The 118,926-nt window shown below is 38.2% G+C and overlaps 2 protein-coding genes and 1 pseudogene across 14 annotated transcripts; 2 read left to right on the forward strand and 1 right to left on the reverse strand.

The window, feature by feature from the left end:
• Positions 1-5,954: 5,954 nt before the first annotated feature.
• LOC142061001 (neural-cadherin-like) lies at positions 5,955-68,295 on the forward strand. Of its 4 annotated transcripts, XM_075101450.1 has the most exons (32): positions 5,955-7,023; positions 22,962-23,159; positions 24,035-24,260; positions 26,712-26,916; positions 28,467-28,578; positions 29,888-30,137; positions 33,054-33,196; positions 36,310-36,482; positions 38,177-38,345; positions 39,125-39,295; positions 40,235-40,407; positions 41,605-41,772; positions 42,368-42,617; positions 42,717-42,844; positions 43,710-43,896; positions 44,633-44,776; positions 46,758-47,041; positions 47,565-47,871; positions 48,940-49,176; positions 50,928-51,021; positions 52,125-52,309; positions 52,522-52,751; positions 55,923-56,200; positions 57,048-57,262; positions 58,269-58,396; positions 59,010-59,137; positions 61,125-61,248; positions 61,809-61,989; positions 62,820-62,986; positions 63,768-64,032; positions 65,769-65,949; positions 66,924-68,295. In XM_075101450.1, the coding sequence occupies exons 1-32, from the start codon at positions 5,994-5,996 to the stop codon at positions 67,204-67,206; spliced, it is 7,014 nt and encodes a 2,337-aa protein (XP_074957551.1). In that variant the 5' UTR covers positions 5,955-5,993; the 3' UTR covers positions 67,207-68,295. The 4 variants fall into 4 exon arrangements, with proteins under 4 accessions (XP_074957551.1, XP_074957549.1, XP_074957550.1 ...); XM_075101448.1 differs by having other exon boundaries at positions 47,565-49,176; XM_075101449.1 differs by lacking the exons at positions 65,769-65,949; positions 66,924-68,295 and having other exon boundaries at positions 47,565-49,176; positions 63,916-64,026.
• Positions 68,296-69,828: 1,533 nt separating this feature from the next.
• Positions 69,829-75,802, forward strand: LOC142061249 (cadherin-15-like; annotated as a pseudogene).
• A 2,139-nt stretch (positions 75,803-77,941) lies between these two features.
• DPY19L3 (dpy-19 like C-mannosyltransferase 3) lies at positions 77,942-116,786 on the reverse strand. Of its 10 annotated transcripts, XR_012662007.1 has the most exons (21): positions 116,445-116,584; positions 115,236-115,290; positions 114,798-115,013; positions 113,156-113,289; positions 106,103-106,193; positions 105,133-105,254; positions 104,785-104,930; positions 102,976-103,099; positions 102,060-102,194; positions 100,601-100,732; positions 99,436-99,537; positions 98,539-98,612; positions 98,137-98,295; positions 96,522-96,644; positions 96,068-96,179; positions 95,445-95,501; positions 89,695-89,777; positions 87,405-87,499; positions 83,028-83,160; positions 82,115-82,273; positions 80,589-81,493 (listed from the first exon to the last, which is right to left on the reverse strand). XR_012662007.1 is itself a non-coding variant. In XM_075101467.1 (20 exons), exons 3-20 carry the CDS (start codon positions 114,898-114,900, stop codon positions 79,299-79,301), a joined length of 1,998 nt encoding a protein of 665 aa, XP_074957568.1. In that variant the 5' UTR covers positions 114,901-115,013; positions 115,236-115,290; positions 116,445-116,584; the 3' UTR covers positions 77,942-79,298. The 10 variants fall into 10 exon arrangements, 8 of the variants coding, with proteins under 8 accessions (XP_074957568.1, XP_074957567.1, XP_074957562.1 ...); XM_075101467.1 differs by lacking the exons at positions 80,589-81,493; positions 87,405-87,499 and adding an exon at positions 77,942-79,307; XM_075101466.1 differs by lacking the exons at positions 80,589-81,493; positions 87,405-87,499 and adding an exon at positions 80,309-80,479.
• Positions 116,787-118,926: the final 2,140 nt, after the last annotated feature.

Raw genomic sequence — 118,926 nt, forward strand, 5'->3', positions numbered from 1 at the left:
TCTGTTGGAACTTGGGCAGAGTTGAATCAGACATGTTTTCTTTGCCAAATTTGCGAATTCTGACAGTGTATATTGTGTTCTTCTGATCAGTTCTGCTGAGGTGAAAAGAGTTTGGGGTTATGAAACACAGAAATGTGATGACCAGAACAGAAGATATTGAAGTTTTGGAGAATTATGCTTATAAATAGGAAATATAAGCAAGAATGAATTGATTCTTTCTGTTTACTGCACTTAGACAAATAACTGAAAAATACTCTAAGCAAGGTTTACTAAGATTTAGTGTCAGACATATGCATTCATTGTGTTTTATGTACTGAATACAATACCAGCAATCTGTTCCTCACAGACATTTTATAAAGGCAGTTATAGGGATGAAGCGTAGTTTTGAGAACAATGGATGTTTAGAGAGTAGTATGAAGTAATTTACAAAAGTAATTATTTGAAAAAAAGTGAAACAACTCTGTGTCAGCCACATAAGTCAAAATTCTGATTGTTAGAAAAATTTTATCCTTTGAAAACTTAGGACTTTTAAGAAAAGTTTTTCTGTAAAGGTTTTCAAGCTGCTTACTGAGAGTATTAATAATGTAATTATATTGGTAAGTAGTAAGGCACCAGCCAGGGAAAACAGATTATACCGTTAGAGTGTTATTCCGTGAGAATTTATTGTTACTGTATTGTCTGATTTCAGCACACCTCAGATTTCACTTTTTTATATGTACATATAGCTCATTTAATTTTATTATAAGTTATGTAGGAGGTGTTTCTGACTGCATAAGAAACATGTCCTTTTACATAGATTATTGTAATGAAAATTAAAACACTCTAATCTTCTTGGACTTGTATATAGCACACTGCGGTTAACAGCATAAAGGGTCTTCCAGCTGGCTGAAATAAACTGGAAAGTAATTGTTATAAAATACTGAAAGATATTGTAAATGTCATGAGTTTTTTTAGTTTTGGAGGGAGGATTCTGCTCTTAGCCTGACAGAAGGTGTTTCTTGCACTCATTTGACTGCTAGATTCCAAGAAAAAAAATGTGAAGTATAGTGAGAAAGCTGCATAAAGAACTAGCAAGGATTAGACAACAGCAGCTGTACTTTTGAATAATTTAGGTTTAGTTTGCAAAATTATACAGGAAAGAATTATCACTTACACTTGCTTTTCAGAAAACGGAGCTACAAATGTTGTTGTAAAAAGTGACAATGTACAAACCATCTAAAATAGCACAGGGACTATCTTTTCACTTTGGGCTAGATCCTGCAGAGCCATGCGCCAAGACACTTGCAGAATCATGACTGGGAATTAAATAGTGTAGAAAGAGCTTCCTTTGTCTAGATATGCAGCAGGGCAGAACCCTTCCTGAAAGTTTAAACTAGTGCTTGAGAGTAATGTCTGACAGGTGTAGCAGATGATTTACATATGAGCTTGCTCCAGAGCCAGAAGGGTATATTAATTCTCTTATTGATGTATATATACAGTTATTTATAGTGAAAGATCCTGAGGGACTTCCAGCCCCTTTCTCCCCCTTGAAAGCCAGCTATTGAGTATGCAGCAGTCAAGAGCACTCACTGATTCAGGCAGATTTGCCTTTTGATCAAAAGCAAAGTAAATTGTGCCACTCTTCCCTAAGCCGTCCTGCTCTTCAGCTAAAAGGTGTATGTAAAACAGGAAGAATGATTAGCATCATTCTTCTCTCCTGCCTCAATAATTACAGTGCAGTTCCCTAAGGTTAAGGCAAGATTTTCCTCAGGATGTTTCCTGTTCATATTTTAAAGGAGATCTAATTTCTAAATTGAGAATTCTGCATCAAATACTTGGCGTGATGTTTCTTTAAAACGTTGTGTTAATATTGTAAGTTAATAAGTTACAAAGACTAAAATTCAGTAATTTTCAAACATTAATTAATAATTTTTGACAGAGATTTTGATTTTGTCTTGGCCTTGCCTTACCTGGTCACACAGGTGAACTTCAGTAACCAGCAGGTCGGTTGTACTTAATGCAGTGTGTGACCACTAGATGTCTTTGGGCATGTGAGGGCTCCGGAAACCATGCTTACCTTGCACTCCAGCTTGCAAGCTAGCAATCTGTACAGCTGGTGAGCCTGGTCGTGAGATTTGTTCTGATGTATGTAGATGTACCCTTAGAGTTGTAAGTCCTGGATTTTACAGAGGGAAACTTCTAATTACTGTGTTAAAAGATGCACACGGGTAATTCAAGGCAGGAGCAAGAAAATAATTGTTGCTTTAATGTGAGAACTGGTGCTTCTTAACTGTCAAAGCCAAAATTAGAGCTAGCAGAAATAGAGGGTTAGCTATAAATGGGAGAATGGTCTGGAACATTCAGAGGACCCTGTTGTAACCTCAAAGAGTGCTGTTTAACAGTCAGAAAAAGGAAGCGAACTACAAGTAAAGTTTATTATACTCTCTAGAACTCAAGTTTATCTCAATAAACTTGCAAAGTAGAAGAGCTGAACTGCTTGTATTGTAAAGTCAGTGCCCATACAGTCAGGACTTCTGGAGATGGGCTGAAGTTGGAAAGATTCTGACTGCACAAGGATCCAGGGCACCCATTTAGATTCCCACTAATTTGCAGAGTTAGTAATAGGATTAGAGTCTCAAGTATTTGTCTATGATTACCATAGGGCAGTGACCTAAAAAAATCTACCACCTTTTAAAAAATTACAGTATAAAGTCTCTATTTTCCTAAAAAGGCCTTGTTCAACCTCTGCGTTTTCTGTCTACATGCTGATTAAAATTATGTAGGTTGAATTCTGCATTTGAAACCATGGATGAGACTCCATCTTTAAAGTCAGTTAGAACCATGTTTGTGCCTAAATGAATTAAAATGTCTGTTGAATTTTTGATGCAGAAATCAAAGACCTTTCAAAATGTGTTCTGTTTTGCTATATTTCCACAGGTTTTTATAAAGAGAAATCCCAGTGGACATAGAAAACAGAATTCACGAAAATGATCCCACAAAATTGTTTGATCAGGTTTTGATCAAATACTCCTTGCAGATTCTTCACAGTGTCCTACTAGTTAGGGAACTTCTGGAAAAGTTCCGTTTATTTTGGAGCCATATAAATCTTTGTGACCAAGTTATGAGTTCTTCCCATCCCAATCTGTGTTGCCCTTTGCTCTGTACACAATCCATAGACATAAAAAATTTTATTTTCTTAGGGAAATAAAAAGCCACCACAAAAGTCCTGAAGATAATATCCCATATTGGAGGGTGCTTTTACACAGAGATTTCAAGGCCATTTTAACTCTGTGAGGAAATCTTCTAAGAATTTGGATTATCTCAACTTTCTACATCAACACAAATGTAGTATTTTCAATTTTTTTAAACGAAGGCATACCCATGATTATTATTATTATTGCCAATTATAATGAAGATTTAATTCTGTTAAAGAGATGGAGGAAAGATTGACCCATTTATTATTTCATCCTAATCAAGACATCCGTGCCTGCATTGGAATTCAGCTACAGCAACTTTACACTACAGGTCTTATGCCAAAGTAGAATTGAAAACGCTTGAAATCTCAGGCAGGTTTGAGGCATGGGAGGAATAATTCCTATCTAGTACTCTAGATGAATTTCTTTTTTCTTCAAGTAAATGGTTTCGCCTTTCTGATGGGCCACCAGAGCTTTATCAGTAGCGCTGTTCTACCTCAGATGGCATTTCCTCAGCCTTTTCTCCCTTCTCTGTGCTTTAGGACATGTTAGAGATAGATGTGTTATTTCTGGAAGTTCTTGTACTTCATTCTGTGGATGAACAGAAGAGTAATCCTGCCCTAGACCCTGAAGAAATTTCTCGGTCTGGAGTTGCTACTGACAGTTGGTGTGACAGGGGAGGAGGGAAAGGTGAGTGAGTACAGCTACTCTATGGCTGACACTAGCGTGCTGCTTGGTTGAAACAGGATACAGTAGGAGGCATAAATGGAGATAGTATATTAATGTATGAAACTGATGATTTGTATCTCTTTAATTACTTGCAGGATGAAATGGAGAAGATCACTCTTGTGGTAATAGTAGAGCACTTGGATTTTTCATTCTGATTCTCCTATAGTCTTGCTGCTTGATCCTGGACTCACATTTCCCCATAAAGGCAGCTGGTTTCTCTAAAATGCTATCAGGAAGGTACAATATTGTGTTTATAAAGATTTTCACAGACTTGGGTGGGAAGTATAAGGAAAATGCACTGCCTGTTTTATGAGAAAAGTAACCATTATTCAGTCTCATAAAATTTCAGTAATGTGACTAATACAGAGTATCTTTTATTTTTTTTGCCGTTCTTTAATCTCAGAATGATCCTTAAGATCAAGTGACTTATGTACTACATAAATATAGCTAACGCCTGTTTTATATTGTGTTGACTTTATATTCTTGAAAGCCCAATTCTGTTTCAAAGAGGAACTGCTTAATATAGTAACTTTTTCTGCAACATACCTGATTTATGTAGTCAGTTAACTTTAACAGTTAAATTTAGTTTTATTGTTTTTTTAGTTTTACTCACTTATGCAAAAAATCCAACACAGTTAAACAAATGTTGTATTCTATTTCCTTCTGTTTATTACCAGAAACATTCCTAGTTAGCCACATTTCTTCTAAAATATTTGTTATACCTTTACAAATCCAGAGGTATTAGGGAGTTGATTAATTGTGACTAAAGATGTAACTTTAGGCCAGTGACATTGCTCAGGTGCAAGCTGAGGGCAAAATTGGGATTTTATAACATGTAGCTATCTAGAAATCAACAGGAAAATATTTTCAGCAGACACCTGAGTGCTGGGAGAGCATGTTGGACATGTGTTGGAGCGTGTTGGCAATCACCTGTGTGCTGGTGCCCAGCGTAAGTGGACAAAGAACTTGGCTGCTGGGGAAGGCTGCAGGGCTTCAGGAGGTGAAGCAAGTGGTGACATTAATACATAGGAAGGAAAGTTTGGTCTAATGGGTAGTAAACCCAGTAGGGACAGTTCCTGAGCTGAGGCCAGTTGTATGAGGTTTAACACGGCCAAGTGCCGGGTCCTGCACTTTGGTCACAACAACCCCATGCAACACTACGGGCCTGGGGAAGAGTGGCTGGAAAGCTGCCTGGCGGAGAAGGACCTGGGGGTGCTGGCTGACAGCCAGCACATGAGCCAGCAGCGTGCCCAGGTGGACAAGAAGGCCAACAGCATCTGGGCTTGTATCAGCAATAGCATGGCCAACAGGAGCAGGGAAGTGATCGTGCCCCTGTACTTGGCACTGGTGAGGCCGCACCTTGAATACTGTGTTCAGCTTTGGACCCCTCGCTACAGGAAAGACATGCGGGTGCTGGAGCGTGTCCAGAGAAGGGCAGCGAAGGGTCTGGTGAAGGGTCTGGAGAACAAGTCTTGTAAGGAGCGGCTGAGGGAACCGCAGTTGTTCAGTCTGGAGAAGGGGAGGCTGAGGGGAGACCTTATCGCTCTCTACAACTACCTGAAAGGAGGTTGTAGCGAGGTGGGTGTTGGTCTCTTCTCCCAAGTCACTAGTGATAGGATGAGAGGAAACAGCATCAAGCTGCATCAGGGGAGGTTTAGATTGGACATTAGGAAAAATGTCTGTACTGAAAGAGTGGTCAGGCATTGGCACAGGCTGCCCAGAGAGGTGACAGAGTCACCATCCCTGGGGGTGTTTAAAAAACATGTAGACGTGGCCCTTCAGGGCATGGTTTAGGAGACATGGTAGTGTTGGGTTGGTGGTTGGACCTGATGATCCTAGAGGTCTTTTCCAACCTTAATGAGGCTATAGCCCTGCGTGAGCTCGTGACGCCGCACCGCTCCCTGCCGAAGGCGGCAGGTGCCGCGGCCGCAGCGCGGCGCCCACCGGGGCGGTGCTGCCCCCGGCCCCGGCCCTGCCCCGGCCCCGGCGATTGGCCGGCGGGTCCCAGCGGCCCCGGCCCCTCCCCGCCCGCCCACTCACCGCGCCGCGCCGTCGCGGGGAGCCCGCCGGGAGCCACCGCCGGCGGCAGTCATGGCTCCCCGCGGAGCCCGCCGCGCTGCCGGCTGCCTGCTGCTGTGCTGGGCTCTGGCCGCCGCCCGCGCCGCCCCGCGGAGGAAACCGTCGTTCGGCGGCCACGTCGCGGAGAACCGCCCGGCGGGCACGCGTGTGCGAGGGCTGAGCATCCCCCTGACGCGGCTGGGGCCCGAGCCCTGGTGCGCCAAGGTGCAGGGGCGCCGCTGGCACCTGCAGCTGCTGGGCGAGGGCCGCTCGCACTTCCAGGCGTCGCTGCACGCCCGCACCGCCCGCGTCTGGCTGCGCACCCGCCGCCCGCTGGACCGCGAGGCGAGGGCGCTCTACTCCCTCCGCCTGGGCTTGTGCTGCAAGCGCTGCCCGCCCCGCGGCCCCGCCGCCGCCGAGCTGGCCGCCCTCACCGTCCGCGTGCTGGACGAGAACGACAACGCGCCGCGTTTCGTGGGGGGGCCGCGCCCCGGCGTCACGCAGCTCCGCGTGGAGGAGACACTGGCCCTCAAGTCCCAGGTGTGGCAGGCGCGGGCCGAGGACGCGGACGCGGGCGCCAACGCCGAGCTGCGCTACTTCGCCCTCCCGCCCAGCGCGCACTTCTTCGTGGTGCCGCGCAGCGGGCGCGTCGTGCTGGTGCGCTCCCTGCTCCACCTGCGCGCCCCCATCTCACTGCGCCTCTACGCGCGGGACCGCGGCCGGCCGGCGCTGCTCAGCGACCCGCTGGAGCTGGAGGTGCTGCCCCAGCCCAAGCGGCTGCCCCCGCTCCGCCCCGCCGCCCCCCGCCGCCGCCGGGCCGCGCTGCCGTCCCCCGCCGCGCCCCCGGCGCTCTCCCTGCCCGAGGACGCCCGCCCGGGCAGCCGCCTGGCCACGCTGGCCCCGGCGCCCTTCGCCTCCGCCTGGTTCGAGCTGGTGTCGCCGCCCGTCGAGGAGTCGCCGGTGGCCGTGGAGCGCGAGAGCGGCGAGGTGACGCTGGCCGCGGCCCTGGACCGGGAGGCGGCGGCCGCCTGGCACCTCGTCGTCCGCGTCCGGGAGCGTCGAGGTAGGTGCGGGCGGGGGCTGCCGCACCGGGAGCTGCGGCTCGCACAGAGCAGCGAGGGGCCCCGTCCGGCCGGCGGGTTGGGGATGGTCGGTCTTTCAAGGAGCAGAAAGTCCCGGAGTGACAACAAGCATGCAATGACGGTTTAGCATCAGGTGTTATATGCTGGTGTCATCATTTAGCATCTGGTGTCATATGCTGTTGCATTGTGGAATGCAGTTTTGATCTTTTAAATCTGTAAATCATACGTATTAAACCACTGTAGGTGACACGAAGCGTTATGTAGTTTAGTGAATAAGGGCTGTGCAGCTGTGTGAAAATGTTTGGAGCAGGAAGGTGGTTATCAGACTTTGAGTATTTCACCTGTTAAAATTCTTGGTCATTAATGAGCTGCATGGAAAATCTGTAGTGTAACCAAAGTTACACTTACTTACATTATATATGTGTTGAGACAAAGCATGTTAGGTACACACGCTGCCTACACACAAGTCTTCTCTACTAAAATGCTCCCCATAGCTTGGAGCCTGTAAGTGCTTAACTGGAAGTGTGCAGCTGAAGTCATTGAGTTTTGAGTTGTTAAAGGTAAGCATGTTTGACTCACAGGCATGATGTTTCTGCAAGATCGGTGCCTTTCTGTTTATGTGCCTGCTCTTTTTTAAAACTGTGAGCAGTCCAACGTACACCATTAAAATGGCACGTTTGTGATTTAAACTGTCATGGGCATTCACAGTGTCTTGCTCAAGTTAACTTGAATAGCTCGTTTCATTTCCCTCTGGCTGATTACATCGATTGCTTTTTAAATTTTTTTTTTAATTTTGAATTGCGATCTTGGTTAATATTTCTCACCTATGAAAACACAGCTTAGTTTAAGCATATTTTTAATTCCCTGGATGGTGGATATCTGTGTACATTCGCTGTGTCTCCTACTTTGCTGTTACTTGTGATTGTAACAGTGTTCTGAAGATCACCCAGAACGTGAGTATTTTGGAGAAACTTGTATCAGCACAAGTAAGTTGGTTGGCTTGATGTCATCTTGGAAAGGTTTAGGAAGGGTTTTGTATTAGGGGGCTCCTAGTGCTTGTGAAAGCTATTAGGTTTTCAGCAGTGCAACTGCTTGGAGTAACTTCTGCTAGCCACAGAGCTGTGCAGGCAGGGGAGCTTCCCACGCTATTCCTTTCCCGCATCTCTTCTGACTGAGGGGCAGCCTGTAGGAGTGAGAGGCAGTTTATTCTTTGGTGTCTGTTAAATCCCAGAGGTTCCCTGAAGGGATTCTGATTAGTGCTGACAGTTTCAGTGACGTGGATGCTTTCCCCTGTGAAGTGGGCTAGATCACCAGCTCATTTCGCTCTGGTCCTGAGGAACAACTCTCAGATCCTTCTCTCATTCTCACTTGGGCTTTGCCATGCCTATCGCTGTAGCATGTTGGTGTCAGTCACTGGTACTGGCTTTGTGCTGTGTTCCAGCCTGGGCTTTGGCTGCTAACCAAGGGGTTGATAGACCAATTTCCAAAACACAAACGCTTTCTGTGTCCTACCGTCACTACTCAGTCTTGAGCAAGGCTACATGCCAAAGGGGATGTCATTACTCAGAGGCAGTGATGTGAGAATTGAAAATTATCTACTGATTAATTCTGGTATTAGTCTCTTCTTCAACCCAGGCAATGATGTCAAGGATAAGACAAGATTTTTAGTTGCCTTAGCATATAAAGTCTACCCTCTTTGTCCTTTCTTTTTTCAATGTAGTTTATAGCGATTCATTTGTAATGTGCACTTCATTACCTAATGTAGTAAAGAATGCTTAAAAGCATTGTGGCACAAGTGGTCCCAACACATCTCTAGGAAGAAAAACTGATTTATTTTATTTTGCTGATGGAGCATTCTCAAAACAGTAGCAAGAAGACTGGTATATGGTAGTTCAGCAGTGTTTCTTCCTAGTTGGTGTGACAGCCCTCACCCTTTAGTTCATAAATGGGACTGTGTAGGAGATGTCCTGTTCCTGAATTAATTTTTATTCAGAGGAGCACAAAGGATATGTAACAGGCTGCATGTTTGTTTATTTTTTTTCTCTTCAGCTAAAATAGAATTTTTAAATACTTTTCTATTTGCTTCCTTTCAATTCTGTCCTGGTTAATCTACATGGCAGTGTGTCCAGGACTGGTGTTCCACTGAAGTAAACGCTGTTCCAGATGCAGCCAGACCTTTAGCACCTCAACAAGCACATAATCTTTCACATCTTCATAGAAGGGTTTTCTCACTCTGAGTTGCAGCTTGTTGAAGGTATGAGCTAACCTAGCTCACTCCACTGGGGATGGGAAGTAACTACCAATGTCACAGATTCACTCCTCGCTACGCGGAGCCTTTCGTAGTAGAACCATATAGTGTGACCATAGGCTTGGCGCTGGTGTATGCTTTCCTGCATCAGGGGTAGCTTTGAGGGGCATTTGCAGCATGAACAACTCTTCAGCGTGCAGGGTTGGGTTTTTTGGCAAAGCTGCAGCTGAGCTGTAGGACTCATTGTAGTGATGTGGATGAATCACTGTTATCACTATTGTCATTACCAGTGCAGCTACATGCTGTAGTTACTTTTTGACTGGAAATATTTTGGTTATAGAATTCCTGTTTTCTTTTTTTAATTGTAGATGACAAAATTTTCCATTATTTATTTCAAAGAACACCAAACAATAAATAATTATTTCATGTATTTTAGTGCTACAGTAAAATTAACTGCAGTCTGTAGAGGAAATAGTATTTACTAATTCTCTTTATTCACTGTATAACTTTTTGTGGCCATTTGATAGTTTGTAGACTTAAATTTAACACAGTTTATATGTTTTCTGGAAGCAGTAGTCACTGGAAAGCAGTAGCAGGAAAATCTGGACCTATAGTGCTAGGTGCCTTTCATATGGCAAGGGGTCTGCTGTACTTATCCAGTGCCTGGAATTATTACTCCTCCACAACAGAAGGAGACACTGTCTGGTTTTGTAGTTCAAGGTCAGATGAGTTCCTCGCATGAATTCTTAGAAGGAAGGTATAAAACCAGGCAGAAGTCATTTTTAAGGTATAGAGAAGAGGTCACAGATCAGTCAAGCCTGATAGTTTTCATAGATTGGTAGGATGTTACCTTTCAGATTAGGGCTGACCTGCCCAACATGATTGTCAGGTCTTGGAGTGCAGTAACATGTCCTCCTGCTCCCTGGATGTGGCTGCCCGTGTTCAAGGCCAGCTCTGACACCATGCAGCCCGCTAACCCTGGATCACACAGTTAGCTGTCAGAAGCCTTGCCTGTGGCCTCTGCCCCATGTCTCAGGACCGCCCTTAAGCTCTGGTCCTTTCTCGAGCTCCCCCGGGGGTGTGCTGTACCTGGCTGTGGATCTTGCTGACCCTGACATGGCCTGGATGCCTTGGTTTCCCGCTTGTCCCGAGACGCACCTGATCACTGTGTATTTGCCTGGTGACCACTGGACTGTTGAACGAACCAAGTTTATGTCACGCGACCTGCTCTGCTGCACTTGCTGAGGATGGTGCTCTGTGCCCCTGCCTGTCTTGCTGTCACCCTCGGACTCCTGTTCGATCTTACTCTGCGGAGCAGCCTGTCCTTGCTGCTCCTTGGCAGCTAAATTATGTAGCTTCAGCAGCAGCATGTGTGCATTTGTATAAAATATTCTCTATACCCTGAGTACCTTGAGAGCTTAAATAGCTCTGTCTGGATGCTGGACAGAATATTTAATCTTAAGAGAGCTGAAACCACTCATTTGAAATTGAAATATGGCCCAATAATATTTGTTTTTCATAATTTTACAAATACATTGGGCAAAAGAAAAACAACCAAAGAAAGCCTACAACCCCAAACAAAGAGAAACACCAGGAAACACTTGTATGTTAGTTTGAGCAACAAGAGCCTAACAGAGTTCCAAAATTTCAGGCCTTAACTTCATAAGCATGTTTTTTGGCTCATGGTTCTTCATGAGCAAATTCCTTTAGTGACCCCATTGATCACCCAGCCCTGAGCGATATTCTTCAGTTAACCCTGCCTGGAGGGAGCGATGGTTATGCTCACGTTTTCTGTAGCATTTCAGATTTTATCCCATTTCACTTATTTAGTGCAATTTATTTAGTCTTCACAAAAATGTAATACTATGTCAAATTGTTACCCAGTGAACAGAAGGTAAATTTCTTAGACTGTCATACACATTAATATTTTAACATAGACCTAGCATTTAATTTGAGAAGGAGCCATTATTATTCCAGTAATTCTTGGGGGAGGTGCATGAAAGATCCTGTCTCTTTAATCCTCTGCCGTCTCAGGCTCCTTTGACCTTACTTCATCCTTTGGCATTAGCTTTGTAATCCCTTGCCGTTCATTTTTTCTTATCAGAGGATTTACTAAGGGTGATATTTGACATGCCTTCCAAATAGTTAACAGTAGTCATTTATGTTTTAAGTATATTTGTCCTGTTTAAAATGAACAGATAAAGTGGAGGTACCGATTTTAGTGATATGTATATTTTAAACCTTGAAAGTTTTCATGCTTGCAAGCCAAGGATCATCTGTTTTAATTTTATCTGAGGCCTTCGCCCCTTACTAGCTGTATTGAGTTTGTGTGGATCATCCCTAAGAATTAAGTAGCTTCTGGGTGATGTTTTGTCTTTTGCAGTTCTTAGTACCTCTTCTATGAATTACAGCCATGTTAATGGTTACACATCAAGCTGGGCTTAACCTGAAACTGTCATCTATTATTCAGCAGATGCGTTTCTTTAAACTGCAATGGGTTTCATGCTATTAAGTCAAAAGGAAACGTACATTCTGTGTGTGTTCAGGACAACTCTGAGTGTTTACAGGTTGGGAATGTTACTTATTTGTGGTAGAAAGGAATGTCTGGGGAAGCTTCAGAGCACCATGTTGGTGTTTATTCAGTCTGAAAGTTTTGATACTATATGCTCTACTCCAAGCAGTCAGATTAAAAATATATTTGTGAAACTACTGGGACTTCAACACCAAAGCTGTTTAGATGTTCTGGCTGTTCATAATCTCAAACACTCATTTTCTGCAAAAGAAATAAACTTGCCTTTTTTTAAAAGTTTTTAATATCTAATAAATTTCAGTACAAATCTGTTAATCTGATGGAAGTAGTAAATTATGGAACATATGGATAGGATCTTCCTCAAAGCTGGTTTATAACATCTTGAACCGGGCATTGATTCTCTGACTGACATGGCAATTATGTTACACTTGTTTGATTTTGAAATAGTTTTATTTCAGTTTTTCCTAACCTGTCTTTTTTTCAGTTAGTCTCAGTAGTGCCCAAATTTGTAGACAGAATATCTTCAAACCTTCTTGGTATGTTTGGGTTTGAGAATGAAAGAGAGACTGAAGCTTAGCCCACAGTGAATTTTCCTTTGTCTTCGAAGTGTTTTGGTGTAAATAGGGGACAAATTCAGTATTTTGAAGCCAGTTTCCTTCTGATTCACTTAATATACAGTATTTAATAATATTTATTGTTTCAAAAAACTCCACTTTTGTTTTTCCTTTTTCTGATAAAAGAGGTCATAATTTCTTAAATAGGAAATTTGATTGCCTAAGATGATTTATCTTATGCATATAAAACAATTTTGCTTCTTTAAATGGGAGTTGCATATAAAAGTCAGTGTTAAGGAAGTGCCAGCTTTGGGATAAGGACAGTTGGAGGCAATAGAGCTGGAAGAGGGTTGAAACAGATAAGGGAGGCTTTACCTATATGGCAGTTTACTCCTCAGCACAGTATGAAATAGAAACTGAGATGCATCAGTCTTTCTTCCCTGCTGCAATAAAATGTTTGTGAAGTCTCACAGCCTAGTGTCCTTTCTCCCTGTAATAACAGTGCACTCAGCAGATACCAGCTTATTGCTTTTTTGTAGCCCTAGTGACAAGAGTTCTGTGTGGTACAAGTAGGCTTCAGTTTACTGATGATGCGTATAAATGTTGATACATGATGTGCTGTGGTCAGGTTTATTTTTTTAAGTTTTCTTTTTCTGGAAAATTAAAATGAATAATGATTTCCTGTCTTTCATGTGTTTAGGTTTGCAGTCCAGATAAAGTTAGTTCAAAAGACTTTCTGTGCATAATGATACAAAGAAGTACGGCAGGCTGTGTTGGTGAGGCTACTGACTGTGGCGGCTTTTTTTTTTTATTCTTTGCACATGATGGTCCACAGAGAAACAAATCACATTTTCCCCAAGAAATACAAAGGAAAATTTCATGAGAGCTTCCCATCTCACAGTGGTATGGTAGCTGCTGCCTCCTTAGCTAACTTCTCTCCTTAAGATAATACTTTTTGGTAATCAGTAATCATTTATTAAGACACATGACTTGTTATTTAAGGATGTCTGTTGTGATTATTAATTCGTAGTCATGTATTTCACATCTGGGCAAGCTTGGTTTTTCTGTCTGCCGCTCTCAGCAGATGGATACCACACTGGGAAGTCCCTGATAACATGGTTATCACTTCACTCTCTTTCAATTGGTAATTTATATTAAGATCCACTCTGCCACAATCATTTAGCTCCTCTGATGCTTTCTTTACTGTTGTACTTCTGTTTTCTCATTTGTTTTAACTATTTTAAAAGTCAGATGAGGGTAAGGAACAGAGATGTGACAGACTGTCATTTTTCGATCTGCAAAAAAGGTAAGGCATATTAGGAGGAATTGTGGGCTGTCCATAGCTTGAGCCCATCAAAGTTCTCTCTTTAGAAGGTTTATGTTTTATGAATGAGCAAACTACTGCACTTAAAAGTAGCCCATCATATGCTTAATGAATTTTCAAAAATGACTGTAGAGAAATGTTCATGCATAATTGTGGTGGTTTTTTTAAGGGTATACAGTAGGACTTGGTACAATAACCGGTAGTTTTTATCTCATGTTAGGGTATGAAAATGGGAACAGAGATTTCTCCTGATTGCATCTAGAGGCTTATGACATTAAGATTTTTATCTGGAAATGTATCTTCCCAAACTTTAAGTCAGTAGATATTTTACATGAAGACATATTATAAGAGTGAGGTGTTAAGAGTTCACTATGATATTTGCAAAGCCTTGTCAAAACGACCATATCCGCTCAACCAAACCCAAAATATTTTACTTGTAGTAACCCAAACAAATAACAAACCCCCTGAGTTTTCAAAAAACACTTGTTTGTTTAAGGTAGAAGTCTTAGAAGTTGGAGCAACTTCAAAAACAAAAATACTAACCTGAATACTTAATTTGCTGATAGATGTAGACCAGAATATAATCGTGATATTGACCTAAAGGATTGCAAGACTTTTGACACTCTCATAATCTCCTTTTAAAAATAAATTGAAATGACCTAAAAATGCCAAGAGCAACCTAGCTTCTCACCCATTATTGTTTACTCATAATAATATAATAACTCTTCCCCCAGTACATTAAAGGATTGTATAATATTTGTCCGCAGTTGTAGAGACATGTTCAGTCAAGTACATATTCTGTATTGTCAGATTTTTTAAACCAGAATGACTGGCATTATCAGTTTTATCAACTACACTGAAGCAGAGAAGCCTACATTTTTAATGAATATGAGGATTTTGTTTTCAAGTCTTCTCTTATCAAAGTATCCATTGGATTTTTGTGAGAAAAGACAGTCATATAATCCTAATGAAATCAAACATCTGAGAATACGTTGGATTTCAGATTGACAGCATCTTTTATAATTTGACATGGTGAAAAGCGATGGGTTTAGAGGCAACTCCAACCTACAGTATCTGAAATTGCAATCGAACTGTTTCGGCATGTGTGATTTTTTCAAGGCTTGTTTTAACCAGTGTAACATTTGAAAGTTGTTGTTAACTGGACAATTAAGTATTAAAGCCCTCTTCTCCTTCCTGCCACCCTTGCTGTAACAATATAGGTATGTGGGAAATATATTTTTTTCAGTTGCTGTATGAAATGGCAGGATTTATTAGTTTGCAGTATCTGCATGCAATCCAATGAGTCTTTATAACCCAACTTCAGTATTAGGTTGGACAGACTAGTTCATGTCACTTTACATTGAAACCTTTCCCTAGAATGGTGAACACCACAAAAGAGTGTTTTTCACATTCTTTCTGAGGAAGAAAGGGACCATTACCTGATCAAGATACTTGGTTGCTTCCTGCAATTCTCAGTATGTTCTTCAATTTTGACAAGTCTTTAACTTGGATTCACCTAGAGGTTCATGACTTTGAGAGGGCTTTCTGCTCCTTCTAAATACTAAGTCCTTCCATATGTCTTAAATTTGATGTGAAAAATTACTAATAATTTTACAAGATTGTGACACGTTTTATTTATTAGAAATTTTCCTAAGCTTTTTGGACAAAGTATGTAACCCAGTCTTCACAGTATAGGGGTATTAAGGTTTTTTCTGTTGTGTTTGGTTCTGGGTTTTTTTTGGTTGGTTGGGTTTTTTTTAATTAGAAGTTTATTTTATTGTACAAATGTGGTTGTACAATATCTCACCAAAGGATCAAATTCTAACTTTGAATAGTTAATTTAAAATGTTATGTTTTCTCCTATATATTTAGCTCTGCCTTTATTAAAGCTTCTCTGTCTTAACAACTGTGCTTAATGAGGCACTGTCTGCCCTTTGATCATGGAGACTTGGAAAACGGAATCTAGCAAGGGGACTGACAGCAGACACTGTCCTTGATCTGCACTGCTGTTTTCTGAAAGGCATTTGAATAACAGATTTTCATGCTTTTCTTGGAGAAGTGACTTCCTTTCAAAAAATTGAATTTTGTCTCATACTAGGGAGATTTTAGATATTGCACAAATCCTGTCTCTGTTATGGCTTGGACCTTGTGGACTTGAAGGAGTGTTATTGGATGTGCAGTAATTCTGATTTTACTGAATCAGTTTCCTCAGATAGCTGAGGTGGCCTGCATTTTTTGCATCTGTTGAAAGGTTAAACAGGTTGTCGTGGTTCAGCCTCAGTCAGCAACTAAACACCACGCAGCCAGTCGCTCACTCCCCCCACCCCTGTGGGGTGGGGAAGAGAATCGGAAGAGCAAAAGAACTTGTGGTTTGAGATAAGCACAGTTTAATAATTACAATAAAATAAAAATTATGGTAATAATGACAATAATGTTAATATAACAAAACGGAAAAGGAAGGGAAAGGAAAAAAGGGAAAAAACCACAGAAACATGAACGATACAGCCGCTCACCACCTGCCGACCGACGCTGCCTGTCCCTGAGCCGCAATTGCTGCCTCCCTCCCCCGGCCAGCTCCTCCCAGTTAACATACTGGGCATGACGTTACATGATACGGAATATCCCTTTGGCCAGTTTGAATCCGCTCTCTTAGCTGAGCCCCCTCCCCTCCCGGCTTCTTGTGCACCCGGCAGAGCATGGGAAGCTAAAAACATCCTTGACTAGTACAAGCACTGCCCAGCAACAGCCCAAACATCTGTGTGTTATCTGAACATTGTTTTCATGCTAAGTCCAAAGCACAGCACTATGCCAGCTACAGTGAAGAAAATTAACTCTATCCCAGCTAAAACCACGACACAGGTGTAGCACTAAAATTAGTCTAACATAAAATGCTGAAAGTCTTAAAACCTAGGGATATTATGTAGATAAACTGACATTCTTTGATATGCTTCTGCTATGGAAGCCAAGAGTTGGATTGTGTTGATGTAATTCTTACTCAGAGTATGTCGGTAGAGAACTGGTTTCATTAGCTCTATGGATCTAGATATTTGCCTACAGGCATATCTAAAGAAAGATATTTTAGAGACTATCTTTTTTTTTTTTTTGTACTCACTTATTGCTGCTTTTAAAAACCATTCTTGCTGTGGTTAAACTTCCCAGCAAGTCAGTTAATATTTTGCTTATTTTTTTTTTTTTTTTTCAAAGGGTGGAAATTGTGGGTCATGGCATATCATATATCTCCCATGAGCAGAAACTTGGGCCAGCTAGTGTGCTATGTTACCTAATGTGGTTTGAATTCCGAGTAAGGCAGTATAATAAATCCTTCTGTTTATCGGTTTTCAACCACAGATAGGCATGAAAAATAAGCAATTACAGATAGATACCTGTGATGAGGTTTCAGCAGTGGATTATGAAGATTGATTTTGGTGATAGGGAATGAATTTCATCGCTGCAGCTTTTATCAGTAATATTAAGTTAAAAGGAAGTATTTCGAACTGGAGGGAATATCAGAGAAAAAGCAGACTGCAATAGGAGCTTCCCTAAAAAGGATTTTTGATGATACACGAATTGACTCTAATAGGGAATTAAGCAGCTACAGTAGGAAAAACCTCCAGACTAGATTTTATAATTTTAATTTTTATATGAATGGAAAGGAGAGCTGTAGAGAGGGCTTAGTTTTGATATTGCAAAGGGCAAATACGTGGTGTTTGCAAATATGCTGGAAAAGCAGTGTGCTCACAGAATCTGTTTTCATTAGTTTCTGTAGTGAAGAAAAACAATAGAAAAATAAAAAAAGGAAAAAATGCTTTCTAATCAAATAAAAAGATGATTTTTCTGATATATTGCTTTCCATATTAAAAACTAGTATTTCTAAAAGTCATATAAGATGTTCCAGTGTTATGTTACTGTCATGTTTGTGCAGCAAGAGCCATCTTGAATTTTACATCTTCTTGCTCAGTATCTGAGACAGAGCAATTTAAATTTTTCTGTTGTCTGAAGGTAGGGAGGAGAATCTGTCAGTTGGAAAATCTACATGTGTGCCAGCACTGTAATTAGCAGAACTATTATTTTAGTAGGATTTTTTTGAATGGATGACATTGCATAAGATATCTGCTGTGTGTCTGGCTTGAAAGTCAAGTATCTAGTGTTTAATATTGAGGAAATTCTTATTGGTAGTGTGTTACAAAACAGTTTGAAAATTTTTTGTGGATAATTAAGCCTGTGTTGGATTCCTGACTTAGAATCTCAGTAGTGGCTTGACTTACACTGCTGAATATAGTTGCAGGTATCTCTACCTGTTGTTAGGGCCTGATATTTGGAACAGATAATTTAAGTAGAACCTCTCTGTGTGTTTGTAGGACTTTAACCGAAATCCATAGAGGATTACTAGTTTTAAGCTGTTTCTGCTAAGGTGTTGAGTGGAACTGTAACATATTATTTCTCCCATAATGTAGCTATATTACTGCACATGTACTACTTTTATACTACTAATAAGCTACTACTAATCATGCTATATGAATGCAGATACATAATAATGTACTACTAATATACCAATGTACATGTATAATGAATATATCTGCAAGATACCTATGTGGGTGTGTTTTGATGGAGGGATGTATTGAGACACCTTAACTATCAAGAAATATATGTTTCTAAAATTTCCTTCCTTCCACTGCCTTCAAGCACAAATAATTTTCTTAAATAGGGGAGAAAATACATGTTTTATACCTTACTAAAAATTAATTAAAGGCCCAGTTTAAGATCCATTCTGTAGGAAAACAACTGTTCTGTAGGAAAGCAGCTATCTCAGTTACAAAATATAAGAGACTGCCTTTTGTAATGTATATGTAATGATAATTAAATGAAAAACTTCAAATATTTGCTGTTCTTGTTAGAATGTGGAGTTACATTTTTTTAAAAAAAAACCACAACATTTGTGAACATATACTTTGAAATTCTTAATGTGTTGTTCTGCTAGACATACATGTACTACGCATTATTGTCCATGTCAGTCTCTTCATCACACTTGTCCTCTGGCAGATCCTTGCCTGATACTGTTTCATTGAACACCCCAATGTTGTTTCTGCAAGTTGTCAGGTCACATTTGTAGGTCTCTGTGCAGAGTAGTACAGTCCCGTTGGGTGTTTCTCTTATAGTTTTTGCTTTGATGTATGGTACGCAGTCAAGGAAAACTTAGTCATTTTCCTCCAGACTGGCTTTATCTGAAAGCAAATTCATGATGATTTATTTAGTATTTTTGCTTGTGAATCAGATTGCCTATGGTTGATGGAAGAAGATAACATACCAGTAAGATCTGTAAGGTCGTATGCAGTGGTTATGTATACTGGTCAAGGGAGGTGCTCATGCCTGTCTCTTCATATATGTGCATTGCAGTTCCTGCTAACTATCCTAGCAAAATTCTTAAGAGTATTCAGATGTTTCAGAGGTAACCAACATATTGCTGAAAGCTTTGATCTTGCCAAGATGTCAAATGACATTAAGGTCTCTTAACTATTAAAACACAAGTACCTGGAGGAACATGTCCAAGTCCTTTTTAGTTTTTGATGAATAAAGTTTACTAGGGCATGTGAGGATTAATCTCAGTCCTGATGCAGTTTTCCACTGTTTCCTTAAAGAGGTATTTCTCAGTTATGCTGGTACTTAGTTCGTAATTATATTAAGTGAACTGACAATCCGTAAGTGGCAAGAGTGGAATTTGTATCCAGGCTTTTTACTTCTTGTTCAATAAAAATCAGTTATTCTTCAATTATTCAATCAGAATTCTTCAATCCAAATTCAACTATTTGGATAGAGGAATATGTGTGCGTTAAGAACTTAGTAGAACTTGAAACAGAATGAGTCCACAGGTTGATTAGGATATTGATTTCCAGACTCCAGAGAGACAAAAATCAGTAACCTTTCTACTCCTGACAGGGTTACCGAAGTGGCACTCAAATGCTTAATAGATCTTGCTGTTGTAGAGGCAGATGTTCAAAGGTTCTTAACTCAGCTTCTAATTTAGTGCTTCCTATTTTAAGCCTGCGGTATGCCCAGGCAAGCTAAGCTAATAGTGGGTAGTTACAAACTTGTGACAGCTTCCACAAGACCTCTTTTTTTGAGAAGAGACTGGCAATTTTGACACTAACTTCTCCCGTTTGCACTTACTCTTTTTGGACAAGCTTTTAATTAAAATCTTTGGAGCATTAAAGGAGACACTGATCTCATTAGGCACTTCTCATTTAGAACTCGCCCTGTTGTGGGTCGCCGTGGTGTATTTCAACCTCAGACTCAGACCAGCATCTAAGAAGTTCCCTCCTCTGCAGTTTCTTCAGGTGTCTTGGACTGTCCTGGGATTTTTGGAACACGCATTCTGACATGAAACACATTTGGTTCTATTTAGTTTGGTAATAGGAAATAATATCCATGCTGCTCCTTTTTACATCATGATTTTTGGATGTTTTTGTGATGCTCTTTCTGGCTAGTTTTGTGCTGTGCAGTTCAACAGCATCTGCAAGGAGAGGAGAAAGCATGCAGCTGCTTTCACAGAGCCTGTCTAAATGCTGAAGAGAATTATACCTGGGTGACTATGAGGACAGTGCAATAGCGGTGTGGGCTACTGTAGTCTCACCTCGGTGTCAGTCTTTTTTTGTAATGAAGCAATTTGAGTTCATTTTTGGAAACTTTGGCTTCACCTGCAATTTTATGAAGATATTAGACTAGAGAAGCCAACTTGAGCATCCTTAGACTAGGCCTCCCAACACTTCTGACTGCAGAAGTGCAATACATAACACACACAATTTGTCTCAGAATCGAGATGGCTTTGTAAGACTTGGATGTACGTGGCAACTGAGAATTTTTCCATGAAAATGTAAAATCGTGTTGTATGTATCTGTGTTCTTCGATGGTAAAAGGCATGTTTAAGGTTCTTTTTCAGGAAACTGATTGCTTCTGTGATTTACTATTTGATAAATTAGAAGTTTGGTTTTGCTGTAGCCACTGTTTTCATATGTGCTATCTTAAGCTTATATTCCCTGGAACCTTAGTTCTGAGTACAGGATAAAATTACAAAGAAATTAATTTGGATTTGACAAGTTACTGTCAATACACTTTCTGTTGCTCTTTAGAGAAAGAAAAAAAAAGTGATATATTTGCAGTTACAGTTCTAAAATTCAGATTAATACAGTTTTACAAGTTTAAGGAGAGATGCTGTGATTATGTTGTGTGAATGCTGATTTTTCTAAGAGAATTTTCTGAATCAGAACAAAGTACTCAGAGGTCATGATGGATTAAGTCTCAGGAATCTAAACTAAGAAACTTACATTTGACTTTGTTAATCACTGCACCAAGGAGTTTTCTTTACGACAATCCACTTACTGGTTGTTTATAGATTGCGGATTATGATACGCTGTACTAAATATGCCATTTGCTATTAGGCAGAGGTTCGTAATTATGAAAAGCTGAAGCTTGCAAGAGACTGATGTGAAAGATATGTTAGTACTGCTGTGGGAGCGAAGGGGTAACATCAGTAAATGCATACATCAGACAAAGTAACATATTTTAGTTGGAACATAGGTGTGTTTTGGAGAGGGATGTAATGCTGCAGTTAAGGAAGGGGAGAAGAAGAGAGAGTACAGCTGCTCAGCCTGAGTGGCACCCTCCTGGGACAATATTCCTCTTTAGAAAGATAACCCTGTTTACAAGATCTTGACAACACTTTATGTTTAGAGTCTTAAACACTAAGTTCTTTGGATTATTAATTAGATTTAAATTAAACCTGATAATTTTAGATGTTCCTCTTTGTACATTGTTTCAGTTCCTGTAAAGCTATTTTGAAAATAAATGTGTGTGTGTATAGATATGTTTTCATGTATGTATAAATAATAAATACACACTGAAATAAAGTATTAACACCATCAACTTCAAAAATTCTGACTTTGCATCCACTATTAAACCTGTGGATAAATCGTGTTGTAAATGTAGACAGTTGTTTTTACCTGGACCTTTTACTTCCCCAGGCTTGTTAGCTGGGACATAGTGCTATGTCAATGCAGTTGTACTGCTTTCGGAGTCAGACAGGGCGTGCATACACCACTTTTCTGGAGCCAGAGGCATTAAATAAGGACTGCAGGAACACTCAAGTTGGCTTCGGTAGCAAAACATTTTAAAAGTTCAGTGCCTTTCCACTTGGAGCCATGCTGGCCAAAAGGCCCAAGTTACGTTTATACTACGCTCCCTAATGTTGCTGATAAATATTATCAGTTACAAAAAAAATACTTGTGTGTCAGAGTGTTGTGTGATCCCAGCTAAGTTGCTTCAAAATCTGAGCTAGCTGTGTGTGATTGGAGGAAGCATTTTTTTTCAGTTGAAAGTATGTATAAATTCATTAAGGAGGAAATGGCTTTCTGTCTCCTGTATAAGTTTGCTTTCTCTGGAATGTGAAGATTTTAATCCTATCCTTTGGTCTTGTGTTCAGAAAATTTCTTCACCCAGGGTATTTTCCCAATCTGTCCTCCTTTAACAGGAATGCTTAATTCCATTCCTGCAAATTTCAGAGCAGTTTCTTCAGTCTGACATTTTTTCCTTTCTGCTACCGTTTCAGCAATACCTGCCTGATATTTATTACTTGTTTAGGAGCTCTACTGTCTTTACTGCTTGATTTAATAATGGTAGAGGTATAAGAAATACTTTTCCTTAATTTTTAAGGATCTTCTGTTGTCAGTTTTTGGAGGATTGAATAGTTCCATTCTGTGGTGGTTTGTTTTGGGGGTTTTGTTTGTTTTTTAACAGCATTGAATCTTTAACAGAAGTGAAAAACATTGGGATTTCAGTGAACTTCCGAACCAGGAAAATCACTAGTTAGAGTAGATGGGTTAGAATTTTTTGATGACAAATATTTAATTTTCAAAATTCAGTGTTGCTGTAATCATTGCATAAATAAAATAATTCTTGATTTTTTTTTAATCAAAAAAACTTTTCAGAAAATGTGTTCTTAAATTTTGAAAATTTAAGAATGTGTGATCTTTCCTAAAAAGAAATATTAGTAGAGTGTAATATAGCCCTGGTCTTGCAGTTCAGCAGTACTTGTACTGGCTGTCCCCTCCCCCCATTTGTGAGTGCAGAAGAGCCTTGAAAACCAAGTTTTTCTGGATTCTGTGCCAACAATATTGCAGACAACACATGCTCAGGAATTGATACATGTTTCTCTTACTCTGAGTGCCATAAGTAGCTGTCTAAGTGTTTCTTAATTTTTCTGTGACCGTTAGGAAAGGATTGGTACTTGGTGCACTTGACACTTACTGTGACAGACGTGAATGACAACGTACCTGAATGGGCCATGGAGCCCTTCCCGTTCTTGGCTGTGGTTTCCCCTGAAGCTGCAGGAGGTACTGAAGTATACAAGCTGTTTGCTGTGGATGCAGATGAAGGGATCCATGGAGCTGTAGAATATTTTCTCTTGGAAGGTAATTTTTAACCCCCGCATTCCCTGTGTATTAGGCTTCACTGCTGTGACTTTTTTGTCTTTTATCCTCAGTTTTGTTACTGAAAGATCTTCCCTTCCTCTGGCAAAAGGTTCATAAGCCTTCACCTCTGTGTGTGAGAAAAATCAACTTTATTGAGGGTACAGACAGATCTGCCAGACCTGAAGTGTGTTCTTCTTGCGAAGTTGGGTTCCTGCCTATATTGTCCCCCGGGGATGATGGGGGCTAGGAGGAATCAGTGATCCTCAGGGCTTTGGCAAGGGGGTGGCAATGGCAGCAGTAGTTGGCACCTCTCTGCTGGACTGCCTGTTTATGAGACGGGAGTATGTGGAGCACAGTTTGTTGGGTGGAGAGGGTTAATATTCCTTCTGCCTTGTGGGAGTTTTGCTTCTGGTCCATTTCTAACAAATTTTTGAGGGTCTGGGTTGTGCCTTAGCTTTGTAAAGCTAGTACAGACTCATTAACAGTTTTCTTTGTGGGGGTCTTAAAGAAACTTTGGTAATAGTTCAAAACTGTGTAAGAAGAAGGAGAGTAGAAATACTGTTCTAAAGGTGAATTTGTTCCTCTTGGCCAGAACTCTAGCAGGGTATTTTCTAATAAGGGACGTTTAGGGTCAAACAACAGCAAAGCATGGGAGGATAAAGAAGAGTGATAATTGTCCAGAGAAGTAAAATGCAACTTAGAAATTTAATCATGAATGTAATTACTGATTTCTAAGTTCTAAACAAACTTATGAATTTTTGGGTGCATGCTGATTCTAAGACAACAACCAACTGGAGAATTGATACTGTATTTTCCCCTTTTAATAAAATAAAAATGTTCTTGCTGACAACAATTTGTGGATCTGTTCTTTTTAGGTGGCGAAGACAGATTTGAAGTTGAGAAGGACACTGGCTGGGTTAAAACGACAGGTTTGCCATTGGTGAGGGACAAGGAGTATTTACTGACTGTGATTGCAGCAGATAAACTTGGAAGCAGAGGGTCTCCAGCCTGTGTCTCTGTAATTGCTGGATTTCGGCCACCACAGTTCACCAACCTATCATACTTTGTTTATGTTCCTGAAAGTATGCCGCAAGGAAAATGGTAAGTAACAGTTAAAAATAATGCAGTGAGATTGTGTTGCTAGTTTAACTTTTCTTTGATCTCCCCAAATCCTCAGTATTGTTTGTGAATCATAAATAGATACGGTGAGTAGTAATTCAGATATCTTAATAGAAGTGATCAAGATACAGTTTGATTGATGGATTTTTTTTTTTTAGTCACCCTTTTATACAGAAATGCGGTATTGAGTAATCAGTTTCTTGCCTTTTTAAATTATATGGAAAGTATTAGCAGATGTTGACTGTGTCTTAATTTTCAAACAGATTGCAGAATACAAATTAGAACTGTTACACCATGAAAAAAGATATCCTGGTGTGAAAGAATATATTCATTTCGTGTCAAATATAGAGAATTGCCTTCTCCATCAAGTGAAAACCAGAAAAAACAAAAGACTTTCTTTGCTGTCTTCATCAATCATGGTGACAAACTGAGCAAGAATTGAGATACCACAAAACTTGTCATTTTATTTTTTCATCCTTTGTCTAACCATGTGGATCTAAATATCATAGAAAATATTAGTAATGTAGGTCCACCTGAATACTCAGTTCTGTCTGTCCCAGACTGTTTTGTTTTTAGGGCAAACAGATCCTTTTCGAGTTGAATACTTTTGTGTCCAGTAAATGTCTTCCTTGTGTGGTCATTCAGCTGTTGTTATATTGCCTGTAGTGTTCTATTTTACTGTTCAGTCTACAACGTTCAGTTTTACAGTGTCTAAATAACCAAGGTGTGTTAAGATAAAAAAAAAAAAAAGCAACACTTAATAGTAGACAACAAGGTTTTTCTTTAAAACTGCAATAAACTATAATAGCACAGGCACAAAAAAATGCAAGAACTGCAAAATGCTACAATACTTAACAGGTGCCTGCCATCTTGGGTTCAGTAATGTTTAGGATTAAAAATAATGAAATTCTTTAACTATCTTTTATCACTATTTAAAATTAGGTTTGCACACCTAAGGTGATAATAGGTTAGTCAGCTTCTCAAGTTACTAGATAATGTCTGAAAGGAATGAAGTATTTAATGTAGTTATTACTATTATGTCAGAAGAGGTTCTAATATACACAATATGCACAGTGAAAGTGGTTTCCTGTTGCGTGTTGACCAGAAATAGTCATGAAAATCCATGTAGAATCCTAAAATTCTGATACTTAAATTGGACCAATTAGACAAGTATGCAGGAGAACAGAGCTGCTGCCATGCACTGCATTTCTGGGTTTAGGATTTCACAATTGTAGGCTCATTTAAGACTGCTGCTGAGCAGAGGAGCGTTACCAAAGCTTTCTCTTCCTTTGGTCTGCCACTAGTACTAATACACTAGCTGCATAGGCGGGCTGATCTGATGAAAGACAAAGCCAAAAAAAGAAAACCAAGTTTTCAGTTGGGTTGTTAAATGTGCTCACAGCATAGCATTGTGATTTTTAGTTCTGACAGGAGAGGAGAGGTGGTGTGAACATGCAGCCAGGGTAGGGAGTTAGGAGGAGGGCAAAATAATTCCTGTTGGCAGGCATACGGTCGTGCACTGCCTGAAACTGACTGTGAGAACACACCATAGGAAAATACAGAAAAATACTAAAGTGAGATAGTGACCTACAGCAACCTTTTCCATTGTTTCAGTAGCACACCTGAGGGAAGTGAGAAGACAGCAGCATGGAAGTACAATGGGGAAAGAGGTGTTTGGACAAACTGAGTTTTGTCTTTTTGGTTGTAGGTGTCACTGGATCATACATGTTGGTGGGTTCTCCTGGGAGATGGAATTCTTTTTCCTAAGAATCCTGCATGATAAGGCAACAAACACTTGAGGAATTAGTATTCTGTTTTAAACCACTTAAAAACACTTTTTAAAGAATTTCTTCTTTTACTTCATACTGCAAGTGTTTTTCCCACTTGAAGACTTTAAATGCATTGGACTTCTTCAGTGGAAAAAAATAGTGCCAGACAAGAGCTAAAAGCATATGTCCTGTATAACCTGTAACATGCATGCTGTTAGTGACTGGCTGTTAACCTTCTGCAGTTATCTGTTGAAACTTCAGGATGGTATGACTGCAGCAGCAGCAAACTTACCATGCTGTTATTAAAGTTAATCTTTTGCATCTTGCTTTATCTTTTAGTTTCCTGCCTGAAACTACCATAGAAGGAAGTTGGAGTAGGCAAATTCAGTTGTGGCAAAAATGAAATCCTCTGCTCCTGTGTTTTTAATCCTTACTGAGTTCTCCTTCCAAGAATCCTATCTTTATCTGTTTAACCTCAAGATGATAGACTACTGTATAACAAAATGTTTGGTGTTTAGGTACAGCTATCTCACTGACTTCGGTGAGTGTTGCTCTGATCAGACCTACAGGAATTGCATCATCATTTCTGATACGTATAATTATTGTTATATCTTTCAGTATGTTGTATTATGTGCCTAAGAGTCCTTTTTTTTTTTAAATGCAGCTTTCTTACAGTCACTGCTATATCATATCAAAAGAAATCCCTGAGCTACAGTTTACTAACTAATCCTAGTGGTCTGTTCAGTATTGATGGGGCAACAGGAGATATCAGTTTAACTCGGAGTGTGGATTGTGAGGGTGACCAACACCAGTATCTTCTTTTGGTCAGAGCAGAGGAAAATCAGGAACAGTTCAGTAGTGCAGCTGAGGTAGGTGTTTGCTTCTGGCAGTCTGTGTGTACTTCCATTTTCCTTCACCCTTTCCAGATTTCTGTATGGATTCACTAGGGGCTTCCATTTCCCCAGCTCATGTTGTCTGTTCTGTTGTCCATTTTAAAAGTCTTTCTGTCTATGGGTAGAAGTTGAGGGCCGGTTTAGGGGCTTTTAAGAGTTTACTCTTGCAGATGCTGAAAAGGTTATTTCTGAGGGATCAATATGCCATCCCATCATACGTCCTAGGCCTTATCTGGGAAGATATGGAAATGGATGCAGCTAAGCCAGACATGAGGTTTTGTCTTACTCTAAGCCTTCATAAAGTATGGTGTATATTGGAGATTATTCCAATTTAAAACAAAGGCAGAACAGAAAACAGTTTGTTTCATATGAAAAGCATGGTATGAACCTGTAAAGAGAGAAAGTAGTAAAAACTCAGATATTAAAAGGTGATGGCTTATGGTGTTTTAGAAAGCTGTTCGACAGCAAAAATATTTCTAAATATAGTTATTACAGTTACTTGAATTCAAGGATTCACTGAGCTAGGAAATGCATGCAATATAACAGTTTGACCCTGCTGCAGGAAATAAGATGTACACTGTAGAGGGAACAGGAGGCAGAATTATTAGGAACAAGTATGAAGACATAGAAAGACAGTGAAACAGTATGTCATTGTAACAAACACTGTCTGTAGCACATCAGAGAATGATAATTTCTGTTGACCCTTTTACGTACTACAAGATGAAGAGTGGTAGAATATGACTTGAAAGAGGATTATGAGATGATTTTACAAACATATTTAGCCTAAATGTAATTTAACTTGTACCTGCTTTACCTCAATAGTTAAGAGAGAGCAACTCCCAGTTAATATGAACCTATGAAAGGGTAGATGGAGTGTATGACTACCTGTTGAACTGTAATGCAGAGTATCTCAGCCAACATCAGACAGTCTGAAGTGTAACAGTATAAACTGCCATAAAGGCTAGTTTACTTACTGTTTGGATTGTAAACAGTGCAACTGTGGACTCATATTTAACCTAGGGATAAAGATGTTAGAAGCAGGATTATATTTCTTCCTTGTTTTACCATAATCAGTTCCATTTATGTCTGATTTATGCTTCTGTAATTGAATTCAGAACTGGGTCTTGGAGATTTATACTACTAAAATGTAATATGCTTGCCAGTAGAATTTTCAGTGTTACGAATCACGGAAGTGTTGGGAGATAAGGTAATGGAAAAAGGATCCTTGGAAAGCAGGCAGTCCATTTTTTTTTAAAATTAATAATAGGGAATAATCAATGGAGATGAAGTGGAAACTGTTGCTTCAAGGGACCGGGACTTGGCAATTCCTAGTATTTTGGAATCTAACATTTCAGTGGTTCTACCAGTAAAAGAGCAATCTAAGAAAAATGGCTTGGTCTGTGTGCTATAGCTTCTGAAGGCCTCAAAGATGGTTTTGGGAAATTCTTCCATCTAACATTTATAGAGCAATGAAGTCATTGCCTTGATTCACTTTGCTGTTTAACATTCCTCTCTTCTCCATTAAGGTTCTGGTTGTAATCACAGATGTGAATGATTGTGCCCCTGAATTTCATCAGTCGATTTACAGCAAAGTTGGTGTTCCTGAAACAGTTACTAAGACAACTGCACTTCTACAAGGTTAGTACTTCTAAAACAATTTATTACATTCAGTATGAGTGGTTGCCCCCCGCATTAGAACTCAGTTCAGAAGGCAGAATTACTTGCCCCAACATGGGTAGTTGCAACTCTCTGAAGGCAAATGGCACTTTGTAGAATTGGGTCATAATTATTTACTACTGGCAAACCCAAACAATTCTGGGGGATGGGAGACAAAGGAAACAAATCTTCTTTGTAGGATTTAGAAAACAGGACTTCAGTTGTGGTTGGTATTACAGCAGCAGGCTTATAGTAGCTGCTCTTGCAACATTTCTTTTTTTGAAGGAAGAGAGTGATGTTGGATCAGAAATTATGGACACATCAGCTCACCTTCTCTGCCTGTCTTTGAGTACTATGTGGGCTTGCAGTAGAGAATACTGCTTTTTTGTGTTAAAAGCCTCTTGCAAGGTTTAACTGTTCTATCTGAGGTTTTGTCTGGATGCTTGAGAAAAACTTTGCTTTCTCCCAATGTGACCACTAACTTAAGCTTTAAATGATGATGCTCTGTAAATTATGTAAATTTTGATTTTGTGAACCACAAAAATCTTATTGAAAATGTTTATCAAGAAATGAGCAGGTCCTGACAATAAAACAAGTTTATGTCAAGTAAAGGGTTGCAGAGGGCCTTATATTAGTCCTTAACCCTTACATAAACTTTTTATAAATCTTGAGAGGGAAAAGGAAATTAAACTACAGGAAAATTACTGTTCCCTAGTAAATAGGATTTTGTAACCTCCTACTGTTTTACTTAGTGATTTATCATGTACTGATGATAGGCTGTCAGTTACTATTCTGGTAACTGCACATTTTCGTAAGTTTCTGTAGTTTGAGTAGGATCTAACAAACACATAACTTGAATCAGTTGAATAATATATGTAAACATTTAATCTTTAATCACCCAGTGTGTGATCTGTCTGAGTGATCTTGAAGTCAGCAGTACAGATCAGGTGGGCATGAGAATATATGTCTCTGTGTGGGAATATGTTCTTGGTAGTGCAGGGCTTTTTAAATCCAGGAGGTGAAGGCAAGATCTAGTGGCTGAATTCAATCAGGGACTTAACTAGTTTTTTCTTGTCTTTTTTATTTATTTTTTTTAAACAGCTTATTTTCAAGTAACAGTTCAATAAAAAGCAGAGGGGATAGCACAGTTCTGTAAATTGTTTCAAGCACCATGTGACAAGGAAAATTCTATTACAGTTTTTTACTACACACCAATTCTCTTGTTAAAGTACTTAACATTGCAGTTCACAAACTTTGATCTACACAATGTCTTTCTCTTCTCTCTTAATAGTGACAGCCACTGACTGCGATTCAAAAGAGAATGCCGAATTACTATATTACACTTTGAGTCAAGACTTCAGTATTACTCCTCATGGTACTATTTTTCCAGCAACACAGTTGGACTATGAGCGACCTAACCATCTTTATGAGTTCATAATTATGGCTGTAGATAAAGGCAAAGAGCCAAAGACTGGGACAGCGACTGTTAGGATCCGTGTTTCAAACGTGAATGATGAAGCACCTGTGTTTTCACAGACAATGTAAACATTTATTCTTAACACTGTGTTATCTTTGTCTTTTACTGTTGCTTTTTGTATTTTTGTCAAAAGGCTTATCATTACAGGATGGTAACTAGCTTCGGTTCAGTCAAATCTGAGAGTTGGACTGACAAACACGGGACAATCTTTTGACTTTGAGACTCTCTTACTACCAGTTAAAAAAAAAAGGCAACTTTAATTTTGGTTCTTAATTTTAAGGTTTAGGCATACTTTCAATGTATGGTAGGACTTGTGGTTCTAGCTAGACAGAGGTAGTATATAGACAGTCTCTTTTGACAGATCTTGCACTTAACGTTTTTTCCAGTTTGTACTGAAAGAGTAATTTCAGATTATACATTTCAAGAGGACCCCTCTACCACAAAAGGAAATCAAGCAGAAAAAGCAGGCAACTCAGTGTAGTCCTTAGCCTGTATCCAGAGTACACAGTGGAATTTTGCCTTTTAATTAGGCAATTTAAGCTTAGACAGAGTCAACAGTCTGCATCACCGGTTTATAATTATTAAAGAAAAATGCTTAGATGACAGAATACTAAATGACCACTGAATTTTAAAAAACACAAGGTAAATGTCAATAAGTGGAGTTCACTTCATTGCGCTTAGTGCCTTGCCCTACAAACTGTACTCTTGTTTGGGGTGGGTTTTTTTTCCCTTCTAAAGCATCAGCAAGGATTTTTCTTCCATAGCTGGGACTCAGAAAAATCTGAAGCAATGTCAAAAGTGCTATAAACTTGCATTTGCTTTAGAGGTTTAGTAATGGAATTCCCGGTCAGCTTCTGCATCAGCCTTCTACTCTTAAAAGTAGAAGCTGCTCAGAACAAAACCCAGCCAGGGATTTCAGTGATGCTAAGCTTGATGTTTAGCTGAACAAAACATCAAAGCTTTCTGACAGCCCCTATTTTTTGTAAAGGTAATGTCTGGCTTCAAAAATCTTGTGCCTTCCTTTCTTTCCTAAACATTGCTTAGGGGATATGGCCTGGAAAAGTTGATCTTACGTAAATTGTTATTGGACCTCCGTGCGTTTCTAAAAACTAAACCAGGTTAAGTTTCTCAGTCTTCAGATGATGCCTATTTTTCATTTATTTGTTTTAACATCCAGGATCATTGAATATTTATCTGTCTCTGATAGTCTTGTATCTGTTCCTAATTTTTTAATCAGAAATGAGTGATAGTATTAAAGATGCTGTAAACTTCTCTAACAAATGGGAAGCAGAAAACAGTTAAACACCTCCCCTAAACCCAAACAAAAAAAAAAAAACCCCAAAAACCCCTCTGCCAACTTATATTTAAAGATTACTGAAACATATGATTTAAATTAACATTATTTTAAATTACCAAACATTCACAAGAAGCTTTTATCTTCCCTATGCAATAGCAGGGAATTTGTTATTGTGTATATGTCTAGATTGGCATTGGAATTTAATTAAGCTCCTGGAGTTCAAATTAGCTCAAGTTTTTGTTTAAACAGGTTAACCAGGCTTTGATATTGCTTTATCTTTCCTGTTATGAAAGAAATCTTGAACCCAAAGGTGAATTTCAGAGAGCACTTAGTTGAAGTTTTCTGTTAAATAGATTCATCATGAACACCCGTAAATTAGGTCCTGTTGAGAGACTAGTTTGCAGTTAATGTTATGCTCTGTGGCAGGCTAATACAAATCAAGATGATGATGTTGCCCTAGCCCTTTTTTTAAATGGATTTACAGTCCAGTATAAGCTTAAGATTCCTTGCCCTGAGCTTTCTTTCATCAAGGTTCTTCATCTCAGTTATGAAATGCTTAAGGCTACCACTCTGTTTCATTTTGTCAGTTTTTACTCTCTCCTTTTTAAGAGACCTCTTCTGATGACTTGAACTCTTCTGTCCCTGTATTTCATGTTAAAAATTATCAGAATTACAGTTCATTTGCTTCCCAGATGCAGAGTTAAGACAGTGTCCTGAGGGTTGTGACTGTGCTAAACCAGAATAATTTATCTTTCTTACATCATTGCATATTAAATTGGGGGTGGGAAGCTGTTTCTACAAAGATTTTGATGAAAACACATATATCTAGACAACAAAAGCTAAGGGAGAGGTTTTCTGTTCATCCATTTTCTTTTCTTTGAATTTTTTCCTATTCTCAGCATATGGAGAGAGGGTCCATAAGCACTCTGAACCCTGTGGTACATATGTATTTTATCTATATTGTTGGATACAGCCAGCTGTAGTTCATTCTTATGGCTGAGCTTGGGGGTATCTACTATGGACGGGCCTGTAGTATGCTTAGTCTGGGCTATGCAGTCAGATAAAATAATAAGTATTTGGGACTTTGCTAAAGCAGGGGTCTTTTCTACTCCAGAAAGTGTTAAGCTTAGGCTGATAATCCCTCTTAAGAGCTTACAATTTCAGTGATGTGTCTGGACTTGAGAAGAGATTTTTTAAAAAAATGACCATATGCACATATCTTCCAGATCTGATTCTCTTCTTAGTCCTGCTGGTGCAAAGACTACACAGAAAGCATTTTGGGAGCTTGTGTCAGAGTGTGTGCTATAACAAGCAATGCTTTAACTTAGCAAATGTTTGCTTTGATTATGTGAATCATGCAACTCATTTTTTTAAAGTTAAAAAAAGTGAATTCTGTGTTTAGCCCAAGTCTTGTTGCAAAGCTAAACTTCAAAGCTTCAATACTGCTGAAAGTTTGCAGTGGAAATCTATGGGAGGTAACAACAGAAAGACTTGAATGGTCAGATAAATCAATACTATCATCTCACTGGTTAACAAAGAAGCATCTTATCCACGTAACTATTAATAAATTACAGGTCTCTGCAATACCATTTGTACAGGTAGTCAGTAGGCATTGTATAGTTCCATATATATATTATCTCCTGTCTAAATTCATAAATGTATTGTCATAATTTCTTTTAACAGCTACAGGAGTTTTGTTTCTGAAGATGCAGGCCCAAACACACTGATTGTTACAGTTAATGCTGTTGACCCTGATGGAGATGGTGTGACATACAATATTCTGTCTGGGAATCAGAAAGGAAACTTTGTTATTGACCCCAAGAAAGGTAATAATGTCTTAGCTCTTTGCTGCTGTCGTCATAAAGTTGATTCTGATGTGGTGCAGCTTGAATTTGGTCTTCATTAGGTAGCAATTATGAAAACTGAATAGCATATGCTATTTTTGAAGATAATGCTAACCTGGTTTTAAAAAGTGCAGGAAAAAGATGCCATTGTTTTAGACTATTATAATGTCAAAAAAATAATATAATTTTCCTAAAAGCTTTGTATAATGGACCTATCTTACTTGTTCATTGTTTTCTTTAGTCAGTAACTTAACAGAGAGCATTATTATAGATAACTGGTAACTTAACAGACAGTAACTTAATAGAGAATGTTATTGTTGATAACAGCGTCATTCGAAAATGTCAAACAAGGATTTGAATAATGTTTCATCTAGGAGACTAGTTTCAAAGTTGTAGCAAGAAAAGGCTACTCTGCAGGGTAAGATCGAACAGGAGTCGAGGGTGACAGCAAGACAGGCAGGGGCACAGAGCACCATCCTCAGCAAGAGCAGCAGAGCAGGTCGCGTGACATAAACTTGGTTCGTCCAACAGTCCAGTGGTCACCAGGCAAATACGCAGTGATCAGGTGCGTCTCGGGACAAGCGGGAAACCAAGGCATCCAGGCCATGTCAGGGTCAGCAAGATCCACAGCCAGGTACAGCACACCCCCGGGGGAGCTCGAGAAAGGACCGGAGCTTAAGGGCGGTCCTGAGACATGGGGCAGAGGCCACAGGCAAGGCTTCTGACAGCTAACTGTGTGATCCAGGGTTAGCGGGCTGCATGGTGTCAGAGCTGGCCTTGAACACGGGCAGCCACATCCAGGGAGCAGGAGGAAGTTTGCAAGGCCTGTTGGTGCATTCAAAGCTTGACAACCACCTGCTGCAATTAGCCAAAGATACTGCTAGTAATCAAATAGCCATGTGAGGAGGAAAAACAATAGGATAACAGTTCTGACTGGAAAAGTTTTCTTTGTGCAACTTTTTCAATAACTCAGTTTTAACTGGTTTAAAGTGGGCATTTGGGTTTTCAGATGAGGCTTCCCCCCCGCCCCCCCTTTCTGATGTCTCTCCTGATTACGTATGTGTGAGCAAACACTCCTTAACTGAGTTTGCTTGTGTTGTACTGACACAAAATGATACATTTGTAGGCGGAATGAGACTACCACTGTTTTATTTCAATGAAAGCAAAAGTATATAAAATATGAATTCAGTGAGTATAATTTTCATTTAAGGACAAAATAATTCACATGAGCAGTGTTATTTAGGCAAGAATTCTACATGCATGAGAAAAAAATGTGTGGAGAATACTTTGCAGTTTAAGTAATTGTTCTGAAATACCAGTTTTTACATATTTTCAAATTTTTTTCAGTATTTGCATATTTTTAAATCCCACAACATTGGTGCCCTTGTTTGGAAAAAAAAAAACCCCAACGAAAAGAAAAACCACCTAAAAATGCACAAATAGACATTGTCAGAGTAGGCTTGCATATACCTTTAAATTAATGGGATTTATTTGCTGTTCATTGCTTGAAAAAACAAAACAGGATGTTTTGAGACAGAAACAAGCAACCAAATTTAAATCCCATTGATGGATTGAAGTAACTTAATTAACTTCACTTAAATTACTTTATAATTAACCTGTTTGAACTGCAATCAAGATCTGAACTTAGATTTTTCAAAGCACAGGTGTTGAATATACAGGAAGGAGTAAGCTGCCCAAAGTTACTCCGTCTCTTAATTTCAGAAAGTTCACTTAGCATGAAATTTTAATTTCAATGCAAATAATGTTTTTGTAATATTGATGTTAGTTTCTGAAATGTTCATAAAAATATGGTCTGTGGGTAACTTGCAAGTGTTGACATGTGATCCAGAATTTGAGAGCTCCTTTTATCCTTTCTGACTTAAAAATAGAGTTGTAGGTTCCAAGAGCTGAATTTCTAAAGACACTTTGGCACCTAAAGAGGGACGATGGTTTTAAGTGTCTAATTGCCACAAGGGTAGTATATCTGATGCTTCTGAAAATCTTTATTGTAAGTGCTTGAAGAATCTTAACATTTGATTGACAGCATCTCTTAGAATTAGCTCCATAGTTTTAATATAGCTAATAATGTAGATGTATTTTTTATACTTTTTTACCAATTAAATTTTACAGTCTTTGAAACTTAATTTTAGAAACATTAACATTTTTTTCAAAACACTTTTGGGCTTTTGTTGCTAAATAAACCAATAAAGGTTTATACAGTGGCTTGCAGCAGTTTCTTTTCAGAAATTATGTCAGGGGAATAGGCTGTTCACCATTGTCACAGAAATGCCAAGGTAAAATGGAAATATGTCAAAAGTAAGTGCTGCAGCTACAGCAACACATCTACAAGCAAAATGAGTGACGTTAATGCTGTGACAATACTCTGTTGCAATGACAATTGCTATTATGCCTGATGAATAATAGAGGTGATTGATGGATGATAGAGCAAAAGAATGACAGCTCTGTGCTCCGTGGTCTCAGATAACTGGTCTCTCTTGCTTTTGTAGCAAATCTTTCATACATCTTTCTCTGACAGTGCCTTTATGTCCCATCCAGCAGGGTGTATCATGTGGGGGACTTGGGAGAGTAGCAAAATACAGGTTTCTGAGGATAGGTCTATAAAGCTAAATGCTGCAGGAAGGTAAACTTGTACTAGTTTTGGTTGAGCTAGCATGGGTAGGTACAGCTGTAGACATGGTGACACGTGCTTCATTGCAATAATGATACAGGAACATAGCCAGGCTTGCTGGTGGCACTGATGCAGGTTGAACAGAAGTCTGCCACAATGTTTCTCTGGATTTTTTGGTTTTTTTTCTGCAGCAGGTAGATTAAAGCTAATATGTGCAGGTCAGCTGAGTTGTAGCTGTTGTCTTATTTAGCTCTGTAGACATACCTGCAGACAAACAAACCTGTTGTGCTGTCTTAATTTTGTTTTAATATCAGACTGCATTAAAATACCATAGTTAAACTACATATACCTTGTGTTTTATTGGTGAATAGGTAGACTAGAATGGTTTCTTGTCGTGTTTACTAGTGAGAATAACAACGGTAATTGGTTAATGTTGTTATGGTAATGGTTGATGTTGTTTTTACAGGGCTAGTTAGACTTCGTTCAAGTCCATTTCCTGAGCTGCAGGGGACGGAATATGTACTTAATGTCACGGCTACTGATGATAATGCCTCTGGAGGACCCCATTCTCTTACAAGTACTGCCCAGGTTGTTGTGAAAATTGATGATGTCAACAACAACAAACCTGTCTTTCAAAAGGTAAATATATGAGGCTCAGTCATTTGTATTAGACTGTGTGTAAATGTTTAAGACTGTGTTGTCACTGCAAGTGATGCAGCAGATGAGCTATTCAAGAAGTGGTCAGCTTTCATCTCTCTTTGAGTCCTGATGCTACTGTCTTCTCCACCTTTTCCATCCCTCTCCTAGGACTTTCCAGGTTTGTTCTCTTGTGGCAGAACAATTCCTGTGAGTCCTGTCTCTTACCTGAACCACGTGTCACTTCTGGCATTTTAGAGATCGGTTTTGGAGGTTCAGTGTGCTGTATGCCATGAGGAATTGATAGGTATAGCTATTTATGCAGTGGGTTTGTTCCAAAATATTCCAAAATACCCCTCTAAGTTATAGAGGCTTCTTTTGACAATTGTATGTCTGGAACTGATGAAAGAGAGAAGAATCCAAGAGTTTTAGCTTAACTTATACAGTACTATAAAAATAAAATCTTGAATATGTTTTCAGAATGTTCATTCATATTAAAGATCTGTTGTCTAAAAATTTCAAGTTTGATGCTGTTGGCTAAAATGTTGATGGGCAATATTGCATATTTTGAAAAGTCAGTCTCAGAAATTCGTGGTAGTCTGTCCTTGACAAAGTTACTTTGCGTAGAAATCCCATTTAGTCCAAAGCAATTCTGTGGTTTGGGCAAGTGCATGCCCTCTTTTTTATAAGTTTTTGCTAGTTTTAAAAAAATTTACATTTGGAAGAATCTGCAACTATAACTTTTCCTCCAAATATTTTCACTGGTTGGATGTGCTCAGAGGCCTTGTGCTGTGTGTTCTTCCTATAACCACAAAATAGCAAGTGAAGTGTGTAAATTAATCATAGAATCCTAGAATGGTTTGGGTTGGAAGGGACCTTTAGAGGTCATCTAGTCCAACCCCCCTGCAGTGAGCAGGGACATCTTCAATTAGATCAGGTTGCTCAGAGCCCCGTCCAGCCTGACTTTGGATGTTTCCAGGGATGGGGCATCGACCACCTCTCTGGGCAACCTGTTCCGTGTTTCACCACCCTCAGAGTAAAAAATTTCTTCCTTATATCCAGTCTAAATCTACCTCTTTTAGTCTGAAACCATTACCCCTTGTCCTGTCACAGTAGGCCTTGCTAAAGAGGTTGCCCCATCCTTCCTATAGTCCCCATTTAAGTACTGGAAGGCTGCAATAAGGTCTCCCTGGAGCCTTCTCTTCTCCAGGCTGAACAACCCCAACTCCCTCAGCCTGTCCTTGTAGGAGAGGTGCTCCATCCTCAGATCACTTTTGTGGTCTCCGCTGGACCCGCTCCAACAGGTCCATGTCCTTCCTGTGCTGAGGGCTCCAGAGTTGGACGCAGCAGTGCAGGCGGTGTCTCACTAGAGCAGAGTAGAGGGGCAAAATTACCTCCCTCCACCTGGTGGCCACGCTGCTTTTGATGCAGCCCAGGGTATGGTTGGCTTTCTGGGCTGCAAGGCACATTGTTGGCTCATGTCCAGCTTTTCATCCACAAGTACTTCCAAGCCCTTCTCAACAGGGCTGCTCTCAATCCTTATCATGGTACAGATAAAATATTAACATCAGTGCATGTGAATGGAAGTGTAGCTAAATATTTTTTTCTTTCTTTTTCCCTCCAGTATATCTTTAAATCAAATGGCATGGTAAGCCTTTGATTTTTCTTTTTTTTTTTTTTTTTTTGTCCCCTCCCAGTGTCAGTATTATTGGGAACATGCTTCTGTATTGGAAAACCAGCCTTCAGGGACAGTTGTAATGCAGGTTGAAGCCACTGATGCCGATGAAGGAGCCAATGGTGTAGTGAAATATGGCTTGATGCACAGAGGTGGTGTCCTGCCAGCATTTAGTATTCATCCTGACACAGGTAAAGCAAGTAGCAGAACTGATACTGGCATATAGAAGCCACTTTGTTACACTGATTGAAAAAAAGCTTAAATAAAATCAGACTTTGTGCTTTTTCATTGAGTTTTTTGATAGCAGACAAAATATAAACTGTATTAACTGCATGAACAAATAATCTCCCTTTAGTTTCATACATGTTAAATACTGAGCTAGAACTGATGTTTTCCCTGAAATGTGGAAGTTCTGCTGTGTGAAATAACTGCTGTGATTTTGTAACTAGATTTAAAAAACCCACCATTTTTAAGGGCACATTACTTTGCAACATTGCTAATGGCATATAAATGATTTATCCAAGTGACTAGTCTTACAAACAGCGAAGAGACTAAGTCTTGGAAGGCCAGAACTAAATTCAGGCTGAACTTTTGGAGGATAAAAGGCATAACATGTGCTTTTACCCTGTACTTACTGCTCTTAAAAAAAAAAAAAAAAAATTAAATTATTTTTTTTTCTAAACTCATTCTCTTAAAGCTAGTTTGTTACTTATCTCTGTTTTCCAAATTCAAGTCCAATTGCGTGTAGTTGTAAGCGTATATGAAGTTTGTATCTGCCTGAGAAGTACAATTTAAGCTGCTGAAACTTGTTAAATCTTGTGGTTGGATCCTTGAGCCTGAAGTTCGCTTTATAGGTGTATTTCACCTATTATATTGTATCTCAATCTGTTGACAGACAAATAAACACCTAAATATAGCATATTGTCAAATGCGTAGTATTTTAACTCCCTGATATTTAATTTGTTTTCAGGAGTTCTGACAACTGTTCAGGTATTTGATCGAGAAAAACAGAGGGAATATCCTATCACTGTGACAGCAACAGATCAGGCAGCGGAACCACTCATTGGAATATGTCAGATAAATATTATCATCCTGGACCAAAATGATAATGATCCCAGATTTGAAAACACCCACTATGAATGTAATTGAGAGTCATTGGATAGAGTTTCGGTGCCCTGAGTGTGAGCTTACCTGATGTCTAAGATTTTTGGGTTTTGTGTTTCCTGTCAGTAGATCTTGTGACCGACTAGGTGATTGCAGTCAGAGATGCACTCGCTTTAATTAATTGCAGAATTGTTATTCTGTGTAATGTAGCAGGGACAGTCTTGACTCATAGGCCTTCCTGAGTGCTCTTACAGGAGAATTCCTTGAAACAATAGCCATGTCAGTATCTTTCCCTACCTGAGTATACCAAGTGTCTGTGGTACTACACAGAAATGTGGAAGTTATAATAAGTATGTGAGTGTGCAGCGCTGAGCACTAACTGTATCCTTTGTTTTCTGATTAATAGATTTTTGTCATAACATTTGATTACACATTTTTCCTTTTCCCATTTGAATTTCATCATTCTTCATTGTTCGTTGTTTTACCTTTCCCTCTTGGTTCTTTTGAAAACCCTTCCTGTTTATAGATAAGCACTCAGGGGCATGCATAATATTAATAAAGGAAATGAAGACTGTTAATTCTCAGTTATAGTATGCAAATCCTAGAAAGTAGCTTCTGACAATGTGGTCCTTTTCATCTGGTTTTATGCAGTAAATCAATAAATTAAATTTCCATTTATGTATAGTTCATACAGAGCAATTAGTCCTTTAGTAAAAATGCAAGAAAAAAATAAGTAGTGTCTTATGAGAAATAAGAATTCCAGGTTATGAATGTGATAATATGAAGTTCAAATGTGATCTGTAGCTCTGGAGTGATAGCAGCTCTTTAAAATATTCATTTTGATTTTTATGGCCATTGTTCCAAGGAAGATAAAGTTATAGCTTCCATAAGTTGTTATTTTAGTATTTCTTAGTAAGATGTTCATGGTACTGTAGTGAATTAATTATCAGTTTGAAATATCCTTTCCTTACATTAGATTTCCTAAGAGAGGACACAAGAGTTGGGACCAGCTTTCTTCGTGTTGCAGCCCGTGATGATGACTACAGCTCAAATGCTACCATTACCTATTCAATAGCAAATGAAGAACCAAATTGTTTACAAATTAATCCGACTACAGGCTGGGTGTTTGTGAACCAACCCATATCTCAGGTATGGTGCTTGCCTTCCTTTTTAAGCTGGCTATCTCAATATGTTATAGGAAGGACTGAGGTCATGAGTTTGTCCTTACCTCCATGTTACCCTTTACATTAAAGGATCAGTAGGTCATGTTTAAATTAAACATGAGTCTTAGGCTTTTAGCTGGTGAGTTCATTGACTGTGAATTGCATATAAGCCCTGTTTTCAGCTGGAAGGCTGACAGCACTGCCTCTGAGAACTTGTTCTTCCCATTTCATTAGCTTTGGCATACTAATACGAAGGACTGGAGGGCTAAGACTGTAAGCAGGGGAGCAGGAAACCAGGGGTAGGACTTTACTGTGTTAAGAAGCAATTAGTTAAGACACAAACCTGCATGTGAAGGAGTGTGAAATAAGATTCCCAACTTGATGCATATTAGCTGTGGTGGGCTGAGCATAGCTGTCACTCAGGAAGGTGAAGGCATAATGAACAAAATTGTTGCATGTAGTTACCTAAATTGGATCAGTTTCAGCTATTTCTAGATACCTACATATTTGCTATTCTCAGAGTTGTGAAGTAATTTGTGTTGAAACGAAAATATTGTTGTAGATGTCCATTTTAAAATAGCTTTTTAATAGTGTCCTGGTTTTGGCTGGGATAGAGTTAATTTTCTTCCTAGTAGCTGGTACAGTGCTTTTTTTGGATTTAGGATGAGAATAATAACACTGCTGTTTAGTTGTTGCTAAGGAGAGCTTATACTAAGTCAAGGACTCTTCGGCTCCTCATACTGCCTGGCCAGCGAGGAGGTTGTAACTGACACGCAAAATCTGGTGAAGGTGTATTCTTTCAGTATACTTTCTTTATTGAATCTAAGAACCCTATAGACCTAATAACAAAAACTGTTGGTAGGTAAACTTAAGAACTCATGGGCTTCATGAAATGGGGGTTTTTGTTTTTGTTTTAAAATTGTGTGAAATTTGCTAAGGTTTATTGGACAAATAGCAACATTTTCCAACAATTTTAGTAAAGCAAATAGCAGAATTTTCAGCAACCTTGCACCTACTTCGTATTCTCAGCTCAGTATTTTGCAGTTGTGAATGTTTTTCTTCTGTGCAGGTTTTTTTTAAGTGTGCCTCTAATTTCATGTATTAATTTATTGTGGGGGAAAAAAAAAACCTCACTGGAGCCCTGATCAAAACCCTTTGTAACAAAACCTTTTTTACTCTTCAGAGGTCATCTATAATTCGAGAGATTATTGCTACAGATGGAGGTAATAGGAGCAGTAAAGTTGAACTTGCAGTAACGATTACCAGTGCAAAAAACCAGCCTCCACAGTGGGAAAGAGACAGCTATGAAGTTGTTATTCCAGAGAATACTACACGAGATGCATCAATTTTGGTAAGGTTGGGACAGACTTGTTTGTCTATAACTCTAAGGCTTCAGAGTAACTGAACATTGCTTATTTGCTTAAATATAGTGAGCTTTTATAACAGTTTTGTGTATCATAGGGACCAATGATCTGCTATCGGTTTTCTTTCAGAAATGCTAACAGGAACCAGCGTTTTTGTGCTAATTTACATGAGTGCAGCCATTATTTAATTTCCTTTCCATTTGGACAATGCTATAGATGTTCCAGTACTTTTGAATGCTTCTGTGTTACCTGAGGTGATTGTTGGGCTTAAAGTATTGAGAGTAGTTCAATTTGATTGCTCGGAATGAGTAATTAGAACAGCTTTATGAAGTAACTCCAAAATATATTTTTTTTAGGATAAAAGCATAAGTAACCGAACATATAATGACTGGTAACCTTTGGCTGCAGCTGTTTGTGGTTGGGAGATGTATCGGGCAGGGTTAAGTTTTGGTATCAGGAAAGACTTGTCCTAGTGTTTTCAGCTGAGAGCTGAAGATCTGGGAGGGTCAATATGCAAAAGCTTTTAGAAATGTTGCTGTACTTACAAAAGTGTTGATTACGCAGACTTCTTGAACTTTGCAGACAATCAAAGCAACTTCTCCCCTCGGAGATCCCCATGTGACTTATAACCTAGTAGAGGGACTTGTTCCGGAGACCAACATGCCAGTTCGTTTCTACCTGACTCCAAACAGACATGATGGTTCTGCTTCGATCCTGGTAGCTGAGCCACTAGATTATGAAACAACAAAGAGCTTTCTATTGAGGGTTCGAGCACTGAACATTGCTGCAGTTCCTCTGGCAGCATTTGCTACAGTCTATATTAATTTAACAGGTGTGTAAGCTGTTCAGTGATGTTATAGTATAGTCATAGTACTTTTTTTTTCCTTTCAGTTTCTGTTTTTCTCTTTACATGCACTTCTTGATGTTTTAGATGTCAATGACAATGTCCCATTCTTCACTTCATCCATTTATGAAGCCTCGGTGACAGAGGGAGCTGATGTTGGGACGTTTGTTGTTCAGGTGTTCGCCACCGACCTTGACCTTGGTCAGAATGGTGAGGTAAGTAAGTGGGGACCTACATCTTCTGTGATGAAAGCTATGGCATGACTTCTGTACGAACATGGCTAAATAGACTAGAAGCCTGCAACCTCGAAAAGAGATGACTAATAGGGAAACATGAGATGAAATAAAGTAGTTAATTACATGTTTCTCTGTTTTGCCATGTGAAAAATGCAACTTAAACTAGTAGTTGTGAGATGGAAAACCAAGTAGTATGTATACAGCCTGTAGTTCAGGTGGAAACCTTGCTATAGAATGCTCTGCTTTGGAAAGGTCTACATAGACCTAAAATGTTATTGGATAAAGTAATGGATGAAAAAAATGTGTTAAAAGCTTCTGTGAGTTGTAAATCACTGGGCGTACTGAAAACTGAATCCTTACAAAATATGTCAAGTTAACACCAAAAGTGGATGTATTTGTTACTGATTTTAAAAATTGATTGTAGGTATATCCTTAGAACAAGAGTGTTAGCTGAAGCCAAGTTCATGAAAACATATATATAATAGAGACTGGAATGTGGTCCATGATACTGAACAAGTTCATATCCAGCTCATCTGTGGCCATTATATTGGTATCTGGGATCTTCAGCTGAGTTCGAGTGCAGTTGCATGAGCGCTGTGCAAATGTGAACTAGAGAACCTCGGAACTGATTAGACAAGACAAATTTGTTTCCCTGTACAGATCAGTAGTCAATGTGCAAGGAAGTTAATTCACTTCAAACTAGGCTGCTCAAGCTAGTAGTTTTGCTCAGCTTTCTTGGTGCTGATCAAGTTCTCAAATACAAGGCTGTTCTTCCTTTCTTTAAGTATTTTGTTGTGAACTATCCAACACACTATAGATTGACAACTTCTTTTTAATCCTTTAGATAAGTTACTCCCTGTTACATGACAGTGGTAGAGACTACATGTATTTTGGCTTGGACTCACAGACAGGCTCAATATTCACTGTCTCAGTGTTTGATAGAGAGAAGAAAGGGTCTTATCTACTAGAAGTCAAATCAGTAGATGGCTCTCAATCAGCTCGACCTGGAAAACAAGGGAAGCCAAACTCTGGTAAGAGACAGATGTCTGAGACAAGCACGATTTTGCCTGGATTGGTCTCTGAAAACAGAAGCTCTGAAATGAAAGATTAAATGTTAATTTCTTTGTTTTCAAGTGTACTTGTGAAAGAGTCTGTTTTGGTTTTGAGTTTTTTTTACTCTTTGTGCAACAGTTGTGCCACAGCCAGAAGAGAGATTTTATATGATGATCAGGCAAGTTTTTTGTTCTGAAGTTAAGAGAAACTTGGGCTTCATAGTTCAGAGAGTATTTCCTAGCTATCAAAGATGCACCCATTTTCTGTAGGATGCAGGTCTTTGGGTAGTGAAAGTGTTTCTCAAAGCACTCCATATGGTATTGTATTCAGTCAAAAGTAATTATGAAGTATGAAGAAGGAAAGTTCAAGATAGAAAATCCCATTCTCAGTAGATGGCTGTGCTTAAATAAAGACTTAAAATTTGGCTTTTGTGCCTTCAGGAGAAGAAGTTATGACTAAAATCTGTATGATTGCCATATTAGGCATCAATTATTCACATATTATCTGTTTAAACAAATTAGATGTGACATGCATTTGATATCCAAGTGCTTTTGAGTAATGTTGCTATATATATTGTCCACAACCCTAAGGGTTTGTTTCTGTATTGTCTAAGTATTCGTCTTCATTAAATGTGCAGCTAGACAGTTTAAGGAATTGTAGCTGACAGAAGTGGCACAGCTGAGTATTTTGATCTCTTGTTTCTTGTCTCTCCAGACACAGCCTACGTGCGCATTTTTATCAGTGATGTGAATGATAACAAGCCTGTCTTCACTCAAAGTGTCTATGAAGTAAATGTGGATGAAGACCAAGATGTGGGCTTGACTATCATTACAGTCAGTGCTAATGATGATGATGAAGGTAAAGTATTCCCCATGTTAGAAAGGAAAATGTCTTTTTTGTCTCTAGATTTTAAAACTTCTTTAAGTGTGAACTGATTGGGTATGAACATTAGTTCATAATGGAACTGTGAGGCATAAGTCACACAACTCTTATTTCGGGAGGCAATGCATTAATATGGGATGATGAGGAAAAATTTCTGTGCCAGCAAATACAAATTTATTATAGATCATATCATTTTCTTACAAATGAGCACCAATAATAATGTCCTGGTTAACTAGAATGAATCAGACTTGATTTCAGTGAGATTCATTTGCTTTCTTTATGGACAGTATGGTTGTATTGATCTTCATTTGATTGGTATGTGTTCTTATATTTGAAACTAGACTTCCTAAATGCATATGATGAGTCTTAGCTGTATTGCTTTATCTACAAATCAGTCAGGAATTCAGTCATAAGTCATGAAAAAATAAGAACATAACCAGTGCTTATAAATGAGAGAGGGAATGGTACAGATTTCAGTCTTCTGGCCATGGTGCAGTACTAATTTGACTTTGCTGTTGTCGTGGTTTAGCCCCAGTCAGCAACTAAGCCCCACGCAGCTGCTCGCTCACTCACTCCCCCCACCCCGGTGGGATGGGGGAGAGAATTGGAAGAGCCATAGTAAGAAAACTTGTGGGTTGAGATACTGACAGTTTAATAATTAAAATAAAACAGTAATAGTAATAATAATATAATGAAAAGGAAAATGACAGAGAGGTGAAACCTCAAGGAGGGGACCAAACAAACAAACAAATGATGCAACTGCTCACCACCTGCCGACTGACCGCTGGTCTCCGAGCCGCGATGGCTGCTACCCCATACCAACTCCCGCCAGTTAACATACTGGGCATGACGTTGTGTGATAAGGAATATCTCTTTGGCCAGTTTGGATTAGCTGTCTTGGCTGTGCCCCCTCCCCTCCTGGCCTCTTGTGCACCTGGCAGAGCATGGGAAGCTGGAAAAGTCCTTGACTAGTACAAGCACTACCCAGCAACAACTAAAACATCAGTGTGTTATCAATGTTATTCTCATACTAAGTCCAAAAAACAGCACTATACCAGCCACGGTGAAGAAAATTAACTCTATCCCAGCGAAAACCAGGACAGCTGTATGGTGAAACCACACTCTTCTTTTTGTTGCATAAGTCCCCAAGGACTGTTTGGTCAGTATATCTGTGAAGTTGCAGGTACGTCCTGGCTGTGTTTGATTCCTCACCCACTCAAGGAAGTTGAGGCAAATGTGGCTAAGTTGTACTGAAGAAGGATTTACCTACTCAGGGAACTTTCAGTTTGTTACTTAAGCTGCCTGTAAATCTACTCTGTAGTGTTGGATCAGAGGACCTGATGTGAGGGATATATGGCACTTCATTTCTGTCCTCTTAATAAAGTCAATGATTAAAGATGTAGCTGTGAAAGAAGGGAAAAGAACAGTAGTGTGAAGTTAGAGCTTGCAGAAAGGCTAAAAGTCTTTATTTGATCTAAAACCATTGGCAAATTGGTACTGCATCTGAAATTTTGAGAAGTTCTGTTAGGATTGTCTCCTCTGCCTTGATAGATAATTATCCATTTGGTTGGTAAAGTCTATGCATAACTAAGACTGCAGAACAGTTCTATGGTCTGAAGTATTTTATGAGAACTCATTCTCACATGCTGAGTGTTAGCATATAAGAATTTGTCATTTTGGTCCTGTAGCCTTGGCTAGTCCTGTTGATCCTTCAGTGAATTCAAGGGATCAAAATTAATACTTCATTGCAGAGATATACTTTATAATTAGACACAAATTACAGTTGGACATCCCAGAACTGAAAATGTTGATAAGAAATCTGACATATCTTCACGTTTTAGAAGAACACAAAATTATAATACCAAAACTCAGCATATGATTTGTACATCATCTTAACATCCCATGTTTTAATATACTTCAAGAAATGTGTGTTTTCTACACTGTTGGTAATTGACAGGAACAAATGCTAAATTACGGTATCAGATCACAGCTGGAAACACGGGAGGAGTACTTGATGTAGAACCAGAAACAGGAGCCATTTTTATTGCCCAACCACTGGATTATGAAGAAACAAAAATGTATGAGATTCACTTGATGGCCTCTGATGGGAAATGGGAAGATTATGCAGTTATCATCATCAATGTCATGAATAAAAATGATGAGACTCCAGTTTTCTCTATCAGTGAATACTATGGAAGTATAATTGAGGAACTGGATGGGTTACCAGTCTTTGTACTTCAGGTAGTGTACGCAGTTTCAGAGATTATAATATTTCAGCGAAAGAGCATGGGTTACTCTGGTACGATTACATTAATAATCAGCACAGATATATTAACAAAATTGAGTTTTACTGAGGTTTTTTGTCAGTGGAAGAAGAGAAGTGGACTTTTGTGGAAAAAGATAATTACAAAGATAGTGTATAGGATAAGCAGGATGGGTCATTTGTGATCCTAAAAAGCAAATCATTAACATTTTAAAGTTGCTATCAGAATAGTATAGTTAAATTACCTCTACAAATATGAAAAAAATATAATTTTGGTATTAGAATATCTACATTGACATTGTTATTGTAGTGTAAAGCGTATTCACCTACTCCAAATTGTCCCTCAGCCATCTCTCATTTGGCATTCATCTGGCATGCACATTCTAACAGCATGTCATATACTTTTGCTTGGACTTCTTTAGACTGTAGCAGGATATAGGATGTAATGCAATCATTGCACGTTTTATAATTTTTATGTCTTTGTTTTCAAAACCTTTGTAGGTTATAGCAAATGATCCTGATAGTAATGTGGATGAAGGAGACTTGAGATACTCATTGCATGGGCATGGTGCAGCTGATATTTTCACAGTAGATGAGAAAACAGGCAGCATTTACTCACACAAGATGCTGGATCGGGAAGAGAGAGCACTGTGGAGATTTGTTGTATTGGCTACTGATGAAGGGGGAGAAGGACTTACAGGATTTGCTGATGTAATTATTAATGTGTGGGATATAAATGACAATGCACCCATGTTCACGTGCATCCATGATCATTGCAACGGGAGTGTCTCTGAAAATTCTCCTGCAGGTGTGTTAGTCATGGGAATGCGTGCGGTTGATCGTGATGATCCAAATGTAGGTCTTAATGCTGCTCTGACGTACAGGATAACAGAGAATGTAAAAAATGAGTTTGGTACTGACATGTTTAATATCAATCCCAATACTGGTGCAATCCATGTAGCAGGAGGAATGCTAGACAGAGAAAGCACTGAAAAGTGTTTTCTTACTGTTGAAGCAAGAGATGGGGGAGGGCTAACAGGAAGTGGCACTGCCACTATTTGGATTGCAGACGTCAATGATCATGTACCTAAATTCACAAAAAAGATGTGGCAGGCAACAGTTCCTGAAAGCAGTGCCATCGACTCAGAAGTTCTGCAAGTGTGTGCTACAGATGCAGATGTTGGGGAAAATGCTGACTTAATATTCAGTATCTTTGGGGGAGACCCAGATCAGAAGTTTTATATTGAGAATGACGAAGAATGGCAGTGTGCCACTATTAGACTGAAAAAAGCCCTGGATTTTGAGAATGCACGTGAAAGGCAGTTTAATCTTACCATTACAGTAGAAGATCTTGATTTTTCTAGTATTGCAGTGTGCCTGATTGAAGTTGAAGACTCCAACGACCACAGCCCAGTTTTTCTTTCTCAGTTTATTCAGACAAGCCCTTTCTTTGAAAACATGTCTGTAGGTACTACAGTAGTGACAGTGAAAGCAACAGACAAGGATTCTGGTTTGAATGGGAACATCATATATTCTATAAAGTCAGATTCAGATCCTATGAGGCAGTTTGCAGTTGACCAGTATGGTCATGTGGTTGTGGCAAGTACGCTAGATCGTGAAGTCATGCAAAAATATGGGTTAGTTGTACAAGCTTCAGATCAAGGGACACCTGCCTGCACTGGAAGCGTTACAGTTTTGATAAACTTGCTTGATGTTAATGACAACGGACCAAGGTTTGAGGCGCCATACATGCCTGTAGTTTGGGAAAACATGAGGCCTGAAATAGTGTATATGAACCATACATCAAAACTGCTTAATGCATTTGATCCAGACACTGAAGAAAATGGGCCACCCTTTACGTTTTCATTGCCACCAGATTATCAGAATTCTTCGGATTTTTCTCTTACTGACAACAGAAATAACACAGCAACTGTAACTGCTTTGAGGTCCTTTGACAGAGAAAAGCAGAAGGTGTTTCATCTGCCAATAGTTATAATGGATAGTGGGATGCCAGCTATGAGCTCTACAAACACCCTAACTATAACAATTGGTGATGAAAATGATAACTGCCATGAATCTGGCCATAAGGAAGTCTATGTGTACAGCTACAAAGGTAAGTGCTATCTGGATATTATATCAGATTCATGAATATAGCACAGTTTTACACATAATTTCTGTCTCGCAGTTCTTAATTTTTTTAAAGTGGTTTACATATTTTGAAACTGAAGGTCCAATTCTAAACTACTAAATGCAGTGGAACAAGTAAAGTATATTTGCAAAGCTCAGACCCTAGTGTGTAACAGATCATCTACCAAAAAACTATTAGCTGCGAACAAGTATATATTGCACTTGCAGAAAAAGCAGTATTTTTATAAACCAATAAAACCTATTTTCCATTGACTTTTTCTCAACTGTACAGAGGAAAAGTCTTTTTGTGTGCACACATGGTTCAGAAAGTATCTGATACCGAGATGAGAATGGCAGAACTGAATCAGCTTAGAAACAGAGGTTAATAAATGAACCCTACCCAGAAATTGTAGACCAGTCCCACCTCTGCTGTGACAACCACTGGGTGGCTGAGCAGGATAAAAATCTTGAGGAGGGAGGTTTTCTGCTGGCAAGAAAGGATCTGAGGGAAAGCTGCATCAATGCTTTTTCTTAGGAAAAGAATAATCTTCGGGGTGCAATAAGTGTCTGCTTCCTAGAATATGTAGTCTTTGAACTGGAAAAAAAAAGGATGCTGTTCTGGATGTGTTAGAGTGGTGCACAGTACCTAATACGAGAAGTACTACCAGGAGAGCTGCTCCGTGATAGCAGCCACAGTACTATGAGGTTTAACATTGTAGTGGGAAAGAACATAGCAAATGGATTTATTAAGTGAATGCTTTTTGTTTTCTCATCAGAGTGGTTTAGCAGAGGATGAACAGTTTAATAATATTCTCCAAAGTTTGTCTTGAACTTCTATTACTGTGTGTTTTCCTGAAATTACCTCTAAAACTTGACCTTAAACTAGTCCTGGTGGCCCTTATTAAGCATGGTTTATAACACCTTTCCCCAAATATTCCATTCCAGATAGACTTGGCTATATCTCAGTTATTGTTGCAATGGTAGAATTTCTGGTAAATATTAGAGAAGATTAATCTATGGAAGGTATTTTTGCTGGATTCAGTATGCCTAAGTTAGAAACAGATGTGACCAGATCCTACTATAGAAATGAGAGACTGAAGTTTCTAGGGTGGATTGGCTCCAGATTTGACCCATAAAAACTTTCCGTGTTGCTGGATCTTGGCTGTGGAATTCAAAGGTCTCCTTCCCTGGAGTTGCTCCTTCTGCTATTTTAGAACAGCTGCTTTGGATGTTCCACTTTTGTGACAGCCCACAGAGGCATGAAAAAAGGGCCAAGAACTGGCACAGCTTGGTGGCTTCTTGCCCATTTCCTTTCCTCAGTCATGTCCTTCTCTCCCAGTTGCACCTCACAAGATGCTCTCTGTCTTTTGCTGGATTCCACTGGTGTGCTGTTTGAAATAGTAGAGTAGCAATGACGTGTTTGAGGATTAACTCCTGATGTAGTGATTCTTTTGTCTGTGAATTTTATATAGAGTTATCTTTATGTATTATTCTATTGTTGTTTTGTGGTGTTTTCAGCTTTTCTTCTTTCATGTGACACCCTTAGTGTACTTACCTTTCCAAAATTGGCAGAAATCATATGACAGACTATGCATTATTTTAAGAATCTTGGACCATAACCATCACCAAATTGAGCAGGAATCTGAAAATAATAAATGCAGTAATGAATGTGGCAGAAAATAAAGTACACTGAAAAGCAAAAATTAAATGCAGATTTATTATAATTTATCTCAACAGGAAAGTGGTCAACAACAGTGCTTGGGGAAGTGTTTGCACCAGATCAAGATGACTGGGACAATAAAACATTTCTCTCTGAAGGAAAACTGCTCAAGTGAGGATTGTATTTGTGTCAAAATGAGTAATATTTATGCTTCTGTAATTATTTTTCTCTCCATGCAGTTCTCTGTGCTCAGGATGTGCATAAAGCCAGGGTTATTGAGTGTATTAAGCAATGTACCTTCTGAATGCTCTTTTTCTTTTTCACCTGGGTAACTGTGTATTAAGAAATTAATACATGAAATATTTTTTCCAAGAGAATGCAGGATCACACCATGATGCTGATTTTTAGTGAGATGTCATCATTAATTTTTTTAAAAATGTGCATTCTTTGAGATCTAATGTAAAAATAGGCAAAGCTTTTAATAATTGCCCTCAAATGTTAGAGTTGATGGAATACAAATCCTAAATTTAAAAGGGCAGAATGGATTAATTTCATCAAAGATGGAAGGGAAATTGGTGGTCTCCATTGATGGCTAAATATACAATTGTGTGTGAAAACCATAACTCTTGGATTAGTGGAGCTCCTTCTGTTAATTGAAATGTTGAATTGGATCCTTAATTCCTACTTATACATTATTTGTTCATATCATAAAGTGAGATGGCATATAGCAGAATTGTGTGCTGTTCAAAATAGAGAAAATGGATGTGAAAACAAATGTGAATTTTTGTCTTTGGTGTGAATAAGTGTTTAAAAGCTTTATGTAGCCTAAAATTAAAGACTGACTTTCCATCCGTCAGCAGCCCCTGGGCCTTTTTCCATATGAAGAGGTTACTGTTCCATAATGATGGTTATGGAACTGATTACTGTCTCTTTGAGGTGGCAAATGAAGATGATAGCAGAGATTTCATACAGACTTTATCCTGTTCCAGATAGATAAATGAGCATCTGGAGCATGGTTCAACTACACACTGCTTTTATTCAGGATCTGGAAAGTCTGGGGATTTGGGAGTGGCAGAAACATCTTTTTACAGGCTCTGCAGATTGTAATTTCTGAATTAAGGTGTTTCTGGTGCTTTTCTGAGGTTGGTTGCTAATTCCCGTAAGTTTTGATCCTATAACCTTCATAGTAACATTTAAGACCTTCTGAATTACGTTGATGAATAAATAAAGCTCTCAATTTTGATTAAAGTTTCCTAATTGAAGGTTTTGTCTAGGTCTTTCAGATTAAATCAGAGGACTGGTTCTTTGGTGATGGTGGATAACACTCCTCAAGGAATATACAACTTAAAAGTTAGAGTTTCTGATGGAGTTTGTCCTGATGTTATATCTACAGTACAAATCCGTGTCAAAGAGCTGGAAAATGAAGCCATGCAAAACTCAGCCACTGTGCGTCTGTCGGGTTAGTTTTATTTGCTGGTGAGAGTTTAGATCAGCTACTTTTATAACTGAATGATTATGTGATGTAGGTATTATTATATCAATACTTGACTGACTTATCACTGTAGGTCACTTTCTGGTATGTTTCCATATTGTTAAATAAGAAATAAATTGAGAAATGAACCTGTGTCTCCTAGTATTTCATGTTTATCTATTTTTGAATCCCAAACTCAGGTGTCACAGCAGAGGAGTTCATAAGGAGAGATGAACACGGCAAAACAAGACATGAGAAGTTCAAGGAATTGCTAGCAAAAATGTTACCTGCTAAGCTTAGTGATATCATTGTCTTCAGTGTGATGAACACTGATGGAAAACAGACAGATGTAAGATTTGCAGTCCGTGGTGGCTCAGTGTATTACAGACCTGAGAAGCTGCATGCTGAGATGGCAGCATTTAAAAATGAGGTATGTTCTCTCAGGTTATCATGTATCTATGTAATTCACCCAAATACTGAGTTTGCAAGGCATATATCCCAGACCTTAGTGGAAGAATATGCTAGATCTACAGATAATGTTTTTTGCTTCACTCAGGATAAAAACACTGTCAAGCAAGCGCTTAATTCAAGCTTTGCCCTTATTCTTAGTCCGCACATGTAGTGATCATATGGTTGTGCTAACTTTTGATTCAAAAAATAGAACCACTTTTTAGTTGCAGAAAGATGGGTTCTCCATTCCCATGGTGGTACAATTAACTGTATTTTCTCCAGTCACTGTTTCACTGTGTAATCTTTCAGACTCTTGAACATGAAATCAGAGGAATCTCTAGAAGCCAAAGTGGTACTGTAGTACAGAGAATGTCTTGCAAGCGACAGCTTTTTCAATGTTCCAGGTGCTGATGGAAATACCTAAATCATCAGCTTATGATCAGACACTTACAGTAGAGGCTTGATGCCACCCAGACAGAAATTCTGCTGTACAAAGAGATGACCGTCCATAGAAAAAATCCTGCTGGAAGGAATATGTAGGTTAGAACAGTTAAAATAGATAAGTGAGATGAAGACAACCAATTTTCTGATTGCATTTAACTCACCAAAGGACAACTTTAAATACAAAGTGACATGCCCCGCCAACTTTTTTTAACTGTTATAAGGAGAAAATAGTTTTTGAATGTGAGATGTTTTCTTCTACTTCCTGACACTCCCTAACTGTCCTACTCCCTTACCAGATCCTGCGTGCCCTCTAACTCAGTTACCCCGACAGTCTGTCTTAGCCCTGCTTTTATTTTCTGTGGTCCTCCAGATTTTGGTTTTGCCAAAGTCCTGCTGATGTTGCTGAATAGACACTAAAGCTGCTGCCTTGCACAAAGGCTAGATGCCACTGCTTGGCTTGTAACTTGCCCTGGACAAGGCAGCACTTTCTGACATGTCATTTGAGGCTGTGGGGGCATATTTGAGCTTAATATGCGGTACATCTTACAGAGGGCTATTTCCTGAAGAGAAAACAGCACTTTCCATTTCTGTGAATATGGTAGGGTCTGCCTGATTCTGGGAACCAAGCAGGTATATTTTAACTTACCACCTGCCTATATCTTACTGTATCTTAAATAGTTGTGTGGCTTATGAGACACTTCAGAGTGACCAAGCGGGAAATACCAGGCACAGATAGTATTAATGAAGCATAACGACTACTTCTTTTGCATATTTATTGAATTACTGCAACAATAATATAGCAAATTGTGTAGATTTCAAATATTCTATGCCATAATATATGGCAGATGAATTCATCAAAGTGGAAGCAAGGGGATTGCTTCACATATTTTTATGAAAAAATATGTATTAATTATATATCACTTTTCAATATTTAATGAATAGCTCTAGTGAGTAATCACCAACAGCTTACAGAAAACTAATCATAGCTAGAGAATTTCTCCAGTAGTTTTTGTACATGTTTAACTATAAATATAGAAAATAAGTAATTAGTACTGGAATTATTCATTGAATTGCTAAATAAATATGTTTGCATTACCTCCTTGGGATATAGCTTTACAACAACTATTTTTATTTAGCAGAAAGATAATCCATCATAATACTGTAAAGGAGCCAAGGTTGTTTATATACGCTATGTTTTTCTGTAACAGTATTACATAGCTGTCTGAATGTGCCTTAGACTCTCCGCTAATGGTGATAGATGTGAGCAGCAGCCACGAAACTGCATCGACAGGATGCGTCATGCTATTACACAGTATATTTTATGCCTTTGGGGACATGTTTTTCAATACATGTTATGATGTTTGAGGATATACTGGCAATTGATTATAAAGGTCAAAGTTCTTACAGTGGTGAACTGAGATGACTGCACAAGTTTAAAAAAAAAATAGAAGTGCTTTAGTATTTATGTATTTGTTTTGGTCTTTTCAAAGCTTATTTTTAAAATATTTGTCATACATTTTATAATTTGAAAAAAATTCTATTAAATATATAAATAAGAGTCTAAGCCTGATTTCATGTTGTTAATTTTACATTTGTATACCTCAGTGTATACCACTGTGAGAGTAGTGAGGTCTCTTGTATTCAGGTTTGGGCACTAAATACACATCATTTTAATGTATTTGAATCACCAAATACAAATCAAATTCTGAAGCTTTATAGGCAGCTGTGCAAACTCCCGAAACAAGTAGGAAGAAGTAATCTGTTGTGCCAGGGAAGAAACTTACTGATAACTTAGTCCAGTGCATAGGCTACTGGCTGAAGTACAGAAGGTCTGAAATAATGGCAGCCTTGTTACTGTCCTCAGGCTTATTGTGAACAGCTTGCTTCCCGTTGTGCTTCCTGCTAGTTATCTTTGGCCTGTTCAGATTAGAAGTTGCAAACTGCAGAGACACTATTGCTATGCTACAAGACCTATATATACAGTGAGGCTCTTCACTGTATTTGGGCTTTCAGGTGCAACCTCATTTGGTGACAAAAACAATGAACTAGCAAAGGTTGATGTAGAATAGAATACAGCATCCAGTATGCTGAATTGACTGCATTTTGTTCCAGACAGTTTGACATTAAATGTAAGTTTATGGGGCGTGAATCAGTAGACTGAATCCTAATTGCTGCACAGTGGTCTTGTCAGGCCACCGCCTGTGGATGTTATTGTTGAATGCAGCTCAGCTCTGTGTTTTTCTATGTCTGTATCCTTATGTGTGAGAGAATGTAAGGAATAATGTCTGGGTATAACTCTTGAAGAATTATTTTTATCCTGGCTTGAGCTAATACATTCCTGTTGCTATCAGGGTGCAGAGAAGTGTGACGTAGATGACACAGCTCAGAAGGTGGAGTATCACTGCGCTCAGAGCTTTGGTCCTCGGAAATAACGTTAGTAGGCCAGTACAGATTTAACATGTTCACAGTCAATCATGCCAATGGCTAAGTTTTCAGGAAATACTGCTACTGCAAATTGTTTAAAACATTTCCTGTATTTGTCAAATAATTTTGCTTGCCTGTATAGTCAGGGATGTTACTAATTAATACTCAAGAAACAGAAGCATTCCATTAAGTCTATGAGGGTTTAGATTTTTCAGAAATTAAGGAGTAAGCAAGCATTAATTAGGAAGAGACTGGTGATGTGTTAAACTGTATTTTCTTTTAGATCCAGTCAGCTTTACAACTGAACATTTCACAGATCGATATAGATGAATGTGGGAGTGCAAACTGTAGTGAGGGCAATGGTTGTACAAACTACCTCGGTGTGAGTGACAGCCCAACAGTGATGGATACTGGAAGCGTGTCGTTTGTCTCAGTAACAACCACCATCAATGTGGTCTGCACCTGTTCAGCTAGGGACAGAGTTCATCAGTCGTGTTCCTCCTACCCTCGAAGCCCTTGTCTCAATGGTGGGATGTGTATTGACACTTTGAATGGTTACAGGTGAGAAAACTTGTATTGCATATTCTCTTACTTTTTTTTCTTCTATTTTTAAAGTGTCTAGTGGAGCTTACAAGGTACAGGGCTAAAAAAATCATAAATGTACTTCTGACTGAAGGAGACACAAAAAACCCCCACAAGTGCACCGGAGTGTAAATCTAATGACCACAGAGTCTTTACTAACGGCCCAGTAATGGTGCTGTAGTCCAGAAAGTGGTGGAAATAGTGTGTGAATAAGAAAGAAAACCCTGGGGGAAAACCAGTGGTATAATTAACACATGTCATTTTTAAAGAGCACCTAATTTAGTATGAAGGAACAGGAAGTGTGCTCTGTTTTTTTTTTTTTTTTTTTTTATTTTTTTCTTTTCCAGAATAGTGATAATAAAGGTGATTATCAGTGGTAGCAGCAGGGATGTAGGGGGACTGAAATGTAGTTTAAACAATGGGTGATGAAGAGTTTCGGAAACATTAGGAAGAAAACCTAAACTGGCATGGACCAGTATTCCTTTAGTGAAATTATGCTCGTTTATTCTAGCTAGGAATTAACTTCCCTGAGTTTTCTCTGTAGTAAATTGGCCAATTGATGTTCGGTGTTCTGTGTTACTTGTCATTGTTCTCAAAAATATGGCCTCAAAAATACCTCTTTTTTTTGATAGAGTAGTGGATAAATGTGCTTTGTATTCTTAAAGTGTATTAGTAATTGCCAAGCACCCCTAAGATTCTGCTAAAATCTTTGTTTCACTGCTATTTTTTTACTGTGACTTAAGTGCTACATTTGTTGCATGTAAAACAAAAAAAAAAGTTGAACGTTAGGGAATTTTGACTATTCTTTGTATTTGTGCTCTTTCAGATGTCTTTGTCCTGCTTCATTTCATGGACCAGAATGCCAGCAGACTAAGCATAGTTTCCATGGAAATGGTTACGCTTGGTTTCGTCCCATCAGGCCTTGTTTTGAAATCTCACTCTCTCTAGAGTTTATTACTGTCGTTCCAGATGGACTTTTACTATACAGTGGTCCTTTATCAAATCCAGAACCTGGGAATACAGAAAACTTCATTGCAATAGGTACTTCTGCAAAAGTGTGTGGAAAAATTAAATGTCTCTTGGGAATGGGTTGCCTGTGAATAGTGACGTAGTTAGAGTATGAATTCTGTCTTTCCATCTTATGAGAAAATTTATTTTCTGGTTTGAAAATATTTTGAAACATTTCCCAATAGGTTGTCTTTGATGTGTATTTTTGTAGCCTGCGCCTACGGCTTTAGGTCCATCTCAGAGTTGTGGAGATCAAGGGGAAAGCAAAATAGACTCATTGAGATATATATTTAAAAAATCCCCCTAGGAAAACTGTAGTGCTATAAAGGAATTTAGGTACTTTGAATATAGGTATTACGTGATTAATACAGTCTTAGTTGCATGTCATTCTTATCTAGTTTGGTGAGAAAAGAAATCCACTTAAACTGCTTTCAGTCTTGGGGCATTTTTGCACTTTTTTTTTAAACAGGCAATGATTTGATGGAGGAATCCAGCCCCAGTGTGGCACTGTAGGAAAATTTATACACAAGTAGAACTCACTGCTTTATGTTGACACACATTTAAAAGGTTACTACTGCTTATTTTTTGAGAATTGATATACAAGATGCACAATATGTTTGGTATTTTATATTTTCCTAATTAGTTGAAAGATAAAGTTCTTGGATGTTGTTAATCATTATCCTCTTTTTTGCTTTGTTTTTGCAGTTACTTGTAAATTTGAGTAGAAGATGGGAGGGAGTAAAACCTGTATGTGTTAATTGTTCTAGAGCATTATAAAATTGCAGATTGCTTATCAGGAATTAGTTCCAGTGTTTTGACAAAGAAGTGGCACAATCTGAAGTGTAAAAATAAATACTATATTCAATTATTATTTATGTATAATAGAAGTCACAGAATGTAACTCTAGTTATTTCTATAGTGAACCCCACTTTGTGTGACCAGCAATAAACATTAAATCAGTACATTCACTAACTGCTAAAATATCCAAAATGGAAAGATTCTTGTGGCTCAATTTAGTTTCTTTTTCATGTTGTATCAGAACTCTCCAGTGGTATTCCTGTGCTGAAGATGAGCCATGGCTCAGGTTTTGTCATGCTGCAGTTTCCAAGTCACCTGAACGTAGCAGACGAAAAATGGCACCAACTAGAAGTCAGAACCAATGGTCAGGTCAGTTATTTGACTTCCCCCCCCCCACCACATCAGGATATTTGTATTTCCAATAACGTTTGCCTATGCAGAAACAGGAAGGTAGGAAAAACAGACTGGGTGATTACATGTATTGTTCTAACTGTGCATGTAGATTTGACGAATGATACAAATTTTGGTAAGGCAGTGTTGTCAGTTCCAAATATATCTATGTTGTAATCCATATTCCAGGATCAGAAGAATCTTTTTTTCCTATTTTTTAAGCTCTGCAACACGTGTGGGATGTGCATAAAGGCTTAGCTGTAATTTGCACATTCAGTGTACACATTTGGACGCTGAAATCCATTACGTATGCACAAAAAGCAGATAATTATTTATTTGCAAGTGCAGTTACAGTTTTTGTGAAAATAGTTGGACTACTCAGAAGCATAAATTAAATGCAGTGAAGTGCCTTTTTTATTTCAATGATTCTGTTTTGAGTTTACTGCTTATTGCAAGATGGAAAATGGAGCAGGAAAAAATCCAGCCCTTTTTGCTTGATGATATGCAAAAATAAAAAGGTGAAAATTCGATACAACTTCTTTATTGAATTTTACAGAAATGCTTAATTCAGCAATCCTGTGCTTTGATGTAGGAGGTTCGATTCACTTTGGATCATTGCAGTGCAGCCGTTGTTTCCGAGATAGAAGGAGTAGGCAAATGGCTGTCCACTGAAGATCGTACAAATTGTGAAGTCTTTGGGTCTGTTCCACGAAGAGCAAGGTACGTTTCTGGAGATGCACTGAAAGACAGTTTATTGTAAGGCCTTTGAACATTTTTATCTATCAAACTGGAGCAAAATTTTTAATGACTAGGAGCCTAAAAGCATTTGCTTTTCTCTAAGACCTTTTGGGCCAAGTCTGGACCTTAAAGCAGTAAACAAATTTTAAGGAACCAGTCTTCCTCTGAGTAGTGCTGCAATACTAAATGAAAACCCCAGAACATTATGTGGCTAGTACTGGAGCTTCTGTGGGCGCTGTGTGCCATCCCTTACCCACAAGATTTCTCTCTATTTATCAAGTAATTGTTCTTGAAAACCTCACTAAATTAGGTCAGTTGACTTTTTAATGGCAATAACTCTGGATCCTCAACCAGTCTTACTATCTCATTGCTATAAGTCTGAAGGCTTCTGCTGACAACCTTGGGCGAATGTATTAAGGCAGACTAACACATCAGGGTTTCCAGCTGGTCCAAGGGTTACTCCTTTGTAGCAGAGTCAGAGGAAGTGCATGTGTATTCATGCCTCAGCTGTTTGCTGCCCAGCCTGGTTTGCTTGTATAAACTGCTGATTGAAGTGGACTGGTGCTGGTGCACCTGTGGGCTACAGCATCTCCTACTGAGACATACAATCCACCTGCACGTGTTTGACACCAAGCTGGGAGAAATGACCAGTATGTTGGAAGGCATGGGTTGGAATTAAAAATGCAAAATTAAATTAAACAGAAAACAGGACCTGGAAATATACTGTATTTTTCCACTATGACAAAGGGCCAAGTGCTGCATGTAGGCAGAAATAACCAGCCTCACAAATACAGAGAAGGGAACAACTTCCACGTATCAGTAAAAGATACCAATGGTAGTTGGAAGGTGAGTCAGCAATGTCACAGTAACGTGAAAAAGGCAAGCACTACACAGTAACACCTCAACATGTGTCGATGTCTAAGATCTGGAAGATAATTCTTCCACGCTGGTTGCACTGTTGGGCCTCAGCTGGAGTTCTGGGTCCAGTTTGTGCACCACAGCACAGGACAGATGTGTACCAACTGTGTATAGTCCAGAGAAGAGCAATGACTATAATCGGCTTGCCTTGAGAATAGTACCTATCAAGAATGAAGGAACTGAGGTCACTTAACTGAAGGAAGGGAAAGCTGAGGAGAGATATGATAAGTCTCAGTGTATATAAAAGAATACTACAAAGAGGATTTAGACAATCTCTTCTGTACAGGGCCTTAAGTTACAGTGAGGAATATTCAGGTTATATTTTAGAGAAACCTTTTTACTAATAAAGATACTTGAGCTGTGGAGTAGATAGTCCCAGTAAGTGTGCTGATTAGCATTGGGATTGGATCTTGTCAGCAGATGCATGGAGCCCTCCTGGTCATGAAAGGAGCACACAAAAAAGGAAAAAATGTAATAATAAATGAAAACAATTACTGAATTGGTAACTCAGCCGTCACAGGGTTTCTTTTTCCCTAAAATATGTGGAATTCGTTGGCTCAGAGAAATGATTGGAAGACATTACAGAGCCTGGACATGTGTACTACACCTTTTAGACCACACTGACTCAACTTCTAGGTTTCTGGCCTTTATCATACAAAAATCAGTTTTTGTTGCAGTATTCCTACAGTATAGGATGAATGTGCACACAGAAGCACTTGAAGGAGAATATGGTGTCTAGAATATCACAGCTGTTCCTGACTAGAACACAGGCATACCTGAATTGTAATAGTGTCCCACAGTTAAACTCCCAATAGGCTTCACTGTCCTGTTTAAAAAACAAATTACCCTTTATTTTAAAGGGCTGGCTTCTGCTTACTGACTGACTGGATTTCAGAGAACATAGGTAAAATAGCTGTATTCTTTTGTTATTTTATAAAGCCTCTATTATTTGGAAATGCAGTGTAGATGTGTATTTATCTCCCTCATTATATGATGCCTATGTTTGAAGGTAAATTCATATCTATTTTTATTATTCATATGATTTTTAAAGGTATTTGAATGTGAACCATGTTCTACAGCTGGGTGGTGTAAAAGAATCGTTGCCGTATTCCTATCCACATTTGCTACACAAACACTTTTCTGGTTGTTTGCGCAATTTTATCTTGGATACTCAGGTACGAGAATTGTAACATTTTGCTTTAGCAAAGAAGTAAACTTTATTAAATTTTGGGGACATTTGTAGTATACCTGAAACTTTTGCTTTCATTAATCTATTCAATGCCATATGCGTCCGTGTAAAGTACAAGAAAATTCTGGATTTTTCTGTCATAATTACAATAACTACCTCAAAGTTATTTCTCAATTACAAACAAATGTATTTGTGAAGCAGAAACTGTGACTTTGTTTATCCCCTACTTTGTGCAGCTGGCTTCTAAGCTTCTTTGCACATTCAGGGAATTCTGAATGGCAATTGTAGAATGGTATATTTATGCCAGCTGTCTGCTTTGTTAGGAAATATTAGGGGTTTTTTGCTTTCATAGTCAGTTGAGTTTATTCAAAGGCAAACTGTGGTCTTGATAAAACAAGTTGAAATTGTAATATCAAAAAGCAAACTTAGCATCTTAAGCAATGCCGATTAAGAACAGACTGTTGTGTGGTATAGCTGTTTCTATTTAAGAATGAAGTGTAAATGTTTCTTAAATAACATTTTGTGTCATACAATTTTCTCTTGAAGGTGTATGACCTTCAGTCCCCTGCAGAGTCCCTGAATAGCTTCCCTGGCTGCACACTTACAGATGGGATCTGTGAGACCATGGGTTCTTCTTACTGTGGTATTCATGGGAGGTGTCTTGGAGACTGGGGCTCATTTGCTTGTCATTGTTTGCCAGGTTACTATGGCTATCAATGTGAGAAAGGTGAAGTCTGTTTTTCTGTCACATTATTGATAGGCTGGTAGATTTTACAATACAGAAAACTTAAAATGTTTGCAGGTAATGAATGCTGAGGTACTTTCTGATGTTTACATTGTATAAAGCCATGTTTCAGTGTAGTTCTGTGCGATTTTTAACAATTTTTTTTCTAATTCCCTTTGAGAATGTACTTTCTCAGTATCAGATAATTTCTTTAGTCCTGAGGGTGTTTGTGTAATAACTGTATAATGGAGACTGCATGACCGAAGAATTGTGAACAAAATTATTTGTTCTCATCAGTTTTTTGAATTTGCATCTGTTCACACTTTCAGAAATATCTAATAACCTAAAACTTAAATGTGAGTGTGCCAGTACCAGTTATTGTGCAGACTTAGAATTACACAACTGTCTGGAAGAGACTCTATTGGCTTAAGGATCTGTGCTTTCAGTATAGTAGGATCTTTTCTTTAGCCCTCATGGAGCCAAAGTTTGCAGCAAAAAGACAACTGTAAAATAGCAGGTTCTGAAGATTGGTTGTGGTGCTTAATACTTTGCCTGCCGTCTCTTCTTTTGTCTTGATCAGAGCTGCTACTTTCCTGCTGTCATCCTGTGTGAGCGCTGTATGGAGAAGCATTAACAGGATCAAGTTAGGAGGGAGATGAAGGGGTAGAGTGCGGAAGTTCTGGAAATAGATAAAGGGACATATTCCAAAAGACTATGTCTCATGGGTTACAATTTTTTTCTTTTCTTTTAACTCTTATTATGAAAATAATAGAAACAATAATATTTACCTCTACCTACAAAATGGTTTAAAGGTCTTTATCCTGTCTTTTTAGTTGCCAAAGAATACACATTTGGGCCAGGTAGTCATGTTCGCTATCAGCTTCCTGTCAGTGTGCCTGCCCGTAGGACACTGTTTGAAGCCATGATTAGGACGCGGCAGCCTGACAGTGTAATCACGAGCATGTTGTCTCGAAATAAGGATGAACACATCACCTTACAGGTGAGCAAGGCATCCCAGAGAGTAATAGCATGAAGTTAAATCAATGCCAGTGAATAGTTAGCCCAGAGAAGCAGTAGCTGAAGAGTTGGAAATAGAACTGAAAACCGTGTGCTAAGCACAAAAACTCTGGAATTTGTTTTATGGACACTTACAGATCTGATCACTCACTTAAGATACTGACTGCACAGCCATGATATCCGATTGGAATTGAAAGGAATTTATTGCTGGTTACAGTGAAGTATAGTTTGCTATACAGAATAGGATGAGTAGTGTGTCTGCCCTGGTGTCCTGTTCAGCTGTGGTCATGAGTGGCCGATTCTGTGTAGTTCAGACCCTGCCAAGAAAGGTGCCTGTAGAAGTTCTAGTGATGTCAGCCTCTCAAAATGACGACCTGTTCATTTTATACATACCACTGAATGAGTCACCTCTTCAGCCGAGTTGGTTTGAGCTGTCAGTGTAGAAGCGATACACCAGATTCTCAACCATTTGAAGAACTCCATAAATTTGTCCAAGAGAGAAGCAGGGTAAAATTACTCCGAGTGAATTACGTACTTCTGTGAGTACACTGCTACCAGTATTTAGTTTAGTTTGGTAGCACCTGAAGAATCTTTATATTACACTGTATGTGCAGTGTAAACATACCCTAAATTTAAACAAATGCTTTAAGGTTGATGATTATGTACAAGTCTTAATTCAAGTAATGTGACAGTTACAGGTCAATACATAATATCAGGTGATGACTTTTCTTCTCTTTCTTACTACTTTGTTAATTATCCACAAGGTTGTTCAGGGATTCTTAGTGGTCTCATATAATCTGGGTGATGGAGACTATTCTGTAAGCCTTCCCTCCTACCACATTGATAATGGTGAATGGCATCATATCACACTGGAGAGAAATGAAAATGAATTTACTCTTCGCCTTTATGAAGGAGGTGGGAAGAGAGAAATTCTGAAAGCAGCAGGAACGTACAAAGAGATTGTGATTGACCCCAGCAGCTTGGTCCTTGGAAACACCTACCCATTCAATCAAAACAAGAGTTTTCAAGGTGAGGAATTCTTGATCTCACTGTTCAGAATATGGACCTGTAAAAATGAGGGTTTATTGGCACTACATAGGAATACTGTGAGAAGCTTTCCTGCTTATGTAGAGCCCAAAGTAAATAGGTTTCTTGCATGACACTTTGCTAAAGAGACAAATAAACTGTTCTGACCAGGAAAAAGGTACAGCAGGGAATTATGTGCAACTACTGTTAGCTACTGGACTTGGAACAAAGATGGTAACCTCTTCACATGACTATATGTAGAGTATTGGTAAGGGGAGATCCAAAAGCTTCTCCAAGGGGGACTGTGGTTGGCTCATTGCATTAGACACACAGAGCTGATTTGTTGCATGGTTCTGCGCAGTCCATTCAGCAGCTCTCCTTCCCTACCAAATACAACTGTCCCTATGCTGAGAGGAATATTTCAGTTTTATACATGCATTGCACAGCACGCAACAAATTCTGGTTTATCATCTTTGTGCACTACCTTTGTATCATTGGATTTTACAGTCACTCAGTTGAAGCATTAACTAAAATTAGAAATGGTTTATTGAATTAGAGCTAACAGTTTTATTTAAAATTTTTAAAATTGTTAAAAAACAAATCATCTTTCAGCCTGGAAATTGAAGAGTTACACAAAGGAGAAATACAGAAAAACGCAAGGTTGAGGTATCCATAACAGCTTTTTAGTCTGTCCTCATTTGGCAGCTCACCCTTTGCTAAAATCACAGGATAAGTAATAATTGATGCACAGTGACGCAGCACATCTTTTGTACTGACAAGGAAGACACACACCATTACTTGGTTAAATGTGACTGGCGTCTGTCTATCACCTCTCTCTCCCATGCCTTCACCTCTTTAACCAGATTCTAGTAAATCCATTTGAAACAAGGTGGTAATGTTTTCACCAGATAGAAGTATTTCAGTGAGTAACACAAAAGTGCGAGGAGGAAACGTGTAAAATGTATATGCATTAAATAGAACAACAACTTACAACAATAACTAAATAAATAAAGTTTATGCTCAGAACTAGGGACCATATTTTGCATTTTTATTTATGGGAGTGATAGTATTTTTTTTTAAGTAAATGGATTAAAGAAGTCAAATGGTTACATGAAGATAATTTTAATTAGGGCAATTGATATTGCTGTTAAGCAGCTGAAACTTCAAGGGCTTTGTAGTTACAAAATCCGCTTATTTTTTCAAGGTATATGTTTTTATGCTGAGGCATCTTGTGTGTACAAAACTAATGACACTCATCCTCAGTATGAAATTTATATCAGTGACCCAAGGCTGTTTCACTATTTGTGGTTTGCTTTTCTATAAGGTTAAGTTGTAAACTAGAGTAAAAAAACCAACCAATCACAATTTATACTGGTACACACTGAAGAATATAACAGATTTTCCACATATAACAGATTTGGACTTTAACACAATATTTGGACTTTTCCAGTGAAAACATAGTGAAGGGGTACATGTTCCACTGTCTTGAACACAAGCAGATAGGGGCCTGCAGCAGCACTTGGTTTGTGTGTAAAACACTGGGACTCTTGATCAAAACTTTTAACAAATTCCGTCAAAAAAATGGAGAACAATGCTATGAAAGTTTAGGTAAACACAGTGCTAGATTTAAACTTTGGTAGCCTGGGTCCTTTGTTAAACATAAAATGCCAAATTTACAGCTGCTTCAAATCATTCTTGCTGAATGGCTTTTGAAACAGTCTCTTTGTGCCTTGCCTCAGGATGTATGAAGGATGTCAGATTTAATAACTACAGGATCCCTCTGGACACTCACGTGAAGGAGCTGGTGTCAGTATTAAGTGCCCAAGGCGTCAAAGAAGGCTGTTCTTCAGAGGCTTGTAGGAACAACCCTTGTAACCAGGAATTTATTTGTATCGATTTGTGGATGATGCATGAATGCAGGTAACTGGTGGAAATATAAGCACAAAACACTCCAGATTCAGGTGGGAAAGGGTGGATGCTGAAGAAGTGTGCAACTTGAAGGCTGCCACTGGCAATCTCATCAAATCAGTTGAACCACAGTGAAACACTAAGCTAGATGCCTGCACAGGCGTCAGGTCACTCAGAGAACACTGCCCTTAGCTGATTTAAATCAGTGTATCTCCATTGATTCGGTAACAATTTCAGCTGCCTGTCTTAATTGAAGATGTTTAAAGAGTAGCAGCAAATCCAGAATGTTTGTAAACCCTGAAAACCAGGAAAAGAGGGTACGTTAGCTTGAGTGGAGTGTAACACTAGCATGGCTAGCTGTATTGTGAAGCTCGTGCTGTGCAATGTAGTTGTGCTTTCTTTTGTTAGCATCTGACTTTTTATACTGTCTTAAGCTGTGACCTCTGTTCCCTTACAGGCCACGTGAGTTGCATTAGAAGCACTGCATCATTAAGCTCAGAGTTCTCGTGTGTGGTTGGGCTGAGGTTAGGACAACACTAAATCAAGTTAGTTGTGCTGTGAAAAAGTACTCCTTAAGCATTACTGACTGCCACTGTCTATAAAACAGAGTTTTCTAGAGTTGAATTTTTTTCTGGAAATTCACTGTGATGGAAATACGAAGAACATAGCATAGCTTGTCCTGCCTAGACAGAACTGCAGACCCTAATCCAGCTATTCTTCACTTGGGTAGTCTTGCAGGAGCCGGTGGAACTACCTGAGTTCTGAAAGCCCCAGATCTAAGGGTTTAAAGTTGTGGAGCTCATTGTTGTATGACTGCTTTAGGAAAGACTACAGTCATGTAATTATTCCAAGTAACTTACTTATAGTATCTACTTTAGAAACTCAATGTACAGTGTTGTTGAAGATTGTTCTGAAATCTTGAATGCTGTGTTTCATGCCTACTTTCCTCAAAGGTTAATGGTTTCATTTTGCCTTCGTCTTTTCAGTTGCCCTCCAGGACATATGATGATGGAGAATGCCACTGGTAGACAGTGTGTCTACACTGCATGTGCTAAAAGGCCCTGTAACTATGGTACCTGCATCTCACAGTCACCAACCAAGTTCCAGTGTCACTGCCCTGATGGCTATACTGGACATAACTGTGAAATCACACTGGCGATCTTTCACAAGGATACAGGCCTGAGCTTTAGTTCTGTGTTTGCCATCTGCATTTGCTTTTTGGCGCTGTTAGGTAGTTATGGCAACTACATCTTGTATTACCTGTGGTGAACTCCTTTATCCATCTTGTCCTGAATAGTTGTCATCTCATCCTCCTGCTGAAAAACTCAGTTTCCTAATGGAGACTTGACTCTGCCTTCAATTCTTTGCCACGGTCTCAGCTCCATCCGGAACTTACTTTTCATCCCTGTGTGCATATATTGCTAAGTGAATCAAGATTTGTGAGCGATGGAAAGTCTTTGTAGTTCTATTTTCTGCACCTTTTCACTTCGTTGCTAACAAACTGTTCAGATGCATGATTGGAAGCAAATTCAATTGAACAGCAAGAATGGAAATTGCTGCCAGATAAACTTTGTTTAAAAAAATCTGTTTCACGCTCATTAGTTTTTTCAGTCTAGAAGAAATACACTGTCCGGTAGGAATACACTTGGTCAGACAGGAGCAGTCTGTTGCGTCTTACCAGTGTCACAACTCTTAATGGCTGTGTTTGGCTTCCTCAGCCATTTTCAGGCTTAGGCATTGGGTCTCAAAAGGAAGAGGGAAGGCAAAGAAGGATGTCACTAGTGACATCTTTGAGTCCTTCTTGTTTATTAAAATCTCATGAAAGTTTGCCTGAGTAAGGACATAGGATTTTTCTCATGGCTATTTCAGTGTTAAGCTTCATTCAGAAGTCGTAGTGAGAGTATGAAAATATATTATGGACTATTTTGAATCTATCTGTTGCTACTTGAAATACCATTGCTCTTCCCCAGCTCTGCTAGATACTATGTTTGCCATGCAAATATGAACAGCAAATGACATGGGAAGCTGACTGGTTTCACAGCTTTTGGGATCCCAGTTAGTGGAGGTTAAGAGATTGTTGTGTTAAATGAGGGGGTTTGTGCTGTGTCAGAGTTGTTTTATTCTGAGCTGGCTTTGTGTTGCTGCCTGTGCTTGACTGAATGTGACTGAATAAACAACAGTGTCTTTTACGTAATAACCCTGCCTATCTTTCAGGTCTAAATTATGAGTTAGAAACAGTTGTTTTTAACCAAGTGGTGTGCGTTGCCATGAAAATTTTAGATGTGGTTAGCAGTGGTATTATCACACAACTGTAACTTTTGTTAGGAAAATTTTTAATAAAATCCCTCGTTCTCAAGATTTCAAATACCCTTTCTCTTACACAGCTTCCAGAAAGCAGTAATGCCCTTAAAAGTGGTTAATTCATGCAATTTTAATCACAGATTTATAAGTTCCAATAGATTAGAAAAGCTGCTTTTCTGACATCTGATTACATTCTTTAAATTTAAATATGGAACAGTTTTGTTAGGAAATCAATACCAGGGCAGCATCACGTTGGTTCGATACCACACAAACCTTCCCCAGGAGGAGACTTCAGCTCACTTCGTTCAGTTAAAGACACGGTGATACTCTGGAGCTTGCAACTGCTGTAACACTAATGCTGTGGGTCAAAGAAACAATAAACTTCATAGAACGCTTTTAATGACAGCACTGTTTACTGACAGCTCAGGATCACAAGATCCCAAGCAGAAAATTGGGCAGGAGCTTACACTGTTGGTATCTGTATGGAAGAGATACTGTCTTCAGTGGGGGTACTTCTGGTTTACACTCTTGTTATGCTCCTGGAACATGGGCTATATTATTTTGTGTGTTGGCTTTTTATTGGCAGTCAGGGTAAAAGAATATGAGAAAACATTTAAAAGACATCTTGGGTATCTCAAAATCAGCCCAGCTAAAAAATGACCTTGCCAAGAAGTTACCATGTGTGAAAATCCGTGAGATGCGTTTCTGTAAATTTGGGGATGGGAGAGGAAAGGGAAACGTACATCTTAGATGCATTGATTCAGCTTGAAGGGTACAGCTGCACAGCACTGTGCATGGAACAGACTTGGTGGACACCAGTTTTAGTCCCAAGGTCATCTAGATGCTGCTTCACAGAACTGCACTCTGCCGTGTAGATATTCGCTAAGAGATTCCAGTCTCTTTAATTCACTGTGGTGTTAGCTGATGGTATCCAATGGTTTGATGTCTTCCTATGAGCTTTCATCATTTTTTAGAGTTGGTAACACAGTGTTAGAAAAGTTTCTATTTACATAATGTTCAGTACCTGATGTTGAAGCTTTACAGCTGTCTGTGTGTAAATGCACCTAAGCATTTAAGAAAAATATTTAAATCTATAGATGCTAAGGCAAAATATGCCTGGTTTTTTTTTTTTCTAGTAAACTGTACAAGTCATTTCCTCTTTTGCCTCATGTCTTCTTGTGCTTCATTTCTGTGCCATTGAACCTGTCCCTGTCAGCACACCATTATGTAAGTGCTCCCCCCTTGTGTGCATTTTCTCTTACAAAGTTCAACTCAACAAGTTAAACAGGTCTCTGAACAGCGCTTGGGTTGTTCAGTTGTTCAGATAGTTATGCTTTTAACAGCTTCAGAGTTACACTTTAAAGGGTATTTTAAAATGTTCTTTAAAGGCCTTTTCTTCTGTCTTTGATGTTCATTTGTAACTATGTTGAAGAGTGCAAAAATCAAACATTTGCTGAGGAACACAAAACTACAGCCTGCTGGCTCTGGCTGCAAACCAGTGCTGCAGTACTCATATAGAGCGGCTGCTGTCGAAGCTGCCCTGCAGCGCTTCTGGATATAAACGTTGTATCGGTTTCTAAGTGATGTTCTGTTTTGCTCCTGTGTGTTGACACAGCTCTGTTCACTGCAGTATTCTTGTGGGCTCGCTGGAAGAGTCACAGAGGTCTGAACGGAGGACTTTACCACGTATCTGCACATCCTGAGGATTTGGAGGACATCAGAGAAAATATCCTCAACTACAATGAGGAAGGGGGAGGGGAACAAGACCAAGTAAGGATCGTTGTGTTACATTACAGTTAAAGAGCCTGGTGGCTCACCGTGCTCATGAAAAGATATTTTTTGCTATTCTTTTGTAACTGAGGACCTCAGCCTTTGTTCTGCTGATTCATTACTGCAATTGGTAGATGAATTATTTGCAAGGTTATATGAACACAAGGGTGCACGTTTCTTAAGTGGTGATAAGTGCCTATCAATTTTTAATTTGTCTTAAAGCAAGTGATCATATGTGCATATTTAAAAATGCTCGGAGAGTGAGTTTAGCAGTAAAGAACTATCAGCTGGTGGTTGTAGTTTCATGACTCAGGAGCTGCTGAGGTTCTCAGTGGTGATTACTGCTGTAGCACTGAGGGCTTGAAAGAGCCCGGCATGAACTGTTCGTATGGACGGTCTCTTTCTGCAGACTGTTCATAACAGCAGTTATTCCGACTTGTTAAGAAACCAAGGTTTTATGTTTGTTCCACCTAAAGCACATGGTGGTTGTGGAAGAACCTTTCTGCATTTTTCTGTTTTGGACAGAAATATGCTAGTGAACACAAGCCGTTTTTATACTTACAGTAGACCAGATTATACCCAAAACAGATAATATTAACATTTCTGCTAACTGTTTTAAGGATTTCTGTGTCAGTTTAAGCCAGAACTTTGCAAGAAAACTGCAGATATTATAGACGAGTAATTTAAATAGATTGTTTGCTATGTTTAAAAAAGGTAGGGAACTTCATTGTTACCTTTGAAACCGTTCATTTCATGGATTGCAAACGTGGTGTGACTCTGCAGAGGTAAAGATAGTCAGGGCGCTAATGTGATGGATCAATAAAGGCTGGTGATTTTTTTAAAAAAAGAGGTTAAATATGACCTGTCCCAGAATTCCAAATATCTTCAGGATTTTTTTAGCTATAAAAATACAGAAAGTGTTTTACCAGGTCACCTGAGAAAATATTCTTATTTGTAGAGTATCCTTAATTTCTTGATGCATTAGTGTGAACATAATAAATACAGGGACCTTTTCCATGTGGTAACAGATACAGCTATATGCATAAATCCTGTTTTCCTTAATAAGATTAGCTTCCCCTGCAGTACTTTGCAATTTTACACCCAGAAGGTCTATAGAGGAAATCCACAGTTACTGTATGACATATTTAATTACTTTTGGACAGTCCTTAAACTCCTTATTTTAAGCAGTGGAAGCAAATTAGTGACTTGATGATCTTTATCTGAGGCTATTACTCTGTCTTGAAGAAATGCTGCTTGGAGTGAAGCCTCTATGGGCTCTGGATACTGATTCAAATTTTACAGTTGCTGGGATGGCAGCAAAAACTTTCCAGTATTCTTTTTAATACCTAATTTTTTTGTCTAGATTTTAAAAACCAAAAATACCCAGAATGACAATACCTTAATTGTATTCTAACGTTACCTCAACAATCAATCCCGAGGGTGCTTGCACAAGAGAGTTTTGTCTTGGTAATGTTAGCGGAGGGTAGGACTATGGGGACAAGAGGGTGTCTTACTAAGAAGTTTCTGCGCTTGAATAAAACTGTCCCTCAGAGGAATTAGGAGGTCATAAAAATTGCAGTATATCCATGTGCTGTTGGGTACATATTAACACAACTGAACACCGAATGTTGTTAAAAGCCAGCTTGGAAGCTAGAGGCAGGGATCAACCTGGGTTTCTAGACTGCCAGCTAGGAATAGTATATGATCAGAAGAAACGTGCCATTTTAATGAACAACTAATAGCAGTGAAGGATGTTTTTAACATCACGCAGTTCACTGAAGGGATGATCCTTAAATCTGTATTTGGACAAACTCCATTTAAGTTTCATGCGACTAAAAGTTGCCATGTTTTATTGGTTATACTGGTAGCTATGCTATTATCAAATGCTCATAGTGGGATCCTGCTGTAGCTTGCACTTGTTCAGAAGATGCCTAAGATAGGCACCTGTGCTGTAGGTCTCACACTGTTCATCACAAACAGTATTTAGTCTCTGGATGAATGGAAATGAGCAGCTATTTTATCTTACAGTCCTGTCCCAAACCCTGGTCTTGCCACTTCTTGTTTGCAGGAGTGGTGTGTTTTGGGTTTTTTTTTTGTCTGGTTTTGAAGTTCTCTGTCTCTGATTGAAATTCAGCAAAGGCTGACCAAGATTACCTAGGATAATCTCTTAGAAAATGGTTATACACAGTTCAGTGTGCGAGAGAATAAATGTAATCTTTTGGAAAGTGCTGATCTGACAGCCCTGTCATTGATGGCTGCTGTTCAGATGAATAGCATGAGCAACACAAATAATTACTTGTTTGCTCTGATGAATTCTGTCTCACAGACTCTGTCAACGTTCTTCTTTTGCCTGCAAGTTAACTCCAGAGACACAATCTTTGCTGGAAGGTGATGGAAGCTGTAGGACAACACTTCTTTTCTCTCTTTCAGCTGGCATAAAGATTCTGATCGGGGCAATTAACACGTACTGCACTGGAACCTTTTCTGACAGCAGCTGTACTCCAGGAACTGCAGCACAATTCTCAGACAGCGTTAACGGCTGCCTCACTAGAAGGGAAACTGCTTTTTTCTTTTTTTTTTTTTTTTTTTGCAATAGGTAGTTACTTGGCTTTTACAATCATGCCACTCCCATATAACGTAACGAGCAATTATTCCACAGATGGATAAAATTTTAACAGAAATCACTGTAGATGTTTGAACTACTAATGCAGGAAGATTTCTTTTAATATGGCATTTGTGAATATCCTCTCTCACCTTTGTTGCCAGACTCATAATCAGTGTTTAATGATGAAAAAATATTCAGATCTGAATTTCAGAACAAAAATTTGGGGCGCTTCTGTCATTTTTATTTAGCTTCTAACATGAAATTAGACTTGGTTTTGAACATAGGTGTGTTAGCGCAGGCTGCACAGGTGTTCCTCATGCATTCTCATCTGCTTGGTGAGTGTTGTCTTTCTTAGGCATGTTGTAGTGGCAGAGTTGGTGGAACAGGCCAATCCTTCATGTGTTCCCACCAAACGGACTGCCTTGGGGTTGTTCCTTCTTTATTTCCACTAGAATGTGAAGTTTTGGGACCTGCAGAGAATATTAGTTTAACGTGAATGGTTTCTCACTCCAGGATGCATAAAAGACGGCAGAACTGCAGCTGTGTGTTCAAACCAGCCCAACCTACTCCCTCTACAAGAAGAAAGAAAACCCAACAAAACCGAGCAGTTTCTTCAGCGATGTGTTCCCAAGCACGCAGGAGCAGACCAAAATGTCAGCGACTGCTGAAGCCTCTTTTACTAGCGGGGACTTTGGCCAATACTTGTCAGATGCTGTCAGAGATGCTGACTGCCATCCCCAGGCTGTGCCCCAGGACTCGCTGTGGGTGTTTTGCACCGAAGGAGACGGCTTAGTTGCCAGCAGTCTGAGTAGTACCCTGAGCTCCGAGGGACTAGAGGAGGGTATAGTGTATGATGACATTGAGACACTGAGTGTACTGTACTCACATACAGATGCAGAAGACCTGTAGGTCACCAAGTCTGCTGTTTTCAATGTTTGGAAGCAAGGGTGAAAGGCAGATTTTTCATGCTCTTCCTATGTACCACACCCCCCCCCCCCCCCCCCCTTTATTTAACCCTGTTATGAGAAGCGGTCAAATTCCCACTAATGAGCAACAATTTGCATCTAACTGAAGCATTCAGTAGTAGGAGCTAATCCTGGGGACATTCTAGACATTTACATTTGGGGACACAAACTTACTGGAAAGAATAAAAGGAGAACTTGGGGTACTTAGTAATTCACATACAGTGTTTAAGAAATAAATAGGTTTTTTGTCACTAATGTAATAAAGCACTCTGAGAGATCCTCTTTACATAAGCTAAGATGGTGCTCAAAGGATGAAGAAAGCATGTGGTGTCTACTTCTTTCAGCAGGAGATTTAGCCGTTATTTGAAGAAAAAAGCACATTGTCTTTTTCTTGTTGAAATAGAGCCCATGTTGTATTATATCCATGTCGCTTCCCTGGCTGGGGCCCTGTTACAGCACCTGCTCCCTGGACGTAGTGCAGCTGAGAGTCAATGGATCCAGGTAAAGGAATGAAGCAGCATGGACAGTGATCTTTAACTGTGGTTGTAGCTTGATGAAATCCCTTTATGCTGTCATATAAACGCAGAAATGGAATTTAGCCACAACACATCAAATTGGCTGCTTGCAACTAAATACTTCTCTTAATTAAAAGGCCAGGTTTTCTAAGGTGCTTGCCTCAGAGGACGCTAGTTAGGAATTTCAGTAGCAAGCACCACAGTTCACCACAATCTTTCGTTCCTAATGGGCTACTAAAATGAGCCTAAACTAAGGACTGGCTGGAACCACATAATTTGCATCTACAGTCCTGTCCCTTGTGTTCTGCTAAACCTCCTTTCATAGGAGCACTGCAAGAATTAGGTTTGAGAGGCTGGAGATGGACTGGTTTAGTAGAAGCACTGACCAATTGCAGTTGCAGCCAAGTAATGCCTTGGGAAGAGCTGCCTGGGGACGCAGGTGCATTTTTCCGTGAAGAAAAAACCCAACATCCCTTGGATGCTGCCAAAATATGTAGTGGCTTCAGGATGGCAAAAGACTGAAGGTCTTCCCTATAGCCAAAAAAGAACTTCACCCACAACTGGGATTTCTAAAACCAAAATCCTGTGATAAACAAAGCCCAGCCAAAAGTCTAATAACTCAAAGTTGGTAATTTTCCAAAAACCATGCCTGACAGCACGTAGTAATACAGGCCTACCTCAGATACATTTTTAGGAGAAAATCATGATCAACTGGGGACAGAGAAACAGGGAAAAACTAACAGCAGTTGCTGTTAGTGGAATATTATGCTCTAAATTATCAGCACCTTTTTCAGTCCAGCTAGTGTTCTGGATTTTTTTTAAAAAAGCTTGACAATATTTGGAAGAGAGAAGCTTCCAAAAAAAAATTTTTTTTAATTAAGACCACTTGTATATATAAATGGAGTAAAGTGCAGCAAGAACACAGTCTTGTTTTGTGCTGTTTCTTGATATACAATATGTAAATTTTATATCCAGCTGATGATATATCCTAGTCAAAGATAATTTACTTCATTTAAACAAAGCATAAAACAATGTATTGTAAAATACATTAAGCAAAGCAGTTTTACAGTTGCATCAATAGCTTGTTTTTGGAGGTCTGATTTTTATTTTTTTATATATATTAAAAAACCGAACCCAAATAGGTCATTGCAGTCTGCAGGCTAGCTTGATTTGCACACTTCCCAAACGAGAAACGCTCACAGTGTCTTGTCTCTGCATGCATTCGTGGCACACTTTGGAAGATCCTGAGCACACAATCAACTGATGGTTACACACTGCAGATAATGGGGCATTTTCATCTGGAAAAGCTAAATGCCATTTTTACCCATGCCTAATTGTTCTGATGGTACGTGGTCTGCAATTCTGTAATTTTCTGATATGTTTACCTGTGAGAAAACACAGGCTGAAGTATCTTGCCATGTTCACAAGTCAGGTACATCAGCTTCTGTATTTCATTGTCATAGCAGTCACAAAGAGGATATGAAAAATGAAGAAAATACATATTCTGCACAAAAAAATCTATTCCTTCCCCAAACAGCGGTCATTTTGTCTGCATACCTTGTTTTCTTTCCCTAACTATGGCTATGCTGTCATTTTGGCTGGTTTTAATCTAATTTAGCTTGTAAGCTCCTTGGGGCAAGGACTATATTTGCCTGTGAAGGCTCATGCATATCTAAGGCACAGCATAAGTAATAAATAAGCCTTCAGAATATCATGTCTATTCCTTGCATATATCTAAGGTTGTCTAAAACTTGGGCTCTATTGAATTATTTCTTTCAGCTTTGCTCAGGTACTTCAACAGACATGAGTCAGGCATGCTGTTCTGTCTGAAAAGCTGAGGGAAGCAGCAGTTGCTTCTAATTGATGTGTGGGCTCAAGCTCTAGTTAATGCACGCAGAAGATGTTACCGTAGCTGAGTTTGCCCAAGTGCTGCAGCTGGCTTGGGCCACAGACCGGTATTTCTCTCCACTACTCAAGTGCTTTTTGTGTGTAGCATGGGTGTGGGTTTTGCAACAAACAGTCAATTAGTCTGAGGAGGAGGAGATCCTTAACTACTTACATTCAGTAGAATTAGGTTGTGTTACCCATAGGCTTATTCCTTGTTCTGGGACTTCACAGGTGCTGGGAAGAAGCTGCCATGTAGAATGTGTTCCTTATTACAGCTGTGGCACTAGTTTGTAAACAAACACTAATAATAATCACCACCACAACCTCAGAGCTGCTCGGGCAATTGCAGTTAGACATACACTTTACAGAATATACAGTATAAACCAAAAGGTCAGAAAACATTTAAAACCGGCTATAGGAACTTGTGTAGCTGCATTCTCAGTAACAGGATATACTCATTTGCAGCTCTCATGCCCTATTGAAGCCTACTTTTCCTCTTTCTAGGGCTTACTAATTAGTTCACTTAATTTATCTGTTTTAATTTGCATGCTGCTCTTTTAATTACAATGCAATTTCTGAAAGCGTATCTTTGCTCAGTCCACATTTACACAGGCACATGCACATATTTCAGTACCGCTACAAAAAAGCCTAGCACAGTACAGTGCTGACGTGGCCCAAGAGCAGGGCCAGCTGCTTGACAACAGAAAGCTTTGCTGTGGGTGAGGGGGAAATTACAAAAAAAAAAAAAAATCACTGGGTCCCTAGGTAGTGGGATTTTCAGTAATCTGGTACTGTTATTAATCTTCCACATTCTTTACAGACTTAAACATGATGTAGGAGCATTTTGTTTAGTATAAGGTAATTGTAAAGGTCTGAAGTTTAAGTAAGCATGTGGCTATTAGTATTTAAACTCTCTGCCTGACAACTGTGTTAATCTTTGGATTTTTTTTCCCCCTTTTAAAATAACATTCCAAGTATATAACGTAGCCAAGCCATGCGAAAGCTGATTGTCCTTAGGTCTGACCTACTGCCTTGTACTAGCAGGTTTAGAAGGGAAACTGTGGCTGCAGAAGGAGCAGGATTAGGAGAGTAAAAGAAAGTTGAGCATTTTCTTAATTATAGAAATTATTAAAGCCACAGCCATTTCCAGGGGATTTGAATAAAGTGCTCACACTGTGCTAGTGGTAACTGTTGATGAGCAAGGAGGTTTTGAGAACCCTGGTTCTCTGGAACCCAGAATCCCCTCTGTACAAGCATAACCATACCACGTTATGGTAACATTCCATTAATAAGCAAATCTTACAGCAGTCCTGTCTGTACCTAATTAACACTTGTGACAACTCCCTGTAGGTGTAGTACTACACATGTGACAACAGGACTGCGTGCAGGCATGGCACAGGAGACAAAGCCGCGCTGGACAGCTGTATGGAGAGCCCGGCACACCCCACTTCTCACTGCCGTAAGAATGCGTAGGCTTTTAAAAGCTTACCTATGAGCAGGATGTCCTAGTTCAGAAAAAGTACTTGATACATGTAACTTTTCTCTCCCAATGAACATACAGTTCTTTTTGTTAAGTAAGAATGCTCAAGCTTGAGCTACAATGTGGAAACAAGCAGATCCCTATTGGTCAAAGCAAATTATATTTATTTAAATGGAGTAACCGCCTCAGTCTACTGACCTTGCTAAAGTTAACACATACGGGGGGGTGTGTGTTTGTGTGTGTGTGGTGTGACTGGTAAAAATCATGGCTGATGCCCCTTTAACTTGTAACCCAGCAAATTGTTAAAACACAAAAATGATTCAAAAAGTCAGGACTCTATGCACTGTCACACGCTTCAGAAAAGTCAAAACTTCCAGCTGACAAATGCTTTGCTTTCATCCATATGAACTGAAACAAAGCACATTCCCTAACCCGCATCCTTCTCAATCCACCCCAACATAAAAACCAACCAAGAAAGTGATTTTTTTTTTTTTTCAAATTACACAATTTATTTAGTATACAATACTCATTACATCTCTTTACAACAACATATTATAAAATAACTATGTTAGATCTCACTGGCAGGACATTGAAACAAGAAATGAAAATATACTTATGTATCTCAAAAGCTTTTCTCCCCTAAAAACATTCTGGCTACGTGAAAACATTTTGTCTCTGTGCTCTAAAAAGTCATTCACATCACAATTCCACTGAAAATATGCAGCTTAAAAGGCCTTGCAGACAACAGGTAACCTACACAAGAAGTTATGATGGCGCCATTCCTATTGCTAGTTATTTGTAAGCCTTTGGGAAATGCATTGCCAGGAGGGCTGGTCTTGGGGCTGGGCCATACCGATATGGCCGCTCAGTGATGCCACAGCAACCACTTGGAGAAAAGGTGTGTCAGGGTAATGCGGTTCAGGAACAGGAAAAGTTTTTTTTTTTAAAAAAAATTGCACATTTTTAATGCAGTGAATATAGATCACAGCAAGACATGGGAAGGAGAGAAAAAGAATTATCAGCCAGCTAGAAGACCACCCACCCCTTCAAAGTCTCAGCCTCTGACGCCCAACCCCACTGAACAGGGATGGTGCCCAACAGCCCCATGCCTCAGCCAGCTCTGGCCACTCACCACTGCTCCTGCCTTCCCCAGCGTGCTTTGCTCTGGTGGGCAAGCCTTTAAATCAGGGACTGAGAAGCAGCTGCTCTGCCCCTCTGGGGGCTGTGCTGGTGCATGTATTGCTTTCCTCTGAGCTGGTAAGTGGTTTTGTTCCTTGGCATTTTCTATTTTACTGTTTGAAAGGGATTGGTCTTCTTAGCTTTGTACTACATATTGTCACTGAAATATGCCCTTGCCTTTAGTAGTAAATCTTTCTGATACCAAGAGCTGTTGGAATTGTTTAAAAGTGTCATCAGCTACCTAGGCTTTGAAGACTGTGAACTGCAAGTTAGGCAATCTCCAAAATACTTTGTATCTAAAACTTCACCTTTCCGGTGCACTACTGTGGGGGATGTTTGTGTTGCAAGAAGAAACTATATTACTGTGGTGGTTCTGGATCATGACAGCTGTTGGTTTTCATGCTTTCCCAAGCCCGCGGATAGCTTGGAGTCTATTGTGTTTTTTTTAAAAACCTAAAAAAATTTGCACTTGGTAGTTTCTACAAAAAGATTAAATTTTTCCTTTGGCAACAATAGAGACTGTTTTTGAAAAAAAGTCTATTTAAAAATAACTGCTGTTACAGTCAGGACTCCGAGTCTCAGCTGTTACCTACTAGTAAATCCTGAAAATTATAGGGTACCACTGGATCTTGGAATCTCTCACTGCAATCATAGGAAAGTTACTGCACCTTTAAAGAAAGATACAACCACATTTTAAAATAAGACACTACAGCCTAGACATACTTCACCTTACATGTGCTTGTTTTCAATTACTGTAAGGCACTCATTGAGGAATTCAGTGACCCATGCTTTCAGCAAGAACAGGCATGCATCATTACGGGCCTAATTAAAGTTTTAATACTGATTAAAATGTTTTATGATTGTATTATGTTAAACTGCAGCAGTCTCCAACCTCATTAAGGGACACAGGCTAGAAATTACTTGGGAGTTTCAGTTGCTCAGTTTAACAACCTAGCTACTGTCAATGTTTGATTTAAATACAGTCTGATTAAATCACACTTTCCTTTTGTGTTAGCCTGGAAGTGCAGAGAGATGTTCAACATTGTTTAATGAGTATTTACCAAATATAAAATTGTCTGAGCATGTGACATCTCCATCTCTTCAGTAATTTACCTTAGAACAACTGAAAAGGGAAAACATTTAAATCATTTGGAATTGGAACACAGCTCAGTAGTGTAATGAGATTAGCTTTCACATCTTGATTAAATTAAATGTGGAGTTTGCTATCAGTAGCACTTTAAGTTTCCCATCATTAGAAATGAATTGCCGTGGTAATTATTATAACTGAGTTATTTGCACAGGCCACACTCTTATAGGTGTCCAAATGTTAATTCAACATTGGCCTGGAAGCACTTATTAAAAAAATTGTTTTTCATAAGAAACAAATGATCCTAGTGGATGTCTAATTAAAGTTGGAGAGTACTCTTAGACTTTCAATCAGACTTAATCTCTAATTTCAATATAAAACCAAAGCAGCGCTAAAACACAGCAAAAGTCATGTGTTAGCTGCATATAGCATTTAGAAAGTCAGTACAACTCATGAAGTTCTAGCCTGTAAAAAGACAAAGGGTACAAACAATTCTCAGGATTGACGCCTGTCTTCACTTAATCCTCCAAGTCAATTTAAAACAACTGTAGTCTATTGTTTAGGATAAAGAGCAAGGACACAATGATTTTGTGCTAAAATATATAGCTTTATGTCTGAAATAGTGTACCTGAACTTATTTTAAATACCTAAGCTTCCTGCTGATTTTAGAGATGACTTTTTCTTTTGTAAGGTTGGCAGTGTTCAGTTTTGGTATCCTACTCCTGGAATTCACGTGGGGAGTAAAAGGATCCCCTGCAGTTCAGAAGGCAAATACAGAAAATAGTGTTGTGACAATCCAAGCTGAGAAATTTGGGGTTTTGTTTGTTCTAAGCGTTTTACGGGGATACAAACATGCAACGTGTACCAAGCATGCTCCAACCTTTATTCTCCTTAGAAATACATAACGCTCATCATGAAATGGTTAACATTATAAAACAGTATGTTTCTGGATCACTAAAAATGCTGGACAATGATTCAAGTTTTACTCTTCAACCTTGTTTGCTGATTCTGCAGTCACTGATTCTGCAGTCACCCTCACAAGCTTGGAAACTCATATCCACATACATTCCTGAAGAATTCAAAAAAGAGGCACTGAAAGAGCACAAGGATCTGTCAAAGAGGATCAGATCGTAAGACAAAACCTAATTTTTGTGACTATTTCAAGGATTTACAAAGATAATGCATACTCAGTATTGGAGTAGCGTGGCCTGCTTTCATTGAATTTCTGTCATTTTACAGTAAAAATCCGAACTGCTAAGTGGAACTTTGTAGGCTAGCTATTCTGCAGTGGTCATGCAGGCTGCTCATCTTGTGTGTCTTTCAGTCAGTTAAAACTGGAAAGCAATTCTATCCTAGGTATTCAGAAGGTCAGACTTTGTAATCAGAACGGTTTGGCTAGCATTTAGTTATGAATCTATGAAAATTTTGGCAACATCAAGAATGTTACCAAAACTAAGCTGTCTAAAAAAGTAAATCACAGTAATTAAACAAGAAACCATCAATGTAAAATGTCTTACAAATGTAACATGTTTGTAAACTTCCTCTGCATTTTCTAACGTGGGTCCTAGCAGTAAAATACTGAACTTGAAGCCATGGTTGGAAATGTTATTTATGCTTAGCAAGTTTGTAAACATGGAATGTTTTGTTTTGAAATACTCTAGTGAAGTGTATGGTATAAGAAGGCAGGTTTTTTTTAATTTCCTCACAGAAGCGAGGATACAATGAAGGTTTCAAATCGGGTTCATTCTCTCCCAAACCATCCATGATCTGTAATGAAATTGAACAGATTTGTGAAATATCTTTAGCTAGTTCACAGTTACAGGCAATAACAGGAAATTTAAAACAGCCTCAACAATCCATTCAGAGGGTCAGGCTGGCCAGATTTGTTAACAGTGACTGCATGAAACAAGTGGGAGTTTAAAACAGTAAGATTTACAGTATCCTTGTCTCTATTACGGATAAAGCTGATTTGTCAGAGGTACATATCTGCTTTGGGTTGCACTGACTGCTGTGGTTCCGTGTTAGCCCCAGAAATGCTTGAAAACTCCCTTGACACAATGTAGTACAACTGGCCCTGAGGGAACTGAAGCTATGAAGTGAATTACACTTGAAAGGGAACACTATTTGTGTACTGCTAACCTGGAGCTGATTGGTAAGTGATTATTTACTTTGCCCAGGCTGAGTTCCTCCTTCCTTTATTATCAAACACCATTAAAAGCAATCAGTGTTTAATCTGGCGATTTTGAGAATGTCTAAAGACTCCATTAGATTTTACTTCTCACTCACGATGAACTGGGAATAACCCAAGCTACTTCAAATTGTAACTGTATTTCAAAAAGAAGCTAAGCAAAACATATTTTCTTTATAAATCTCGTATAGAATACTTACATGGCCATTAGCTACATCAAGTAAGTCACGTAAGCGACAGCCTCTACTGTGCCTTCTTTCATAACAAATGCTGTCTTCTAGGATCACATAGTCTGTGCCAAAGGATCGCAGTATTCTGTAAACATCTTCAGGAGATCTCTTGGCATAGATCTGATAAATCTATAGAAGAAGAAAACTAAGCTGTAAGACGTGACATTACCACTATTTCTTTGTTTGCTCTTTCCTGATTCCTTTATCTTGAATCAGAGAAAGAACTGAGATGTTCCACATTCAAATCCATGTGATTTGAATGAAATATTAAAAAAACAACAACCCAAATGCTTTATTCAGTAGCAACTTAGAGTTCCTATATTATGGCTACTATGAGGCACAATAGTACCGCTGACTACAAAAACACTGGATGGTGCTGCTGTCTGCAGAAAGGCCTTGGTAGATACCTGTGAAACTTTCAGAATGTCTAAATTACAGGAAGCAATAGTTTAAAACAATCTCCCCAGCTTTGTGTGGAGTTTCTCAAGGTGGTTTCTATATAAAAAATTTATGTGCTGCTCTGGGAACTGAAGGGAGTATCAGGCAAATCAGGAAATGCTCCGTATGGGTTTAACAGCCCAACTAGGCAGCCGGATCTCTTAATGCCACCAGTACCCAAACCAGCTCACTCAGAACTAGCTTGAGTACCTACATACAGTTATTCAGCCATACATCAGCTGCCAGAAGTGAGTTAGCAGATGTCCAAAGTACTACGACTTTCACAGAAGAAATTCCATTCTGGAAGTGTATCTGAAAGTAAGTTAGTTCGATGAGTAAAGCATGTGATGTCATTTGTAATGTGCCATTACAGTTTGCATGTATTTTCTGGAATGGAGCCACTGATACGGGTAAGAATTAGCTTAAACAATCAGAATACCCTTACCTGTTTTGTTCTCTCTCTCAGATTCTTATCCTCATAATGGGGATGATTAGTTAAGGTCCGTCCAGTGCACAGTTTGACTCCTGCTAATAGCTGCATGCTCCCAGCAAACACTGCTGTGTTTGGAGTGTTTGACCTAAACAAACATTGGTAAGTCTGAAGAAGTCTCCATAGGGGCATTTTTGCATTGCTTGTTACAGATCAGAAGGAAAAAAAAGACTGAAAAAATATTTTTCTGCCTCTCCTCTATTCAGGGAGCGAACTGTTCAACCAACTGTGTTTTCTTCAAATATGAAGCCGATAAATCACAATAATACTCTCTAACTGCAAATAAAAGATCTACTATGCACTATAAGGAAATTCAGGGAAAACATGATCCTGAAGATCTCAAACTGCTTCCCCATTTCATATATTTCTTGGGTTCACATAGCCTCTGATTATTTGTAAATTTCTATATCCTAATTATTCTAATATTTCAAGAAACTACTGTGACTTAGATTTGTGTCTGATATATAAGGCATTCTATATAAAATGGATTATTTAATCCAAATGCTAAAACTTCTTGTTACTGTCCCAGCATTCGCCATTCACTTGGAATGAAAACTCTCTTATGTGAGACCTTAAACCTCCTATTATGACAACTGTGGGAGGGCGATTATGAAAAAAGTCAACCCAGCTGCAAAAAGCAGGGCAGGGAATGCAGAAGATGCCACATAGAACTGTTGTCAATTATTGGTACTGTAATCTCACCTGAAATTCAAAGCCAGTGTCTAGAACTGTTATCTAAATAACAGTCTTGGTATCTCAGGATTGTTTAAATACCCGTAATGAATAAATGATGTTTTGCACACCTTCTCCCCAACAAGTTTACAATCTAAAATATATGTAAAGGCATAGCAGACGGGCATAGCAAAAACATAAAGTAAAAATGCCAGGCAACAGAGACTACTGTAAATAGGCTAATTAAAAATGGTCAGAGTATGAGTGTTTTCTAGCGCTTAGTAGGCATATAACCATGAGAATTTCCATGAAGACTGAAACAACAGAAAGAAGCATACGTTAAATCATGTAAAAATGAAATTAGGAAGGAATGTTAATAGTTGCCTAACATCCACATACATGCACATATGGCACCTAAAGTAGTCAAATAACTGACACTTTGGGGTGCACTTTAGGAAGCCTTTTGAAACTGCAGCTATGAATTCAGTCTTCGTTAAGGTCCATGATCAGCTTGCGAATGTTAAGAGACAAGTATTAAATTTTACTATCGCCTTTCAAGAGATTATGCTTACCAAATGAACTAATAATTAGAAACCCTTCCTAAAAATTCTTGCGCTGGTACATCAATCTCATCTAGGAAGGACTGAGGTAGTATTGTTATAGGCCAGTTTAACTTTACTGATAGACTAGTTTTTTCAGCAGTTTATAAAACGAGTTTCATTCTGAAGTCTGGAAGTCTCTTTTAAAAATTTATTTTTTACTTGATATGTTCAAAGCCACAAGTGTCATAAAGTAAATATTGCATTAAAAGAAATTAATTCATCTTAGAATTTAATATTATGCAAATGTAATGGCCCTGACAGGCTATCAGCTAGGGCTCATCCCTGAATCTGCAGGAAAGCACAATTCTTTAGAATAAGCTGAAAAGAACATGGACTAGATTCACAAAGGGACTTGGTAGAGCTTAGACACCTAAATGAAAATTATGATTATCGAAGCATCTTCAACATGTTTCTGGATTTATGCCTGGGCTGGGAAACTTCTACTGTGAGAAGTCTGTTTCTGTGTTTGTTCAAGATTTGTTCAAATTTTATAATGCTCTGCAGTACTTATCCCCTGACTTGGTCTTATCAAGGCGATGCTGCACTTCTGATTCCTAAAGAGCCCAATATAATGCAAACTCGCAGAATCAAACTTTCTGAACCTCCCCCCCTAAAAAGTAACAAAGGCAAAACCACAAGAAAACAACAACAACAAAAAATCCCAAGAAGCAGCCTGCAGCCTCTTTTCTTATAAAAGAAAAGTAGAGGAAATGGTGATAGCGCTCTTTTTCCATAACTTACTAGTAAAAATGCTTGTCAAAAATGTAGAAGATGCAGGATTCAATTCATCCCCTTTCTAAAAGCTTTCACTCTTGCCCAGAAGGGGTCAAATATAGTTGAGTGCATTCTTTATTTATCAGGTATTAAAAGTTTTGCCAGCACTTCCTCCTCTTCCTATAACTTAAAAGCAATCCAGTGACCCTTGCTTGCTTTCAAAAAACCAGCTTATGTGCCTTGGTCCTGGATGGAGTTCAAAATCAGGTATTCCAGGTGAAGGCAGATGTTTCCCTGAGACAGATTTACATGTTTAAAGTACTAGAAAATTATACACCTTAAGACAGATCACTGCCTGTACTTCACTGGGGCCAGCTTAGACAGTTCCCAGACCACCATGTGCTACTATCAGTGCTACTGCAGGCACTCTTTTCCCATGCTTTACTGGCAATGCCTAGAGCACAAACCTGGCGCTGGATTTCACTGCTGTGGACAGACACTTGGAAGCTGGGAGGTGATGCTGAGCTTCATGCAATGTCTGCCCTCCTTAACTACATCTTGAACTCTCAGCAGGCGGCCCTTACTGAGTGTTTATCTTCCGAAACAGCCACTAGAGGGAGACATGACAATTAACTAACATTTTTCAGGTACAGGGTGATTTCTACATTCGATGCAAGCGTCTTTCTCTAATACTCCTACCTGAGTCAGATACTAACTGCTGTGGTCTGTATCCAAGGCAGCTGATGTGCTTCAAACCACTGAATGACACTTCTCTATTATAGAAAAACGAAGCAATTTTTACAAATGTCTGAATAAATGATGTATAAAATGAAAGGATAATTTGTTTTTATAGCTTTCTGCCAAGCTCCATACCACACTGCCCAACCTGCAAACAATTTATTCTGTACGAAATGTCACTAAATAATGACAAGGACTTACAGGTCAAACTGATTTACATTATATAATTTAAATGTCATTCCAAGCAGACCTGATGGCATTTTGAACAAATAATCTCATTTATTTTTGAAGCTCTAAGCTTTCATCGAGTTAATTACAGATGAACTAATGGGTAAACTAAGCACTATAATATATCATATGAAGCTCTTCTTTACCTACACTTAAGAATTTAGAGAATTATGTAAACACTAAAGAACAACTCAATAAAAATAAAAGGGTTTTACGGGAACTACAGGTCTATGCCTAACTTGCACAGACTCTAAAAGTGGTAGTAATTCTTTCTCTTATTAAGCTGCTAAAGAATTATTGTGAGCTAGTTTTAAAGAAGCCCTACAGAAATAGCCAGCGTTGCAATTATAGGTTACATAATTAGAAATAAAATGGCTATTTCTATTAAAAGCCTTCCAGAGTTGAACTCTGCAGTTGGCTTTCAAAGCCATAAAATCTGACAAATCTCAGATTATTCCTTTACAAGTGCCTTGGTGTGATATGAATCTACAAAGCAAAGGGGTCTGAGAAAAGATGATTCTGAAAAGGGGCTCTCAAATATGCTGCTCAGATTTTTTTTTCTTTAAAAGAAAGTCTTTTTATTTGCAGAATGCTGTATTAAAATATTACAGGTTTAGCTGCAAATGATAGGCAGTAAAGCATATTCAGTCAAACTGTCACCATTCTTTTTTTTCCCTCTGGTTTGGAAAGACTGAAAATTGCAAAAATGGAAAATGACAACCACAAAGAAAGAGCAACAAGATGCGTTTTTGTTAGTCCCAGCCTCAATTTTATGCATGCATATTTTGTTCACATAAAGGAGCGCATCTACACAGTTGGTACAAACCTAATTCTCAGGCACTATCAAGTTCATGCCTGAATTCTATTGACAAATCAGTCAGTGACAAAGGATAAGCCCAGGAATTTAAGAAAATAATTACAAGAAAAAAAGTGTAGTATTGCCTTTAAAGTCTGGAATATGTGTTGATTTTAGTGTGATTACCCTTGAAAATCAGGCACATGAGTAAGAACAGAGAGGTGAAATTTATAGCTGGCTTGAAATTAAAATATAGCCATTAATATAAATCACTAAATGAAAGAGTCACCATTGAAACATAGGTATCCCATTTTTGTAACCTTAGGAGCTTTTTGGAAATTTGTGGGGTTTCCACTAGTATAAAAATTTGCCTGCTTGTCCCCCACACCTGATTCAAATACAGTTGACATAGAACTATGCTCTGCCCAATCTCAGTCTCAGTTAACTTTTCCACTGTTTTAGCTGTTGTCTGAGATTCTAAGAAGCTTTTCCATGATTTTTGGTAACTGCTTATGAAATATTCCACAATTCTAGACAGGTTTCCCCTTTAAAGGCAGAAGACATTGCTTCTTAAACACTTACCAGAAGTAAACAGAGTAGGGAAGTTCACGCTATTGTTTTGCTCATTCTACTGATATTCTTCCCCATCTCACAAATGAGCATGTTGTTCCTGTTGTCTTAGGGAGAAAGACCAAAACTAAGAATTTTAATATACCTCCCATCTGGGAACACAGCTGTGAACTATCCCTGGGTCACTGGCAGGACCTTCTTGACTTTTGTTTTTTTTAAAATAAAGCTAAGAAAATGCGGTGGTGGGTACAAAAAAGCAAGAGACTGGGATATGCAAGATTATTATGTAAAAAGTTGTACTCCGCAATAGATGCAGTCCAATACTATGCAGTAACTTTATCATAAAGATATAAACCAGTATATCCTCCTGAAAATGCTATGGTAATTTTAGTAAGGGGAAGAGTAAAAAATACATCTGCAGACACTTCACAGTGGACAGACTAATATTTGGCTATTATTCAGATTGTATATTTAGACAAGTTAATATGCATTTAGATCTAAGCAGATAGAAGGGTTTTCTTGTTGTGAAAAGACTGCAAGACAAATTAATTATTCCTAATTCACTGCTAGACTTGACAAATTAGAGCTTCTCATACTCAGTTTTAATAATGAATGATTAGCTCCTGACACCAACCTTGACACATCATTAACTACAGCAAAACTATCAAGTGTTAGTAGAATTTTTTTCTTAGACATCAAACCTTCAGAAAATCTGTCCCACTTTAAGAAACTTACCATAAATTTTGTTGACTTGTATTTAAAGCATACATAATTAACTCTTCTTTACATGAATAATATTTCTAAACACAATAAATTCAAAGTAGAAAATTTCTCTCTGTAATTGTCTGTCATGACTTAAAATGAAAAGAGGACAAGCACCAGTTTAACATTCTCAGCACTAAAAACATAAGAAAAATTATTCTCATTGGATCCAGTCAAACCCAGTTCATGGCTGGGAATAACTCCACATGCATATTTTATGTATAAATCTATATATAACTCCATATATTGTACACAGGAGACCTGAGCTATTAGACATTTACCATCTTTTAATAAAACAGTAGTGCTAAAAGGAACTGGCTGGCAAACATTAGTCACAAAAACGTGTCAATATGGCTGCAAAGATTCTAAATGATGGAAAAAACATGGCCTGCTTTCAAAATAAGTCAGTGAAGGCTTGTAATATATTTTACTTCTAAATTACTCCTTCTAGTTTATGGATTAAAGAAATACAACATTACGGAGTGTAAATATGTTACTATGGGTAGAATAGGCTGGGTGACTGGTTTCACTGAAGTTAATTGCATATGAAAACACTATACAGGGCTTCAAGGAAATACTTCAACTAGTACAATGCTAAATGTAGTAAATTCAGATTTACTTTCAGAATGTTTCCTCCAGAACATGAAACTGATTTTTTTTTAATAATCTTTGTCAGAGCTCCAAATAAATACAATTCCCAGGAATATCTCTGTTCAGAACATAACCTGGAAGTTTTTAATGGTTACTGTATGTTAATAGAGAACACATCCCTTAAACTCAAAATCCTCCAGAGAACATCCTACCTGGCCCTTTTTCTCAGGATCTTCTACATGCAGTATTCCAAACTCTTTACACCTAAAAATACCTTCCTATGCTCTGTGACAAAGCAGAAGTGATGAGGTGGGGTTGAAATTACTAACTCATACTCCTGAAAGAGACTTTGCACCTATGCTCAGCTGTGGCAAGTTCAAGGTCAATTACAAATATTTTGTTTACAGTTTAGAACACATATTGGGATTAATTCTAAGAAATATAAGCAATTCAGTTTATTTTAAAGTTCAAGAAACAGACTGTAGAGTACAGATTTTCCAGCCCTACAACTGTACAAGCTTTTTAAAATTATGAAGTTGAAAAAAGAAGACCAGGTTGGGGGTGTGTGGAAATTTCACTGCAAAGATCTATTAATGTAAAGAGGTAGCTATAATATGACGGAAGAAGCTTGACACCTCCAAACTGACCTCTTTGGGCTAGGAAATCTATGTGTGCTTATGGGAACAAATGGACTCAACTGGTTCCCTGACGCACATGCAGTACAGCAGCGTAATACTGAACCAGAGCAGGGCGGTCTGGGGGATTTTGCATATAGCTGTTCTTCACAGCCGTTAATATGCTAACCTCTTGATAGCCCATTCATCCTTAACTACCTCCATGGGTCACCAGAGTTCACTGATGAGCTGTGACAAATAAGGAGAACACTATAACTAAGAACATTAGGTCTACACAAATAGTATTTACTTCACTAGAGAAAAAATCCTCTTACTTAATCCAGTTCATCAGCTCCACAGTGTCTGGGTCATAGAATTCTCTCAGCTCTGACAGTTCATCCATTATTCCTGGCCAGAACTATAATGAAAACAAAATAAACCAAAGAGAGAATGAACAAAACAAGTTCTGGATGTTGAAACACATTATTTCTTCTCAGCTGGTAACTGATCTTGTCCAGCTCATAGATAAGTTGCAAGACATAAGCATATCTACCCTTATGAAGGATAGGTGGCTGTCATTGCAGTATGACCACACAGGTTCAGAGCCTGAGAACAGCAGCTTTTCTCAGATGCATATCTCACTGGAGGTTTCCAGAAATCTCTAAGTTCAGATCAGTTTGTACCTTAAAATTGATGGGAAACTAGAATTTGCCACCAAATGTGACTGTTGTGCATTGTATCTACTTCACATGGAAACCATTTCAGTTCCCTGGCCTATAGGATGAACATTAATGTTTTAAGTTAGTTCTTAACAGACCAAGCTTTAAGAAAAGGAACAAGATACAGACGCATCATGTAACAGTTCAATAAGTAACAGCCAAGCTATTAAATAATGCCTGTGATTACAGGAGAAGGAAAGGCCCCAGGAATTAGCATTAGGTTTGCAAAGGCAAAAACTGAAAAAAAAAACCGAAAACCAAAAAATGGTAGGAAGTCTGTATCAAAAGTTAAAAATCATCAGATGTGCTGTGAACGCCATTAATGGCATTTCAGAAGTTTGAATTCAAACAGAACCACTGAAGCAAAAAAGGAAAGTGTGACTGAACAGCAACATCCAATAGACTATCGGGGGAAAACATTTCAAAATTTACTGAAGACAAAGAATACATAAATCAAATTTGGAGGAAAGAAATAAGTATTGAAATTGATTACAAAAAGCTTACTCCCTCCTCACCCCCCCCAAAAAAAAACGATAACAGAACAAAGATTTATTTAAGGGTTTCTTTTTGTTTAAGCTAGTGAATATTCAAGGACAGAAGCAATTAAGAAAGATAATGACAATGCTAATGACTAACTGATTGCTTTGCATCATTCTTTACTAGAGAGGCTGTTGTGGTGAAACCTATTCCGAACCTGCTTTCTTTAGATAATAAGGAATCCTGGCTTGCAAAGTGAAATGTCACAGCAAAGTGTAAGAAAACTGGCATGACTATCTAAAAAGCCATAAATCATCTAATTTAGATAATATTCATCCAAGAGTTCAGAAGAAGTTTGAATGCAATGTTGCTGAGCTACTTAGCAAAATATGCACTCTTTCACTAAAATTGTAATTATGTAGGAGGACTGGGGAGCAGAATACAATTGGGCCAATTAAGATACTTATTAATTTAACTGTTTACTTGATACATTTGTTAAAGTAATATTGACTGGTAGATTGAGAAACATGTAAAAGATAGTAACAGCAGTATCACCACCTTAGAGTTTTGGGAAGTACAGTTGTATTATAATAGACATATTTTTGCTCTTGAGAGATTAGTTAATAAGTTAAGCAGTTGTGAAATAAGACTGTAGAGTCTCATAATGAATCAAAATTTCCTCCCTTCATTGCTGAACTACCCTGGACAGCTAAACATTTTGAGAGCTTGGAGTCCTTCAGGCTGGAGACAGAAGGGAATGGGCTCTGCTTTGCTTCAGGATCATGCTGCAAACCTGCCCTGCAGTCTACTGAGAACCTGACCCTGTGCTATCTACTGAATGCTGGAACTATTATATGGCATTAACTGATCTACACAGGATCTTGAGTCACAATGTCATACTACTGCAACTTTTGATTAAGTACAAGCAGTTTTCACCAGAGGAAAATTTTACTGAATTTAAAAAGACAGAATTTTGAGGTAGCAAAATTTTCAGGTAACACTACATTTAATTAGTCAAGCCAAGGGAAAAATGAGGAACTTCAGGAGTTCCAAAGACAATGGAATAACGACGAAGTAAATAAAAAGTAAAGCATATGAAAATATGGACCAGTTACACTGATGTAACAACTCCGTCTTGTAAATCAAGTATATGTCAGATTGAGAAAAAGGAATGTGACATAAGGAATGGATAAAAATAACAGATGGAATATACCAGATTCTTTAGGTAAGGGGAATATAACAAACCATTCAGAATAAGGAGTGATACGTAAAAGAGGTTTCCCGGTTGTAACATGCTGATATCTGGAGTGAAAGTCTTTAGGAAAAGAAGCCTGTCATCAAGTGGCTTAAATTAGCAACACAGAAATTTTGTTCTGGACTGGAAAAATCTTAAGGACTTGTAATTTCCAAAAGGCTTAAAAAACACGTGCACAGAAAAAGGTAGTATGACATGTTATTGTTGACTCGCATCAAAACAATAAAGAAAGCCAAGAAAACAGAAAGGTGCCATACTCTAAATACTGATAATGGGGAATATTTTTCCTAAGGTATGTAATTACTCATTGACAAATATCACTAAGACCTAGAATCTAGAAAAATAAATGAAATAATAAACTCTGAAGTTGATGACTATAGAAAGAAATCGAATTATTACAAGATTTAGGTACTGAAGAAGTTGTTTGTTCCCCCAACCCTAGCTCCTGGGTAGATGCAAGACAATTTTTAACTTTCAGGAGTAAAATGAAATCTTTCGTGAGTGAAAACATTATCCCAACTCTCCATATTGTAGAAAGATTTCATCTTTCTCTTTCACATTTGTTATCCCTTTGGCTCACAGTCATGGATTTCATCCAGTATAACAATGCTTAAGTGTCTTATTGAATATCTGGTGTGCTTTGGGTTTTCAGTGTACCTCTATTTATTAATAGTCGCTACCCCTGAATACATATATTGAGGATATATACTTGACAATTTTTAACTCAATGGCTGTGGTAAGAGATTTTTAAAAGCTTGCAGCTTTTCCCCACAAACCACCTATCTTTTTTATTCCAGCCAGAAAGTCCAGAGTTAGACAACTGTGCTAGCCACAAACTTGCAGATGCTGAACGGTCCACTGATGATCATGGGAGTTCAGCACTTCTCAAATACAAGGACACTTATTTTGAATTCAAAAAGTATATTTTTTGGTCTCTGAGTGTACATGAAAACCAAGTTATATTGGCCTCAGAACAAAAACTGTGTATTTAAAAATCTATTTCAACCTTAAAAAGGATTAGATATTATGAATAAACATGACATTTTCTTTTGTCATTTCTTCTACAGACTGACAAGGTTCCAAAGTTTAAGTTTAAAGGATAAATACATACAGTATACAGGCAGCATTTCAGTATAGCCAAAGACTGCTCAGATCATTGGTATATGTTGCGTTAAACACTGCAATAAATGTATGTATATTTGGAGCAAAAGGACTTGGCCATGATGAAGATAAAAATGCAGTTTGAGAAATTTTATGAATGGATAGTTTACTAGCAAAGAAAAGATTATTTGGCAAAACCAGGAACTATAGACTTGCTGAAGCTCAGGAACTAATTTTAAGTACCAACAATTTATTTAGTAATGACTGACATACAAACACAAATTGGTGGGTATTATTCAGTTGAGAAGTTAAAAGCAATGGACATGGATGCAGCTGAAATCTACTTATAAAGAGTACGACGTGAAACATACATCATATTTAGTACTGCATTATATGTGTGTTGTGTTATCTGCAGCACAGCTGAAGTATGCATGGAAATACTTCAGCACTTTCACTTTATGTAAAAGACGTTTGTGCAATACTAATGAAGAAATCTTGTGTAAATGGAAATACAGATGTCTCACAGGTCTCAAAACATACTATACCTGAAATCTGAAAGATAGCTAGCATTGTAGCTGCATTTGTATCTCAAATGATCGTTCAAGAGATGTATTTGGGACTGTAGTAACCACATGCCTCAAAAGAGGCTTTCATTAGTTTATTCAGGATTAGATAAATAATCCCCTAAACTCCTATTTCAAGGAATGGCACTAAAGAATAGTTCTTCTGACAAATGTAACTGTTACAGGTAATGAAATGCAAAATTGCCCTACTACTAGTTCAAGAAAACCAGCCATGATGACCAGTTAACTTTGTGGTGAATAGGCAAGCTGCTCATGCAATCTGAGCAGTCACAGTGCGTGAACAGATAAATTCTTATCTGGAAAGGAGAAAGAGAAGTAAGTCTCTCTTATCAAAATCTACTTGCACTGTTGGTTTGTTTCTAAAGGATTCAGAGAGAGAATATATAAACACATTCTCACAGAAGCAATGGATACTTTCTGGATCTCTCTGTATAAGAATTTTTATTCTGACCATTCCCAGGGAATCTGGTGACTAGTTTTATCTGTCAGGTAGGCTTCTTTCCTGAAGACTCACTAACACTTACAGCTTTGCGCACACATGCGCGCGCGCACACGCACACAGAGACACACACACAGAGACACACAAAAAGATATCCACCCCTCTGGTAGCTGAACTGCAAGAACTGATTTAAGACAAAAAATACTGAGAGGTGATGTATTTCTTTATTCCCACTGAGCACTCTGAAAAATGATATTTTTAATGTCAGTAAAAATTATTTCCTCTATTTAGAAGAAACACAAAAATAATGCTTTTCAGGCAGACTGAGCACAACTAATGACTGATCTAAAGCCTATGAAAATCAGTGACTTCTATTGACTTCAGAATTGAATCTGACAGGATTTAGGAACTTCACATCTGCTCATGAAGAGAGGGAGGAAAATTATTCCTAGATGATCTGTCATATCAGACTATCTATTAGAATGTCATGCTCTTGGTATCACCCATGTCAAAAGAAATGGCATTATTTCTATCATTTTCAAAGATGATGAAAATGGTAAATTACTTCCCTAACCAGCATACCAATGAAAAAAAAAAAAATCCTAAAAAGTCTTCTAGGAGAATAATAAGAAAATATAAGTGGAATACATCAGTGTAACTTTACTAAACAAACTGTTAGAGTCTTTTTTAACTTCTCGTTTCACTGTTTTGAGGAGGGGAACAGACTTCCAGAGCGAACTCTATTAGCAGCTTTCTTACCTGTTATGTTTTACTACTGCCTTTTTAACTTTAATAATGAAAGTCACCTTGAGTTTCTCTGAAGGTTATTATTTAACGGAAATATTCTCATCTCATACTAGGTATCGCAGAATTAACTTCACCACCAAAGCAGCATCTGAATTTTTTGTCGATGTAAATACAGGTTTAAAGAATGGTATGTCTGAATTAATGTTCTGAATTTCCCTGCTATGACAGGCTGACAGACTAATAATCTTGTACATATTATTATTTTAAATATGTTGTTTGTGTTTACATTTAAACTTTGACCATAACAATACTTTGTTTCTGGGACAGACTGAAGATTATGTAAGTACTTGAGGAGTTTAACCATTCTGTACTTTAAAACATATGAGATGAGGCACAGCAGTATAGAACATTATTTCTGGTCCTACAATGAATCTTTACACAATTTAACAATCTGCATCTTATCTGCAACTTAGTTAAAACCAAAGCAGACACATTTCCATAAAATCATGCATTTGAGTAACACCTAGTAACTTACACATACAATCAGACAAACATTTTTATCTATGAACAACTACTTTGGATCAAATGAGCTCAACTGATCCTTTACATATAATTTCATATGCATAAAGATACTTGCACTTCAATTTTTAACATTCAGCTACCGATCTTGTGCATAATTTTAGAAAACAACATCCCTTTATGAGAAAAGGAAAATTCCATGCAACTAAAAAAATGCCAAAACATTAAGAAAAAAATTTCTTACCTTATATGATATGTACAGTAATGTAATTATTGGTATAGAATACTTAATCATGTGCGTCTAAGAGAAATGGCAAAAAAAAAAAGGTTATTCTGTTGATATATTTATTTAGATAGACTTCATTTCTAATGTATTGGTATCTGGCATATTTATCATGTGCTGGAATTTACAGAGTTTGAACTTTAAGACCATATTCTGATTTTGTTTTCAAGTAAAACCCTTATTAGAGACCCATCCCAAATGATGAATTTGTATCTACATACTTAAATCTATTTTCTACAAAGTGGAAAACACGTTATAATTCAGTATACTACACTACAAAGGTCTTCTCAGACTGCTGATGATTCCTTAATATGGTGACTAAGACTTTTTTAGTAAAATTGTGGTTATTTTTCATAACCACATCTATATTGCCATCTAGTGTATTCAAATGGAATTGTTTAATACAGAAACCACTAGAAAATATATTTTACTTACTGAATTTAGACAAATGTGCTTCAGAGGTATCCAGTTTAAGAGGACTACAAATAATATTCATTTCAGATGTCTTATAATTCTGACTCTTGATTTGGTTTAGATATGGAGCAAAAACAAATTTCATGAAATGCTCTAAGTATAGTGCTAACCCTCTGTGATGTGTAGAGATGAATACACCTCAGGGTAAGTTTCCATACTTCCGTACTGCACAGGCCAAAAGATGCAAATACACACATGTGGGATGTCCAGAGGTACTTCATTCTGGAAGAATACAGACAAATTTTTGCTGATTATCTGGTGCTCTGCTAAGCCGTGTTGATGAGAGCAGTTATAGAAATTCTGAGCACACTTTTCTTGGACTTTCAGGACTCTGAAATAACTGTGTAAAAGACTGACTTTGCACTTTGCTACATGCTCTTGAGAACATCTCTGCTCCCAAACTTCCAAACATTCTTTTTGGCAGAATTTTGGGAAATGCCTCAGTCTACAAGCAGGAACACACCAGCAAGAGAAAGAAGGTTCACGATCCTGTCAGTCTGTGGTCAGCATATTTTACACTGAATCGTCTGAAAAAGCCTTTAGTAGAATTTAAAAAAAATATACCTCATTGTGCTTAATGCCAGACATCCAAAAAGAACTGTGTGAATTAAGTTGTAAGCAGCATCAGGCTTCAGTGTTATTGTGCACTCTTCCATTTTTGCCATGAACTGGACTTGATTTGAATCACTAATTAAACAAGAAATAAAAAGTGTTATATTAAGTTCTGTAACATATTTCATGTAGTTTTCTGTATTGTAAAAAGCATTTAATCCTTCTCATGCTAAAGAGCAATACTGCTGCTATCAGTCCACGATCCTCTGTTGTATCTATGCTATAATTAAGCCTGACAGCATCAGGTATTTATCTTCATGTCTAATTTTCTGGAAATGTAAGGGGTTTAAACGAGCTGGTTTAGAATGAGATAAATAAAGGCATGCTTGGTTTGTTGCTTGAAGCTGCTACTCCCATAGGGTTAACAAGACTTTTGATGAGAGTGAACTACTTAACTGTGTTCTATGGGGTTGTGCTGGATGCTACTAAGGCCATAGATTGGAAATAAATTTATGGAAAAGAAGTGCTGAAAGGACTGGTTATTGTTTGATGTGGCAAATCTTTTGAATGTGTGTGGAGCACTGATAAAAAAAAGAAGCTGCTTAAATAGGTGCGTTTTTTCCCTGTTTTTTTGGGTGGGGGAAAATCGAGATATCTGGGCAGTGTTAAAAATCAGGGTAATGTTTGGGATTGCATTTAGGATTACAGAAAGTAAGAGCTGCAGCGTCTTTTGTTTGTTTTTAAAATTGACTCTGGCAGCAACTTTTTTAAGAGGCTGGTTGAATAGTACCAAAATGCCTTACAGATGACTACGACTGCACAATTATCATAACATAGTTTCAGAATGTCTTACTCTCCCTCCCCGCTCCCCCCCCACCCCTTATCCTGGTTTTCCATAAAATTTACGATGAGTGCCATGACACTCCTTTAATTTTTGCTTAATCAATTTTCATATCATCCCTTCTAACTTTTGCCCGGGTTGTAAACATAGAACTGAGAGGTCTATAATGAACCATTTGCCTTTTTTTTTTTTTTTTTTTTAAAAAAATAGCAGTTCAGTACTAATTTTCTTCTAGTGTTCTGTAAATACCTCCAAATCCTACAGATCAGCAATGGCAACTGGCAGCACTGACACACATGGAGTCTACCACTCCTGCTTCTTCACACATATCACAGGAAGTTCAGTACAGATTATCCTTGGCCATTTCTGGGCAGTTTGAGAACACCACCAGGGAAATCTTTCATCAGGAGTGCTTTGCACAGGGAAAATGGGATGAACTAAAGAAGCTAACAATTGTTTTTATAAAGACACCCTTCCCCTACTTCCCCTCCTCCTCAAAAACCCAACCAACCCTACACATACTGCAAAACTTCCAACAGCAAAGAAGAGAGCTTGAAGGAATCTAGGGAAGAACGTTTCTTTGCTCAGTCTCATTACATCCTTTACATTTTCAGCTTTAATAGGAAGCTACTTATTTTGCCTGATCTCTCCGTTTTATGTCCTACTTTTTGCTTAGTAGCTGTGGAAAGTAATACTGTATGCTGCTGTATTAAACTGTCAGCTCTTTAGCCTGTTGAAGAAGAGAAAACTGAGAAAAGTGTGAATTATTTTAAAGACATATTTTACCTGAGGTTCCGAAAGGCAACAATTACAGCTGCTATTGTCATAAAGAAGAGAACAAATACATAGACGTAAAAAAGTAATGTATCCGAGAGTCTTGAAAAAGTATTTAATGGTAGTAAACCAAAAGCTTCTTCGCAAAGATATAGGTTAGCATCAAAATCTCTAAAGAAAAAAGAAGAATCCTTGTCATCATGTATTTCATAACTTGATGTCAAAAAGGACCAAAGTTTCCTTTTTTCCCCAAGAAATTAATCTGCACAACTGTGGCTTTATTTTACAAAGGAAAATATGACATAAACATGAGGTAAAAAACCATGACTTATCACCAAGATTTTAAATGAGAGCAACCTGCAGGCTTCACTTAATGAAATCATACAAAAAAGCAAAATTGCAGCTAAATCATACCTCGTTGCCCCAAATCCAAATTTTGCTTTCAGGAATTTGAATATATGTTCATCTGATTCAAGATTAAGAATTTTCTACAAAGGTGGAAAAAGAAAGGAAATTATATTTTAAGTATCAAAAAATTAAGCTTCACAGAGTAAACAGCTTTTCATCATTTAAATGAAACTGTGAAGCAACACAGGCTTACTGAGATAGGGTGCTTTGCAATCAAATAAGCATTCAGTTTGTAATTATGGTCCTGTGGTCCAAAGGGCAAGTTAGTTACTTTTTAGAATATCTATTAGGGTTAGTTTCTTATTTGCAGATAAAGATTATCCATGACAAATTGTTTTTAGCTCTAGTTTTTATTTCAGTGACTTACAATATCTTGCTGTGACACTTTTTATTTTCTACATGTACTTAATTTTAATCTGTTGGTATAGATCTCTCTGAGGCTAACACTCAAAAGCAGAAAAAGTGGTACTTTCACTAATGTCTGCAGACATCTCTGTGCCCAAGAAGCAACTAAAAGTATGGTATGGTCTACAACATTTTTATAACAAGTATTAATTTTTCACTGCATTCATTGAAAAGTAAATTAAATTAAAAACTTTGCAAATGCTCATCAGTATTGCAATGCAGTATAGATCTATACTTGCTATAAAATTACAGGTGAGCTTCAAGTTACAAATACTTATTTGATTATTAGGTGTTAATTTACGAAGTTTTAAGAATACGTTTTAAAATCTATATACCAAAATGATTAGCAAAATGTTCTTTCATTTCTAAAATGCAGTCTCTGAAATGCAGTGAAATCTCATTGCAATTTTTATTTGAAGATATCACTGTAGATGGTTAACAAATAGCTTTTAAAGTAATACATTTTTGAAGTTTCTATATTAAAAATTATTTGCTTACCTTGATGAATTTATTTATTAGGAGAGTCAAGCACAAGACTAATAGTACATGGAGGATAAGTTTCCCAAGCCTATTAAGCAACCTGCCCTTTTTTAGGTTTTTCTAGAAAGAATAAAATATTAGTATTTCAGTACTTTGCTATGAATTTGGAACAAAAGCAACACAAACTATTTGAAATAGCTTATCTGCTAGGCCTGATCAGGATCAAATTTGTATTTTGTTCATGTAAGCAAAAATGTATAAATTAACGAGTATCCAGAAGGGAGATGTATTTCTTCCACAAAACTGAAGGGACAGTATCATAAAAACTCCCCAGTGTATTGACCTGGCAGAGTTTTGCTACTAGCCAGCCTTCCTTCAGAGGTAGCCCCATGATATTTATACAACTGCTGTCACGCAGTACAACTGTGCTTGTTTTTGAAGATTCTCCTAATATCAATAGTACTGAGTGCCTTTTGAAATACCTATTCATTAGACCTTCCACCTAAACACGGCAAAGGTGTCTTCTGGTTCTAACTGTCAGTTGATAGGATTCTGAGCAACTTTCCAGTTCAAAGCTCCAGATCTGAGAACGGTTCTTTGGCCGCTCACAGGCAACTTGGAATAGGTGCAGACCTTGCCTAACTATAAAAAACACAGTGCTGATTTTAAAAGGTCACGAGTGAGAGACAGGAGGAATGGCCCTCCAAATTCATATATTCTGGTTAGAGGCTGTCATCAATGCTAGTATCAGAAAAAAGAGAACTGCAAATTCAGGGAAAAAATCCTAATCTTTGAAAGATACCATAGATTTCAGTAAGCTGAATTTGACATGTGTCTAGTTCTCATAGAATATTTTGTTGGAGGCAGATCCATAAATCCAGGACGAGTCCTGCTGAAACAGGTGTAAAGTCCATTTCTGCAATTTTTTTGAAGGATCCAAACTGCAGCTTGCACAATCATAAATGTTAATAGCAATCACAGAATTATCGTTCTGATGTGCTTGGTTATGCTGTAGTTAGTGTAATTGAATTCATTATTTGATCATGCAATGTTTTTGTTGCTTTATGCTACAGTAATTCCTAATTAGTATTAGTAATTTAAGATCATAATGCCTATAAATTACTAATTTACCTATATATGTCACACTCTCTATTTAGTGCTACAAAAACATTTCGGTACCTACCTGGACTGTTCGTGCTATCAAGACAGAAGCATTAAAACTTATAAGTAATGATCCAAGAATCATAGAATTAAAGAACTGTAGGACACAGACTAGCAGTAATCCAGAAATCTGAATGATATAGAGCCATGTAACCTGTAACAATAATGAGATTTTTATGCCTACAAAACTTTACAGTCATAGCTGCTTTTCTTTGAATGTTTTATTTCAACATCAATTATTTTTGCAAAAAATGTATCATCTTGCACTAAATCCTTACAGCTAAACACATTACTATATCCTTTCTATATTTATGTCCTGAACTAGTTAGGTTAATATTTTATACCCAGGGAAGCCTGATACTGTAATAAAGCAGATAGCTAAACAATTGCAGAGTGAGGAAAATATTAATTACTTAATATTTGGAATATGTTTTATATTTTCTTTAGTCAAATAAGTGTTTTCTGTAGCCTACTCTCTTTATGACTGAAGAGTTATGGCTCAGTGCAGTTCAGCAGTCAAATATCAGATGATTTATCTAACTTTTAAACTTTCTTATAGTAGTTTAGTATAGCCCTTTTTGAGCTATGCTAAACTATTATGAATGTTTGTCTGAATGCAAACACTAAAACTCAGCTGATTTTCTGTATGGTGGTACCAAACATGAATTTTGCCTAACACAAAGACCCTGACTTCAGCCTTGTATTACAGCAGTTGTATAAGTCAGTATCAAATGGCCCAACAAATTCCAACAGTTTGAAGTAGCACTTTTAATAAAATTAATATGGAGTTAGAGTGGTGTAGTAAGTCTGCTATATTCGCAGATATAACGAAGAGTTTAGAAACTGTTAAATAAACCACACCTATTTTGATATGCAGCCACCATACTAACTTTCAGTTAAATTAACTGAAACACTATTATTCAAGTCTGCTTTGAATTCCATTTTAAATTCATGAATTTAAAAAATTTAAATGAATTTTAAAAACATGAATTACTCTTCATCCTACTATAACCTTCCTTAAAGTCAGAACCTTTTTTCAACTAGTGTAAGCTTTTAGAAGGGCTAAAGTAATCTCAGTAGAATTTCACAGGAACATTAAATTCAATGACAATATTTTCATCTACAGTACATTTCTATTTCCTAAGATTGACTGCAAATGATCCCTTATCTTCTTAGTTACACTTGCTTAACTTTTTGGCTCATTCAGTTTAACAAAACAGCAGTGAAAATGTTGTTATTTTGTGGTGAATTTCAATGTACAACAGATAACTGCCTCTCTTAAGCAATCTGGTCTATCTTCTTCCTTCTCTTTGTGCTACAGTGCCTACAGCTAACTTTCACACAAGGATGCATGATCCTTGAGGCAAAATTCATACATTGTTATGACTTCAGCTTAGGCTTGTGCTACTTTTTTTCTTGTGGCCACTTCCAGAGATCACACTTAAGCTGTGGTATTAGATCAAATGTTACAATAATCTTACCTTTGCTGTGGGAAGCATGTCAACACAGTCCAGTATGAATAATGCCAATGCTTGTATCAGCATCATAAACTGATTAAATTGCCAAGTCAGGCTAAAGAGAAACGTTGCTATGAATACAACCATAAGTGTCAATCTCTGGAAGGAGGGAACAAAGTATTATTTAACTTTATAGATTCCGTCATTAAAAAAAAGACAAAACATACCAACCAACCCCCCAAAACCCCAAGAAAAACAATGAAAACCCAACTTAATTTGGTTTCATTTAAAATCCATTTAAAAAATATTACTATGAGTTTTCTAACTGCAATAACTGCTTGGAGGATAATGAACTTTTTGAGTTGCAGGTTCTTGTATTTATGTCTGTATTTTACCATTGTAATACCTCTTGCAAGAAAATTATGAGATCTCAGATAGTTTCAGCCCATAGATTAATATGCAATGTATGTTTTACTATGCCATAAATAGCAGTTATTTGATTGAATTGAGGAATAACAAGTTAAGATTTGTTTGTCAAAGAAACTGTATCACCAATTTGCTTTTATTCTTGCAGATAGGGCAACCTCTCAAATTCGTAGAACAAATGAAATAAAAAGGAAAATCTTTAATCCTTGTGCTTTACAAGCTTTTCTCCTGCCCACTTTGTGTTACTCCCATGTTTCCTCAAATACACAGTACTGTTGTCTTGTACTTTTTAGATCTTACCTTCTTTTGTTTTTCAGTGCTGAGCATATATATTCCTTTGTATTTCAACTACATCTAAATTAACAGAAGGCTCATCTGTTTAATGTCTTCAATGTTATAAGTGATTTGTGTTTGCATATATATACACTGCTACAAATGCTTATTTTTATCCAAAGTGTTTTAGTCAGTTTTCTGACACCGATTTTACTGTACCATACTTGTTACAAATACTCACTTCTTGAACAGGCTGTAAATGAGTTCTGAGTAGGTATGTGATGGCTGCTATCTGAACAGCAAAGAATGGCAGTGCCCAGTTCTCTCTCAAAGGAATGGTGAATTCTACTCTTGTAGTATCTATTCTGTACAAAACAAATGGAATTTCATAAATTTAAAACAAATAAACACCAACTTGGTGACTGACAGAGAGGTTGCAATGACCTTTGTGGCATCTTTGTGGTATTTTAACTACTTATTGATAAAAATGGAGGCTCTACACTCTAGTTCCTTCAACATGTCTGGCTCTGAAAAAACATCATTATGAAGGTTCTCCAAGTCATTCATTGTTTCTGTACCTCAAATGTTGTAGTTTAGCTTCAGTTACTGTTAAAAAACTTACACTACGAATTAAATCTTACTTATGAAGCACAGCTTGGGTAATTTAAAAATGAACAAACAAACCCCAAAACACAACCACTCAGAAAATTCAGCCTGTGGAGTTTGCACACCACAGGTAATTTTACTTCATTTTTTTGGTTTGCAAAAAGTTCATTTAAAAATAAATAGGTACCAATTTCTTCACTGTGATCCCAGTGCATTGGATCTGGATGCTGCTAAACTGGTTAGGAACTTCTGGTCATCTTTTGAATGTTCTAACATAAAAAGTATGTGATGGAAGTTAGTAAAAGTTCCCCAAAGGGCAGTCATTTACAAACCTGAATTAAAAGTTAAAAAACAAAAAGAATTCCCATTTTTCTTGTGTAGAGAAATGTTTGCTAAAAAAGAAGGTAAGCAACACATCTGAGACATGCTTAGCTGGATGAAAAGAATGTCTAAAATAGAGTTACTCAGTAGCCTCAGATGTACATCATCTGGACAGAAAGTCTTTATCCAAAACAATTCCATGTACTTACTCTATTTGCATAAAGGATAACAAGCTTCCATTGTTCAAGAATTATTAGAAAAATGACAAAACAAATCTGCTCCAAATATTCTGTAAATGGAAAAGATGACCTCATGAAATAAACATGTGAACTACTGCACATTGCATGGATTCTTTAATTACTTCCATCTTTGGAGAAAGAAATGTTTTACCACTATATGTCTATAATTATTCTGTAATGGACATGCTTGCAGATAAACTTCTTCACAGCTGCTGATTAACATATCAAACAGTTTTGATAGAACTGACACTGTACTTTTCCTTTTTTGCTTGATTTACAGATAGCAGCCTATGTCACCAGTCTTAGCTTTATGCCAGCAACTTACTGCTGGCATAAAGCCAGTTGTTTAGTTTTTTTTCCTCTCCAAATTGAGAATTCTTCAAGTGATAAAGCACTAGTATATCTCGATTACCATCTTTTTTCTCTTAGTGCAGGAGATGTCTACAGGAATAAGGGCACAGAGAAGCTGAACTTCTAATGACCTTAGGAATCCCTGGAGGTTAGGTGTCGGGCAGTGAGGAGAGACCTGAATGGCATATATGCAGGTGTCTAACACCTAAAGGATCCTGGGCTGGAGATGACAGGGTCTGGAGATCCAGACACATCTGAAACATGCAGTCCACTTTCAGAGATCAGCTGAAGCCAAAATTTTCTACTCAAACTTCTTGAAACTTTCAAGTCCTACTCTGCAATGTCAGCTCATTTCCGATTATTTTCTAATTATTTTGTATTATTTAAACATTTTTTTTCCATTTTCTGTCTAATCTGGAGAAAGGCCTTATAGCTTCAGATCTTGCCCAATTAATCATGCATTTGAAGGTTTAATGCCTTACCTTTGAAATGAGGGACAATTTAAGAAAGATCGTAAGTTTAGTATCACTTACCTGTTTGTAATATACCAGCAAGCTGCCAATAACCCTGAAAGCCACGTTCCACTAAGAAGCCAGCTTGTTACATACAGAGCAATGACATAAACTGCCTGAAGTCCAAACAAAGTGTAGATATAAAAATAAACAGGCTCTAGGTATTGCTGTAAAACACAAGAATACTGATGTTGGCATAAAACATTCGGGGCAGGGGGACTATACTTAATATAAATTAGGGGTTTCTTTTATAAATTAAAAAGGTATCAGGGATATTTCTAATTAGAAAACAACTAAAAAGGTGAGCTACGATTCACTGTGCAATCTTCATAATGCACTTACAATCTAAAGCCATAAATAAATGCCTACCTGAATTGGAAGAATCCTATACAGAATGCTGAGAAACACCTCCTGGTAAATATTCATTCTTTCAAGTATGTTAATTGTCCTCACAGATTCAGTTTTATTGTCATATACTAAACCATGTAAACCTTAACGATAAAGAGAAATTGAAATAGGAGATTGTCATTTTCCCCCTCCATTTTATTTGAACAGTGAATAATTTTTTCAAAGGTATTTTAGGCTCTCTCACCAAAAACTGCAAACTTTGAGTTAAGGATTCAGATCGCGTTACCTCTGAATCAACATGACCTTCTGAGGTCTTCAGCTTCCCTGCTTCAAATGTGACTCAGAGTGCTAATTCAAGTTCTATATATTTAGTAACGTATAAAACATTTATTTTTACACTTACTTTCCTAGCACAGAATCTGTGGTACATACTGGATCTTGAGAACCATTCTTGTCACTACTTTGAACACAGGTGATGTTAATATTGACAAACGTGTAGTGTAAGTAAAATTGCTAGGGAGCAACAGTTCAGTATCTAGAAAACATGAAACTGTCACAGAAAACCCCGTCATCGTATACAATTTCCTTGGAAGCTACTTGTTGTATCACTTACTGTCCAGGCATACAGCAAAAAAATTTCCCCTTCCCACAAATAGCTCATAATTAAAATTAAACAAGAGAAGAATAAAAACAAAAGTAGTATACTCAATAAACGAGCAAGGCTGAAACCTTAACAGATATGAAAGTTGTCCCTCAAAGTGATTGCCTTCATCAGAACATGAAGGTGTGGCACAGAAACCAATGTATCATTGTGAAATTTATTACATCCATAACTTAGTGGCTCCCTGGCATATGAACAGAATAAATCTGTCTCCAGTACAATTGTCACACTATCTTTCACCGTTATGGTATTCCTTGTTCTCAACTTGATTTGAAAAAATATTAGTCGGCTGGCAACATGAAGTAAAACTTACTTTACAGTTTACAATACCTTGCTGGATGGAAGCCGCCTGAATCATCTCTTTGTAGTAGGAATAATAAAGTCCACATTCTGTTCTGAATGAAATTTCTCTTTCAACTTCCTGCAAGTGAAAATTCAGTAGTAAATTCACTTTCCATTTGGTTTTCACAATTATAAGAAGCTGCCTTCAACTCATATTCCTGCTGCACCAGAGAAACTGACCCATACAGTGGCTTGAGTCTTTGGGTTCATGCATTCTATGCAACTTAGTTCAAATTAGGGTAAAATATATGGACAAATCAGGGTGAGAGGTAAATGGCTGAGGTGTCAATGCCTCTGTTAACTGGGGAAATGTATATGCCTTTTGTGATTCTGATACGCTGTTTGGAAACATTTTGGATCTTTTACTCTTTTTTGTAATATTCAAGGTTTAGATAGGTGCAGTGGCCACCAGCTGGACTTTAAAACTGCATATGCTTGCTCCATGCATTTAACCTTTTCTTCCAGATGTAGATATCCCATAGCATTCCGTGGCTTTGCCACCTTACGGCTCAATTAATTCAGTGTGCTACACTCTGAGATTTCAGCTGGCAGGGTATGCTGCTGCTCACTTGTTTAAATGCTGTTTCTTGGAGGAAGCCAGCTGTTCATCACTCTCATACTTAAATTGTAAGTTAAAGTGATTCTCTACTTGGTTTTAGGTGTAGGCAAAGTTATTATTTTTAATTGAAAAGTGTTCAAATTGTTTAAACTAGGTACACTTCTAACAATGCCTCTTTCTTGGCTGACATTGCAGCAGGTGGAGTCTAGGGAGATATGAAAACTTGCAGAGAAAACTGCTCTCACTACAGGATCTTTGCTTTAGAATTCACCTCATTAGTTGTGAAGACCTAATGAAATTTAACAAATCCAGAGCCTTAGGCAACCATATTTAAACAAAATAAGACGGCATGAACAACCAATCTGAAGAGAAATAATAGTCATCTTATACAAACCTGTTTTATTATTAGTGATCTTTTTAGAAGTTTTTATAAAAACATCCCAGCAAATATCTCTTACTAGCAGTAAGTTAGAAAAGGTTTAGATCCAGATTTGAGAACCCAGTGACATTCCTGTATGTGGTGTACACAAATCATTGAGAAATTTAAGTGATGTTTCTAAAAATAGTCTTATTAATTCAGCTTTCTTTACAAAATACCATTACTGACATAACAGAATGTTACTGTTTTCTGAGATTTTTATAAATGCCATTCTGGTTAAGGCAACCTTGCATAGAATCCCAATAATTTAATCTTTCTTATACAGTCCCATCTCTTTTGCTGGAACAGAATGAATACTATTTCAGAGCTAACATAAAGCTAGACAAACAAAATCATTTTCCTCCCTCCTCTATTGCCTAGTATACAATCTTATCTCAAAACATGAGTTTTATTGAAGTCAACTGTTGACAAACTAAACCAGTATTAGTTCTGGTCTGAGAAAAATCAACAGATAAAAACCCATCTGATTCAATGTAAGTTCACAATTAAACTCTCCAGCTGCTCTATGACATACAAATCATTATAATACCAGCAGAAGAAACTTTCATTGGCACTAAGTACTAAAAGCCACATGCTTAGCAAAATGAGAATGCTGGATTTTGAATGAGCTCTAGTTTCAAATTCATCACTACTGAGAAGTCTTCTAATACCAAAAAGTGGCTGGTTCTAAGTGATCATAAAAAAAAAAAAAAAGAAGAAAGGAGGAATGTTAACATTTGGAATTTATTAAGGGGGAGAGAGTAGTCACAGAGGGGGATCTAATTAGCAAAAATGCATTCAAACATGATTAATTTGTAATCCTGGCACCAGCTGTATTCAGCCAAATGCTATACTTTATGAGACAAACACTGGTGAGTTTTACATCTGTTTCATGCTAAGATAACATCTGTTTTATTCACTCACAATACTTTTCCAGTTCTACTGCAATTTATACTTTTCCTAGTATTCCATGTCAATAAAAACATACAGACTTATGGCTAAGCATTGTAAGCACACACGTTTATCTTTCTCTATATTCAATTTGTGAGGCTTTAACAAAGAAGTTATCACCTTTCCAAGGGAAAGAAAAAAACCCAATACTATCCTCCAGGACGGAGTTGCATATGATTTCAATTTACGCAACTGTATTCTAATAATACTAAGCATTCGAAACAAAATACAAAGGACTACTTCTCAAGGGCAGTGCAAAATTTTAGAGCTAAGGTTTCCTCAAACTCCTTAACCAAGTCATTCAGAATAGTAAGCAAGCAGCCAAAGTCTGAGTTGAGCTTTTCTATAAATAAAGAGCATAAGCAAAGCTCCAATTACTTTTATTTTCTGACAAAGCTAAAAAACAATTTGTGTAATTGAAAATATATTTTAGTTGTTAAATTTAAGATCAGGAAGATCTGAAAATCGTCTCAACCATACAAGTAGAAACTCAACACAGACAGCTGCTATCAATGTTCCCGGTTGAGAATCATGCCCTCAGCAAGCCTACTTAATCCTTGTACATAGTCCCCTCATGGTTAACCTCATGCCCATCTGCTAGAATGTCATGGTTCCTATCAGGCTTTTCATCCAGAGTAGAAGTACCCATAACAGCTCAACAGGTACTTCTTTGGAAAACTACCACCAAAATCCTGGACTGCCCCCCTTCTCTTCATGGCTTATGCACTCACTTTGTAGAGTTCTAATTAGCTGGCATTTTCCCACTTTTTTTTTCATCTTTCTTTTATATTAAAAAAAGTAAAAAGGGAAAATATAAGCACTTCAGAACAGGAATGCCAGGATTCCTGACCTGCATGTCAGAACAATTTAAAATTTTATATTTTTATTCCTGACTTCTTGCAAGCAGCAATTTTATTAAAGGAAAAATCAATAATAGTAGTCTAAATGCTTACTCAGAAGGGATGAAGAACAATGAAAGCTCTGAAGTTTACCTGTGCTACAGTACTAACTTGCTACATGGCCTTGGCTCATTCCTGTTCAGTTTCTTCAGACTGCATTTGAACAAGCAATACAACAGCTGACAGGAGAGGTGATGCAATTCTCCCCTATTTTGCTCTTTTCATAGTACATCCTGTTCCCAGAACATATTATACTTGAGAAGCAGTCACTAAACTGCTATTGAAAAATCACTGAAAATAGACTAGCCATTTTATATGTGTCATGCCATAAAGTTGTCAGAAAACTGAGAAAGGATTTTTGGATAAGAAATCTGCTTTGGCTTTCACCATCATAAAGAGAAATCTTTGTTGTTTTAAAGCATATGATTAGAGATTCAAACTTTTTTCTTCAAAATTGTTTGGTCAAGATAAGTGACTACAGTCAAGATTATAGGTTATAGTCAAGGTAAGTGATTATAACCTTCTGCGATCCCTGCTGAAGTACTCAGCTTCTGACTATGTGACATGGTATTCTGCATTCTCTTTTTTTTTTTTTTTTCATAATTCTTTCAGGAAGTCTTGGAATAAAAAAGAATACCAATCATGTGCCTTTTTCACAGCATAAGCCACTCTTCAAGATCTGGATTTTCAATTTTTCTGATAAAGAAGCAATTTTACATTCTTCTCCAATGACCATGGCAAATTTATAATAGCAGGCATATTTATTAGCAAAGAAGAACAAAATTCACACATACTGCAGTAGCTGAAATCAATGCACTGTTGAAAGCCACATTCAAAATAGAAAACAACAGTATAACCACCACAGGGAAGTTTTTCTAGCTGGGTGAACCATTGCTGGAAGACACCCAAACCTGAACTAGCTTTCTATGAATTGCAACTGAAATTACAGGAAGGCAATCACTGTAAGCATACTTGCAAGTTGTGACTTGAGTCATGACTTTGCATAATGAACTCATTTTAGTTTCAGTTTTTTGGGTTGAATATAACTGGTGAACTGCACTGTTTTGTAACCACACGATCATGATGTTCATACATCAACGAGGTGTCTTCAGAACAAGAATTCCACCTTTCGTACTTAATGGTAAACAGGTTTTTACCTATAATACAAAACTGTCAGATAAACACTGCGGACCTCCTTTTACTCATGTACAAAGAGAGTAGCACCTTCATGTAAAAGAAAAAATGACAAAACAAGTCTCCCATTATGTCTCACTATATTAATTTAGTAGCCATACATACGCTTTTGTGTATGAATTCTTACCATCTGACTAACTGTAGCTTATTGGAAGAAAGGAATAAAGTTCAGGGGGGATAATATGTTGTTACATAAATTTTATATCAGAGTTCAGTAACATAAATTCCCCAAATTTGCACAGGGTGACTGAAGTTACTAATTTAAAATGTACGGAACTATAACTGATTCAGAATTTATTTTCTTTTCCATGTTTTAGAGCAGTGCTGATGCACTACTATGTTTCGTGTACACAGAGGTTAATGAAACGCTGAATGTGTATTAATATTGCATCCATTTATTCTATAGGTAATGTTTAATAAAAATAAAATAAAACAAAATAACCTCTGTGCTTCATTAAGCAAGGCATGCAATAATTGTGTGCCAATGATTAGACTACAATCTTCCCTTCTGAGAATTAGGGCTGGGGTATACCTTAAAATAAAACTTACTTTTCCAAAATTTTTAGTTAATATACGTAAAAATATATGCTTGGGCCGAACTATAAAATGTCAGAGAAAAAAAAAAGCAGATTTTCCGTTTATTTTCAACATAATTTTTGAGATTCTCAGATTGTTCCATGTGTATTTTATTCTTGTCTTTTAGTAGTATATGATATATGCTGTAATTATAAGATTAGCCAATTCAGAAATGCTGGAAAACATGTACCTATATATGGAGATACTACAACGTCCACTCATACATACAGGCACAGGGATGTCTATATACTGTTTATGGACATTAGGATGAGCCTTCCTGTCTCAACTTTCCAGGTAATTTCACAGGCTCTTCTTACGTAGTCTTGTCTTCACATAGTACACATAACACAGTATTTTGTTTAATCTTTCTCTCATCCATGTATTCTTCCTCTGCTTAGTTAAAAGAAAGTGTATCAAAATAGACAGTTTGCATTTCTTATCTTGCTGTTCTTACTTATGGCTGTGAAATGCTCCGATATGGATACTGGCAAGTACACAATTCTAGACTATATTTAATTTAACAGTAAAACTTTGGAAAGCTTTCTGTTAATCAAACTGAAAGCACAGTCACAGCCTGACTTGGCAGACAATTGCAGAAAATTTGATCTGACTTGACACACCCCCAACCTTCTTTGTATTTGCAAATAAACTGCAGGGGATGGGTCTCCTGTTTGGTCTCAAGCTGTAATAAATAATTTGAGACCAAATCTTTAAAAGTACCTTTGAATCTCATTTGGGACGCAAGTGTTTACAAAATAAATTGCATTTGCTGATCAATCAAGTTAGAGCTATAGCCTTCCATTTGGGAAGATATCCTTAGAAACAACGTAAGTTGAGAGTGCGTTCATGAAAAACAAACAGTATACTCTCGCTGAACACGTAGCTCCAAAAAGCAGAAGCATGTATGAAGCCTGATCACTTTTGGCTCTGTGTTACAACTGGTTATCTTATTGCTAGTAATACGTGAAATCTCATTCAAGTTTTTCCTGTTATCAGTTAAAAACCAGCACTGCAGTTGCATGCATTCTCTAGTGGAGTTCACATCTCACTGAAGAAGTTATAATGCGAGACCAGAGAATATCTGCATCTCTTTCTCCTTTAAACTGCTGGTAGATGAACTTAACGCTTTTTAGAATCTTTCTATCAGATTGGCTGAAACTGCCCATGTTCAAATGTTACTAATTATCATATCAACTGCATAGGACAAAATGAGAGCTAGAGACAACAGAATCCAGACTAAAAATATCTAGAGGGTTTTATTTCAGTTTTGATAGCTAATGGCATTCTAGTGTATTTAAAATGGAAACAATAATTATCAAATACAGCAAGTATTTCATCCATTGCAGGCAACTTAACTGCAACTACAGACTTGCTTCCCTCAGTGAACTTTGTGTCCCTTTGTATCAGAATAAAAATGCTGCATCCACTATGTTCATACATTGCCACAAGTCCGTGCCTGTTTGTACTTCAAAATACAAAATACCTGTGCAATTAATCAATACTTGCTTTTGGAAGGAAAAGGCAAACCTAAGGTGTACCTTCAATATATGTACAATCTATATATATTTTCAAAGAAAGATGAGAGTGGCTACAAGACAGTATTATATGTATGATTCAAGGACAATAGTTTCATTAAGTGCCAGCTATTTTTATTGCAGGAATATAAATGTGCCTGGGACAGAAAAAGTGCATAGTATAGGAAAGACATATTGCAGTGCAAGTATTCTAATTAAATATGCGTACTCTTTGAATAACATAATACATAGACCTAACAGAGTGAGTTTTAGGCATCAAAAAGGAAAATGACTTGCCTGTTTCTTTTCTCTGGTTAAATATACATATGTGTACAGCTGCATTATTTTCCCATGCAATGATTCTAGGAAAAAACTAGTCAGTCCTGTATCTTGGGAATGGATGGTTTTACATTGGTGAATGTCTAAAATATGTTTTGAGGTTTGCACATTTAGGATAACATTATATAAAATTAGTATTGAATACTAGGAGACTGTATTACAGGATCATAGTATAAATACAATTAAAGAACTGTGTGCCAGGATTTTGCATATTGTTTAACAGGTTTTTTGTTTGGTTTTGGATTGCTTTGGCTAAAAGAAAGATGCTTATAGAGCAACATATAGCAGGCTGCCGAAATTCTAGTCTAGATAATGATCAACAGTTGGAAGAACCATAGCTAGAACTCAGGCAGGATCTGTGTAGCAACGTTTTTAGATGAAAATTGGAGAAAGGTATTTACAGAAATGATCAAGTATTTAAAAGGTGGTGAGAAGGGAAGCATAGCTTTTCCAAAATGCAATTTTAAAAAATGCAATATTCTATGTTTTTGAGCAAGTTACAAGACAAATACAGAAATAAACTAAATTTCAACTACCACTCATATTAATGCTCTACGAAAGCACTGATGAAATTAAGAAAATTACTATTACCTTAATATTGGAAAACCACAGGTCATTTTCATGCAGTGTAGCAACATAAACAGAAGTAAGAAGTCCAAGAGAGATGGCAACAATTCCACCAACAGTTATTGAGAGTATGCTCCAGAGCTTTCCACCTGTATGACCTTGGAAGAAAAATATTTCATTCTGTAATTGTGAAACACAACTCAAATGAAAAGAATTTTGGAAACTCATTTATACGCTGCCTAGGCTAGTACAGTTTACATTCTGTAGGAAACAGGATTCTTGGTTTAAGAGGTCTTTATGGAGATGTGGCTTTTATTTTCTGATATAGCAAACTCAGTGTATTTCATCTACACGCAAAGTAAAATAAGGTGTGCCTTAATTGGTAAAGTGTAGTTACCGTTTAATAACACCATGGTCCTATACAAATCTAGATAAATACCATGCCTAATTTGTAAATCTAAATTGAAATATCCTCCAGAGCAACTTTTTAAATTAAGGCAATACAGGATGACTGTTAGTTTACAAAGTAAGAAATTAAAATCTTATTCATGTGTCTTAAAACAGCTGCCTGTTTTTTTTGGGTTTATTAGGATTTTGTAAAAAACAACACCGAAGGGTCAGAAGTCTCACTAAATACACACAAAGAGACTGAACAGCGGCCAAAGCAGCCTTTGATAATGGTGTCATGCTTTGAATTGCAGATTGACACCAGAATAAGATTATTGCAGGTTGACACCGGAATAAGATTATAGATGGAATGATGGGAAAGAAAGGTTGCAGTTCTAGGTAGCTCAACCGACTTATTCTGCACTTATGTTCCTGTTTTTTTTTATGTTGTGGGGTTTTTTAATGTTGATCTTGATAATCTGGAATGATATCTTTGACATGGCTATTTCATACTGCGTGTGACGTCTATGTAACGGGTACCAAATATGCAATTCAACAGAACTGAGGGCTGGGCTGGATGAGAACTATGATCGCTTTCCCATTTTATATATAGCCTAAGTGTACTTGTGTAGAAACAACAATATAACTTTCCTTTCATCTGCTCAAGTTGCATATATAGAAAAATTTGGAGTTTAGATCAAAACACCTCTTAAAATAAGTTAATTAAAAAAAAAAACAAACAACAAAAACCCCACAAACTCTGCCAAGTCTAAAGTTATAATTCCAAACAAAAACATTTTCAGTATTTCATTAAACAGATTCTTGAATGAAGACACTTAATGGCTCTCTCTTAAATTTACCTAGCTAATCTGTCCTATAGTCAAAAAGCAGGGGTTTGCAGTTAAATTCAGATTTCATGTGTGATCTACTTATATTTGAGTACAAGTCATCAGAGGTATTCTAATCCTTTTATGTTACCAATGATTTGAACTGGGATTCGTTTAAGAACCTATGACGGCTATATGAAATCTGACAGTGTGTCAGTGACACTAAATAGGAAAAAAATTGTTCTCACCAATTTAAAGTAGGATTTTAAAATGGAAATGAGACTGACATGCAGTAATCTGCATGGCCTCTGTCTCATGCAATTAATTTTGATGATATTCAAGTATGTACAATGTATTTGGTACCTATCTAGTTCTAACCTGTGCTTAGGACAGATACCAAAAGCTAAACACTACTAAAAAGCCAAAATATTACAGTTCTTTTCATTACCCACCAGGCAGAATTTTCCCATCAGGCTTCACATTCTTCTCCTCTGAAGACTGATCTTCAGCTGCTTCTGTGCCTTTTTCAACCCTTCTCTGTCTTATGGTTGTCATGATGTCAGTCACTTTAAATCATTATTCTTCAGTCTGACTCCTAAATGGAGACGTACAAGCAACGCATCTTCCTACCCAAACATTCGCTTAATACTGCATGAAATACCTGAAAACTGAACCATATTTTACTGCCATCAGAAACTTTGACTTAGAGAACTATACTGTAGTTGAATAATATTTTACAAAAATGAAAGATTTTTTAAGGTTTTAAAACTCAGAGTGCAAATTAAAGTATAGAAAACATTATCACAAATTTCTAAAGACTTAAGTTCACAATTTTACATACTCTTGACCAGGTTTTCAGAATGCCTCATTATTTTGACTGCCCTCCTCACCTTTGGTTGTTGACTCAAAATGCACGGCAGGCTCCACTTCAGAAAACTGTAAGCCCTTCAAAGAAAAATTAGTCTGTTTAGAGTATTTTAATTGGGCACCTAAAACAGAAAGCCATTTGCTTAAATCTTGGCTTTCAGGAACCCCCCAAAAAGGGGTCCATAAGATGCAAAAATTATGCTGGAGGACATGTTCTATAAAAAACTAGAGAGACAGCATTAAACAAAAAAACTCTTGATGTTTTATGCTATTAAAGCACCATAAAATTTGAGAACATTATAAAAAAGAAGAGTAACTCATCCTTTCCCTGATAATTCCCAGGTGCTCCCTGCTCTGTGAGCATAGTCCATAGATAAAACTTCTTCATCCTGCCATTCCACATTTGAAAATCAATCATGTCCCATCCTGAATGCAAAAATCTGCTACCAGTCCCTGAGCGCAGCCACAGGTATCTGTATTACCACTGGCGTAACTGACTGGTAATGCTCTAAGAAATACACCTCAATCAAGCAACTTTGTTGTTTTAAAGCTTTTACGGTGGATTAGCTTCATCTCTTTCCCTCATGCCTGGGAAAACACGTGGAGGGAGCTATGTGAGCAGACATCTAAATTGTTTTTAAATAGCTGGCTTATAGAAAACCTGATAATTAACAGAGGTAAGATGGTCATCATAACCATGCTCTCTCGTTGCACCGCCAGTCTCAGCCAGCCTTCCTCAACGCCTTATGCTGAGGGGAAGGGGCTTGCCCGGCACAGGCGGGAATACCCCGGCAGGATGCCGGGAACATCCCGCCTCCGTCCCCACAGCTGCCGGAGGCGAGGCCTGGAGCAGCGGGCCGGGCCCAAGGGCCAGGAAGGGAAGCCCGGGAAAGGCCGCCGGTAGCTGTGGGGCAGCGCGGCGGGCAGGCGGGACAGCGGCTGAGGAGGAGGGCACCGGAGCCGCCACGGGCCGACGGGGAATGGAAACCTGCGCCGGGTGGCGAGCAAGGGCGGGAAGGGGCGGCGGGAGGGCCGGGCCGGGCCTGGGGCCGCGGCTGCCCCGGCGGCCGGGGCGGGCCCCGCGGGGCACGGACAGCTCCACACAGCGCCGCCTTTCCGCCGCAGGTCGCTGCGGCCTGCACTGCCCGGCGCGGCCTGCGTGGCGGCGGCTCCACCGTCTGCGTATCTGTTCCCTTCCTTCCCCTCCGCATCCCCCTCGGCGGGGCCAATACCTGCCGGCGCTCCGAAGGCCGCAGGTCGCTGCGGCGGGGCGGCGGCTTCTCCTACCGGCGCTGCCTGTGCGGAACCGCCAAGGCCCCGCTGCGAGGAGGGGGACGGCGGGCGCGGCGGCCTTTGTTCGCCCCTGTCAAGCAGAGCGGAGGAGCTGCGGCAGCCAGGGCGTCGTGTCAGGCGGGCGGGGGGGCAGGCAGCAGCCGCCAGACGGGGGAGGAGCTGCGGGCGCTGGGGAGTGGGCGGGCTGAGGGCTGGAGCCGGGCTGTGGGGCGGGCGGCCCGTCGGCACCCCGCGGCGGGGCTCAGAGCGGCACGTTTCCTCGGCGGCCGCGTTCGGCTTCCTCTGTCGCTTTCGTGCTGCGGCAGAAAGAGCACGGCCGAGGACAGGGTTGTCCGTGAAGCGGAGGCGTGCAAAGTCGCCCCAAACTCGTCCGTCTCTACCCGGAATGCGTTTCAAGTAGTTTGAATTCCAAAAGGCGGTGAGGCTCCAGCCAGCGGGGCGCGGGGTGGCGGTGGGCGGATCAGACCCGCGGAGCGGGACCTGCTCCTCTGCGCTGCGTGGCCTGGGCCGCCGGCCTGCCTTCCCTCTCCGGGGCAGCCCACCCCTTCTTGCCCCGGGGGTGTTTCGGACCCTTCCCTCCCGCCGGACTTACAACAGGCGTGGAAGGTTCTTCTCTAAAACAGGGACGTAGAATTTTTTTTTAGTTTGTTTTTTTTTTTTTTTTCCGAATAGATGTAGTTCCAGATATATGTGATTTATTTTAATTTGCATTATAATCCTAAATAGTAGAGGTGTATTTTGTATTCAGTTTGTTATAAGCTCCGTTGCATTTCTTGATCAACTGCAGCATAAGCATGCAAAGGGGGAGAAGACCTTTATCTCTGTTGTGGAAAGATAACGGCAACACCAGACTTTTTCTACTTAACAGGTACAACCTACCCTAATAGTAACTCTTTATTGTAAATTCTATTTGCTGTGTCTTTAAAGGTAGTTACCATAGGAAGGAAATTTCCTGTAAAGCCTTTACGAACATGCTGACTCCCAGATCCCATCAGAGAAAGCAAATTCCCCAATAATCCGTAGAAGCACTGTGGAACAGAGTTCACTTCTTCAGAACAATATTCAGTTGATTTTCCATCATCATTTTACAGTCCAGCAATATTTACTTTTTTTTTTCTTTCTCATTCCACAACATTGGTTCATTGGCAGAGTCAGTATTTTGAGCAAAAAGAGGTGTGAAATTCATAGAAAAATGCTCAGAGATGCCAAGCAAACTGTGTAACTACTAATCACCCTGGTAATTTAGAGCTTTGAAGCCATTGGCTTAGGACATTAGAAATCAGGAAATTTTTCAGTATCTCTTTGCACACTAAGTATGTTTTGTAAGTATTTTTTAGAATAACCAATGGTTTTTCTCTTCGCTGATTAAGCTCTTCAAATAGTTAAAAATTTCTGCTATAAGTCAATTTACAACAAACAGGCTAGCTCTACTTCTCTTATTTTTTTGAGCAATAAGGGAGGTGCTGCATTTGTGGGGAATGCTTAAACTAAGAATATGGAAACTAAAGAATTAGGGGCTTCACAATGGAACCTCGATTTACCTTATTTTTATCACTGATAGCATCACTGCCACATCATACATGTCAGGCATTTGTTAAAATGACCATATACAGGTCATACAAGTGATTTCACAGTGTAAATAAAGGAAAAAAAATATCTTGAGTGTGTGTACATTTTTGTATAAAGGAGGTCAGATAGTGTACTTGAATTTCGGAGAAAGGGAATGCTTTGAAAGATGTTTCCTAGAATGCAAATTTTGTTTATCCACTACCTGTAAGGAGGCCAATGCAAAGTAAAATCTATACAGAACAAAATGTTGCAGAAATAGTTCAGAAAACGTAATAATTTAAGAGCTTTAGGAATCTGGCACTTACGCATTTCAGTAAATCTGGGACCACCAAAAGCCTTTTCTCTATTGAACCAAAACTTGGGTAAATGTTATCTTGAACTAAACGACAGGCTGTGTAGCACTGGTGCCAAGAGGCAGCAGTACTGAGGGGGGAGTACAGTCATCTTAATTTTACTGTGTTTTCTGACACTGCATATATGTGATAAACAAGTTACTACGGTCAGTTGAAGAAGTTTTCTGTTTTGTGGAAATGACTGCGGATTACCAGCAGTCCAAATTCCACTGACATTCCTGAACTACTAACACAATCTACACTAAAAAGTAGCATTTCTCGAACTGAAAACAGTTTGTGTCATAGAAAAGCATTAGACAGCCTTACATAGTGTTTAACATATCTAAGAGTAAATGTTGCCTTTAAGTCACTTTAGAATAACTAATCACTGATATATTAACACCTGTTGTTCGAGTTTCAAATAGCAGAAGATTAGACAGTAGGGAAAATAAAAAAATGCATTTTTCCCAATTCTATATAATATTTTAACAAGTCATATTTCCTGTTGCACTAAGTGTTT

The sequence above is a fragment of the Phalacrocorax aristotelis genome, chromosome 8, assembly GCF_949628215.1.
Source record: "Phalacrocorax aristotelis chromosome 8, bGulAri2.1, whole genome shotgun sequence".
Taxonomy (NCBI): Eukaryota; Metazoa; Chordata; class Aves; order Suliformes; family Phalacrocoracidae; genus Phalacrocorax; species Phalacrocorax aristotelis.

What these genes read in the sequence shown, in the direction of transcription:
- DPY19L3 (XM_075101461.1), bottom strand. Translation starts at nt 114,900, where the DNA reads ATGACAACCATAAGACAGAGAAGGGTTGAAAAAGGCACAGAAGCAGCT. An exon ending in ATCTCTACACATCACAGAGG is followed by an intron (nt 95,502 to 96,067) that starts GTTAGCACTATA and finishes CATTTCTCTTAG; the next exon opens with ACGCACATGATTAAGTATTC. An exon ending in TGAGAGAGAGAACAAAACAG is followed by an intron (nt 82,274 to 83,027) that starts GTAAGGGTATTC and finishes CTTCTTCTATAG; the next exon opens with ATTTATCAGATCTATGCCAA.
- LOC142061001 (XM_075101448.1), top strand. Translation starts at nt 5,994, where the DNA reads ATGGCTCCCCGCGGAGCCCGCCGCGCTGCCGGCTGCCTGCTGCTGTGC. An exon ending in TACCAGTCTTTGTACTTCAG is followed by an intron (nt 47,042 to 47,564) that starts GTAGTGTACGCA and finishes AAACCTTTGTAG; the next exon opens with GTTATAGCAAATGATCCTGA. An exon ending in ATTTTATCTTGGATACTCAG is followed by an intron (nt 61,249 to 61,808) that starts GTACGAGAATTG and finishes TTTCTCTTGAAG; the next exon opens with GTGTATGACCTTCAGTCCCC.